Raw genomic sequence first — 132,835 nt, 5'->3', positions numbered from 1 at the left:
GCTCCACGTCTCAGAGCTCACGGAGCGAGACGATGTAACACGTGGTGCATCGAGATTGGCGGAAGGCGTGCGGAGGTTTCGCCACGAATACGCCGCTGTCTCTCTCCAAACGTTTTGTCTGGCATCGAGAGAAATGGGACCCCTTGTGGAGGGGGGTGAATGAGACCCCCGTGGTGAAGGAGACCCCTGTGCGATGGGAGACTCGGGGGACCCCCGCTTGGTGTCCCACAGGTGCCACATCACCCGTGACGCCATTCGCAAGAGTCGGGTCGACGCGCGGGCCAACTTGGAGCATTTTTTCCCGCGAATTGCTCCAAAATGGGAATCTAACAGAGCGATCATCGCGAGACCTTGGCAGGGCCCTCCTCGAAAGCGAGTCCTGAGACTCCGCGAGGCTTTCCTGGGTAAACAAGCGGAATAAACAGAACGCGCCGTGCTCCGTTCGGGCCGGAGTGACGCGGCACCCAGACTAAAGTGCCTCCGGCACCATTACCACCGCCGCTGCTGCTGTTGTTGTTGTTACCGCTTCGTTGTAATTACACACGGGCATCATTACTGTATTCTCCGGAAAACAAGACACACTCTGCCCCCCCGCCCCCATCGTGTCTTAAAGCAAGCGCGCGTCTTACAATCCGGCAACCACGTGCGTGTGTGAGCGAGCCGGTTTCGTGTGGGGAGCGACAGCGCAGTGGTTCTTTGCGCACCGCGCTGCCGAACCGGGCGGCTCGAGTGCCCCTCGAGATCGACGCCGGTGGCGAATATTTGAACCGGTCCAGGGCTTGCCCGTAGGTCGACTCAGCCACAAATGAGTGCCTGGCGCAGTGTGTTAAACGTCAGCACCGGAGAGACAAAGGCGGCCGGGCGTGGTGTTGGCCACGCAGCCCCTTGGTGTGCAGTGCCGGCCTTCATAGGTGCTCGCTACCAGCACTTGCTCCCAACAGTCTGTTACGGACTATACGGGGAAGGGGGTCTTTGTTATTTATATGAATCGACTGCATTGACGACCGTGCACGAGATGCGCGGTGCGTCTTGCAATCCCGGAGGAAGAAAAAAAATCTTCTTCTTAAAATCACCGAACACGGCATTACTAATTTGCCGTGCGACGACTCCGATTCACACGATCGTCGTCAAGGCCGCCGCTCTTGGCATCGGTAATGCGTAGAAGCGCGCGGCTCAACTTAACACACTCGCCGTGTGATCTTATCAGCCGCCTTTACCAACACGCATTGCCCATTCATTGTCATGTTTTTTGTGACACCCCCAACCCTCCCTCCATCGAACACCCCCTCCTCCATCCCATCAGCCGCACATCGCCTCCTGCCCCCCCCCACCACCACCACCACATCCTACACCCCCCCCACACACATCTCGCAACGGGAGAGCGAGGAGCGGAGGCAATGGGTTCGTGTGATAAAGGCGGAGCGTGGCAGGGCGCGGTGGAGATGGTGGATGATGGTTGTGTGGGTGATGGCGGGGCGTGGAGATGGCGCGCTGGGGGGGGAGGGAGGGATGCTGGGTGGGTGGGGTTGTGCGGAGCAATTTGTCGGGATGCATGGGGGGGGGGGTAAGAACACCCAACCGCGTGGGTGGCCGCGTTCCTCTCGACCGCCCCACGCCGCCAGAGCAATGCATTATGAATCTACGTCTAAGCACAATTGTCTTTGGTATTTGCATTTCTAAACGCTGCTGGGAGGGGGTGGGGGCTATTCCTTTCTCACCCCCCACCCCCCACACACTTCCACCCCACCCCCAAACACAACCAGCAGCCTCGCTTCTTCTTATTCGCCGTCCCTCTCTTCTTAAGATACTGTGATGTAAAAAAATAAAATCAGTGTTGTGGCTAAATCCCTGTGTTGCCTCGTTCGTTCGCCCCCCCCCCCAGCCCCCATCCCCGCGTCTCTCCCTCCCACCCTCCCCTCGCTCCCTACCACCACGATGAGCGGCATAGTCACCACCAGGATCACCAACCACTACCAACATCAAAACCACAATCACAACCACCACCACGACCAGCAGCACCACCACCAGCACCACCACCAGCACCACCATCAGCACCACCACCAGCACCACCAGCACCACCACCAGCACCACCATCAGCACCACCACCAGCACCACCATCAGCACCACCACCAGCACCACCACCAGCACCACCAGCACCACCACCAGCACCACCATCAGCACCACCACCAGCACCACCACCAGCACCAGCACCACCATCACCACGTTGTAGCGTTCTGACCCGCCCCAGCTGGACGGATGTGAAAAAGAGCTGCATAGCTCGTCGGATTCCTCCAGTAGATATAAATATTCTGATTCTAACGGCACCGTTGCCATCGCCAACGTCACCACCACCACCACCACGTTAGCACCACCGCACCACGTGGAACAAAACATGTACGGAATGAGACATTGAGAGGCTCATGATCACGCAATGTTAACGCGAAGCGTCGTGTGTTCGTTTATGGCTTACAATTGTCATCGGGCGTCCACCGCTCGGCCGGTGGTGTGATTACATGCAATACGAGATGCAATGTTAATCGTCGCCGCGACTGATATTGTATTACACAGTGTGTCTGGCGTGTGATTCCGTTCGCGTGCCAATTTCCCAAGCACGATACAAATTACACACGCGCATAGCCACGTGCGACTTGCAGCAGCAGCAGCAACAACAAAACCCAGCCTCTCTCTCTACATAAACCAATTTCTATATTTGTAGCCACATGATAAATGCGGCGTTATGTAACACGAGGTGCGCGTTTTCGAAATTATTTCATTATTTACGTGACCCGCAGAGAGGGGAGGGAGAGCACAGAGAGCGGCGTACTTAAAGTTTAAAAAAAGTTCGAGGCTAAAATCGGAGGAACTGTTGGAAATGAATGAGCGCGACTTTGCTCGCGGATGTAGCGGCAGATTTGCCAACGTTTGCAGGGGTCGACAGAGCGAGGCGATGCCGTCACAAATCCACGGCGCGCGAGACCCAGAGGCTCGTCACGTTCAGCGCTCCTCCTCTGGTCGCGTGCGACGATGCGAACGCCACGGGGCATTGCGTGAGCGCAAAGGGCACTCTGACAACGGCACATTCGACTAAGCAGGGTTGGCTACGTGCGATGCGAAAGAGGTTCAACATAGGTACGTCAATCATGATGATGATGATAATGGTGATGACAATGGTGGTGATGATGATGTGTAGGCCTTCATCCAGTAGCGAATAGAGAATGGATGATGATGGTTGATGATGATGATGATAACAATCGGTGGTGTTGATAAAGGTGACACGATTTCGGTAAATCAATATCATTGAGGTGTTGATCACGATAACAACACTTAATCATCATGGGCACGTGTGGCTTGTCACGACATCATTTGACGCAAATTTTAAACACGCTGAGAGGTTACATATATATTTAAAAGGTTTTTTTAGATGCCGATGCAACTTTTCTATACAATGTGATGACAATGGTGACCTCGATACAATTTGGTGTTGACAAAGATGATGATCAAAACATTTGCATGCGCTATTAAGGGTCATCGCCCGAAACGTCGCCCATTGTGTTTTATTTTATTTGTTGAGTTTATATATGTTGTTGATTGTGTGTTTGTGTACCACTGCCAACGCAGCTTCAACATCACCAATTTATTTATCGTCAAAGGAAATAACTTACCCTTAACGATGGCCATGATTCGTCTGATTTAATGGTCATGATGATGCCAACTATTCACTTTGAAGATGATGATGATGATGATCAAGGTGATGATGGTTGATGTTCCAGATGATATGTCGTGCAGAAGCGGCGATATATCCAACTCACACATCTCCACTGTGATTACCACTCACGCATCTCCACTGTGATTACCACTCACACATCTCCACTGTGATTACCACTCACACATCTCCACTGTGATTACCACTCACACATCTCCACTGTGATTACCAGTGGTGTGGACTCGAGTCATGTGACTTGGACTCGAGTCAGACTCGAGTCATGAATTTGATGACTTGCGACTCGACTTGGACTTGCATAACAATGACTTTGTCCCACCTCTGAGATGTGGACTCGAGTCATGTGACTTGGACTCGAGTCAGACTCGAGTCATGAATTTGATGACTTGCGACTCGACTTGGACTTGCATAACAATGACTTTGTCCCACCTCTGGTGATTACCACTCACACATCTCCACTGTGATTACCACTCACGCATCATTATTATTATTATTATTGGCCACTACTTAAGTCATTGATCAATACCCACAAATGAATTACAACAGGCGAGCAAAGTGACAACCGTCCGCTGAGCTTGGGACGATCAGAGAACGGACCACGGGGAGGCGTGGAGTCTCAGTGTTGCTTCGCGAACAGGATCATTGAGGAGCGTAGCATACTCGTGTTCTCCCTCAACACTCAATAGCAGCACCATCATTAGCAGCACCATCAGCAGAAGCACCATCATCAGCAGCATCATCAGCAGCATTACCATAAACACCAGAATCACCGAATTCTTCATCATATCTACTTCCATCAATATCGACACCAAATGTTGTCACCGTCACCACCATCATTGCCAGCACCCTGTGACACCACGATCAGCACCAACGCCACGGACACCCTTGTGACCACCAACCACACGCATTCATCACAGTCGACAGCACCACCACCACTAACTACCATCAAAACGACCACCACCACCACTGTTATCAATAGCAACAACATTATCCACACGACCACCACCATCATTATTTCTCGTAACTATCAGCAGCACCAGTAGCATCTCCCACATTATATCGGCACCTCCACCACCACCGCCGCCGGTAGCATCGTCAACATCACCACTGCCACGAACACCATCACCAAATACCGCCGTCAACAATTATCAACATCATCGGCGTCACCGTTCGGGTCACTCACCACGCACGGCGCGGCTGTGATCTCATATAATTTCATCGTTGTCCTCGTCTCTCTCCTCGTCTTGCCCGCGTGATGATGATGATGATAGGAGCAGAAGCAGCGGCAGCAGCGGCAGGAGGAGCAACCCCCGTGCTCCCCGGCGGCGGCAGGGGTCACCGCTCCCTCGCCTCCTCGCCTTGGGATCCCCTTCTCGGACCTAGCTGGCAGGGGGCCCCCCCACCAACCAACCAACCACCACCACCAACCCCACCAAAAAAAAAACTCGCGCGCACAAAAACCCCCTTGCTCTCTTTTTCACCCCCGGAGCTCCGTCTGTCTTTTTGCAGCCGCGGCTTTTGTTTTTAAGAAAACGTGAAATCCTCGGAGCTTGTCCTCATTGTTGCGCCCTTTGTGCGCGCCACCACAGTAGCTGCGCTCTTTCCATCAAAACGTGGATTTGACTGCGGCGTGGTGTGTGGGGTGGAGGGTGGTGGTGGGTGGTGGTGGGGGCAGGGCGGGGTGTGTCGTGGTGGGGCGGGGGGGGGGTGATGGAAGGGGAGTTGGTGTGATGTGTGGCGGCGTGTGATGGGTGGTGGTGGTGGTGATTGGTGGTGTTGGGGGAGGGGGGTGGGAGATGAGGTGTGGGGTGACGAGTGCGCGTGATGGGTGGTGGTGGTGTGTGCGGTGTGGCTTGCGTGATGAGTGTGTCTGGGGGAGCTGGTAGTGCAGTGGTTATCGCGCTCACGACCCACATCGGTTACCAATATCTGAACTGGTCCTGGGCCTCCCCTAGGTCTACTCAGCCTTAAATGAGTACCTGGTGCGGGGTGTAAACATCAGTGCTGGGAAGACAAAGGTGGCCGGGTGTGGTGCTGACCACCCACCTCATCTACCGTGCTGGCCTTAATCGGTGGTCGCTAACAGCACTTGGCCCAGCAGTTTGTTAAGGCTATACTACAGGGGGTGTCTTTATTTTTGTAAAAGACTACGCGGGGATATTTGTAGTTGGTGTGTGTGATGGGAGGCTGTGATAGGGATGTGGTTGTGTGTGTGTGATAGTGACGTGGTGTGTGATAGGGATGTGGTGTGTGTGTGTGACAGGGATGTGGGGTGTGTGTGTGTGTGATAGGGATGTGTGTGTGTGACAGGGATGAGGGGTGTGTGTGTGTGTGATAGGGATGTGGGGTGTGTGTGTGTGTGAGAGGGATGTGGGGTGTTTGTGTGTGATAGGGATGTGTGTGTGTGTGATAGGGATGTGGGTGTGTGTGATAGGGATGTGGGTGTGTGTGATAGGGATGTGTGTGTGTGTGTGACAGGGATGTGGGGGGGGGTGTGTGATAGGGATGTGGTGTGTGTGTGACAGGGATGTGGGGGGGGTGTGTGATAGGGATGTGGTGTGTGTGTGACAGGGATGTGTGTGTGATAGGGATGTGTGTGTGTGACAGGGATGTGGGGGGTGTGTGTGTGTGATAGGGATGTGTGTGTGTGACAGGGACGTGGTGTGTGATAGGGATGTAGTGTGTGTGTGTGATAGGGATGTGGGTGTGTGTGTGATAGGGATGTGTGTGTGTGACAGGGATGTGGGGTGTGTGTGTGTGATAGGGATGTGTGTGTGTGATAGGGATGTGGGTGTGTGTGTGATAGGGATGTGTGTGTGTGATAGGGATGTGGTGTGTGTGTGTGTGATAGGGATGTGGGGTGTGTGTGTGTGTGATAGGGATGTGTGTGTGTGATAGGGATGTGGGTGTGTGTGTGTGTGATAGGGATGTGGGTGTGTATGATAGGGATGTGTGTGTGATAGGGATGTGGTGTGTGTGTGTGATAGGGATGTGTGTGATAGGGATGTGGGTGTGTGTGTGTGATAGGGATGTGTGTGTGTGATAGGAATGTGGGGTGTGTGTGATAGGGATGTTGGGTGTGTGTGTGTGATAGGGATGTGGTGTGTGTGATAGGGATGTGTGTGTGTGATAGGGATGTTGGGTGTGTGTGTGTGATAGGGATGTGAGTGTGTGGGTGTGTGATAGGGATGTGGGGTGTGTGTGATAGGGATGTGGGTGTGTGTGATAGGGATGTGGAGTGTGTGTGTGTGTGATAGGGATGTGTGTGTGTGATGTGGGTGTGTGTGTGATAGGGATGTGTGTGTGTGATAGGGATGTGATGTGTGTGATAGAGATGAGGAGCGGGGTGTGTGTGATTGGTGTAAATGGAGATGCGCTATAACGGCTCTTGGGGGAACATTCGTTTTTCGAGTGGGTGTGTAATGGGGCTGTGTCGTGAGGTGTCGTGCTGGGTGCCGGGTGTGATGGGAATCGTGGCGTGGCATGGGGTGTGGTGTGCGATGAGCGTAATGACGGAGGTGGTGTCTGTGAATGGTTTGCTGCTGGGTGTGTGTTCTGTGTGCGGTGGGACCTCTCTAGCTGGAGGCTTGTAGATTGGGGTTGTACTGTTCATTAAAGAGGTGGTGTCGTGGAGGCGTGCGTGGAGGTGTACGATGGGATATAGTTATGGAGTGGTGTAGGTGGTGTGTGATGGAGGTGTGAGTGTGCGTATAGCGTGGTAGCCTTCATAGGTGCTCGCTAACGGCACTTTGCCCAACAGTCTGTTACAGGCTATACGGGAGGTCTTTGTCTTTGGAGCGGGTAATAGGTGTGATGGGTGTGTGTTGGATGAGTGATGCAGGGGGTGGTGTGGAACGTGTTCGTTTTTCAGTGTGTGAAATAGACGGGTGTGTGTGTTATAGGGTGTGATTGTGGTGTGTGTGTGATTCGGGTTTGTGTGGTGTAGGATATGGATGTGGTGTGTGTGCTGTAGGGTGTGAGTGTGGTATGTGTGTGAGACAGACGGGTGTGTGTGTTGTAGGGTGTGAGTGTGACGAGCGATAGACACACACACCCACAACACACAGACACACACAACTCACACACACACAACTCACACACACAACACACAGACACACACAACTCACACACACACAACTCACACACACAACTCTCACGCACAGACAAACACACAACTCTCACACACAACTCACACACACACAACACACAGACACACAACACACAGACACACACAACTCACACACACACACACACAACTCACACACACAACTCTCACGCACAGACAAACACACAACTCTCACACACAACTCACACACAAACAACACACAGACACACAGACACACAACACACAGACACACAACACACAGACACACACAACTCACACACACAGACAAACACACAACACACACACACAACACACAGACGCACAACTCTCACACACACAGACACACACACACAACACACAGACACACAACACACAGACACACACAACTCACACACACAACTCACACACACAGACACACAACTCACACACACACAGACACACACACACAACTCACACACACACAGACACACACACAACTCACACACACAGACACACACAACTCACACACACAACTCACACACACAACTCTCACACACACACAACTCACACACACACGACACACACAACTCACACACACGCAGACACACAGACACACACAACTCACACACACACAACTCACACACACAAACACACAGCTCACACACAACTCACACACAGGCACACACAACTCACACACACACACAGACACACACACAACACACAGACACACAACTCACACACACACACAGACACACATACAGACACACACACATACACTCACACACAGCCACACACACAGACAACTCACAGACACACACACACACAACTCACACACACACACAGACACACACACACACAACTCACACACACACAACACACAGACACACACAACTCTCACACACACAGACACACACACAGACACACAGCTCACACACACACAAGACACACAACTCACACACACACAGACACACAGACACACACACACAACTCACACACACACAACTCACACACACAGACACACAGACACACACAGACACACACACAACTCACACACACAGACACACACACAACTCACACACACACAGACACACACACAACTGACACACACACAACTCACACACACACACAGACACACACACAGACACACACACAACTCACACACAGACACACACACACACAGACACACACACAACACACACACAGACACACACACACAACACACACACACAGACACACACACAACTCACACACACAGACACACACACAACTCTCACACACACACACAGACACAATACACACACACACAACACACACACACACAGACACACACACAACTCACACACACAGACACACACACGCACACGCAGTGGGGCTGCTCGCGCTGGGTGGTCTCGCGGCCACGTGACGTAGCCCATGCGCTAATGCGGCTCCATTATGCCGCTTTTACTAAAGTCCTTGTAAACAGTCCATGCCGCGGAGCCTTGTAAACATTTCACGGTGGTCTGCAGGCACACAGCGATTGTACAAATAAAGACGAGGATGGAGGAGGGGGTGGAGGAGGGGGGCCTGGGTGGTAGGGGATGTGAGAGAAGGCGGCATGAGGTGGGGGGGGGCAAACAAACCCGGAGTCTCTGTCGGGGATGAAGATGGGGGGGGGGGTAGCAAGAGACTTGGTGGCAGATTGCTCCAGGGGCAGGGATGGGAAGACATCGTGTGTCGCGCATCAAGCACCGAGACGCATTTCGTCATGATCATCTTCACGATGGTTTTAATCGTCGTCACCATCGTGATCACCACCGCCAGTATCGTGGCCGGGGTCATCATCGTGTTCTTCAGCGCCGCCATCGTCATCAAAGAACATCGTCCCCACGATCATCACATTCATTGTTCACATCGTTAGTGCCACCATCATCTTGAAACAACACCATCATCACCACAAGCACCCATCGTGACATATATCATCATCACTGTCATCATGATGTACACCATTATCACCGCCGCAATCATCGACATCACCATCATTATCATCATCGTCAGCATCATCAAGGAACAAAAAAGCATCATCACTACCATCATTCACATCATCATCATCAGCACCACCACCATCATGACATACAACACCATCATCACCACAACTTCCATCCACATCGTCAGCACATCACCATGAACAATAATCACCGCCAGCACTCCCACAAACATCACAAGCCCCCATCGTCATCATCATCACTCATCACTCCCATACCACCATCACGATCATCAGGGTCGTCATCATTATCATCATCACCATCATCATCACCATCATCACCATCATCATCACCATCATCACCATCATCATCACCATCATCATCACCATCATCATCACCATCATCATCACCCCCTTCACGATCTTGGGGGCTAATAGCGGCAGACGAGGCTAGACTGGGGCTGAACGATTTGGGGAAAATATCTAATTGCGATTTTTCTGACAGATATTGAGATTTGATTTGCGATAAAAAATGTTTTAAGTCAAGCTTCAGTTGAATATTCACTGTGTAATAGATTTAAAACATGTGATGGAACATTACCACATGACACCATCAAAATATGAACTGCTCTTTGTATTCTAAGACAAGGATGAGAACTTAAAATAAATTAATTGCTTCCAACGTGTATTTCTTAAAATGTTTTTATTGAAATAAAACAATGAAACATAGAACAATTGTTAAGTTAAACAAATAAAGTTTTTAATAATTAAAATAATAAAACAATTCCAACAAGAAAGTAATAGGACTTTTCAAATCGCAGCCTTTGCGATTTGCCAATCGCATTGTCTCAAATTTCGATTTGAAATCGATTAATCGTTCAGCCCTCGGCTCGACTGCCCACAGCCACCCTCCCCCCGCTGCCCCCGCCCCGCCCCCATCCTCGCGTCTCGATTCCAAATTTTTTAAAGGGTTCATTTGCGCAGAAAATTGGGCTGTCATAATTGTTTAGAAAGCACGGCTCATTATCGCGAAAGTTAATGTACTGGCACAAAGTGTATTACATATTCGGTATTTGTGTGCGCGCGTGTGTGTATGTGTGTGCGCGCGTGTGTGTATGTGTGTGCGCGTGTGTGTATGTGTGTGCGTGTGTGTGTATGTGTGTGCGTGTGTGTGTATGTGTGTGCGTGTGTGTGTATGTGTGTGCGTGTGTGTGTATGTGTGTGCGTGTGTGTGTATGTGTGTGCGCGTGTGTGTATGTGTGTGCGTGTGTGTGTATGTGTGTGCGCGTGTGTGTATGTGTGTGCGCGTGTGTGTATGTGTGCGCGCGTGTGTGTATGTGTGCGCGCGTGTGTGTATGTGTGTGCGTGTGTGTGTATGTGTGTGCGTGTGTGTGTATGTGTGTGCGCGTGTGTGTATGTGTGTGCGTGTGTGTGTATGTGTGTGCGCGTGTGTGTATGTGTGTGCGCGTGTGTGTATGTGTGCGCGCGTGTGTGTATGTGTGCGCGCGTGTGTGTATGTGTGTGCGTGTGTGTGTATGTGTGTGCGTGTGTGTGTATGTGTGTGCGCGTGTGTGTATGTGTGTGCGTGTGTGTGTATGTGTGTGCGCGTGTGTGTATGTGTGTGCGCGTGTGTGTATGTGTGTGCGCGTGTGTGTATGTGTGCGCGCGTGTGTGTATGTGTGCGCGCGTGTGTGTATGTGTGTGCGTGTGTGTGTATGTGTGTGCGTGTGTGTGTATGTGTGCGCGCGTGTGTGTATGTGTGCGCGCGTGTGTGTATGTGTGTGCGCGTGTGTGTATGTGTGTGCGCGTGTGTGTATGTGTGCGCGCGTGTGTGTATGTGTGTGCGTGTGTGTGTATGTGTGTGCGCGTGTGTGTATGTGTGTGCGCGTGTGTGTATGTGTGTGCGTGTGTGTGTATGTGTGCGCGCGTGTGTGTATGTGTGCGCGCGTGTGTGTATGTGTGTGCGCGTGTGTGTATGTGTGTGCGCGTGTGTGTATGTGTGCGCGCGTGTGTGTATGTGTGCGCGTGTGTGTATGTGTGTGCGCGTGTGTGTATGTGTGTGCGCGTGTGTGTATGTGTGTGCGTGTGTGTGTATGTGTGCGCGCGTGTGTGTATGTGTGCGCGCGTGTGTGTATGTGTGCGCGCGTGTGTGTATGTGTGTGCGCGTGTGTGTATGTGTGTGCGCGTGTGTGTATGTGTGTGCGTGTGTGTGTATGTGTGTGCGCGTGTGTGTATGTGTGCGCGTGTGTGTATGTGTGCGCGCGTGTGTGTATGTGTGTGCGTGTGTGTGTATGTGTGTGCGCGTGTGTGTATGTGTGCGCGCGTGTGTGTATGTGTGTGCGTGTGTGTGTATGTGTGTGCGTGTGTGTGTATGTGTGCGCGTGTGTGTGTATGTGTGTGCGTGTGTGTGTATGTGTGTGCGCGTGTGTGTATGTGTGTGCGCGTGTGTGTATGTGTGCGCGCGTGTGTGTATGTGTGTGCGTGTGTGTGTATGTGTGTGCGCGTGTGTGTATGTGTGTGCGTGTGTGTGTGGTGCAGTATGTGCTCGCTCGCTAACAGCACTTGCTCCTACATTTTGTCCAGGCTATACGGGGGATCTTTACATTTGTTTGATTCCGACTAGCGGGTGAGGCAGCGTAGGGGTTAGCGCCCTGTGCTACTAAACTGGCGACCAAAGTTGAAACAGTTCTGGGACTCCCCTAAGTCAACTCGGCATTAAATGATTACCTAATACAAAGGCGGCCGGGCGTGGTTCTGCTCACCCATCCCTTCGTGTGTCGTGATGGCCTTCATAGGTGCTCGCTAACAGCACTTGCCCCGAGTAATTTAAGCCTCTATGGGGGATCTTTGGCTTTGTTCCTGCTAAGCGTGGTAATTTGCTGATCCAGTCCAGGGCCTCACTGATTCTCGACTCTGCCTTCAATGAGTAGACCGTGTGCGGACATCACGCGTGGCCAATCGACAGACAAAGGAGGTTGGGCAATGTCCTGGACACATCACACTCCCCGTGTGCCATGCCGACCTAAACAGGTGCTCGCTAACATAATTTGCCCGTCGGGTATCTAACTTTTGTTTTCGGCCGTTACAAAATAAAATGAATGGAGGAAATCGTGCACAGTGCCGGATTATCCGAGTAGCAACAGGAGCTACATATGCGCACTTTTAAGGACCCCGCGCTAAATGCTTCCAAGCTATCAATTCCGGTTCAGTGATTCTGCACTTGCTCTATCACTATAGTACTATACCGCCTTCAACTTTTATGAACGACTGTGTATTTAAGGTTAGCGATTTGTCGTATTATCTGGCTGTATAGCAAATGAGAAAATACAATTACTTTACTGTGCAAGTAAACAAATAGGGCCCCTTTATAACATATGCGACAGGCCCCGCACCAGCTTAATCCGGCACTGCCCGTGCAGTATATATATTCGTGACCAAATCTATTGGCCACAATTTCAAATTCAGGGCCCTCCTGACAATGAGTATTGAGGCTCTGTGACGCTTCCCTGGGTGTATTAAGGGGCATTAGCCACAACCGGGACAGCAACGCAGACAGCAGCTGGGGCCTTCAGCTCTTGCCTCCGACGGCTGTCAATCTCTTCCCCTCTTTGCCTTCATTCGTGATCCCATTGACACTTTAATCTCGTTCCATAAATGAAAGCTGGCGTTCCCAACCCTTTTGTTACAAACAAGAGTCCCAGCCGTCCGACAACTCCAGGTTCAAGAGGTCACCGTGATCAATGCCATTGATGCCACGACACCTCGCTCTTGCCCCCCCTCCCTTCCTTACCCCTTCCTTGCTCGATCGCGTTCTATTCCCTTAAATCAACGTCCACGTTTCCTATCGATTAGTTAAATGTTCTCCTCGAGGTACGTTGGTTGTGTCCGTTGCTTTTCATGATCAAGTTCAATTCCCCCCACCACCCAAATCACTCCTGCAACCGTCTCTCGTCCACCCCTTCATTTTATAATTTTGGATCCCGGTCCGCCTTCAATAACTGACCCTCGGCTTATATCGTGACCAAGGTGTGGGCCCGTTTAGATCAGGAGCAGGCGAGTTTGGGTGGCTTCTTCACACCTCCGCGTGTAAGCCTCGTGGCTGCTCGAGCCATCAAGGCTTTTCTTTTTCCAGTTTCCGGAGGGAACCGTGTGAAGGACGCTCCGTTTACTGGAATTCTCGAGACTTTAAGTGAATTTCACGGCGCAACTCGGCGGACCCCCCCAACTCAGCTGCAGGAACAAAGCGCGGGGCGGCCCAGCGGCACCTGTCAGCGCTTAGGCTCAAATATGCGGCCACAGATCTCCCGCGCTGCTCCGGATGTGCTCGCCACCTGGCTCGCTCTGCGTCCACACTCAGCGGCGGCAGCTCCAGCACAGAAGCCACACACAGACAGATACAAAGACACGGCTCCCCCCCACCCACCCACCACCATATCTCCAGCTCTCCCCGGACTGTCGGCGAGGACCGACAATAGGCAACACGGCACACGTGGGGGTGGTGTGGCTGGCACAACGCCCGGCCACCTCCGTCTCCCAAGTGATGTTGACACATCACACAAGGTTCTCGTTTGAGGTCAAGTCGAACCAGGAGATGTCAAGGAGCCGTCCAAATATGTCACCGATATTGGCCGCAACCAGGAATTGAACCCAGGTGGACGGGTTGGTAGCGCACCGCGCCGACTTTAAATTACCGCTCCACAGACGGGTGAGGGCCCGGTTCAAATATTGAATGGGGATCAAACTCGCGCAGCGCTCTTACCTATACACCTTCACATACCCATCAATAAACACTCTCACAGACATACACACAGACACGCAGCCACAAATACAACCACCACGACCACCCGGCACGACGTGGCATAGACGTCGGCATGCTGCTTGTACCAGACTAGGTGCACTTTGAGGCCCATGCCAAGTGTCGTGGGGGTCTCGCTGGCAGGAAGACTCCCAGCTGCCCACCCACCCACCCACGGACACTGACAAACGCACGCACGCACGCACACCCGCCCGCTCCCACGCACTCTCACTGGCTCGCACACGTCGACTTTTACAGCCGGGACTTTATTATTAACGGGCAATGCCTGTGATGGCGCTCCCGTGCAGCACACAGAGCGGTGGCCGAGAGCCCAGGCCGAGAGCCCAGGCCGAGAGCCCAGGCCGAGAGCCCAGGCCACCGGCCGGTTGTCCAAACTCGACGGCCAAGCGGCCATAACTTCAGTCCGACGTTCGACTTTATTTTTGTTTTAAATTAACTAGCAACGCACGCGTTCTTTTGGTCGCGGCCGTCCGTCTCTTACTCGCTACCTTCGTCATGTCCAGTCAGCCAGCAAAGCTTTTTGTAATGTAGTGAAAAATTGTCCTCCAATGTGATCCCAATTCTGCTGTCATTGTCATGCACCGAGAAGAATATATTCGAGACTCTCGCACAGCAGTGCGACCCGAGGTTATGGAACGGCCCGCGGAAGCGGACTTCATAAAGCTACCGCCGAGTGAACTCTGGTCTGCACAGTAGAGGGCAGCACTACCTCACCCGCTCTGCATTCGGGAACGTTCTTCGTGACACCGGTGTATTCATTCCCAGAGCTGGAACGTGGGGAAATGTAGTTCAGAACCAAATTTAATGCGATTTAATGTTTTTTATGCAGTCATTGGTTAACGAGCCGCGAGGCCATCAACCCGCTACACTTGATGAGCGGTTTAATCACATTGGGCAGTTGAAATCGAGATTGAAACTCGGATCTCAGCAGTGTCGGCTCAGCGCTCTGACCTCCGAGCCACCCGTTCACCACGTGACTTTTGACTTCATGCAACCAAAAAAAAACACCCAAAAGGCTATCTCGTAGCTCCTACGCACGAGGGCTGCGTGTCAGTGGCTGTACGATGAGGGTCAGAAGCTTCGCTAATGAGAAAGAAAGACTTTAATACCACCGCTGACGGCACTCGGGTTAACGTCACCACAGCGAAGTTATCGCGTCGGCCGTGGGAGTGATGGTCATGCCAGCAGAGCGCTCCGGGCTGCGAGGTCTCTTTGTACGATTCATGAAGATGCCATGCCGGACGGCTCAGGGACACAACAGCGTAGGAATCGCGCACGTGACGATTCAGCACCTCTCGCAATTCCGTGAACCATCCGTTACGATTCGCGGTCACAAGATTCCCACATTGATCATTATTGTTTGGCCAGCGTGGCGAACACAGTGGCCTCCAGTGACTTGTGGGAATCACGTGAACCAATTTACAATACACGCGAATGAAATGCGATTCTCACAGCGCGACTGCATAGTACGGCGAGTGCAGGGTTCGATCTTAATCGACGGATCCAGTGCATCGCCGCACACCTTCAAAGGACGTGTCAACAAGACAACGAGATTTATGTATTTTGAGTGGCATCTCGTCCTTTGAAAATAAAAAGTAGCCTCAGGGAAAATCGAAAGGAGCTTTAATATCTTATTTTATACACGCACGTGAAACCACCCGTGTCCGAATCGCTCGGACAGCGCCCGATGTCGTCCGATCTCGGTTGCCAGGCCGCATTGGACCCGGACGGCACTTGGATGAGCAATGGCCGGTCATAAAACGGGCGATAAAGGACGTGAGGGTTGTGGGCAGCAGATGGATGTGGAGAAAAATTCATCGCTGTATTGTAGCTCTACGCTCCCCCGTCTTCACCAACCCGCACTGACCAGCGTGGCGAAATACGGTTAAAAAAAAATAACAACCTCCATGAACCGCACGCCGTGGGGGCCTCCATCCAGCGGTGGATTCACACGAGCAGCAGCTGTTGAGGTGCATCATGGATCCAGGCAACGGTGCGGTCGGCGCATGCGATAATGAGAGCGGAACGGTGGCCGATGTTAACCGCCAGAGGGATGGCCCCACGCGGGAGAGCGACCCGGCGACACGACCTCCCTCAGATCTCCATCATCTGCTCGCTGTTCACGATCACCTCGTTCGTCCGCTTGGCTGCGGTAGTGGGGGGGGGGGTTGGTGAGGCAGTGAGAGAGGGATGGGATGGGGGGGCGGAAGAGGCAAGGCGAGCAAAGTTAACGAGCCACCGACAGCTGGTGGAAGAACCCGGCGCGTATTATTGGCTGTCCGACAAAACCGGTGCAAGCACGTGGCGTGAAAGATTACAGCTCACAGGACGCATTCCTTTGTACGGTCGCACGCTTACAACATGCCAGGCGCCCACGACAACGTGCGAAACGCCTCGAGACGCGGTCGCAAACAAAACACGCGCGCACATGACGGCACTGACCACGCGCTTCCACCAGGACCTGGCTTCCCACGAGGCAGTCTTTGAGCTCGGCCCCCTTCTCGATGACGGCGCCCTCGCACACCACGCAGCCCGTCAGGGTGCACCTGCGTGGGGGGAGGGGGCGGGGGGGGAGGGGGTCACAAATCAAGTGAGGATGAGGCAGGGACATCTGGGATATCCAAATAGCTCAGCAATCGATTGCTCTCCCGATCACCTGTTCGATTACTCGACTAAGATGGTAACGCACGTGCCACTGGACGGGAGGTGCCGGGCGTAGGCCTGGGCGATGGAATCGCCGTCATTAGCTGCACCGTGGCTCGAAGCGGTTTCCCGCCTTTGGGGAAAGGTCGCCGATTACGATTTAAACTCGACCGATCGGTCCGCTCGTCCCAGCGCGAGTCTGCTCAGCGACACGAGATGAGGATCCACGAATCCACCCTCCCTGTGATACGATCAATCGTCGTAGTCCAGGGTCGCCACCCAGCTCCGGAGCACCGTTGCCGCCCCCCCCACCCCCCCCTCACCCCCCCCTCGGGGGTGCCGCCCTGCCTGCGAGCGCCGCCTCACCCCTCCTGGACGGTGACGCGGTGCATCAGGATGGAGTTGGCGATCTTGCAGCGCTCGCCGATGGTGCACACCTCGCCCACCACGCTGCGCTTCACCGACGTCCGCTCGGCCAGCGTCGTCTCATGCCCGATCATACTCTCGGAGCCGACCTGGACACGCAGCCACCGCACGGCGTCACGCCGCCAAAGACAAAGATTCTCCGTGTAGCCTTAACGGACCGTCGGCAGGCCACGTAACTCGCCCGCCGCCGTCGAGAGGTTCGAGTCTTGTTCACCATCCGACGGGTGCCCCGTGATTAAAGGCGGAGGGGGGCCACCGCGCGGCAAGGCGGTCAGGCTCACGACCTCGCGGAAGCGGCTCGCGCGTGCGTCGGCGGGAGGGCGCGCAAGCCGCTCCGTCGGGTGGCGCGGCCCGGCCCGGCGAGGCGAGCGCCGCCCTCCGAGAGGTTAAAAACACGGGGCAATCGGCGCAGCTGTGAACAAATTGAAGATGCACCCCACCCCGCCGCGCCCGCCGCGCCCGCCCGCCCGCCCGCCTCGTACTCGCTCGAGGAACATCTGGTACGGCTTAAGACACTGGAGGCGAACGCTCGGGGAGGGGCGGACGGGTACGAGGGAGGGAGACAATGGCCCCAGGGTGAAGGGCGGCACTGCCGCGAACGGCGGTGGTGGCATGCGGGGGAAGAGTGGCACGCAGCAGCGACAGAGGCAGGGCTTGCACACTTGTTTTTTTTTTTAAACAATCAAAATAGAATAGTTCACTTATTTAAGCAGGATAGCCACACCGAGTCGTGGGACTCTTTTCAGGAGGGTCCTGCATTGGGTGTTCCATTTTGTTTTCAAACAATTCGAGAGAGTTCTTATACAAATGGGTGGAAATCGGAGCACCCAGCGAAAACAGACGCGCGCGAGGGGGCGACACTCTATCCCCGTGCAGATGGAAACAGATGGCGAGTGGTCCACTTGGTGTACTTCCATCTCCTGGAGAGCCAGGGTTACGTGACACCTTGACGCCCACGGGATCCACAAACCCTCGCTGCTTCCACAGTGCTGGATTACAGGCGTGCGCCACCACCGCACACACACGCACGCACACGCACGCACGCAGAGATGGGTACCTGAGATTTATCTCCGAGAGTGGCACATGGACTGATCATGGGCTCGTCTGCGCCCAGGATGAGTGATGGTAGAACTTTGGGGACCTGGCAGATATCCAGGCACATGAAAGAACATGCCAAGAGATAGGTGAACAGACCACCACACAAACACACCACGATACCACCACACAAATACACGAACACACAAACACCAATACCACCACACACACCAAATACAAAGATCCCCCATATAGCCTTAACAGACCGTTGGGGCAAGTGCTGTTAGCGAGCACCTATGAACCACACAAACACACCACTACACAGGGGGTGTCCGGGACGTTCAGATTGGGTTCGAACCTGGACCCCAGCCACTCGTGATTCAACAGAGTCCTTAAGCGTTTGTGAGCTGACCGACTGTACCCAAGGAGTGCGCAAAAAATACCATCAAATGAATTTAGGTTTTTAAATTTAATTTGTGCAAAAAATTCGAGCTCTTAGCACGCAGCACCAATGTCACCGTAGCCTGAGCAGGAAAGTGCCCCCCCCAGCCCCCCCATTGTCGAAGGGTGACAAAAGAGACCGTGAGAAAGGTGTTTCAGAAGTTCTGTGAAAATCTTTTGCGCAGCTGCTGTCGGGTTCATTGTCCCATGACATGACGCAGAGTGTGCACCAGAAATAAAGTTGGGAAAACACAAAAAAATACTACACAAACACACAACCGTAGAATTCAATACATGACCACACCACCGTACACCCACAATGGCACTTCTTGATTTCAGAGAGACAAGAAGACGCAGCCCGGCCCAGACCAGCAACGACGCCTGCAACTCGTGCGCCTTCTCCAATCATCGGCTCCTTTTGCCGTCTCCCAAGCATGCCCCCTCGCCGCATTTCTTTTGCACATTTTTGAGCCGCCGGTTCCAAATTTCTTCGTCAATCGCCTTGTTTTGCGACCCATGAGATACTGCACCGGTTGCAAACTTTCTTCTTCCGGTACATCGGGACGTCGCAATGTTTTCGCGAAAATGAAAAGGTTTTACACGTATCGCCCGGCGCTGCAATGAAGAGTCTCTCCCCCCGCCCCCCCCCTCCCCCCCCGTTAATGGGGTGGCAGCCAGGAGGAGTTTCGCTGCTTCATCTCCAGGAGTTGAGAAGGATCCAGGTTTGTGGCGCCGGACGATAAACATCGCGGCGGAGAGAAGCACAGGGTCTGCCGAGTCCCACATCCCAACGCCAACGTCAACAGCGGCGGTCTCGGGGCCCTGGCGTGGATCGCCGCCACCACCACCGCGCTGTTTGAAAAGTCCTCGCCGCCATCAGTTTGAGGGTCGTGTAATCTTAAACCGCATTTTTGACGTTGTTATTATTACTTTAATTCCTTTTTTTTTTCATGACCCGACAGCAGTTGATACATCACTTTTTACCAACACCCACCGCCAACCACCATCACCACCAAAAATGCTCTGGGGGATGGCCGTGTGTATGTATATGTTTATATATATATAGAAAGTGACTCTGCGTAAACGTTTAAATGGGTCACACACAGGTGACCGTGTGGCGCTGGGGACACGGAGCACTGACCCAGCAGTGCTAATATCCTGGGTTGGAATCTGGATCTCAGCCACTCATGATTACAACTGGGTTCTCAAGCCGTAGCGAGTTGTTGGTTTCAGCCAGCACACCAATGACTGTACACAACAACAACAAAAAAACAAACCCATCACATTACATTTGGATTTTCACTCAAATTTGGCTAAATTCCAGCGCTGAGCATTTTAAAAAATTATATCAGTTTGACCGCTACGCAAGGATAATTTCTCTGCGCAGCAGTGTGCGTTAAAAGGCAGGTTCTCTCGTGTGTGTTTGGATAAAAAAAGGTCACTTTAAAGGAATCTCATAAGTAGTTCTGCGATATCTACTTATGCACGTAATTATTTAACACACGGGGCTCCCATTCCCCCCCCCACCCCGTCTCCTCCTCAACCGTTACTTCGCAAGGTGACGACTTTCATCTAGCAGTACATAGACCATGGCTGATGATGATAACGTTGAGCAAAATGAAGAACTCTTCCTCGATTAACCACTTTGATCGTGGTTAAGAAGAGCTATCTGAAAAGCAGCCGTCACCACTGCTGCCCACGAACCCGGCTTCCGTGACCCCACCCCGTGTGACCCCGTGAACCCCGACCTCCCGACCTGCTTGTTGGCCTCAATGTAGGAGGCGAGGGAGTTGGCGCGCATGCACAGGGAGCCGGCCGGCGCCTCCAGCAGGTAGCAGCGCAGGCGGTCGCTGGTGCCGCGGAACGACGACTTGTCCCGCGCCAGCGCCTGCATCGGGTCCTCACCCATGTAGTCATGCACGTCTGCGGCGCGGGGGTGGCGGCACCGTCAATGACGTGGTGGCGGTGGTGCCAGGGAGGCCACAGCGGTAACAGCGGCAGAAAAGTAGTGACAGGAACACCAACGGCAACAACAGAAGCAAACGCAGTAACAGTAGCAAGGGCAGCAGCAGCACAATTAACAGCAGAATCAGCAGCGCAGGTAACAGCAGAATCAGCAGCGAGCCCGTCTAGGCGGCGGGGGGGGGTCGCACCTTTCTGGCCGCACACGGGCCGGTCGGCGCCGTCGTCGTCCTCCAGGCCGGCGGAGCGCCGCGGCGCGCGGGAGAACTGCTTGCGCACCAGGTACGGCACCAGCTCTTCCTTGATTGTCGATATCGAGCTGCGTGGACGGAGCCGCGGGGGGCGAGAGAGGGGGGGACACACGTGAGCGAGCGTGACGACGGTCGTCCGGCGTCGCCAAGCGCCGCACAGCTCGTGCCGGTGCATCGCCATCATCACCACCGTCATCATCGCCATCGTTAGCCATGCGTTATCCACTGCTGGATGAAGGCCGCTTCACACACCGAGTTGGCGGAGGAGGTCTGTTTGTTCGTACTTCACTGAGCTGGCGAGCGTGGGTTCGTGCAGCTCGCAAGATAGATAATATGTCTGAAAACAAACACACGCCAAACGGATAAATCTTACAGCGACATGTTTCGTGGAAACTGCAAAAAAGTGGGCGCTGTAATCTCTGCACTGCCCTTCACCAACTCCTCTCATCCAGGCCGGACGGTCACCACAAGGACACGGCCACGAGCAATACGTGTGTGGTAGTGGTGGCCATCGTTGGCTGTGGTCTAAATGAACAAAACACCCGACATTTGTTGAGTTCTGAGATCAGCAATCCGACAGATGCGAAATGTAAGGGAAACTCGATAGAGATGGTTGGGTTGTCACATGAAGCGCAGATGCAACATCGTTTCATATGCAGGAGGCATCGTGTTAAAAAAGACTTAGGGCCCAACCATGGCAAATGCGAATCGGTGAGCTGATTTCACAACCAAACTAATGAACCCGAGGAGGTCTTTCCTGTCAGGATTCATCAGGAACAAAAAACTTTATCCATGGACATTTTTCGAGATTCGATCATTTGGAACGGCGGCATCCACGCGAGGACCGCCCCGGACAGCGAGACACGCTCGCGTGACGCCAGGGCTCCTTACACCTCCGATTAGCACTGCTGGCTACGTACGGTGAGACAGAAGTTCAACATACATACGTATACAAACACGTCCGCCAAGGGGAACGCACGCAGCGCGCGGCAGCTGTACGGGCCACGTCGGGAGCCTGACATTTGGCCCCCGGGGGTCAACGTAGAATCAAAATAACGTGTTTGCGGGGGGGCGGCCGCCTGGATGACCCCGCGCCGTGGATCTTTCCCTAACGAGCCGCGGGGTCGGCAGCTGCGGGCAGCGTATTTTTGACGGCGCCGGTCGGAGGTTCGTGTCCAGTGTTTCCCGTGTGCCGATGCCCACCCCCCACGGCCGCTGGGGGGGGGGGGGGGCAGCTCGAGGGCACCTATATCGGGGTCGGTGGTCGAGGGGGGCGGGTTGGGTGGGGTTGGTGGGGGGAGATGAGCGAGGGAGCGAACGGACACGTCGGGGGACAGCTGGCGATGCCGTCAACGCTCGCTGTTCGCACGCCCCGCGCGCCGCGCGCCCTTGGCGGGGGAAACTATGCCAGGCATGTGCAGTGCTCAGCGAGGCTGTCGCCAGGCGAGAATGAAGCCATCACTCACGCGCGCGCACGCGCGCCCCATTTAGTGCGGGGGGGGGGGTCGAGAACACGAGCCGAACGCGGGAACGGGACTGACGGTCTGCGATCACGGGATACGTTTGCGACTGCGTTCGTCCGTGCCCACGTGGCGGTGGGTAGTAGGGGAGGCTGGCGTTATTAGTAGGGGAGGCAGGCGTTATTAGTAGGGGAGGCAGGCGTTATTAGTAGGGGAGGCAGGCGTTATTAGTAGGGGAGGCAGGCGTTATTAGTAGGGGAGGCGGGCGTTATTAGTAGGGGAGGCGGGCGTTATTAGTAGGGGAGGCAGGCGTTATTAGTAGGGGAGGCAGGCGTTATTAGTAGGGGAGGCAGGCGTTATTAGTAGGGGAGGCAGGCGTTATTAGTAGGGGAGGCGGGCGTTATTGGCGGATCCAAATATCCACGTTCATTCGGGGAATCTGCTCCTGTTACCCGTAGGATGATTCGCAGATACACACAGATAACCGGATGAATTTTGCTGCCACGTCAAGCTCACTCATCTAACCTGCGTAAAGGTATGGGTAATGCAATGAAGTTGGCATTTTTCAGAGAGGCCAGTTCCAGTCACACGTCTTTTCTGCGAGATTAAGTACAGATAATAGGAGGAATTTGTCGCCACCGACAAATAATCATCGATGTACTGATAACAGCACTTCTGAGAATCGTTATGGGGGTGCAGATATTGGACAACAGGAACAACGGCTGTTCGGGGCAATGTAAGAGGAGTCTCACTGTTATTATTATTATTTCAATTTTGTGCTGATTGTCTCTGCTGTAATATTGGGGGGGGGGGGGGGGGTGATTTACAGAAGATGAAGATGGGAGGAGCTGGCAGGGCCTGAGAGAGAGAGACAGACAGAGAGAGAAACAGAACAGAAAGGGCTCCAATTTGGCCGAGATAAAAAGAGCAGAAAGTGAAGGAAGAGCAAAGGTTTGACGAGCTTCTCCGGAAACACGGCGTGTCAGCCGCCACCGCCAAAGAACACACCGCTCGCTGGCGCACAGCACGGCACGCGCGTCACCAACGTCGTAATCCCAGCGTCCATGCGTCCGCCGAGGAGACGGTTGTGCCGAAATCAGATCATTGTTGTGTGCGGGCTCCTGGGTGGGGTTGTTACATCGTCACAGAAACGTTTTTTGAGATGATGATGATGGTGGTGGTGGTGGCTTGGGGAGGCCATAAACATGAAAATGTTTTCCAGCACGCAGTCGTTATTGCGCATTATTCTTGGAGGGGAACGGCGGCGATATTGCTAGTCACGAAAGTGCGTTTTCATTCAAAGCACCAGGAAATAAACCCAGATTTCTCATTGAGCGGCGAGACGACTTCTGACTGCAACACAGACAATTGCCGTCTTAAGACCGCAAGAAAGCCCAAAGGCTGGAATTACTGCACACACAAACACACGCGGCGTACAAGTTATTTACTTATAATATCAGTGCATTTTTCTGCATTTGCACATACAAATATTTCACAGATAAACAAACTTGAAAGGGTGGGGGGGGGGGGAACCGAGTTGTTTTTTTTTATCCAGTAATGGAGTTGTGAGCGCGAGAGTTTAAGTGTGACACACACCAGCTCGCCGCTCGCTCCATATTTTTCCAATCTCCCCACTCGCTCCTCCCTCGGGTGGGTGGCCGCCACCCACCGCGGAATTTTCTCTACAATTCTTACACAGCGGCCTCCAATTCCCATCCATAAATGACGCTTGCGGATCACGTTTGCCAGCACCGCGGAAGAAACCAATTCATTTCAAAGGATAACATATACGTATATAAAAAAAAAGAATAATAAGCGTTCGCAAGCGCTGGCGAGTGCGCTACGGCAGACAACCCTGACTGCTGCTGCCCTCCTGCTCTCCTCGTCACGACGAGGAGGCTCCGACACGTCGCCGATCGTCACGGTCGCGCGTGCGGTAACGGCGATGCCCCCACGGTGGTGACTACGATATGGCCGTGCGTGTGGCATGGATGCTCGTCAGAGGTCGCAACCGGGTACCCGATACCCATACCCTACCCGATAGCCGGCTACCCGTACCCGGCCGGGCACGGGTACCCGTTTGCGACCCTGGTACGGCCGGGTACGGGTACGGGTAGACCGTGAGTCACTGGTGAGTAACTGTTTGTCACTCATTTCCCAACGTCTTGTCTCTTCTCACAATTCAAGTTCCTAGAATCAACCCACTCGCGCCTGCAACATGGCTTCATCCCAGAGGTAGCAATCAGGTACCCGATACCCGTACCCTACCCGTACCGGCCGGGTATGGGTATGGTACGGGTACGGCCGGGTACGGGTACCCGTTTGCGACCCTGGTGCGGCCGGGTACGGGTAAGAAATCAAAACCCGTTTGCGACCTCTGATGCTCGTCCCCCCGCCGCCCGCACGTACGCGCTGGCGCATCTGTGCATTGTTGGCGGTGTCAACTTTGACCCCCTCTGAGAGGCACGAGAATCTGCGGCATGGTGACCACTGCCCAGCACCTGCTGCGTGCTGTGGCCCGGGCTGCACCGTGGCCCCGGGCGGCCGAGGCATGCTGCCAAGGAGCAGGTGGCGGTGGCGGTGGTAGTAATGGAAGCGGCGGGTCGAGCGGTGTCCTCGTGTGAAGGGACTACGGCGTCTGAAACCGCGATGCACCTACCGCCCACAAGCTCGACTGAATATTTATCGAGAAATTCCTCACCGAGCCTCAAGACTCTACTTTAAAGTGGTTCCGGCTACATGTGGATGTTTGATGACATCCATTCATGAGTGTTGGGCTTTACGTGGAAGAAAACCTGAGAAAACCTATGATGCACATGATGAGATAACATTTACAACTCAGCACAGACGGATTCAAGAATTCATTTTCTGTACTTGCACCTGCTGGCCGCCTCGCAGGCGAAGTTCACCACACTTCCCATCAAGGTACTAACCAGGCTCCTCCCTGCTTAGCACCCGAGAGCTGGTGGAATCAGGCACCATCAGGGTGATTTGGTAACCCGCTAAATCACCTGTGCTGGCACAAAGAGCACCAGGAGAAAAGCCACGTTGCGTGAGGGCATGACACTGAAAAGTGCGCAAGGACAGGTTCACAAAGTCGCTTCCTGAACAGCGGTAGCGGCCGTGGGCACCATGCCATCGACCACACAACAACCTCGTGCAGTGGGGTTGGTGGGTGGTTGATTGGTTGGGTGGGTCGGTGGGTGGGTATATCTGCAATTCACCGGCCCTCAGACAAAGCAACTGAATGGCCAAATCACTAAAAGTGGAATTCTTGCTCTTCATTGGCCACACAAAATCATCATCATTAGCTTGTAGCTACTTCACAGCCCAGCGTGGTTGGGTTTCTACGATTAATTTATTTGTTTCGCCTCTGCACGATTGACCGACCTTGCGTCCATAGAGCGCAACAGCGTGCATGCGCCCCCATGGCCGGATATGAAAAACGTTCTTTAGCAGGTGGCGTGAACATCGGTGGAGCGTCAAACTAAGCAAAACTGAACGCAGGTCAGCGCAGCCCTGACCTCTTTGCGGGAGATCTCCCTCAGTGTCGAGCAGGAGAGAAGAGGAAATGGGATATTCATCGGCTCTCTCAGGAGCCAGGACGCGCTCATGCGCTCGCACCACAAATACCCTCGCGAAAAGCACCGCACGATAAAACGCAAACAACGACTTCCATTTGCAAGGCGCTGAGTGGCGTAAGCAAGCGTCTCGAAGCGCCGCTAAGTAAAACCTGCACAGGAAGGGCAGGTGCAATGATTCACCCAGCTCCTCACAGCCAATCCTGTTCAGAATCACAATCCAGGGTCCTTTTGAAATTCAAGAATCCATTCCTTTTTTTCCAACACTCCGGTGAATGTAGCGGCCTCTAGTGGCTGGAGTAAGTCACGTGAACCCGCTGCGTGCGAATCGAAATACAGACTCTTACGCGTGCGCGATAACGTGTGCGTCGCAAGCTCGAGATGCTACACCCGATCGATGAAACGATGATTGAAATCGTCTTCCACAGCCCAAACTCGGCTCGAATGCGGCGTGCGTGAAGTATGTTGAGGCTTCTGCCAGCAACGGAAAAGCCTTCTTATTTGCGGTTACGTTTGGAGGTGAAACTTTACTAGCCGGCTCGTTTTACAACCGTGTCGCGCGACGCGAGCACGGACGTGCGGTTTGGCCTCAGCGTCGCCACGGGAGCTCCGGCTCGCCGCTGAGACACACCGCTGGTCGTGCCGCGTAATTCTCATTCCGCTTCTTTTGGTTTTACTACTCGAAGTGCAAGTCGGACGTCGAAAACCCTGGCCCGACGGCTGGCTACAAAACCACAGTGGCAAACGCTCACGGAATACGGACGTGGCGCTCACTGCGCGACACGCAGCCCGTTTACCTCCGGGCGTAACTTTTCCCGAGTGCCGCGGTTATGGGCCTAAGACCAGGGGGGGGGGGGGGGCGGCTTTCGCGTCGCTACCCCACGGGTTTCTCGTTATGAAAACGGCATGCGCGACGCATGGTCTCGCTCCGTATTTTCGTTGGCAGCGCCGCGTCTCACGCGAGCGCAGAAGGAAATGGAGAAACGAACGTGCGCATAGTTCAATTTCACGTGTGCCCACTCGCACACGAGCACGCGCGTACACACGTGAAATCGGGCGCGAGCTGACAAGCATGCGCGCGCACGCGAGCCGAAATGCGCACGTCTGTTCACGCTTACGAGCGCGTAAAAACTTTTAAAGGGACAGGCTCGCTAACGCGTGCGTGCGTGCGTGCAGGCTCGCTAGCGCGCGTCGGCACGGAGGCCCCCGCCGCGCCAGCACATCTGGCGGCGTCGCGAGCCAACCTGGCCCAAGCGTTCGCGTGTATGTGCGCGCGTGTGATCCAACGTGCGCGCGCACGCGCGGGTGTGCGTGTGTCCGTGCGTGCGTGGATCGCTGCTGGCGGTCTGGCTGTCCGCGTAGTTGGGGTTAGTTCAGAAAGCAGCAGCCCACCCACAGCCGCTCCAAACACTACACTAACCCAAGCCACCTCGATCCCTGCACCCCTCCCTACGCTCGCCCTCCCTCCCTCTCTCCTGCTCTCTCTTGCTCTTTCGCGCACTCTCCGCCCCCCCCTGCCCCCCCTCTCCCCCCATGCTCCCGCCGCCAGGGCCTGTCCTCCTCTCAGCCAGCCTCTCTAAATTCCCAAGCCTCGTAAAACTCACTCCTCGGCAGTCACGGGAAAGTGGCACGGCCTCTGCACCAGAGGCCGCATCCCTCACTCGAAAAGGCACCGCGAGCAACCACCAGCGCAAAAATCACGACCGCCGATGCGGCGCCTCGGGTTTTAATTTAGTGCTTGTTTTGTTACGTTTTGGGTTATGTTACGTTTTTGGTTCTGTTATGCTTTTGGGGAGTGGAACACATGTCGGCCTCTTCGTTTCCCCAACAACAAAAAAACTGAACCTGTAAGTTGTGCCGGAAGCTTGGCCGGGTTAGAAATAAGTCTGCAACAAACGGAGCTGCAAGCCCCTGGGCTAAACCCTCGGTTTGAGGACGGCGAGTGCTAGGCCAAAGGGAGGGCTGCAGAGGGAGCAGCCACACATCCCTTCAATACCAAGTGACCAGCTGCGAATGAAAAGAGGCCGATTTGTTAAAATTTTAAGAGAAGCGTGACGCGCGAGAGCGACACCGCACACTGCAGGCTTCGCCGCAGGATTTGGGGGGGGGGCGTGGGCGAGCGAGTGCCGTTATTTCTTCGTCACTCACGCGGCCGCGGAGACAACTCCGTTGACGCAGGTGAAATCACATCCCCGACTCCTGGCAGCTACAGACACGACGGGGCCCCCTCGCGGGGTTGTCCATCAGCTCGCAGGCAACGCAGCAACAATAAATTCATCACCACACTGCGCCCAAACCCGCCCTGAGAGCGAGCAGGGCTCTGCGAACCCACATCTGCTCTGTACCGTTGGGGCTGCTCCCACTGTGGCTTTTACCGCTGTGGCTAGTACTGCTGTCTCCTCGCACGACCGACCGATCCCTGTTTTTTTTCCTCCCAAGTCCGGGTCCACCCCTCGCTTTATGCGGCCCTGTGGTGCCTGCAGCCGGAAGGAACTACCGGTAACAGTACGGAGTGAGAGCCATGCAGGATCTCTTCACCCACCCCCAACTGCCCCCCCACCGGCCCCCGTCTCTGAGCCACTGGGGCCCGATTAATACTCTCTCTTTACCGTTACGCTTGGCGTTTAGTTAATCTCTCAGCCAAACGGAAGGGTGACCTCAGCAGGCCCCAAGCCTCCCTCAACGCCAGGTCAGACGCAAGTCACGCGATCAGCGCAAATATTGCAAATGCCCAACGCGGCCCTGCATCACCGTGCATCGCCATGCATCGCCAGGCATCGTGGCTCGCGAGCGCAACAGAAAAATACACGTGGAAAAAACAGGAAGGTCTAAGTGTTGGAATTGTATTCCGATTGTGTCACGGGACAAAGTGTCGACTCGCAAGTCTCGCAGAGCGGTGCATGACCCCGTGTGTCCGAGAGCTGCCCGCGGAAGAAGACATCAAACTTACTTTTAATATCCTTTAAAGACAACTACTGGACTCATGACGTCCCGTTCTCATCTTATTCACGCCGGGGGGGGGAGGGGGGGGGGACGGCGGGACATTTTTCACGGATGTCCAGCTAAAGGGAAATGTTTCTTGCACTACTGTCAAAACCGATATATTTGATTCTCCGAGCTGAGATGAATACAAATCAAGTAGAAGACAAAATTAATGGCGATGGCTGTCGTTGTGAAGCGATTTGTCACCTGACTGTGACCGGCAGAATCAGAATCTCTGTTTATAGTGGAGGAATCCGATGAGTTATAAAGCGAATTTTTCACAGATGCCCAGGAGGGGCAGGTCAGAAAGTTACTGCCAACTCGCTTCACTCGAGAACCTACGTTAATCACGGGCGGTTTATATCTGGATTCGAACTCGGGATCTCAGCGGTGCCAATTTAACTCTCTGATTTGCAATCGACCCATCCAAATGTGTTTGTTTGTGTGTGGTGGTGTGTTTGTGCGATGATCTGTACACTCATCTCTAGGGGGGTGCTCGCTCATGTACCCGAATCTTTCTCTCTCCCTTGTCAGGTCCCCTCAACAGTTCAACCGTCACTCACGCAGGGTGCGGAGGAGCCCACGCACAGCCCCGTGTGTGAGCCACTCTAGGAGAGAAATCTCAGGTGCCCCTTTGGCCTCTGATTCACTCCGTCAACTCGTGCATTGTGCATGATACAAAAAAATTGATTCAAATTCAAATCCTACGCAAGTCGCAGGAGTTGAGACACCCCTCCACCCATAACCCAAATCCACGGTATAAGCAGTGTGCCAGAAAGGTCAAAGCCAAGTCTTCTTTTTTCATTATTTTGATACTGGCAAAGATGTCCCATAGATACAGCAGCATGGAGGTTGCTGGGGAGGTCCTCCGTTCTCTTAGGTTTTTTCAGTAAAGTCACGTAGGTAAAAAATACAATAAAAATTAATAAAAGTAATAATAGAAATAAAATAATTATATTATTATACTTTTTTATATATATTTTTTTCTATTATTACTTTTATTATTTTTAATTTGATTTTTTTACCTACGTGACTTTACCAAAAAAACCTAAGAGTATGAAACCTTGCAGTCACGAAAGCTTCAAATCTAGAATTAGGTCCTCCATTGTTCATCAACATCTCCATTTACATTCCCGGGCCACCCATGTTGACGACTTGACCACTCCAAATCCTCACCTCTTCTCTCTTGCACATTCTCTTTCCTCTCTCCTCCCCTCGGCCCTCCACTCCTTCCCGTCACCTTCCTACCGAGTCGTGATCCCCTCGGTGGCCATCAATCGCGGTCACTCATTCCTCAATCCTTGGTAGCCCCTGTCATCCAAATCATTCTATTCGCTCACCGTTTATTTTTTACTTTGCCAAGCGTCTTGAGTGAAGGCTCAACCACCACACTACCGGTCACAACAGTTTTCTTCTCGCTTCTTGCCTTGCACGGGCTTGAAAATTCCCTTCCATCATCTCTTTTTCCCCGTCGTCACAGAAAATAACCCTGCTCAAGTCAAGAAACGCGTTAACTCCGTATCTGTTACAACTTCGCAAGTGCCCGTTTGTCGCTGGACGCTTGGCGTTTTTCTGGCTGGTGCTCAGAAACTGTAAATTGAAAACGGTGTACCTACTGCTGGGTGAAGGCTTCCCCACACCATCGCCGATCAAATAAAATAAACCGCTAAAAATGTTTTCTCAATCATCATCCGCTACTCTAATGTTGTACATTTAACTTCTTTCGCACCATACGTAGCCAACCTGTGATGATCGGAGGTACTGGCAGACTAAGGCACATTTGTTTGTGGGCCAGGTATTGAGTCGCCGTGCGGCACGGGCAACTTTCTACCCAAAGTTTGCTAGACGCGGTTTGAATTCAGTCAGATGTGGGACAACATTGTGTGTGTATACTGTGTGTTTACTGTGTATGTACTGTGTTTGTACTGTGTGTGTGTACTGTGTGTGTACTGTGTGTGTGTACTGTGTGTGTACTGTGTGTGTGTACTGTGTGTGTGTACTGTGTGTGTGTACTGTGTGTGTACTGTGTGTGTACTGTGTATATGTACTGTGTGTGTACTGTGTGTGTGTAATGTGTGTGTGTAATGTGTGTGTACTGTGTGTGTGTACTGTGTGTGTGTACTGTGTGTGTGTACTGTGTGTGTGTACTGTGTGTGTACTGTGTATGTGTAATGTGTGTGTCGTGTGTGTGTGTACTGTGTGTGTGTACTGTGTGTGTACTGTGTATGTGTAATGTGTGTGTACTGTGTGTGTGTACTGTGTGTGTGTACTGTGTGTGTGTACTGTGTGTGTGTACTGTGTGTACTGTGTATGTACTGTGTGTTTACTGTGTGCGCTACTCGGCAGGCAGCTGTCTCCCTATGCATTGTCACTTTGTTGCGCCCTTTTCTTGGAAGGCATCGACGACTACGACTACCGCTTGCGTACAGCGAGGGAAACCTGTAACTGAAGTGTGATGCGACTCGTCGCGTGTATGTACGTTCAACTTCTTTCGCGCCATACGTAACCAAGCGTGCCAATCGGAGGTGCGAAGCGCTCCGAGAGGCATCGGCGATTATTAATATCATTATTATCATCATCATCATCATCCTTCGCGGAGCAGGGCTGCGAGCATCCATCTCACTTGCGCGCTTACGAGCGAGTCGATGGGGGAACTGGCTTGTTGTCCTCCAGGAAGTCGAGCACCCACTTGCGCAAGCAGTACGTGTGGACGTCCTCCAGCTCCCACTTGATGTGGATTCGCGCAAAGCTGGGGGGGGGGGGGGTAGGCATGTGGGGGGGGGGGTAGGTATTTTGAAACATGCGTTGAGATCATATCAATTATTTGACTGCTAGAAATGTCCACGTGATAAGCCACTTCGTTAAGTTATCATTTGTGGCCAGGTTGCTTCTGAAGAAGAAGCGAATATCTAAGTGGGCTTTACCTGGTAAACTAAACACATATATATTTTTTTAAATCCTACCTTTCCTATACTTTGGACTCCTATTGTCTTTAGTATTGTTAGTTGTTGTAACTTTCAGACCCGCCCCTACTGGACATCTGTTTAAAAGAGCTTTATAACTCATCGGATTCCTCCTGCAGAAAATTAAGATTCTGATAATGATGGGAGAGGTGCACGACACAAGGGAGAAGTTTAGAGCAGGAACAGAGATGTAGGCGAGTGATCGCTGGGTGCGAGCGAGTGATATCCGAGGGAGAAACGGACAGAGAGGTGATTTGGGCGAGAGCTGTAACGGAGCGATGGACAGCGAGCGAGTGGTAAAGGTGGACAAACGAGCGAATGATCGCGAGTTGGGTACATAGAGGGGCGACTAACCGGCGCGCGACCGCTCTGGGGATGAGCAGCTCCTCCTCCAGGTCGGCCTCGTGGGAGACGAGCAACAGCCGCTCGCCCGACTCGTCCACGGCAATCAAGTCCCGCTGCTCTGAGAGGGTGGACACACGGGGGCATGGGGGGCCGGCGGGGCGGGGGGGGGGGTGGTGGACACAGTGAGAGACGGCGTGGTCAGAGCGATATGAGGAGAGACGTGGGTAGACGTGGGTCTGACGAGCCCGCGTGATGTGGGATGACAAAGGGAGACTCAAAGTAAATGTGGCCAAGCTCAGAAACAGAGGGACACACACAGAGAGAGATCGCGTGGGTCAGAGAGACACAGGGAGACATGGGTAGCCATGGTCTAGGTTAGAGACGCAGGGTGCCATGGCTCTGTGTTCGAGACACAAAGGGGAGATTCGGCCCTCGGTCAGAGAGACAAAGTGAAAAACAAGACGATGTAAACTAGGTGAAGGAGACGCAGGTAGACGTGGTCTGGCTCAGAGACACAGAGAGACATAGGGCGACACCACGTGACTCGGGGAGATGCACGGAGACACGGCCGGAGTCAGACATATACAGACTTGGCCTTGATTGGGGAGAGAGGGTGGATCTTGGATTATGTCAAGCACACGTGCTGTCATGTAGTTATAAAAGGGCAGCAAAAGAAGAATGCAGAAAAACCCTGACATAGACTGCAGCATACTTTCCCAAGTCGCCACAAATGTAGTGTTGCTCCAAAGTAAACATTTACTATAAACCCAGAGCCTGCAGTTGTGTTCCATGGCCTATGCCCCATACGCGAGGCTTCCGTGTCCTGTTTACATTGACGTATAAATTAATGCCGTTCCATGTAAGGCAATGTTTCCCCCTAATGTAAGCACGGGGGCTTGCAGCCAGGCACTCCGAGGCACCACCAAAGCTTCGCCACAAACAGGGACGAGCGGCGCTGGGTTTCGAGCGGCAGCAGACGAGAACCGCCGCCGCATTATCAAACGCGGGGTGCGCGCACGCGCTGCACCACGGTTTTACTCGGAGCCCAAGTGTGACTGCAAGCACCGAGGTGCTGCCCGCAACTCTGATTAGCACGGTTGGTTACATACGGTGCGATACGTACGTACGTACGTACAGAAACACCAGGCATAATCATGGTAAACAGAGACGGCCAGAGGAATCCGTCAGCCTCGGGGTCCCGACGCTGGTATACGGGGATGGGTGTAGCACAGCGCGATGTGCCGCAGTGCAGTGTGGTAATGTACGGCGTGACGCGGCATGGTTTGGCGCAATATGGGTCTTGCAGCCAGTGCCGTTTAAAACCATACGGTTGTAACGCACGTGGCAGGACAGAGCCACCCTCCTGCCGTGCGTGCACCATGCGGTCTCCCCCCCACCTCCCCCCCGCGCGCCCCCCCTCACCGGGCTTGCGTTTGCCCTTCTGTCCCGGCACGGGCTCGCCCGAGTCTTGAGCGCGGCGCGCCATCATCACCACGGCGGCGTCGCGCAGGCGGAAGAGATCGAAGAGTTGGTGCAGGGAGACGTCCGTGATTAGGTCGCAGCTCAAGACGATGACGTCCCTCTGCAGAGGCAGCGCAGAGCACGCCGTGTCTCGTCGTACCGCGTCTCACCACAATCCGCTGCGCCATGCAATTCCACAGGGCCGTGCGACACCATCGGTGTCAAGCCGAACAACACCGTTGACACTTGCTGTCCTTCCACCGCAACTCCGATTATCACAGTTGGCTACGTACGGTGCGGAAGAAGTTCAACGCACTTACATACAATGCGGTGGCACACCACAGTGACACGCTGTATCGCTGTCACAGCACACGCACAGTGCGTACGTGTGCACACAAAAACACGTGTGCAGCACGAGAACAAGAGGTCTAACTTGGCAGCGCAATTCATTCACGAGTCCCATGTAGTCCACACCACAGTGAGAACGTGTTGCAATGCTGCACACGCATCAAAGGGACTAGCGGCTCCTCTGAACGTTTTTTGCTCAGTGAGGTCAGTTCTTTATATAATCGAAATAAATAAACAGTCCTTCTGTCAATCCACTGATTGATCTCAATCATAGGGGTTGTCCGTCCATACTTTACTATGCTGGTCTGTGATAGTTGGTGAAGGTGGTGCCTCAAGAGCTGGTTCAGATATCACTTGCCAACTGATGTTAGCCGTGGCTGTAAATCGAACTTTGGTGGCCAGTTTCAGAATGCGATGCGCTCACCACTACCGTACCGCTCTGTATCAGGAACCATTTTAGGCTTAAGATGCAGCAGCAGTGATTTTTTTAAATGTCTGGTCATCACAGAGTGTCAGCACTACCGGATAACATTTCTTAACCTGTAGTAGAGTTCAGGTGAGAGTCAGTGGTATAGCTATTGAATAAGCAGGAAGTGCAACTTCAGAGGCCAGGTACTGGGCTATTAAATGGGATGGGAATTTGGACAGGGGGCCCAATTGACTTCCATACACCAGGGCCCTTGCAAACCTACCATGACATACGCCATGTGCGGAAGGATGTATCTCTAAAAAATACTAAAAAGTTAAATGCAAAGATGGAACGAGGGAGGCCACGAATTTCATCGCTTCAGACACAAAAGCAAACGAGCTCGGACTTTTGCGACCAGGTGGCCGGGAACGCGTACAAACTCACGAAGCTCGGCCTCGTCCCGGAGCAAACATCGCCGGGTTCCCACCGCGGACCGTGCCTGGACCGCGATGTGTGCGACTCGCTGCGAATAAACAGTTTACGCCAACGCCAGGCGGGCGGTCGTGCCGCGTGTAAACACGGCGTGGCCACCGGGAGCGCCATTTACATTCCCGGCCACGCTCGGATACAGAGGCTAATGTGCGCGCTGCGCCACCACCTCCACCCATGTCTACGAGACCCACGGTTTCATCGTCTAATCCACACACCGTCGTGTTCAACCGCCGTACTGCAGGTCACAACAACTCACTCACTCACCCACCCACTTCTTCATTCATTCTGACACTCACCCACTCACATCACTGCAGGTCACAACAACTCACTCACTCACCCACCCACTTCTTCATTCATTCAGACACTCACCCACTCACATCACTGCAGGTCACAACACCTCCCTTTCTGCTTCTTCCCTCGCATGGTGTCATTCGGTATTTTAAATAAAAGACTTACATAAGGACCCACAGACACACATCAGGATCTTTAGACCCATAAGACTCAGAGAAGACGCAGACTCGCCAACCGCTGCACCTCAATGAAATAAACAGGCTCACTGTGATTTAACAAAAATGTCCCACCACCGCTGATCGCCACCTCCAGCTGCCAGGGCATGCAAGCGGGCGGGCGGGCGAGCGGTGGTGACCTCCCCAGTGTGGCAGGCACCTTGATGCGGCTATGGATGAAACGCAGGGAGTCGGCTGTGCCCATGTCAGCCTCCTCAGGGATGCACACAATGTCGAGGCGGAGGCGCGTGTTCAGCGACGCCTGCCCCAGCAGCTGCGCTTTCACGTCCTTCGTCGTCACCACGATCACCTCTGCAACAGAGAGCGCACGCAAAAGTGTGTGCACGTCTGTGTGCGTGTGCATGCCCATGTGTGTACGCATGTGAGTGTGTGTGCTGCCCGTGCATGTGTGGGGAGCAGTGGTGCCGTGTTAGTATACTGCCCTTCAAGTCCGGCAACCCAAGTTCGGTTCCTGTCCACAGCTAAAATCACTGTTGAGTGATTGATGTCTGCACTGCTCTTGGGCAGCCCCTTCATTAACCCTCACCGACAAGTGTGGCGAAGTTTGGTCAAACAGCCCCAATGACTGATATGCAATGTACAGCCCTTAACAATTCATCCAACAATGAATTGTTAAGGGCTGTACATTGCATTACGTACACTGATACTGCACAGTACAAACACAGCCCAGACACTGTGTATACGAATGCAGGAATATTCGTGCACAGATCCCAAGTAGCCACGCACGTGAACAACACAACCAGGGGAAGAGTACCTTCGAAGCCAGTCCTCTCAAGCAGGTTGAGTGGATACCAGATCATCGGCTTGTTGCCGATGGGCAGCAGCGGCTTGGGAACGCTGGTGGTGAGGTCCGTCATGCGTGAGCCTTGACCCGCGGCCATCACCACCGCCTGGAACTCCATGACGGACAACGGCGCGTCCACACGCATGCGTGGTCGTCCCCGCCGCACCACTCACTGGCACGGGCCGCACTGCGCCCACGGGCGATGGATGGATGAAGATTCTGCGGCCGTGTGTGCACCTACAAAGCCACGCACACGTGCACCACTGTTGTGAAAAGTGGTGTAAGCGAACATCTACTCAATCCGGCATAGCCACCACCATTGTCCCTCCAGTGCTAACTTTTTGAAAACGTACTGTATCAGGTCCAGTAATGATTTCAGGCTGAGTCGACCTAGGGAAGGCACAGGACTGGTTCAGATATTCGCCACCGTTAGCCCGGGTTGGGAATGAAACTCAAGTGGCCACACAACATTGTGGTGGATTGTGTTTTGTCTCGGTGGGAGTTTGTAAATACATTAGCTATGCCCATCTGTCTGTCTGCAATGTAGGCCACTAGCGTCTCCAGAGTTGACGAGAACCCATCACAAAAACATCAGCCATGGTCGATCCACTGCTGGATGAATGCCTTCCCAAGCCGTTGCCATCCCTTACGCCTCTTCGTCGTTGTTCCTGGCCACGGCTCATCCTCATCCCTTCTAGGAACGTATCCTGCCCAAGCCCACTTCCTTTTGTGAACAGTAAATATGGTATGATTAAACTGCGTATTTTCTATAATTTTTGTTCGTATGTATGTCCTGTATGTTGAGCTTCTTTCGCACCGTACGTAGCCAACCGTGCTGATCGCAGGTGCGGGGGAAGGACAACAAACTAAACACAAAAAGCAGTTTTAAAGAAATTAATTTTCAATCTGGATTTAAAATTTCATAGCTCCAGTGGCTCTTAATGTCATTCCAGACGCGCATCTCTCCGAGCTTCTGTGGATATTTTTCAGTGTTTCATTCCATCGTCTTCGTGAGTGTCCACATACCTGCTCCGTATGTCATAGGCGGTAAAAACGTATCGAATTAAACTTAATTACTTCCTCTTTTGGAACGCATGTTAGCGTGGCTCCCAAGCTGTGGAACGCCTTGCCACCTGACATCAGGCAATCGGAGTGGGTAGATATGTTTAAGTCTGCTTAGAAACCCAATCTCTTTAAAGTCGCCTTGCCCCTTTAGTTTGGTCGGTTGCCCCCGATTCTGTTTTTGTTCAATGCGTTCCATGCAGTGCGCAATGGGGGTCCTAGGATATAATGCCATATTATACATTTTTATTATGTTGTGAAAAATTGATTCCAAGAGTGTACATGATTTGTATTCCTTGTGACCCTCCCTTGAACTGGATTGAGCAGTCACCTCAATGGTGATTGGCCGGCAATGTTTTTGAATGCAAAGTGTCAATCCAGTTCTTCTACTTAATAAACACAAGTGAATAACGACCGGATTGAGGCACCGATTGGGGTGCAGTGGTGGCGCGTTGGTTTACGCGCTGTGCGCGATGAACCCAGCAACCTAAGTTCAACTCCGGGCCAATGCTATAAACATCAGCGGCGGGTGACATTTAAACCGGTACAGGGCCTCCGACTTCACGAACCAGCAACAGGCCAGCGTGGTGACAAACCCGCACGACCCACACGGCGACGGGTGACCTTCATCCAGTAGTGGATTGACATAGAATGTGTGTGTGTGTGCGATACAGTGTTTTGTGTTAATGGTGGCATGACACTGCAGGCCATACCGGTTGAACAAGGCGGCCCAGTCTAGGCTCTGGGTCTCAGCGGATTTTCCTCACCACTGAGCAGAGTTCTTGAGCACGTGAGAAGACGCACGCGCGACACGCGTGTACAAAGAACGCACGCGCGCCCCCCACACACAAACAGGTGATCCCGCACACACAAGCGAGTACACACACACGCGCGCACGTGTACTCACAACCACGTGTCTCTCACATACACACAGCAACTGCTTTACGGCACACTTTACGACGTCTACGATGACAGCTTCACGACAGCGACCGACCGACGTTTTCGGTACGATAATTTTACGACAGCCGTACGACTCCCAGTGGCTTTGGGTCATCCACCTTTACGGCAGCGAATGTCGCAAAATTTTGACGCCGTCCCGAAGCAAACCCCGCTGGGGCTGTCCTCAGCTGATTGTCATTTAATATTTTGTTGTTTAATAATAATTATTATTATCGATTATCCACAGAAGATTTAAAAACACACACACACGACGCTCGTAGGTTTCAATTGGTTAACGTGGACGTCGGCTTTGCTATTCACGGACGGGGTTGTGACCGCGGGCTCGGCACGAACCTCGCCAGCTGTGAGTGGGGGGCCCCGGGTGAGGTGAGGGGCAGTGTCAGGGATTGGGGGGCAGGGATAAGGGCAGTGTCAGGGATTAGGGGGTAGGGGTAAGGGCAGTGTCAGGAGATTAGGGGGTAGGGGTAAGGGCAGTGTCACGAGATTAGGGGGTAGGGGTAAGGGCAGTGTCAGGGATTAGGGGGCAGGGGTAAGGGCAGTGTCAGGGATTAGGGGGCAGGGGTAAGGGCAGTGTCAGGAGATTAGGGGGTAGGGGTAAGGGCAGTGTCAGGGATTAGGGGGTAGGGGTAAGGGCAGTGTCAGGGATTAGGGGGCAGGGGTAAGGGCAGTGTCAGGGATTAGGGGGCAGGGGTAAGGGCAGTGTCAGGGATTAGGGGGCAGGGGTAAGGGCAGTGTCAGGGATTAGGGGGCAGGGGTGAGGGCAGTGTCAGGGATTAGGGGGCAGGGGTAAGGGCAGTGTCAGGGATTAGGGGGCAGGGGTAAGGGCAGTGTCAGGGATTAGGGGCAGGGGTAAGGGCAGTGTCAGGAGATTAGGGGGCAGGGGTAAGGGCAGTGTCAGGGATTAGGGGCAGGGATAAGGGCAGTGTCAGGGATTAGGGGCAGGGGTAAGGGCAGTGTCAGGAGATTAGGGGGCAGGGGTAAGGGCAGTGTCAGGAAATTAGGGGGCAGGGGTAAGGGCAGTGTCAGGAGATTAGGGGGTAGGGGTAAGGGCAGTGTCAGGAGATTAGGGGGCAGGGGTAAGGGCAGTGTCAGGGATTAGGGGCAGGGGTAAGGGCAGTGTCAGGAGATTAGGGGGCAGGGGTAAGGGCAGTGTCAGGGATTAGGGGCAGGGGTAAGGGCAGTGTCAGGGATTAGGCGGCAGGGGTAGGGGCAGTGTCAGGAGATTAGGGGGTAGGGGTAAGGGCAGTGTCAGGAGATTAGGGGCAGGGGTAAGGGCAGTGTCAGGGATTAGGGGCAGGGGTAAGGGCAGTGTCAGGGATTAGGGGGCAGGGGTAAGGGCAGTGTCAGGAGATTAGGGGGTAGGGGTAAGGGCAGTGTCAGGGATTAGGGGCAGGGGTAAGGGCAGTGTCAGGAGATTAGGGGGCAGGGGTAAGGGCAGTGTCAGGGATTAGGGGCAGGGGTAAGGGCAGTGTCAGGAGATTAGGGGGCAGGGGTAAGGGCAGTGTCAGGGATTAGGGGCAGGGGTAAGGGCAGTGTCAGGGATTAGGGGGCAGGGGTCAGGGCAGTGTCAGGGATTAGGGGGCAGGGGTAAGGGCAGTGTCATGGATTAGGGGGCAGGGGTAAGGGCAGTGTCATGGATTAGGGGGCAGGGGTAAGGGCAGTGTCAGGGATTAGGGGGCAGGGGTAAGGGCAGTGTCAGGGATTAGGGGGCAGCGGTAGAGTTGGGACAGGGGTCAGAATTAATAGTAAGTAGTAAGGTCAGTGTTATGGTCAGAAGGGTAGGAAGGGTTAGAGGTGAGAGAGGGACAGGGGTTGAGTTGGGATAGAGATACGGTCAGGCATTGGAAATGGGTAGGTGTAGTGTTAGGGGTTTGTTAGGGATTCATGGAAGGGATAGGGTTATGGATTGGGATAGGTTTGGGGGTTCGATTAGAGTCGGTGGTTGGGTCAGAGGCTCGGAACGGGGGTAGGATTCGGGTCAGCGGTAGTATAAAGGGTAAGGTTAAGCATAATAACTGGGGTCGATTTAAGGTTGTGCTGGGGTCAGAGTCTCCTTTATTTAACCCCGCAGGTTGATCCCTCTGGGATGTGAGGTGATGACCGCGACCCCGAGCCGGGGAGCCGAGGCCTTGAGAGAAGAAGCGGGGAATGTCACTGCTGGCTGGCCGCAGGTCCGTCCCGACCACAGAGCAGAAAACAACGGGCGAAGCGAGAGCAGGCGATGCAACGGGACGAGGTGGAAGCGAGGACGGAGGGTTCGGAAGCAATGACCGAGAGAGAATCGGAGCGGATGAAGAGAAAGGAGAGGGGAGGCGAGAAGAACCACGGCAAGGGGAGAGAAGACGAGGAGGACCATGTGGTGAAGATGACGGTGGAGGAGGACGAGGCTGCCAGGGACTGGGCGAGCGCTTCCTGTGCCGTCACTTCGCCCGCGGCGAGGGCTGCGTGATGGGAGACGCGGAGCCAGAGAGCGAAGATCAGGTCCTCGCCAGGGTCAGGGGTCAAACACTGGCACGAGTCTGTGTGATAAATGTCCGTGATGAATCATTGCTTCTATCACCAAGTAGCCCCGTGTTCAAAGGCTACGATCAACTCTGCTGGTGGTCTTGAGCCAGTGGTAGAAATTCAACATTCCCATAGCGGAGGCCAGAATATCCATGCAAGGACCAATGTTGAGGTTCAATATTGTGGTACTTGATTGAACTCGGAGGCGTGATGGACTGAGCTGTCCCCTGCTTGGCTCAGACGGAACCCATTACAATGTGTTATTCATAAATGAAAATGTCACGTAAATTTGGCTGTTACTGGCGCCAACGTGAGATCATGGTCAGCATTCTGTTATGAATATCATCGTTGACCGTTTACGACTGGAATCCTGTGCAGAAAAGTGTAATTTTCCAATAGAGTATTTGCGAGATTCAAAGGGCTGAACGGATGAAAGTTGCGAGGCTGTCAGATGTGGACTGTGGTGGATTGGGTAGCACGGTCCACCCAAACTGCAATCGCCTCTGATGTTATACTGTTATCAGGGTCGTGTGTGGTCTGGGGAAGGACTTCTGCTATCTTGAAAATGTTCATGACATGACATTCTCATGAATGAAAGTCATATTTTTCCCAGTTAAAAATAAATTATTGACAAAAAAGAGGTATTACTCTTTTTGGCTGTCAGAATTGACGTAATGTATGAACAAGGCCATAATGCCACCATTTATCAAGTGTGGGTTTGCCATTGAGATTTTTTGTTACAGAAATTGTATGGTGAGCTAAGCACTCATGCACTATTTATTCCAGATTATACCATTAGATGGCAAACATGGCAACTATGATGGTGCTCTTGCACACCTGCACATCAGAAGTTGTTACTAAGTCCATTGAATTTCACTTTGTTTACTTTGTCCACTGCTGTGTGAAACAATTAAGATTTTTCTTTTTAATTGGCTGCCACCGAACAAAATTTGGCTCGGGTCCCAAGGACATTGTAACTGGTAGGATTAATCTAAAGGAAAGGACCATTGTTAGGGGATAGGGCTTGGATTAGGGTTAAAGATAGGTCGAGGTTAGGAATATGGTTGGATTTAGGGTTGGAGTTAGGGTTAGAGTGGGGTGTTTTAGGGATAGGGTAAAGATTAGGATTAGGTTAAGATTGAAATGATGTTTAGGTTGGGGCTATGGTTTTGAATTAGAGATAGTGTTGGATTTATAGTTGGGTTTATGGATAGGTATTGGGTTTAGGGATAGGGCTATGATTACTAATTGGTTGCAGAACTATTCTTCATGCCTTCAGTATTTTGCACAATAGCACTGCTCATTTTTTCACTCCCTTTGTGCAGGTGGTGATGTTCTTGGCAGGTGTGCTGGGCAGAATGGGCCACGGACCGCACCAACCCTTGCAGACCGAGCTCCGGGAGATGGCATTCACCTCGACCAATTCTCAAGATGTGAAGGTACCACCTAATTTCCACTTTTTCCAACAACGGGCAGGGATAGCGGTCACATGGGTGTGGACATGGGCAAGTAAACGGTCTACTGCTGTGTTGCCACCAGCCTTCTGGTAGCTTGCAAAAATGGCAAACAGGATGTGAAAATCCAACACCTGGTCATGCGAGGGAGGGGCACTTTGCTCGGGGGTGCAGCACATCCTACCAAATGCTTGCCTTACCACAACCAGTAGTAGACATGTTAGGTGCACCAATTACAAAGAAATTATCATGCGCACGATACATACATTGAGCTGTGCATACATAAATCGATTACGTTGAATTCATGAACATTATATGTAGATGATATGCTAATATTATATATATAGACAAATGGTGTGAGCCTAACTATACAAACAAAACAGAAAAGAAATGAGAAAATACAAATGAGATGGTAAAAACCAGATAAAATCTAGTCCAGCCTTGTATTGAATCGTAATCCCAAATCATGAACAATCCTTCAAACCACAAAGGTTGGTGAATTCAAACTAGCCAATACCACTAACGCCAGCCCCTACCCTTGACCCTAGCGCTACCCCCGGCGCTTAACCGAGCCCGCTTTTTAATTCGTATTTGCTATTCACTTTCGGTGTGTACAGCACAGCAACATGAATCGCACAACAAAGGGGGTCCATTTGTTCTCTGCAAACTTAACAGGAACGGTTGTGCGTGGGGAACAGTGGCTGTCGATAAGTCTTCACAAAACGTGAAAACGAGAATCGCGAAGGAAAAAAATCCAACGAATTAAGAGGTTGTAAAGAATACATTAGACATTATTCCCAAGTTTTTTTTTTTACTAAATACTGAATCAGTACATCGGGGAGAAAATGTACCCGCAGCAGAGTATTATTCAGGGCGATACAAACCGACGCCTTTTCCCGCCTTTGGAGAGGGGAACAATCCCCTCTTGTTTGGACTTGCTCCGCTTTTACAGAATAACCCCTTTTAGGGGAGCCACGGGGAGTGACCCCCCCCCAGCCCATGCCGCCCTCTGCCTCCTCCACCCGCCGCTTGCTGGGCTCCTGTCACTTCCAGGGTGGCTGCTGCACCCTGGTGTTTTGTCAGCATCACTGACACTGGCGACGCCCGTCGGCGAAGTCGTGCTGGGCGTCGCTGGGGCCAGGGTCTGGCGCTGGCTCCCAAGTTGCGATCGCCAGCGAGGCCATGTGTTTGAATTTTTACAGGCCCGGCTTGCTGGTCGACAGTTTAAGTTATAGCAGCAAACAAACGCGATTGGCGCTTTGGTGATTGAGCGCGATTCAGAGTAATTCAATGGGGATAAGATCATAAAACCGTGACAGCTGTGAAAATGCTCAGCGAGAGTTTCTTTTTACAACGCGAGTCTGCTCGTCTTATTACGTAGCAGCAGGGGTGTATATACCCGAGTGCAGGACGAACGCGGCTACTGCTGCCGTGAGGTTGTGTTTTACCCATTCCCGTCGCCGCTCGTGCTCCCAGCGCCCCTGATTGAATCCCACACGACGCGACGTGCAAGCGCTCCCAGTGTGAGATACCCGCCTTCCAGAAATTACAGCCTCGGCCTGGTATACAATTTACTTAGAACAGAAAACACATCCCCGCAGCAGTGAGGACCCGCATGGAGGTGAAATTTAGCTGCCCTACCATTAAAATCTAATCGTGGCACATTAAAGAAACAATGTGGGTCTTTTGCCAATTCAGTGATTTTTTTTTACTGCGACTGCCGGCGCTTTACCGCAGGTATGGATAAGAGTTTACCGTTATTGCACGCGCTCGTTTGTGCGCAATCTGACCTGTGGCATGGTTGGGCAGAGTGCTCGATTTATTATCGGAAGGGTTGTGAGATTGAATTTCAGTTCATGGTCAAGTCGGCCATTCATCTCTTCTGGGTCGAAAAGTTGATTTGCTTCTTCGTGAAGAGTAAACGGTCATCATCCGATGGAGAGACAGGGCATTTGCGTGAAAATGTGGAATTTCCAATGCTGACTTAGAGCCACCGATGGAGATGAACACTGCCCCAACACTTGTTTGGGCTGGGAGAAACTTGATCTAAGGATACAGAAGTTTTCCTCTTTTTTAGGAATTTTAACAACTAAAGTACACATTCTGCTGTCTTTTCTAGTAGTGTTCTTCTGATATATATGACATTATTTAGCGAACTTGCTGTATTTGCTATTTATCTTTCAATCCAAATTTACAACCTTAACCCATGCAGAATTTGGCACAGATGTGGCTATCCACCTGCCCATGGTCTCTGTCTTGCTGGTACCAGTGGTGCATCGCTGCTTACTTGTGCGTAAGCCAGAAGAATATTTGCATCGTAAAGCTGTAGTTTCGTTTTATTGCTAATTGGGAATTTGCAGCGGGGGAAACCTTACGGAGTGTAATCCCAGCGATGAAGTAGATTTAGGAAGTATACTTTTAATTGGTTTCAGACTACCGCGAGAGGCTGTAACCTCCTCAAGAGTAGCAACTTCAGTGCGAGCTGTTCTCGACCAACGCACATATGACAACAATCAGCTGATTTATGCACGCGGACTAAATGCATGGTTAGCTCTTAATTATACGTGCAGCCCTCAGAGCCACGAGTGGAAAAATGCTGGAATGCGCCCGGCTAGAGGGGTTTTATTTTCTCTGCCGACCCGCTTTTGGCAATTCGCTAAAACGCAGCCTATCGCTTTGGAGGTGGCTGGGTAGCTCGGGGGGGATAATACCGTGTGGGAGCACTGAGCCGACACCGCCGGAGAGCCTGGGTTCAATTCCGGGTTTCATCCACCCGTGATTAAACCGGGTTTCCAAGTTGATGGTCTCAGCTCGGTCACCAATGACTGCACAGCAAAAATACGATCATTAAATGTGGTTTTTAATTTAGTTTTCCATATTCCAGCTATGAAAACTGAATATATCTGTTTGATGCCCATGCGATGAATGCCGTATGTGTTGCATTGAAAACGTGGCAACTGGTTGTGTGTGAGAGGCCTTTTTCAAGGGACTTAAGAAGTAGATGATGTTATCTTCTTGGGCCAAATGAGAGTTCCAAATGGAAATATCTTGTGTCTGACACAAATAGGACAATTAGAATATTATTTAGAGAAGAAAAAAACACACAAAATACACCTAATGAGCACCTTTTCCTTAAAGGTTCCATTGAACCTCGACAATTTGAGGTGTGATTCTCTTAAGTGCAGCTTGTTTGTAATAAATCTCATTTAAATGGCGTCGAGGAAACACATTTTGACTCGACTTCTTTCATAATCTTTCTCACTTGAAGTGATGATTTGTTTAAATTACACCTTCAATGACTCGTACGTCCACTACAGATCACAAGCAACCACTTTGGTGACTCCCCAAGTCGAGTCCGCTTGTAGCGACGTGTGTGGCTTACAAGAGGTTACAGTTACCGGGGGCGATCTCGTCGCGTGGCGCGATAAATCGTCACGGGAGCCAGCGAGGAAGAAGCGGGGGGTCATCTCGTGCACCCGCGGCCACGTAGTCTGGTACTGACCTCGCACTCAGCGGCCCGGCGAGGATCGTATTACCCAAATGTAGACTTGCCAGTGCGGCCCGACGGCGCCAGCGTGCGCACGCTGGCGCCCTTCCGAGCAGGTCCGAGGTGTCGCTGTTGGCCGTGCTGGATGGTTCCCGTGCAGCTTACTGAAATTCCGCAAACAGCTATTCCAGGCACGCGGCATTTTGTGACAGAGCCGGCGTGTGCTTTGTGGGGGGGCTGGTTAAGGACGGGCTACTGGTGTTTGTTCGATTTCACATCTTTGTGCCAGACGTTGTCCCCTGGAGGTCTGTTTTTCGGCACATGTAGCCTAAACAGTCTGGTGCAGGCTGAGGTATGAAGCAATGGAAACTGTAAATGTCTGAGAGACAGGGTAAACATCACGTGAAGTGATGCTTTGTTTAAGGCCGATCGCACGAACTCTCCTGCGCTGCGTGGGTCACATTCAAAAATATACAAGACATTCTTTTCCAAGGCCGGTACGCGCGTGGCGGGGCTGAATGTGCAAGCGGGGCCTTCGTTCCCGCTAAACTCCCCGCGCAGTTCTAAACACAGATCGAGAATTCTCATCCATCTTTATGACAAGACTTTCATATGTCCTCCCGTTCGGTCAACGTAAAACTCCATAACAGAACAAAATAAAACGAACCTCTTTAACGCGCACTCATTAACGCCCGCATTTCCACGGCACTCGTCTCCCGCAACCCAGACACTCTCGCCACCCCCTGCGCACGCCCGCTGCTCTCTAACTCTCGCCGCCCTATTGCCGTCCGTCGCTTGCAGCCGGCGCTGGTGCTCTGCTCCCCGCCGCGGCTTCTCGCCTGGGCCGAAGCGCTGGAGAGGCGCGGCGCGGGCTGCCGGGCGGTGGTCGTGGACGGTGCCGAGAGCGCTGGGGCCCTGGCCGGACTGCTTCACGGCGGCCGCCACCACGAGGTCGCCGTTGCTACGTACGCGACGGCACGACTTCACCTGCATGAGATGAACAGGTGCTGCGTGCGTTGGGGCTCGGGGGCGTGTGCCACCAGGTGCAAGGTGGTACCAGGCGCAGGTGGTACCAGGTGCAGGCATTCACTCTCCAATAATCTCTGCCTCATACTATACGTGTCCTCTATTCGTTTGTTACGTGCCTTCAAAATTGGTGAACGTGAAAATACGAGGACGTGTGCTTTTTAATTGGTGAATAGGACTTAAGCCTGGGCCCGATCATTTTTTTTTTTTCCATTTCTGTGCATGGGCCTGTGCAAGCACAGACCCCTATGTATCAACGTAATAGACTCGGGAGCCTCGATTTGAACTCTTACTGCGCTGGGGAGGAAATTCGGCAATAAAAAGGGGGGTCAGTGGCTTCTCGGACCCTAATGGGAGACTTAAACCGATGGCCAAGAATGGCAGGCCACATTTTGAAATAGTCAGGGCTTTGTGCCTCATTGCTCCAATTGTCATTAAAGAGTGAAGGGAGACAGAAAGGGCTCTCTCTCTCTCTGCCTGCCAGTGTTGCATGACTGTTCGGCAAAGCCGTAAATGTTTTGCCAGGTGTGTGCAAAGCTGTTTGGCTTTCTGTTTGAGCTAGGAATTTTTATATATATATTTATGTATATCTATACATATACACACACACATGCACAGTACACGAACCGCACGTGTGTGTGTGCATATATATATTTTACAATGGGTGCATTCACCACTCTTTTACGCATCTGCACAGACCGTGGAGGCTGCGTTTACACGCGGCGCACATGTGTGCCAGAAAGCCACGACAAGAACCGTGGCCTCGGCTACAGCCAGCGTGCTGCTTCGAAGTCCCCTGGCCGGTGGCGCCTTAGCGCTTGATTCGCATTGCCGATGCCACTGTCGGTTTCACTCCACTCGGTGGTGCCGACGTAGAAACGTCTGCAAGGGTTTTCTTGCAGAAGGAAGTTGAAGCCCGAAAACACACACAGTCTCGTAGATGGGATAGACACCTGTGTTCTATATCCTGGGCCGCGTGACCCAAGTTTGACACTTCATCAATAAGAAAAAAATACTTTACAATTACGGTAATGCACGCCCGCCAAAGCGTGTTCTAGTAATGTGCAATAATAACGTGCTTGATTGTAGGAAAAATGTAACGACAGTTATTATCGTTAATATCATTTACGGTACGTTGTCAAACGAGTGCTGGCTGAAAGCCTCCCCACTTTACGCTTTTTAAGCTGAGTGTTGATTCAGCAGCTGAGACACTTCTGTAGCGGTTCCAAGTGCATCAGATGGCAAACTAAAACATGGCTAGGAAACCTCTTCCTTATTGAGGGCTGAACAGGACTTTCAACTGCGCACACTCTCGTGTTGTACCTACTGTAATCACCCAGGAATGTCTGTCCTTAACGCTCGTGACGTCACTCCACATCGACCAGTCACCTTCATTAATATTCATGAGCAGGTGACGTCCTCCAAAGGGACCCCCCCCACCCCTCATTAATAATCATGAGCGGGTGACGTCACTCAATATGGAGTACTCCCCTCCCCCTCACTAATAATCATGCGCAAGTGACGTCACTCCACATCGAACAGCCCCCCTCATTAATAATCATGAGCAGGTGACGTCCTCCAAATGGACACTCCCCCCATTCATAATAATTAGCGGCTGACGTCACTCCACATGGGGGGATGAGGCGCCTCCTCCCCCCTCCTCGGTGTCAACTTACAACCCTCACTACAAAGGCAGAACCCTCACGTCACGCGATCTCCGTAACGCTGTTGAGACATCAAAGTAAAAAGGACGTCATGATGAACAAGGGATTATAACCTTTAAATGAAATAGGTCTGCGTCACCGCGCCCTTACAAATTGCACACGCATTATTGCAATGAATATCACGTTGCGGTCTGCTTTTCCCTTGCAAGTTTCAGATTTACTGCAATACACCCGTCCTTGGACGGGCAAAAGGCTAGTCCAATAATAACGTGAAAAATAACGAGGGCTCACTTCAATTATCGCGCTATATTTAGAAACATATTGTCGCCAGGTGGAAAATATTTCCCCTCTTCGTACCCGATTCGTGAAAGCTGATTGCTTGCAGTGACGCGCGAATATCGTTTTGCACGCCATTTCAAAGCGGTGGACCACGTGTCGCTACGCGCCACGCCAAGTGAAGCCGCGGGCTGTAGGTTGCCCACCCCTGGGCTAAAAGGGACAGACATTATCGGGAGGCTTGAGAGGCGGCGGGAGCGGTGCTCTTTGGATGATACCACACGTATCTCTCAGCTCAAGGGTGGGTTGACCGTGCTCCTTGTTCTTCATGTACAGCTTAACCAACAAAGCCTCGGCTGCCCCTCGCCCATCAATTCTGAGAGAAGCAAAAACAACCTCTTTTTTTTGTGCGTGCTTACATTTTTTTGCAAACGGCAGTTTGTGTTTATAGTTTTAGCGTGTTCCCTTTTGGATTCGTTTTATTTTTGTTTAATTGTGCCAGTCATTTTCATCCGTCCGCTTGTCATTTGCCATATGTTAGGCTATGCGTGAGAGACTGTGTGCGTGTGGTTGTGTGTTTATATACCATGTGTGTGTGTGTGTATGCTGTGGGGTGAGTGGTGGTGCAGTGGTTATCGCACTGCTCTATAAACCCGGCAGTCCCAGCTTCGGCTAACATCAACGGCAAGGGATTTTTGGACCAGCCCCTGGGATTACCCTAGGTTGACTAAGCATGAAATGAGCACTGCACCTGGTGCAGTGTGTAAATATCAGCACTGAGGAGACAAAGGCAGTCAGGTGTGGCATTAGCCAAGTTACCCAATTGTACACCTTTCCAACCCAAATAGGTCTTTTGTCATCAATGTATTTGGGTATATGGGGAATCTTTGTCTTTTGTTTGTTTCTATTGGAAGTAGAGAGTGGTTGTAGTGGTTCACATATTGCACAACAATTATGGTTTCCTGGGTTTGATTCCCGTTGCAATATACATCAATACTAGTGGCAAATTATTTCTGGATTTGGTCTCGGTCTCCTCTAAGTCAGCTGAGCATAAAAGGAAAGTCTGGAATAATTTGTCATTATCAGTACCAATGTATATCAAGGTAGCTCTGCTTGGTGCTTGCAGCTAGGGGTATACAATTGTATTGTGTCGTTGGTTAATATCAATTCGGAAGCCAAACGATACGAGCATTGAATCGCATATTTAAGAATCATTGTTTTTCCATTTGTATGTGATGCGCTCTCATGGCCCCTGCAGCTGCAAAAGGTCACTAAATTAATGATAATATTCAAAAGACACAAATTTCTTGAATTGAATTGTGCTCCTGAATTCGTGACAACTCATCGACTCGCCGGAGTTGCGGTTCACAGTTATCCCCCCTTTTGCAGTGTTCTTCACTAATTTTCAGAGCGGGGCCACTTTCGCCGATAAGATAACACCAGTGTGAGGTTAGCCACACATTTCAAACCATTGGGTTTGACAGCACCATGGAGTGTTTTTACATTTGCGTATTGTCGGAGGCCGCACGTCAGGGTTCGCACTAATGGCCACCAGAGGCTGCCCGTGGCCCGCAGGCCTTGCAATGAAGAACAATGAAGAACATTGCAAGGCCCACGTGTGCTGCCCCAGCCTTAGTAGGCGCTCGGTAACGGCTGGTGGTGCTCGTGCAGCGTGCAGTGGTCGATGGTGATTGTGGAGGAACCTCAGCGGCCGGGGGACCAGGATGGGGAAGCCGAGCCTTGGCCCCCAAAGGGACAGGGGCAGCACTGCGACTCAGGGCCCCTTGCCCCACATGAGGGCCCCTGGCCAGCGCAGTCGGAGCATCACGCCGTCCCCCCGTGCCCCGTCGGTGCCAGCGTCACCACCTCCAACTTCCACAACCCCTGGATACGGGACTGGCGCACGCTGCGTGCTATACGGTGCCCCGTCCGCATCGGACTAGCGGCCACCGCCCTGAGGAGCAGTCTAGTGGATCTGTGGAGCATCGTGGACTGGTAATGGCCTGGGTGGCACGTGGCTGCCCGCACAAAGTGTTGATCGCTGGTGGTGGCACTTATCGTTGCGAGGCGACCGTCTTCCCAGCAGAGCATGTGAAAGGAATCCATCTCGGCTTTTTTCAAAGCCTTCGGGCCAGGTGTGGCTAATAAAGTTAAAGGGAAAAATGTGACAATAAACCAGTGCGATTCACATAATCTGTATTAACCACACCTGGATTGATAACGTTGGAAAATTTTAAGTGGATTCCTTTGTTCCTAAATCCTTTAAGACGTGGTCTGGAGAGGCCACCGGCAAAGCAGCAATTACAACGGTGATATTTATTCGTTTAGCGTGGCGTTGGCGCAGCTGTAGCGGTTGGCGTTGCCTTTCAGGGCGGTGCCCGGTAGCCTGGGCAGCATTGGAGAGTTCCGCGAGGAGTTCGCGTCGCCCATCGAGACGGCACGCCGGCATTCGGCCACCGGGCGCGAGCGACGCCGTGCCCAAGTGGCCACGCGGGCTCTTGCTCGCCGTCTGTTCCCACACCTCCTCCTCCCCTACTGCCGCCGCTGGTGGACTTCCGCCGAAGCCACCACCGCCACGCGGCACCACAGCAGCCAGGTGACCCGATTCCCACGCGTTTCACGGGCAACCTACACCTGCCATCCTCTTTGCTCACAAACTCTGGCTTCGTAAGTGATGGTTTGTGCTACGCACGTAGTCTGGGGTGCGGTCAATCACAGGCACAGCCTCCAAGGCTGGGAACACGGCTCCAGAGTCATGTGGCACAGTTGAAAGAAAAACAAATTGCGTCAACGAATCTAATGTAAGATGCATCAAACTCGATATCCATCGAGTGAGAACAGAAAACTGACTGCCACGCAAGAGTAGTTCTTCCGAGTAGGTGAGCAGACGAGTCTCAAGCTACGAGGCCAGGTTCTTGCTGAAGTCTGCGCCCTCCAGGCCAGCTAGCAGAGGCAGTGTTTCCCGGCGCGTGTTTCTGTCTCGCTAATTCCGGTGCATCTCCTGTCCGCTCCGAGTAGTGGGATTCCCTTCCCCCGCTACCAGTGTCAGCCATGAGTGGCGGCAGCACAAAGGCATCTCGCTCGCGGCGCTCTCGCACACGAATTTAAATCGGCGTGGTTCTCGGTGATTAATACAGAGCGGTCATTTCCGAGTGCAGTTAACCGTGGATTCTTCTCCACTTGGGGGGTAAATGGGCCACACGATGTGTAGGAGAAGCCAGCAAATTTACCCTTCCACAAAAACAACTTGAATTGCTTGTTTTAATCAGCGAGGGCTTTAACAACGAGAAGTTTGTTTTGGCTGCTCGTCGCATTTAGGTGCACAAAAAGCGCCGTGGCCCAAAAGAGCGGCGGCGAACGGGAGAGTTTGCGACGCTCACACCATAAACAAGGACGGTAACATAAACACAGTGCGGCCCCGCACGCACTGGGGCAGTCTCTCCCAGCTCGCTTGCACATGCACGTGTAGTGGGCACAGGCGGTGGTGGCTGTGCGTGTGCACGTGTGTGTGCGCGCGTGTGTTGTGTTGGGAAGAAAGGAGACCACCCAGGCACTCTCCCGCTGCCGAGCCACCCAGCCTGCCCCCACACTCTCCACCGACTCCCTCCCACCCTCCCCCACCCACCACATCCCCCACCAGCTCAGAGCCAGGTTTACCAAGTGCACTTCCTGAGCTAATAAATCCAGCAGCCGGTGGGACAGCCGGGAGCCATGGTGGGGCAAAAGGTGGGGCATCTGGTGGGGCAAACGGTTGGGAGATGGGAAGAAGATGCCGGGCACAGACCCACGTCGTCGGGCCCAGGTGGCGCGTGGAGGGCGACTGGGGATGGGCGAGCTGAGGAGCGGCGCGGGCTGTGTGATTAAACGCCCGCTGTGCCGAGGCTGGGGATCCATGCTGGACTCCGTTTATTTCTCCCCTTCTCCCACAAGTGCTTTTAATCACAGTCGAGCAAAGGCTGCCTGCGCCATTAATTAGAAAACACAACAATGAAATGTCAGACTCATACTTTTCAACGAGCATATTTTTATTTTTTTTCCTCTCTCTTCACTTTAACAGCATTTCCTTTTGTTGTCCTGGCTCGGAGCGACTTCACTTTGTGATGAAAGGTTTGGTTTTCTCTCTTTCCCCCCCATCACTCACTGCTGTCATTTAATCCAACGTTGCTCCTAGTAAAGGGCAGTCGGATTCACTGAGATTTTTTTTTTCTGCCCACGATGACGTCCTGGACAAGCGCGCGTGGCGGTCACGCTCCGTGTGACCGCTCAACGTGCCCTGGGGAGTTGCGCTGTTGTTAAAAGGACATTGCGGTCCCCCAGGGTGGTCGCGCCCAGCAGTGGAGCATTGACTCTATAACAGGAATCAAAAGTCAACGTGTCTTCCTGCTCAAACAAGTAAAGGGGCAGCACTGGCAGCCCTGAGCCAGTTTTGAAATGTTTTTCTTTGATGTAGCAGTGGCCAGTATTTCTAAGGGTCTTTGCTCACAAGAGCTCACAAGAGCAAAGACCCTGAGCCAGTGTTGAAAACGTCATGTTCTCATGGCAGTGACCAGTGTCGCTTCCCACAATGTGGTACTCATTTTATGAACTTAAGTCCACCGCTCACTCGACTCGGCTGTACGGTTCAATTATATTTATATCAGTGTGCTCTGGCCAGAAAAAACTTTACCGAGTCTCAAGACACATTTTCAGGAGGGTCCTGTTTGGCATTCTTTCCCGGAGGGAACCAGAATTTCTCAAATTTGTGCACGCAATAAAAGAATGTGAAAGGCATGGCTGCTTGTGCAAGCCGTATCGTTACGGTATTTTTATTTGGCCGAAACCTATTTTTTACACGCACACAACAGGTGCCAATTTTCCCGGTTTGTAAAGTTCACATTACAGCTTTCAGGGTGCAGCATTGGCCCTGCGCCAGGTGTGGTCTAATTCTAACCCACGTGCGTGCCCCAATTTACATCTGCTCATTTTTTAGTTTCCATTGTAAAATGTAAAGCATGTGGTTGCATTGTTTCCTCGGGCAACAGCCTTACTCATGGCCACAATTGCTCGTGTTTTATTCTGCCGAACAGGACGACGCACGAGCTGGGGACGCTGGGGAGACGGTGGCGTGCGGCAGGGCTATCAGCGGGGAACAGTGGGCGCGACGGGCGCCGGTGGTAACGGCGCTCGCGGCAGTGGCAGACCCTTGCTGTGACAGCACCAGCAGTGACAAAGGGGTCACCCACTCAATCGTAACCGCGCAGGTTCATCCCTCAGATCGACTGCAGCAGCCCAGCCTGCCGGGCTCAGGCCGATTCACATCCTTCCTTGAAGAGTTTGCCGAATTTTTCGAAATGAGTGGCGAAATAGCGGAAAGTGCATCCACCGATAATTCGTGTAGCGATTCCGAAAAGGAAACGGGTGCCCGCCAGGGTGACCCGGACGAGCCACGTGGAGTTGGTTGGCCGCAACGTTTGAGCCGGCGTGTTGACGGAATCTGCGTTACTTCCACCTCGGAGCTCACAGAGAATCTAGTCCCAGAGAGTCCGGTTTCATGTGTCGCTCAAACGGAAAGCAGCCATGAAGGTGGCAGCAGCAGTTTAGAACAGCAGAGCAAAGAGAGGGACATTATTTCTGCTGTACCAGACACGGGCGATACATCCAGTAACAGTGAGAGGGAGCGTGCGTCACCGGCAAAGGAAAGTTGCGCATTTCAACGTAGCCCTGCGCACAATGCCGCAGCGCTAGAACAGAGTATCGACAGACCAAGATGTCAACGCAAAACTTCAGAAGGAAGTTCATCCAAACTGAAGATCGCTAGGCACAGGCAGAGGAGCTCTGTGGCTGGGGAGGTCAGCGATGAGTCGGACGACATCGGCATCTCCTCGTCAGACGAGCTTGTTATGCCGGCAGCTGTGAGGAGGACGGGAGGAGTTTCCGTTCAAGCCGGGGCATGGGTTGCACCCAGACAAGCAAAGAGGATCGTGTTTGAAGGGGAAACCCCGGAGATCAAAGCCTTCAGTTTGTCATCTGATGAAGGTGGCGTCACCACTGGGGTTAGGGCGGATGTCCGAAGTGACAACCCACTCGGCACAGACGCCACCCCGGACGACGTGCGGCAACGCACTGAGCCCCTACTTCCGCACAGCGACCGCCGGCCACAGCAGGAGGCGGTGGCTGCCGCAGGGGGAGCCCCCATTCTGGACTCTGAGTCAAGAACCCTCAAATGGAAGGGCGTTCCTGTGACGATCGGACGAACGCCAGACACCATGCGGAGGTGAGACTCCAGCTACATTCACAATACATTATGACAAAGAATTCCACTATGCAAACTTGTCCATTTCAGCATAGTTATGGATGGATGTAAGAGGCTTGCTGTGCTTTATTGATTTTCCTTGTTGCAGGGAGCATTTCGAGGCAATGGCCAGACACCGTGGCCTGGGTTCCGTGCAGGATCTGGCCACGCTGATTCTGCACAGCGACAGGGAGGGACGTGTGAAAATCATGCAGGACTTCTACACCTCTCGCCACCCCGAGCTGTGCGACGTCCTCACCGAGCTGTACGCCACAGGCGTGGATCCTCGTGACGAGAAGCCTCCGAGAGGCAAACCCCCTCGAGCACGCAAACCAAGGCACGGCGCTCCGCTGACCTACAACAGCAGCTCGGGCTCGGACGATGCGCAAGAAACAAGTTGCCGAACTCGTCACAGGGTGGCAGTTGCCCGGGGTTTTAAGGACGAGGTCCAAGCAACCCGAAAAGCGTACACATGTGTTCTTGGTGATAACAAGCCCGAATTTGTTCCGAGTTCTGTGACAACAAAGGAGGCCCCTGAGCAGGAACGAGGTCTGATTTGCTCATCAGCTGACCTGACCGGGTCAAAACAACAGCTTCGCAACAGCCATGTTTTCTGCAGCAGCGGCAGGCAAGGTTTGACTTCGTTAGCGAGTGACGCTACTGTTGAGCCAGGAGCAGCAGCAGCCAGAAGTTCCACGAACGACCTCTCCGAATTGCTCGGGGACACGTCAATCCTGGCTGATTTTTTCGGGCACAGGCGAGGCAAGGGGGACGGCAGAGGTGGGGGTTGTGGGAGAAGCAGAGGGCGGCCCGGCGGGGGTGAGGGGAAGCGGGCATCCACAGCTGCACTGGAGCCGGGCCCAGTAGTGAAGATGCGTGCAAAGCGGAGGGACTTCCTGGATGAGATCCTGAGTGGCGATGGTGGCGCTGACAGTGTGGAGCAGTTGATGGACCCATCCAGGGTGGAAGCCATGACTCGGCCCGGCCTCCTCCACCGAAACAAGGCCACCGCCGGGGGGCGGGGGGAGTACTATGACCCCTGGGACACGGCGCTGTGGAAGAAGAATGAGAGTTTCTTCCTGAAGCGTGGAGATTCCTGAAAGCTACACGTGTCGATTTCATGATGGCCACAGAGAAAAAAAACCCTGCAATTGTGACTTTACTTAGCAACAGGGAGCCGAGGTTTAGGTCGCGGCTTAAGCACGGCATTGAGGTTTGTGGCTCAGGTCCAGCAAATATGAAATGAGTGCTTTTGTAATGAACTTGCCTGTGGCTTATGGTGAGTAATAATATATCATGGGATTTAAAGTGTAATAATTAAGCAGGCATGTTAAACATTCTTTGCCACCCAGCAGCATGCATTTTTCGAATAGCTAATGAAATGCACATCGCTCGGTGAAGTTGCTGTGCGTTTAACTCGTACGCTCCATGACCAATGTTATGATTCAGAATTTTTTTGGGGGGTTGGATCGCATGAGTCCATTTCTAATGTGTGTTGTGCACCCTCCTCCACCCGACAACCAAGTAAATACAATTGTCAAGTGAACAAACACACCGTTATTTAATACTTCAGCTCACAGGTATGTTGAGGTGTAATACAAATTGTTGAAGGTTGTTTGCTCACCAACATACCGCAGTGCTCGAGCAATAAAATGTGGCCCGTTTGTTCACGTGACCGCTTTATTTGGCGGGTAGAGGCGAGCCTACATTTCACATTGGCATTTTACTCGCACGACGATCTGACCCAAGAATCAACGATGGATTGCGCATTCATCACTTCGTTTGCCAAGGCAGGTGGTTGATGCCAGGAAAAATCCAAGCTTAGTTTGGGCCTAAATCCCAGCATGCTGTAGCCCAGGTACCGTGGGTGCTGGTGGTGCAAAAGCACCGGAACGCGCCTCCAAGCTTGCACACAAGATATACACCACGTGACTTCAGTAGTATTCTTAATTTTAATTGCCCTCTTAGAATAAAAAAATGTAATGTAAAATAAATAATCTTGAAAAAGAACAACAGTCTAGCTTAATTACTGCATTGAACAGCATGCTACGTTTTAAAATGTTTCTAGAAATAATGTGGTGTACACCTAAATGACGTTTTAGAGGTAATAATTTTTATGTAACCAGTCAATAAGTAGTATTTAAAAAAACTTTTTTTTAAACACGCTTTTATGAAATGTACTAGTAATGAAAGACCTCCACGACTCCGGGATGTGGCCCCGAAGCTTGCCATAACGTAAGGGACCGTGGCTAATTACAGCCAACGTTAGTTGACCGTGGAAAATTAGACCCAAGCCGAAACATAACATATAGAAAAGAATGTTTAAAAATATATATTTTTTATGATAGAATATAGTATTGTGATCAGTATGACATAAGTATACCAAGTTTGCAGTCGATACCACATCGGAAAGTGGGTTAAAATTTAGTTACAAGATTTGAGGATACAACGACAACAACAGAGTGAGTTCAATGAAAGCGTGTAAAAAAAGCACTTTTTAAATAAAACTATTTTAATTAATTTATGTACCGTGCTCATTATTTTGTGTGTCTAAGCAGCATTCCTCATCTGTTAATAAAGATTTATTTAAACAATTTCATGACAAACAATTACCTTATTTTTATCGATGTCATTACAACCCGCATCAAATTGCTCAATTTCTCTCTTTGAAAAGAAAAAAAAACGTATTGTTTGATTCTGAGAGACAAGATATCACTTCTCCATTAAACAGTGGCGCATTTATTCTTCCACAATCGAGTAAAATAACTCCACCTCCCGCATCGACCCCGGCGGGATGATCGACCGAGTCGATCCTCGACCCGGATACGAACTCACGACTTTCCGACCGCGAGTCGAGTCTCCCGCCTCTCCACCACGACGCACGGCAGGGGACGGAGCCCCGCTCTCCTGGGCAGTCCGCGGGACGTGACCCGGCCTCCGTTCGGCGGCCGAGCGAAGTGATCGCAAGCCGCCCTCCAGCCACTGGTTGGCCATCTGCACGGACGCCGATCTCGCGCCGCGATCGGCGCTCCGAGCCTCTGGCAGCAGGCGGCTCCAGACCGGCGCGTGAGCACCTGTGGTGACATGTAGCAGCAGCGGTTATTTTGACCATACTTCGCCACGCCGGTCAGTGTGGTTTGTGAAGGCTTGAATATTAAGCCTAGAGTAGAGCGGTGCTAGGAGTAAATGTGTTTTTTATTTTCTGTTGTGCTATAGAACGATAATATTGTACTCTGGCATAGGGGCCGTCCATAAATGACGTCACGCGATTTTGGACGATTTTTTACCCCCCCCCCTCGTCACGCGGCGTCACAAAGTCAGACGCCCCCTCAAATATGACGTTACAAAGCTCTGCCCCCCCCAAAACCATATTTCCATTTTGAAAATAAAACATGCTTCAAATTGCTTTAAACTATTGTCATTGTAGTGCGTATTCAATGTGGCGCTGCCCTCTGATGTTGTAGGAGAAAACATTTATTAAAACGTCTAATTAAGTAGAACGTGTTTATATTTATTTCAAGTTTCACCTTTTGATGTGACGTCACATTTCTCAAACCCCTCCTGCCCCTCATCACACATCGTCAAAAATGTCTGACCCCCCACCCCCCTAAGTGGATGACGTCATTTATGGACGGCCCCATAGTAGTACCGCGCAGCAATGAATTTTGCTGCCCCACAGCCTCGAACAACATGCATGGTGGTCACCCACCCAAGCACTATTCAGACTCGAACCTGCTTAGCCTCCGAAATCTGTCACATTCAGGGCAATTTGGCAAGAGGCGTGACGTCACCCGAGTTGTAATGTCACGACGCTCCCCGCATGCCGTTGATCCCACGGTGACAGATGCAAACCTATTGCTAGAAGATGTTCGCTGGTCGAACCCCATGCTTGCCTCTGCGAGTGAGTGCGCGCTGTTGAGCCGAAAGCCGTTCGCTGTCGGGCGGCGTGCAGTCGCTGTGCCTCCAGATCGCGACACGGCGGGCTTGGTACGATGAGGCACTGTCTGATCGCCCTGGGGCCATCTCTTTGGTGTTGTTGCGGTTTGGCCGGTCACCCCCATCGCTGTAATTGGCACTGCCTCCTGGATAGCCATGTGTGGTCTGGTCTGCCTCTGTCCTGTCGGGGCTACGTGGCCGTGACTCACTTTCTCTTGGCCCTAGGGGTGGTTTTCCACTTTCATCCGTCTCGTGCTGTCCTGATCCACTTTCTACTTGAACAAGGTGTCCTGTAAAACGGTCCACTGGACCAATGGTGCCTGAACCACTCTCCACCAGTCCAGGGTTCTGTAAACCGCTCTCCACCAGTATGGTATCTTTTGAATGACTCTCAATTTCCTGAGGGTCTCCTGAACCACTCCCCACTAAAACACTATCTACTGGACTATTCTCTACTGGACTTGCATCTCCTGAAACGCTGTGTAATTGCCCTCGGTCTCCTGACCCATTCCCCATTTGCTCAAGGTCTGCTAAACAGCTTTGCACTGGATCAACATCTCCTGAACTACCACCACCAACGCTATTCACTGATCTTGGGCCTCCAGAAGCATTGTTCACTGGCGCTGTTCCACGTTGTTCCTCTCGCCCGCCAGGTTCGCGGTTCGTTTGGCCCGACTCTTCTTCTTCCACCGCGGGCAGGGTGACCACGCTGTCAGGCGGATGGGGAGAGTAAACGACATTGAGCGCGAAGCCCTCGGCAGCATCGCAAAATGCCACAACAACCGGACAGCACAACGATACAACTCCCTCTTGATTTGATTAATTAGTCACGATGCAGTCAAGAATCATATTTTTTGTTGTTTGCCGAGTGGCTCAGAGGTCGGAGCGCTGAGCTGGTGCCTCTCAATTCATGGAATTAAATCCAGGCAGCCACCTGTGATTTAACCACATTCTCAGGTGTGGCGAGTTAGTGGTCTCAGTCTGGTCACCGATGACTGCATAATAACCATCAAATTAGTTTAGTTTTTTACAACTTGCTTTGACAACATTTCAGCCCTAAGAATTAAACTATCAGTTTCACCGTCATGTGACAAACACCTCTCTTTGTCGCGGTGGGGTGTGAAAGTGCTGCCCCCTAGTTTTGATAGGTCACTTGAGATGTCAGAAGTAGTTCTGAAGTATCTGCTTCCACAGGCCGTTCTCTGACAAGGGGTGGTCCACTGCACTGAGACTTCTGAATTTTCTTTGACTCGTGACATGGTAAAAGCACAATTTGGAGAAAATTGCGGGGGAAAAAAACAATATAGTTTGCCAGTTACTTACGCAAGAAAGCCTCACCAACTCTCAAGTCTTTTCAAGAGCGTACTGTATATGGGTGTTTGGCCTATTCCGTGCATAAGTGCAGCATTTGGAAGGAAATCGGAGAAGTCAGAGAAAAGTCACGCTTCTTAGAGCATATCAGCACTGCCACTTCCTGGCAACCTTGCAGTGCCTCTAGTGGCTGCAGGGGTCACATGAACTCATTACAGCAACATACAGTGTAGGAATAAAACATATATACATTTTCATAATAAACTCTTAAATGCACTATTCGGTTCCCGTATCGTGAGCATCAGAATCAATTTGAATTGATGAATGAATGCATCTTTGCCTGCCTAGAGAACTAAAGGCTGCCCATTACTTGTCTCCCAAATCCTATTTTAAAGACGGATTTAACCATCGCCTCGTTTCTGTTGTAATATATTCCTCCAATAAATAACAATCAGTCGTGTCACTTGCGGCTGTTGTTTGTTTTTGTTTATGAATTTCGTCCAAGCTCGGCACTGTTTGATTTGGCCATTGTTTTCAGCGCGAGTTAAGCCCGTTGTTTTTAGCGGTTGAACTAATTTCCCCCTATCCATCTTTTCCTCGGTGTACCTCTTGGCCCCTTTAGTAGCGTGCACGAATCCTAGCGTGCCCATGGGAGGGCTCATATTCCAGTCAAATCTATTATTCCATTAACCTCTGTTCCTAAACGGTGTTCCCGTACCCAGGAATAGTGCGTTCCGACACGAGAGGCTGGCCCCGCGCGTTTCAGCTGCAAGCCGCCTTTTAAAATTCCACAGCGCGCGCCGCCCCCTTAACAGGGGACATCTCGGCGTGACCCCCGACAAAACGAGAGCGTCGAGGCTTGGCCTCGGCTCCACGTGGAGCCTCCACAACGCGGGCCTCTTGGCCCACGTGCTCGGCAGCCTCGCGATGCACCGACGGGGGAACGCAGCCCAAGAATCTCCACTATTTATGAGCGCGCGGCGGATGGAGCACAGCCTCCCGTGGGTGGGCGGATTTCTTTTCGTTGCTCCGTTCAAGGAACCGCCATGGCCTGGATGCAGAAATCGCGCCAGCGTCGATGCAACGGCGTCTATGACCATGCGGCCAATCCCAGTGGATCTTGGAAGCTAAGCAGAGTTCTTGCCTGATTAGTATTTGGATGAGAGACTGTAGGCTTGGGCTTGGGCCTCTTAAAACCAGTCTTGATACTCAGTGAGGTATTTCTGGGTAAACAACTAGAATTATTATTTGTTCCAATATTTCATCCCACGTCTCTCTCTTGCAGGAGTCACTGCCAAAAGTGGCAGTGGATTCTGGACTGGTGAAACAAATGTTCCAGTAATGTCCCGGCCAGCCTCTCTTGAAGCAGGTTGGGTGGGTGTAGTACACGCCTGGCCCCTGTGAGGTGGCCAGGAGATGTCAGTTCAACAATAGCTTCTTGAATCCATCTGTGGCGGAGCCTTGAGCGTTACCCCCTTGCATGCGTGCATTTTCTTCAGGAATTTCCGATTTACTTTTCCACTTGCCAATCGCTCACGAATAGAATTGGCCAAACTTCCAAAAACAGCACCTTCCTGACAAAGAAGTCTTAAGACACAGTGAAAACTTCCTGGGTAAATAAAGGATGTTATTATTTTTTACGTTGAGTGAAAGCCTACCTGGGAGGCCCTCCTGGTGCACATGCCTCCGGATGAGATCGGTCAGGCAAGATGCTTGGGACCGAGGAGGAGTCAGCTGAGTCCTGGTAAAAAACAAAACAAAACTCTAATATTGAGCCAGTGGGCTTTATTGCCAGCTGAGGGGTAGTGCAGCAATTTCCATTGTATTGTATGATGCTGTATCGTCTATGCACCCAGCCCCCAACGACCCTTCACTGACCAACGTGGCGACGTTGGTCAAATTACCCACCGCAATTTCGCATGCCGCGGTGAGGCCCTCATCCAGCAGCAGATCGACAAAACGACTCGACATGTGCAATGAGTTGGTAAATACCGCGTTGGGCCCGACACGAAAACTATTCGATCGCGTAACTGCGCAAACAAAAAAACACCAGCTCGGCCTTTCCCACAGTTTAGGTTTCCCCTTTGCCTCTGTCGTGGTTTGGGTCCGTGTGCCGTGACTCAGCCAGGGTGGCCGTACATGAGCCGGGAGTGTTGGTATTGCTTTGGAGGTCCCACGCCTCGCCGTGTTTGGCCGGGAAGAAGAGAGCAGTCGGGAGGTGGAAGGTCGTATGCCACGGGGTCGCGGGGTCGTGTCTCCGCGCGAGTTTGAGGGCTGCTTCTGCTGCTGCTGCTGCTCCTCCTGCTGTTGCTTCTGCTGTTGTTGTTGCTGCTGTTGCTGCTGCTGCGGGTAGGGACCGGTACGCGAGGCAGAAACGGAAGCACGCTTAAACAACGCGCCGGCATCTACGCGGCGGTCCGTGGCGGCGCAAATCGATTCACCAGCATCGCAGCAGATGTGAATTACTTCTGTAAATGAGGCCAAACCTTTTTTTTTTCACAGTTTAAATTTCAATAATAATGAACAAAAACCTTTGAAAACAGCGAGCCAAAAAAATCTGCCATTCTTTTTTGGGGAAATACGATTAAATATTTTAATTAAGAGCCTTCAAAACCTTTTTTAAAAATACAAAAGGAATAACAGAGAGGGGCTGTGCGCTGCTGAGACATTGATAAGTTGCCGAAACAAGCTGCCGTTCCTGGTTCACCGCCCCTCACGCGGCGCGTCTCGCGAGCGCTGCGCAGCGCTGCAAGGAAGGCCCGCTTGCACGCGATATTAATACCACCTCGTCAGGCTCTCTGACAAGCAATAATAAAGCAGAGAAAGAAAACAAAGGCATCCGAGATGGGGGCTGCCTTTCTGCTTCCTCTGGAGTCGGAGTGGCTCCGTGGGGGTTTTCGTTCCCGTGCCACAAGACGGGTAACCCTTAAAGGTCACGCGTGGCCCCAGACCGTCGCACGGCCCCAGACCGTCACATCCCACCGCAGCGCATCCCGCACGGGAATGCCCCGGCTGCCGTCGCGCCGTATTGCGTTCCCAGCCACCGCACACTTGGCCGGGCCTGGCGCGGAAATATTGAGTTTCTCATATTCCATGTTCCTACGAAAATATATCTGCACAAAAAAAAAAGTTTTTTTTTTCATTCTGCATTAACTCTGTATGGAACTATTTAAACCTTTTTATATTTTTCATTATTTTTTTTATATGCCACGGCAATTTTACAATAAACCGTCTGGGCTGCAGCCATCTGCGGCAATGTCACTGCTCATTTTAACAATAGTGGGGGGGGGGGGGGGGACCAACACGTGCCGTACATTTAAATGCATCCTCTCATCCTGACGGAAAGACATTGGCTTTGCGAATAACTCTCTTGCGTAACGTGAGCTGCCGGTCTGCCCCGGTGCGCGGTTTAAAGGAGGAGCCGAGCCCCCCCCCCCCCCCCCCCCCCAGTCATGGCGGGTGGCCTGCGTTCTCGCTGGGGGTGGCCTCGGGAACATCCATCTCACGCGAAGCCGGCAATTACGGGGCTCCCGAATCACTTCAGACATTCGTGACAGACTGCGGCTACCGTCTCGGAGCAGAGCGAAGGGGAGAAAACAAAGTGAAGGAAGGAGAGAGAAAAAACCCACGGGCTCTGCCGCCGAGCGATGGTGGAGGGTGGAAGACTGCGCACCGCTCGGAAGGCATTTTCTGGGAGATTTGAGAAACAAAAGGATGCATTTAACAAGGCTTCCTGCTCGGAGACGATGTGCACCACCTGCAATTATGCTGTTTGAACCGGCTTCTTTCCCCTTCAAGCTCTCACTTTAATTTAGCTGTAACCACGCAGGAAACTGAAGCCCGGGTTTAATGATCCCTGGACGACGCGTGAGGATCAAAGACTCGCCCTGCCGATGCGGCAGGGCCCAAGCACAGACCCAGCCTCGTGCTTATGCAAGACCAGGCCCTCGCAAGGCCATTGCTGTTTTTTGATGGCAGCTGTCGTCTCGAATGCACGGCACACGTTTGCGAGCGCACAAGAGCACGGCATGGCTTGGTACTAACGGCACCGAGGAGCGCACCTCCGAGACGAGCTGCGCGTAATTTAGTTCCGTTGCTCCGGTCGCTGACCCCGACCTCACCGCTGACCCAGATCCAGTCTCTGACCCAGACTCAAGACCTCCGCTCCTTGCCGTTAGGCTCCTCCGGCTCGCTCCATCATCTGCATGGAAACCACGAGCCGTCATTTATTAAATTGCGCATTAAAATTCCACTTTTACACAAACGGATTCATGCTCCATTCAACTAAGTGCTCAATTAGCTCACAATAGCCACCTGAGGCCCGGGGCAGAACCCACGAGCGTGCGTGCTTGGGCAGCGCTAATCAAACGCACGTAGCCCCCGTCTGACGCGGATAAAAAACAAAAAGGGGGAGGTGGTCACTCGCGCTCCTTGAGTGGCTTCAACGTTTAAAGGCGCTGCTTGCGATGTGACTCCTTCAACAGTCGCATAGCTTTCGGATATGCAGGCAGTGGCAACTGCATCAGGGCCTCATGAGCTAGAGGGGCCCAGGCAGTGGGCAATAAATAGGGGGAAATTTAACAAGGTGAGGGGGGGGGGCCATGTCATTCTTTGCACAAGGGCCCATGTCAGCCATGTTCCACCACTGTCCCTTAAGTTGCCTATTGCATGGTGTGCTTAGAAAGCAGAGGCTGCGCGTAGTTGTTTCTGTACGGCTCTCTCCGATGCGTTTTCAGGTTGCAGCGCAAGTTGTTCGGAGCATTGCCTGGCATTTCGTTCCACGTGCTGGGAGATTATTTAGGAGCGTGGAGTAAAACGTCGGACATCATGCCAAACAACATGCTGTAAAACCTGAAAATACATTGGAGAGTTCATTAACACATGGGCTCAATGCTTGTGAACGCGTGGCCTGGCACGGTGAGCGTGCAGCCCCATCTGCTGACGGCCACCTGCCGGACTACAGGAGCCTCCTCTGTAGTTGTTCGTCCTCCACGGTGTTGCTTACGATGGGGATGCTGAACATCTTTTAGTATTTTTCCGTTCCCTACGTTTTACTCCGATTTATTTTCTTTCTGTTTAGTTTAGACAGTTTTCTCCGAGTCACAATTATTGTGCCATGTGCATCGTCTTTTAAACACACGGCTTTTCTTTTTTGTTTTCTTTTAGATTATTTTTTTTAAACGCCTTCACATTTTCATTGCGCCCAACTTTGAACAGGAAACCTAAAGCTGCAGAGACCCGGTTTGTTTAAGTGACCTTTTGACCTTCCAAGCTCAGCGATGGAAGGATGGGAGGGGTTGCGGGGAGGGGGCAACAGCGGTTGTGGGAGGTTGAGGGGGCGGGTTGGCGAAGCGGTGAGAGGACCTACGTGGTGCAGGCCCTCCCAAACTCTAACCATCGTGACATCTCCTCGGAGAGAGAGAGAGAGTCGGGGGGAAGGGGTGTGATTGTGGCTTCGTGAGGCCACCCTCGCCTGCAGACGCGAAGCTTCTGGGCGAGTCCGCTCCGGTCCGGGTGACGGAGCGATCCTCCCAGGGTGTGGCGATGCTCAGGGTAACCCTGTCGAGGGATGCAACGTGCTCACTCAGCATCGCAACAACGTCAAAATCAAATGACGCTGAGGTTTCGAAAGTCAATGATGTCACATGGGATAGGGTACTTGGTGTATTTAGAGATTGCTGAAGTACACTTTTAAAAGGGTGTGTTTTTGGCCCTTTTATGCTGCAATTGTGCTCAAGGTCAAATGTCATACATAATATGAAGACATTTCCATTTGTGAACACTTACAGCTGTGTGTGCACCACCTTACAGTGGAGAAAATACCCAGAAAATGTCACACTTCAAAACATGTATATATTATACACTGTACACTCGGGGCAAATATGTTATGCCCTCCAACGTGTATTCATTGCATGTCAATACAAACAAAATGTTGAATTCCCAAATTCCCGAGAAGCTGAATTAAGTGAAAGAAAACATTTTTTTTTGTGCAGTTATCGGTAAACCGAGCAGGGACCATGAACTCAATACAAAAGAGAACCCAATGTAATCACGGGTTTGCCGCTTTGATTCGAGAATTCACAGTCTGTGATACTGGCTCAGTACTTTGCCCATGTCATCCGGACCCTGAGCCACCCAACCAGCACGGTGCATCGTGTACATGCTGTCAGCGGAAACAAGCTACAGTACAAAGTGGCAGCACGTCTGAGCGCCTGCATGCTCCGTCGCGATTGGCTACAGAATTGCAGCGTGGGCCCCGTTAGGTTTTTGCGTCGGACGTGCCAAGGCGTGATGGTTGGAGTTCGAAAGCTGCATTTTTCCAAATGAAAAGCCCAACGGTGGCCAGGGTGACCTTCAAAAGGGGCCCAGAATAAACACGTCTGCTGTGGCCCGGGTGATTGATTGGCTGATAGAAAAATAAGCTGGAGGCGTGGTGCTGACTTTTTTACGGCCTTGTTTCATCTGGGAGCCGAAACATTTTGAAAGGGTTGAAAGAAACAGGTCACTAACAACCATTCCCCCTCCACCCTGCCCCCACTGGCCCCAACCACATCGCCCCCCCCCTCCCCTTACACCCGCAGTAGAGCCGTCAGGGTGCTGGGCCCCACTGCCTGGGCAGGGCCACCCGTGCTCGCTTGCTTGTGCTCCTCCACACGGAGGAAGCGGAAAGGGGTCAGGGGTCAGAGTGGGCACATGAGTTAAACCACGCCGGCCGAAGCGGGGCGTTTGTTTGGCTTTCCCTGCCGCCAAGTGGTCTGTGATCGGAATGCCGCATCCATGCAGAGGGCCTCTGGGAATGGTGGTGGTTGTGGCGCAAGAGGCGTAAACTTCCCACCAGGAAGAAAAGGAAAGCCATCACCGCCACTGATACAACCACCGAGGGCCTGTGCGGTTTCCAGGTTTTTTTTGTTGTTGTTCGGCTTCAGGAAAAAATGTTTCCTCTTGATCACAGGTTTGTCCCCGAGTGCCGCTCTGTGGCCGGCGGGCGTAAATGTCCTCGAGTGGAATTTACACTTTGGTTGATTCTTGCAATCGGCCACTGTTCTGCATAGAGTCATGACGCCCGCCAACTGAGGGTCTCGCCAATGTTATAGAGCAATATGAAGGAATGAAAAACGACTAGTTCCACAGGCTTCACGTTAGTTTTTGCACTGTTGTTGATGTGTTCTTGCATTCAATCAAATCCTCCTGAATACACCCAGTTTTCATCCTAACTCGGAAGTTAAGGTGATTAAGCCTGGTTAGTACTTGGATGAGAGACTTATTTTAAATACCAGATGTTGCAGGCTTGAGCTTGAAGTGGCTGAAAGCATTGGATTTTTGAATCTATCATTATGGAGCTTTGAGTATCACTCCCTTGTATGCATTGGTTTTCTCTGGGTACTTTGGTTTCATTCCACGTGCCAAACACTCATGGATGGAAATGGCCAAACTTACTAAATACAGGACCGTCCTGAATATTTGTCTTGATACTAAAATAAGATTTATCTGGGTAAAAACAAAGGGCGTTGTTATTCGTGCCAACATTTTATCCCAGACCTTCCTTTTGCAAGACTCCACCGTCAAAAGAGGCAGCGGACTGCGGCCTGGTCGAACAAACGTTCCAGCGGAACCTAGCGACCTGAGTGAGCCACATGCCTGTCCCCAGTCGCGGCTGAAGGCCTCCACTGGCCAACGTGAGCGTCCCAGGTCATGTCGGCCAGGCGCAGCCCACGATAGCAGCCGCCCACACGTGCTGCAACGGACAATCAGCTGAATTACGTTGTTATCTCATGGGGTGTTTGAGCAATCTATTCGCGTGTTCAGAATATTTCCGTAATGAGAGCATATGTTTTTTGTTGACAATCTCGTAAAGATTGCTTCAAATATTTTAAAAGAATAGAAGACAGATACGATGGCACTTTTTGGATAAAAGAAAATGTAATTGGTACGGTGCAAATATTTGACGAAAAATTGTTTAAGAAAAACAAATCACCTACTTTATGTTATGATTTTATCGTGTTACAACACGTAATATTAAAACAGTTTTATACAAAATATAGTTTCTAATTCATTCGTGGAGAAATGGCTGACATTCCTAACAAGCTGTGCAAGGCGCGCTTAAACCCAATCACTTTACCCTCTCTGTAAATCTGTTCTCAACTCAATTCAGAATCAACAGTTATGTGGTTAAGGAGGTGGTGGAGGGGGAGGGGCAGTAGTGATGGTTGTGGTGGTGGTGGTTGTGGGAGTTGTCGTAGTAGTAGTAGTAGAGGTAGTTGTGGTGGCAACGGCAGTGATGTTGGTGGTGATTTTCGTGGCGGTGACGGCGATGATCGTGGTCGTGGTGGTGGCAGCAGTCATGGCGTGGCAGTGGTGGTTGTAAAGTTGGTGACAGTGGTGGTGACGCACTGTGCTATGAACCTGGCGACCGGAGTATCTTCCTACTCACAACAAACATCGGTAATTAATATCTGAACTGGTCCTGGACCTCCCCTAGGTTCACTCAGCCTGAATGTTTACCTGATGCGGTGTGTAAACATCAGCATTGGGGTGACAAAGGTGGCCGGAAGTGGTGTTGGCCACCCAACCCCTCGTGGGCCGTGCCGGCCTTAATAGGTGCCTCCTAACAGCACTTGCCCCAACAGTCTGTTAACGGATACACAGGGGATCTTTGTCTTAGGTGGCCTTAGTCGTGGTGGTGACGTGCTCACCTGCAGGTGTCTGCAGAAGCACGAGTCCCACGCCAGGCCTGGGCAGTGCCACAATCCGCCCCAATAGCTGAGGGCCCATCAGCACGAGGTCCCCCAATGCTGCCGAGAGGAAGGAGAGGGTTGCGAGATAGAGAGCCACGCTCGTTGCGTTTACCACCGTCAGCTGAGAAACCTCATGGGTCACAAAAAAAGTGTACGATTGTCATTTCAGTGGCATAGATATTTGAGTGCGTAGGCGGTGCAACTGCACCGAGGCCCACAGGCAAGAAGGGACCAGGCGTGGGCTATAAATGGGGTGGAAATGGAAAGGGGGCCCTATTCAACCCTTGCACCAGGCCCAGGATCAATGGTGCATCATTACGTGCTTAATGTTTGGCCATTTCTGTGTTAAAGGCTGTTTTTACATGCGAGAGGAAATTATAGTATCCAGAAAAAAAACTTCTTCTACGGAGACAACTCTGAAAGACTAACACAGACGGGTATATGAACCCACTTGCTGTACTGCCATATCCTAGCCACCATGCCGCCCAGTAGGTTTATGATCTACCATGAGTTGAATAACTATAAAGTGCACAGGCCGTGCAACTCCACTGGGGCTCACGTTCTGGCGGGGCCCATGCAAAGAGGGGGAGCGTGGGGGGGGCAGGTTATATTGGGACAAGGGGCCCCCGTGCCAAACACGCTACCACCGATGCCACCGAACGAGATTTCGAAAGTGTGCAGGCGCCGTGGGCCGTGCTCACTCACCAGGACGCCTTCGCTCCCGGGACTGAGCGAGGCCCGGAATTGCGCTCCGTGCGCGCGGCTTTCCACGGAGGGGGCTCCGCAGGCTGAGGGAAGGGGGAACGGAGGGGTCACCAGGGGCAGGGTTACTTGCTGGCCACGGCGTTGGGCCAAAAAAATGTGACTTCAAGATGTGCGCAATTCCTTACAGTGGGCCGACTAACAGCACCCAACTCCAATTAATTAATATTTTTGTTAAGTATCATTTGTTTTTCTAAAGGGGTTTGGCAATGTTGTGGGGATTGGCGGTGGGGCCAGAGGCGGCTTGTGGAGGGGGGGGGAGTGCATTTCCAAAGCATCTGCGTCAAATACACCGTGGCATCTTTTTAAAGAGGAGGCCCCACTGCGTGCGAGTTGTTTGACCCAAAAATTCGTGACTTCAATCCGTGGGTAAACACACGCCACCGGTGTTGTTCTTCTTCAACCTCGAGACAATTATCCCGTCCGGTTACGAGGGACGGAAACGGAGGCAGGACTGCTCTCTCCCGCTCCGAGCCTGTGCGCGAGCTGGCCGTGCGGCAGCTGGGATAGGCAGCGTCTGCACGGGGATGATCCCGGAGGAAATCGGATCGGTGTGCGTTGAGCTCCCAACTAAAACAATGACTTCACCTCCTGCTCCGCGGCTCTCGGGCCCGGGGGTGACGGCACTCGCTGACGCCGATCAGCTGCTCGCCAAGCAGAGCCCAGCGACCCCCACCCCCCCCCCCGGCTGTGCAGGGTGCCGCGTTTTATGGCTCCGTTACCCCAGCCGTCCGTGTTGCTGAATCCGTGCCCCTGTTCAAGTCCAGGCTCAAGACCTGTCACTTCTCTTGTGCCTATGGGCGACTCATATGTATCATATAGCGAACCTGGTGAACTGAGTTCGATTCGCAAGCATGGCAGACTGAAGTGGTGATATCTGAATGGGTCCTGCTCCCTCTTCCAACTTCACCGACCTTCACTGATCAGCATGGTGACGTACGGTCAAACAAACTCATCTAGCAGTGGACTTACAAAAGGGGCAGTTTTATATACTTGAGAAGCGTATATTTAGAATGCTATATGAATCCCAGTTGTGTTGCAGTGATGTTCAAAGAAAAGCGGATAACCGAATTAATGTAACAGGAGGGACACCAACGGAGTGTTTCACGAAGTTTCACCTACAATGTCATTGGAGGTCAGATCACCGGGGCCATGATGATAACAATGATGGCCATAACAATGGTGGCGACTGCGTTGGTCCCGAAGATGCTGATGAGCTGACATGTTCTGTTGTACATCACCTCGTCTGCGCCGATGACTCGAGATAACGGGGTCATGGGTGGGCGTGGGGGGATTGGACGGCACAAGTGGCTGCGAGCATGGTGAGTGATCATCACGCCGCTCAGCAAAGATGGATTCCCGCTGGACCAGGAGAACTGGGAGGTGCCGTATAACGATGCATTGATTCGTTGAATAAAAAAAACGCACATTCTTTACGCGGATGATACAGACATCGAATCGTGCTCTTGAGAATCTATTATTTACGATGTATGGCATGTGAATGTTACATGTAGGCTAATGGAGTGAGCAAAAACTTGGCAGAAGAAAAACTTGCAAGGTGGAGAAAACTTAAGACAACAATGAATCCATTCTTGAATTGAATAACAGTGACATGCCCGGCCATGGGGGTTGGAAAGGTAGTGGAGTGGTTAATGCCCCGTGCTATAAACACGGCAACCTGAGTTACATTCCCGGTCATGGCTAACATCAGTGGTGAGTAATATATCTGAAACACGCTGGGTACCCCCCCCCCCTTAACCAACCCGCTCTTACCAATGTGGCGAAATATGATCATGAGCGCGTGGAGACCTTCATGAGCCAGTTGCTGAATAAGGGGGCTGTGCAGCGACTACGACTCCTGGCTGCCTGGCCACGGGTGCTGGGACAGGGCGGCCAAGTAAGAGAGCTCGGACCAGGAATCTGGGAGGCCAGGTCACGTGACCTTGCCGAGGCAGATTAAGCCTCACCAGCTGTCAAGGTCATGCACCCAGAATGAGCTTATCATGGAATTAAAATAACAAAAGAAATAAAAACAGAGAAGATTCATTATCGAGAATTCGTCCGCAGTGCTTGCGGCGGCATGCAGCGGCTTTTGCGGTCGTGAACAAAAGTCACTTGAAATACATAATCGTGATATTAGAACGATAACAATCATTGGTACTACTCTTTTCAAAATAGCCTGCATGAAAGTGGATAAAACCAAAGAAAATATCTAATTTCCATGTTTTGTTTGAATCATATTCAATCTTCATGATCTGCAAACTGCTCAAATACGCCATTGGCGGCATGCGGAGTGGGCAATTGCGTTTTAAAACGGCGCCATGAGTGGCCCAGTGGATTTCCTTACAGTAAAAAGCAGAAACCTTTTTGTTGCCACGGTTGTCTTTCTTTTCCCTACGCCCTTTGCCGAACCCTGTTCTGAGAGGTCTGCGTCATGCGCCGGCGGATGAAAGGGATATGTTGTGAGCTTTGTTCGGAAATCCTGGACCCAATGCATAGCTGAACAGTCCCAGAAGGTTGACTGCCGGGCCCGTTTTCTCAGCGGTGCAGACGAGGAGCCTCGCCGAGGCCGCCTTAGCGGCCCGATCGCGGTACCACCGTCGCCTAAAAGTGGTTCGCGGTCGGTGGTGGACACGCCGAAAACTGGGCCTGAAACTTGGGCCATGATTTTGATTTTTTTTGTTGGGTTTTGTATGCAGCTGTTGGTCCCCTGTGCTGGTGTGTGCGTGTTGACTTTAAGAATTGAGAGCATATGTCCTGCCATGGCTGGGGATCAGCCAGAGTAACCCGTTACATCAGAGAACACACATGGGCAAGGCAAGATTGCACGACCCGATTAACGCGGCCATTAGAAATCCGCGGAGGCACAAACTTTGGCCGTTTTTATTTTATTTTATTTAGCCACTCACAAGAGGAGAGGAGAAATGGTCTACACTGAACCACCAACTCACCATTCATACAAACAGAAAACTGTTCCACAAGGGTCGGCCTGGCAATTCTGAAATGCACCTTGTTTATTGTGCCACAACGGGGCAGTTTGTTTTCCCTCCTCTTTCCCAGACATTATCCTCGGTGCCTTAGGCTGGCTCTGCAAGTTTGAGCCATGCCAGTCAATTGGTAGAAGTCATAATGCTGGAATATTTTGTTTTCTTCATCACTTAAGTACCATGGTTTTGCATTTTTAGTTACGTAAACTTTCACTGGCAGTAGTTTGTTTTTGTTTTGTTCAACAACAATTTATAACTAAACAAACAGAATGATAAAAAGGTGATGTGGTTGGTGATTTATGAGACTTTAATACTGACCAGTTTCTCACTATCCCCAGTGTCTATGTGGCATGTGCATGCGGCGGTGTATTTCCACAGTGGAACATGGGTGTTAGACGATGATGGGTGTGTGTGTGTGCGCAAATGCATGTCCGCCCTCTGCGACATTTCCTTTTAATCTTTTAATGACTCTAAGTGCGGTCTCGTTTTCTGGACAGGAGCAATCTTGATGCCATTTTCTGTCTTATTTGTCCAGTAGCCGGCATTTACTGGTCTTTGATTCGTCGTGAGATTCCGTGCCTAATCGCCGCCGCGGCTTTGTGTGGGTAAATATAAAAAAAAATCGGTGTCGCGCGCTTTCAGAGACGCGATCTCATGGCCTGGAATAGTTACTTTGCAGTCTCTGCCCCGCAGCGTTATGCCTCAATAGATCAGGGAGGCATAGACCAGTCTAATAAGGGAACGGCGACGGTGTCTTTAGAATGAGCGACCGAGGTAGGGGGTAGGGGGTGGGGTACTTAGCGAAGTTGAAACATTGGCATTGCGCCTGGGGATGAGAGGTTGAGTTGGGCGAGTGGACTGGCCTCCTCACCGCCCCCACCAACATTGCCAAGTTGCACGTGGCAATACATGGCCTACGGTAAAGTAGCCCTGCGGCATCAGTGGAGCACTTAACAAAGGTGCTGGCTATGAAAACCAGAGACAAGAAGTAGCCAAAGACTGAGAGGGCAATGAAGAGAAGCAATGGTTTGGAGGCAGGGCATCACTGGCTAGCCCAGCATTGACCAGACCCCTCACTCAGCATCCAAACGCTTATTTAGACTGTTTTTTTCGTATAATATCAAAAAAATTTACATCTTTTTTGCACGGTTTTGTACACTCCGTCGTGTCATTTGAATATAATTTGCCTAAATATATCGATTCTCCCATGCACTTTTTGATGCATGAAAGCGAGCGCAAGAAACAATTTCTATCGCTTAATTGACGCGTTGCTGCGTGACAACCCCTAACACGAATTAACTATCCAACGAGTATTAACCCTTTCACTGGACCTAATCCTAACCCTGGGGGCTTTGCCCTGGTGCCCTTTTTTATTTCTGGTTCACGTTTCACTTTTGGTATTCACAGGGGCTCTGAGGTTGCTCCCCTAAACCCAGGAGGGCTTCCCTTTTGGGATCTGGTGTGCACTGCCACCTTGTGGCTCGGTTGTGTGCGGTCGTGAGGGCAGAGTGTGCAGTGCACAGCCTTAGGGGCCATCCATTTAGTACGTAGGGAGGGATAACCCAAATGCGTACGCATGCGTATGGGGGGTCTACTGACAATATACGCATAAGGGGGGGGGGGGGGGTGGGTAAAGCCTCGATAATAATTTGTCTACATTGGCCTTCAAATGAGTTAGATCGTCCGGCGGTGGACGATCTGTTTGCTTAGACACGTTAATATTATTAATCCTTGATCGTTTCTGCGTGGATTAAATATCGGCCGTTCTATAGGATTCGGGGGGGGGGGGGGGGTGCGTCAAGCGTACGTACGCAGGTGGGGGGGGGGGGGTGTAAAAAGTCCGCGTGCGTACAAGGAGGGGTGGAGGGGTTAAGTTTTGGCAGATTTTTGCGTACCTACTAAATGGATAGCCCCTTGCACCATTAAACCAATCCCGACAACTTTCTGGAACTGATGAGAAACTCATCCGACGAAAAAGTGCGTGTGGCCTGGAAGACAAACGCGAGCAATAACATTCCACGCAAAAGGCGGCATCCAGACTCGTGACCACTGACTCGGTGCTGGCATCATGCTTTGCACGTCACATGACATTATCCTACTCCATGTGTAATGCACACAGCCTTGTTTGAGACGAAAAGTCAAAAATTGTGGCCGCATTATTTTAGGCAGCAGCGGCAGCAGCAAGACAGTGCCAGAACTGTGCACCAGTTTCATCCTCGTGAGGTCTCATCGGTACAATCATCAACCCTCTGCAACGCGGTGCAGCATCAACTACCGAGCTGAACTGGATACGGCGAGGAGCAGCAGCTCACCCCATGTGCAGCGTCTCGGTGGAGCGAAGGACGCCGGATAGTGGCCTCCTGGGCAGAGCTTCCCCCGTCTGGAGACAAAAAACGTAGCGGATGATGCGACGCAGACGCAGGTGCCAGGGGCGAATGTGCCACACGCATACACACACTCACACACACGCGCACACACACGCGCGCACACACACACACACGCACGTACACACACACGCACACACACGTGCACACACACACGTGCACGCACATACGCGCGCACACACACACGCACACACACACACACGCACACACACACGCACACACACACACACACACGCACGCGCGCGTGGCATTTTAATCGTGTCACCTATCCAGGACTCTTTGCAGATGCCAGACTTTGTCCGCGTATATGCCTGTACCTGACATTTTTGTGTGACAATGCAATGAGTGAATAAAGTAGTGGCGCGGTGTTACGAGTGCTACGATTTGGGAAACGAATGGCGTCGTCAGCAGCAATTGGTACCAGCACCTGCCCTCAGCCGAGCCCCAAATGAGTGCCTGGATGCGTAAAGAGCGGCACTGGGCAGGGAAAGACATCGTGCTGTCCACACCACCTCCTCGTGCACCTTGGCGACCGCTCACAGTTCTTACCTCAACATCCTGCTTGCGTGCACGTGGCGATGTTCGTGTTTATAAGGTTGGCTCTCTCGCTGTGCACTCACTGCGGCGGTCAACATGCGGTCACCATGGAGGCAAGGCTGTCTTATCGTAAGCGTTTCTACATGATGATGTTTGGTCCAACTGCTAAGTATTCTTACGTAACATCCAGTACAACACACGTAACAACTGAGCGTGCACGCTGCTGTGGGACGCACCACCAGCACGCAGTGCGGGTTGACGTGTCGAGCGCCCGGGTTGGAACAGCGCGGGAGGCAGCCACTCCACAGCTTCCCGAGGATGAAGTTCGACGCACGGACGTGAGGATCTGCGGAGTCGGCCTGCCGGGGGAGAAGGGTGAAACTGCCGATTAGCGGACGCGTAGCGATGCTCGGGGAGGGTGGAATGGTGGCACCGTGGTTTGGTTCCCATGCCATATAAACCTGGCGACATGAGTGGAATTCCCGGCCACGGCGAAAATCAGGACCGAGCGATATTGAAACTGGACCCTGGGAACCCCCTTCACCAACCTGCGCTGACCGGTGTGATGAAGTATGGTCAAACAAGCACCCTGACTGACTTAGCATCAGAAGGCCTTCGCCAAGAAGTGCATTGACAAAGGGATGTGAATAACAGTGTGAAAAATGCTCGCTTGACCTTGCCAGGCAATGTAGTGTAAAACACTACTGATCTATCTTGATTGCAGGAATCCATACTCTTTGGTTCTTTCAGTAAAGTCACGTAGGTAAAAAATGTTTTAACAAAAAATATATATCACGACGTTTCGATCGCAACACAAGCGGTCGTCCTCAGGCAGAACAAAATAATCCAGCAGTAGAACTGCTGATGGTTCAGCAGTTCTGCTGCTGGAGAGTTTTGACTACTGATCTAACAGTGCTGCAGCCATCGACAGCCCTAACCCCAGCACCATCACTCACTCACTCTCATTCACCCCACCTTTATCCGTCCAATTTTTCCATGCGTGGTTCCGGCTGTGCTCGTTGACACGGCCACCGCCATTCTACTGGGTCCTCCAGGGCCTTATTTTATTTCTAGCTCAACGAACGGCGATGGCCTCAAATAAAAGTGTCCCCAAGGTCAAACGAGTGGCGTGCGGTGCTCATCAAGTTGGTAGCGCACGTTGGCAGTTGGAAAATCCGCATTCCTATGGGAATGGAGCGATAGCTTCCAGCCTGAGCCACCCACCCAGTTGTGAAGCGTGGTTGGCATGGGCCCCGGTGCAAGGAATGGAATGCCCCCCCCCCCCACCGATCATTTTTCTTCATATTCCGGTGCCTGGGCCCTACCGACCCGTGGTTGCAAAGTGTAACAACACCTTGCGTGATCAATAGCTACGCCACCGCACCCACCCACCCGATCATGGTCAGCCCACGTTTGGCAGAAGAGCTGGGCCAGGGTGGTGAACACGGCCGGGTCTCCTGTGGCCACACGCAGCAGCCGCTCCAATCCCGCGTCGCCGCCGCTCCCACCGGTGCCAAGCCCCAGGAGGGTGAAGAAGACGGGGGCGGTGCAGAGCAGGGGGCAGGCCTCCGCTGCCAGGATGGCCAGGTGTTGCGCCATCGCCACGCTGCCAAACAAGTACGTTGCACAAAACTAAATAATATTCCCCATCGTTTGTTGCCCGCACGCAATTAGGGGGGCAACATGAAATCCATTAGACGGCAAAAATAAAGGAGCAAATGTTGAAGTTGTTACTGGACGACAGAAGATGTTTACTATTTGTTTTGCTTCAATACATTTCCTGACAGGATTGCACAAGAGCAACTCGCAGCTGCTCAGCAGGCTACGCTCCTAAACTGCGCAGCTTACGAAAGGACACTCTTTTGGCAGAGGCACGGAGTTCGGCAACAAGAATAAGACACCAGCTGGCGCGTGGGAGCGGCGCCGCGTACCGCGCATCAGACCGCCGCCGGTTCCTCGAGCCGACAGCTTTGGGCCACGCGATTCCAGCGAGCACGTAGTAGAGGGCGAGGTGCAGCATGTCGTCACGTGATCCCACCGTCGTCTGCCACACGCGAAAGGGGGCGAACGCAACAGGTAGTGGCGCGTAGCCGCGCGCAAACCCATCTCGTCGTTCGCTGCTTTTAGCGCAGAAGCAGCCGAGTCGCCGCTCTACCTGGCCAGTGTCGCGGCCCAGATGGACAGCGCTGAGCAGCAGACTGGCCACCCGCAACTGGACCTTGCGTGGAAGTCGCAGCAGGTCGCTCGTGTCTATTTCCCTGCGCCATCAGAAGCAAACGCACGCAGGTGTGCCACGCTCGGGTTGCCACGCTCGGGACAAATTATAGCGAAAGGAATACGTCACAAAACTTGAAGCGGGCAGAACTGCATGTAAATGTATCATTTTTCGATTTAAAGCTTTCGTGACTGCAGGGATTCATCTTCTTGGTCCTTTCGGTAAAGTCACGTAGAAGGGAAGTAATAAAATAATAAAAATAAAAAAATTCTCACGCCGTTTCGGCCACAACGCAAGCAGCCGTCCTCAGGTAAAGACCAGGTCTGTCGGGGAGACAGCGTCTGGAATTTCAGACGCTGTCTTCAGACGCTGTCTCCACGACAGACCTGGTCTTCACCTGAGGACGGCTGCTTGCGTTGTGGCCGAAATGTTGTGAAAATAATTGTATTATGTTTTCTTTTTATTATTTTATTATTTCCCTTCTACGTGACTTTACCGAAAGAACCAAGAAGATAAATGTATCATTTTCAGTGGTGTATTGTTATTCTTCAGCAACTGATTTTAAAAAAAAATTGGGAATGTTATTGTCCCACTTACAGAGTACCCAAGAGAGCTGCTACCTCATGATGATTATATAAAACCAGGACAGGTGACAACTGAACACCACATCCCCCCCCCTCCCCCGCAGGAGTGGCGCCTGTGCAACAGGGCTGAGACATCTCACGCATTTGGTTTCAGAACACGCGTCTCCTCGTACGCGCACGGTGGGTTTTTTCTCGAGGCACTTCAGTTTCCTCCGCGTGCAAAGCATTTATTTAGGGGGTTGGCCAAACATCCCAGTTCAGGAACACCCTGAAAAAATAATCTGGAGGCTCATTGAGGCTTTGCTGGATAAATAAAGAACTATTGTTATTATTATCCTCCTCGTGCGTGTGACTTATGATCGGTGTAAAACATGTGCCTGCTTATTTTTTTTACGACACTCGCAATGTTCTCGGTGTAAATTCCAGGAGCCCTTGGGTCTCATGGTGAGGTTGCAAGTCGCCCAGGCTCGCATCTTACAAAACCACGAGTTCCTGACCTGATGTGGCTGAGCCCCGTGGCCCGGAGGGCCTGCTGGACCAGAGTGCACGGCAGACGGAACTCCAGGGCAGCCTGCACATTAAACACAGTGCACGGCGTGAATTGCATTATTGCCTCTTGGGGACACGTTAGTGGAACGGGTGGGGGGGGGTTAAAGAGAGAGATGAAATACAGCTGTACGTGTCCAGAATTGACCGGGGAGGGAATCTGTCACTCAACAGTGGGTAGAGAATGGCTAATCGTAGTGAACTAGTTGTCTTTTGTCAACGTGACACATTTTTTTACTGATTGGCCGTGTCGGGTGGTGGAGGGTTGCGACACATTTATAAATAACGCGATCTAACCCAAAAACCTTTATTGTGAATAATATTGGTCGCGAAAGCCTACTACGTGTTAAACCAGCTAATAGTGATGTTGTTACTTTGTCACTCGGGGAGTAATGACAGTGGGTGGGGATTTTTCCTGCTTAGTGTGGCGTGCGACCTGCGTTTGTAATGCATGAATTACCCTCACACGCAGGCTTTTGTGCATTGTGTTTTTGTTTTCTCTACAACCGAAGGACACAGGCATGTTTAAATCCACAAGTGAAGACGTAATGTTTATAGAGGCCCCTTTGTGCTGACAAATGTGCACGCAGCTAAGATTCTCTCTGGTCCAGCTCCTTTTCTGACAATGTCCCACAGCAGGTGTGACCAGGCCAGGTAGCGTGTGGGACACGTCCCTGCTGGTGCATTCCTACACGAGGCTCAGCGAGCCTCACCGTGAGCAGCACCAGCAGCGTGCCGCGTCTCTCCTGCTCCTTGTGTCCCTCGTGGACCAGGCTTTCGAGCGCGCCGGTCACGTCGATGCCCAAGCGTTCCCTGCAACGAATACGGGAAGAGCAATTCGGGAAGTTGTCCTGCGCAGGTTGGCGCTCAAGGACGGGGCGGCGCTGGCACGGACGAGCATGTCACGTTCACCGAAGTGAAACCGAGACGCCCCGCTCCTCCCATAACGATGAGCGACAGCGTGCGAGTCCGTGGCCGGGGAATAATTAGAGGAAATCAAAGACAGAGCCAGGCAGCGCTTGCCCGCTCCCAGTTTTGCCGAGGGCACAGCGGACTGCACACGTCGGCTTCTGCGAGCTTTTTGTAATTTCGTAAAATGTAAAAAAACGAATTCGTTATTTTATACGCGCGTACTAGATTCTTGTGGCTTTTTTAACGAATGCAAAAGATTGACCTTTGAACTTTGCACTGCAACAGATTTGTGGCTAACAAAAGCCACTTTTTGGGGGGGTGGGGGTGGTGGTGGGGGTGGGCGAAAGAGAGAGAGAGAAAAAAAGAGAGCACTTTTACCAGCTGTGTCAGCAAACGGCCACAACAGCGCGTGCACGCTCTACTGCCCAGTGCAGCACGCATGATTAGCCAGGGTGCCCCTGAGACAAGTGGGGTTGTGGAAGGCGGCGGCGTCGGCGGCGGGGGGGGGGCGGCATTCACTGTGACTGTGGGGAAGAAGGGGGCACGTCAAGTGAGCCGGTGGGGAGCTGGTGGGGGGGGGGGCGATGAGGGGCAGGAGGGACGGTCACTGTGGACCTTTGTTCTTACGACACAATCTCAGACTCCCGCTTTGTGATAAGTTCAAGCCGATTTAGAGCTTGTATACAATTACGGGGATCGTGCAAATGTTACAATGGGAAGGTCCGATGGGCATGCTTTGGTGTGTATAGGCACGTTGCACAACATCGCTCACTGGGCCCTCCGTTTTGCGAGCGCGCGCGCACGTGTGTGTCATGTGGATCTTCTCTGTGAGGACATCCGTGCCTCTTATCGTGGTGTTTAGTTTTCGACCGAGACATGTCTGGCCACGGCTCTCCTCGTCAGTCCAGCGGTATCGCTATTATTCCACAAATGCATTATTCCCATTACGCATTTTCATCTTGCGTTGTAGATAATCATCACCGAGTGGATGATCATCTGGCGGTCACCTATGACACAAGGCAAAAATCCCCCGTATAGCATTAACAGACTGTAGGGGCAAGTGCTGTTAGCGAGCACCTATGAAGGCCGGAACGGTACACGAGGGGGTGGGTGGCCAGCACCACACCCGATCGCCTTTGTCTTCCCAGTGGCTATGTTTACACACCGCACCAGGTACTCATTTGAGGCTGAGTCGACCTAGGGGAGGCCCGGGATCAGTTCAGATAATCGTCACTGGCGGTGTTGGCCGTGAGCGGGAATCGAACCCGGATCTATCACACGCACGCTTTGTCCAACCGTGGATGGTTTTCCCATGCCGCAGCGGCTTTTACCCAGGGCGAAATTAAGGTTTTGTTAGGCGAGCATCGATCACTGGGGCACTGCAGCTTGCGGGAAGGACACCTCCAGCACCGGGGTCTCGTTCCTTCAATGTCCGGAGGTCTCACCCCTGCACACTGCGCCATTCGAGCTGTGCCTGCCCCTGCGCCGTGTAGGCCAGATAGGAGAGACGGCGTTGATCCAGACCTTTGGGACATCAAAAGCCGGCACAGACGCACGCACACAGAAGATAAATATCCCACGTACAGACTATTCAGATAAGTGCTGTCAGCATGCATATACTACTAAGGCCAGCATAGCATACGAGGAGTGGTGTGGCAGAGGTCGCAAACGGGTTTTGATTCCTTACCCGTACCCGGCCGCACCAGGGTCGCAAACGGGTACCTGTACCCGGCCGGGTACGGGTAGCCGGGTATCGGGTAGGGTACGGGTATCGGGTACCCGGTTGCGACCTCTGTGGTGTGGCCAGCACCGTGCCTGGCCCCTGACGACTGGCGATATTTATGAACTCTACCAAGTACCCATTTATGGCTAGGTTCACCTAGGGGAGGCCCAACACATGTTTTGATAGGACTTGCCAATGAGGCTTATTCATGTTTGGGAATCAAACCCGGGTCGTCGGGTTGGTAGTACAGTGTCCGAACCACGAGGGCACACAGCTCCACACACACACGCACTCACATACGGATGAACACACATCCGCACGCCTGCCACACTTATTTTTCCACCCATTTAACTAATTAAAAATACCACCCCTTCACGATGAACATTTCACGAAAACAGACGAATATACTTGAGGCAATTGTTTCAGATACTGTTCCTCACTCGGGACACCTACTGCTACTGCTCAAAACGTTGCCCGATTATATATTTCGGCCGAAAACATTGGCATTTTACATGTATTTCAATTATAGGGCAAGCACCTACGGTGAAGTTTGTGAATTCTTGTTGTACTTGTATTGGTTACACCATTTCCAGCAGAGTCACTTAACTTTCTATATTTATTATGTTTAAAACCAACGTTAAAATTCTAAATCCGCGAGGATTTAACGGTGCCGTAAATGGAACTTACTGCACCGTCGGGTACTCTTCCTCTTCTGGCTCTGGCTGTCACGGCCTCCGTGTTGAAGGCCCCATGACCCCCCCCCCTCCACCGCCCACCATTTCCCTTGAATGTGTTGCAATTATCGGTCAAAGCCTACTCCAAATATTTTCCAAACCCAAGCCCTCTATTTCCCCTCCCCGCCGCTTTTGTCTCAAAACATGAAACGTGTATTCCCAGTCAAGTTTTTTCACTTCAAAATGAGCAACAAACCACCCACCGTAAATCGTTTTTTTGTTCTGAACTAAACGCTAAGTTGGTGGTCACATCACAGCGAAACACCTTGGCAGTGGTTGCGGTGGCAGCCTGCGATGAGCCCGCAGCCGAAACTATTTTTGGGTGCGTCACGTGCCCACAAACATGATGCGATGAACAAACCCGCAATAACCTAATTGCATTCACCGTTGCGCGAATGAAGCACTTAATTTAATGGACTCGTTACAATGACATGTATATAAATAGCGTCAATGACGCTGCTGCGCTCTTTTATATATTTGTTGCAATGATCTGAGCTCAATATTTGTGAATGTCTACCGAGGAGATGTAGCAATTAAATAATTTCAGGGGCTCGGTGGATTATATTATTGCATCGTGGGAGGTGGCAGCGCATCGGGGAGGCCTTCATCCAGCAGTGAATTGTTTTGTGTGTCTTCTTGGTTCTTTCGGTAAAGTCACGTAGAATGGAAATAATAAAATAATAAAAATAAAACATAATAAAATTATTCTCACGACGTTTCGGCCACAACGCAAGCAGCCGTCCTCAGGTGAAGATCAGGTCTGTCGGGGAGACAGCGTCTGTGTGTGTTTAGTTTGTTGTCCTTCCCCCTGCATCTCCGATTAGCACGGCTGGCTACGTACGGTGCGAAAGAAGTTCACCATACAGTACGTACCCATAATTATATGTTTTCTTATAAATTCACGGCCCATTTGGGCCGTAAAGTGGATTTAGGGCTGTAATTTCGCGGCACAAACCAAGGGGTGGAGTCTCACCCACGTTGTGTGGCTCCTCCAAGGGAAATCTTCGCATGAAGTGAAGCGTCTGAAAGACAAAAATCTAGTGAATTTCCAAAAGGCAATAATCACCGGTAACCGCCGTACGGTGAAGGTTAAATCTTGGTATAAAAAAAAACATCGCACCAAAGGTAAACGTGAAAGCCCAACTAAGAGCTGTGTAAAAGGGTGACAGGCTAAAACGAATTGGGGAGTGTGTGTGCTGAGCGACGGACGTAGGTGGGTGTCTCTCTACAGGCGTGTTTGATCATGTGTCAATAATTTGCCTGGACAAACACGTGTTCGTCGAGTGGCATGAGCATGGCACTCTCATCAATGGCTAAGCCTCGTACGTCCTCCTGCACAAACACCACGGCAGATTAAAACATTCCCGATTTGAAGCTTTCGTGACTGCAAGGATTCATATTCTTAGGTTTGTTTCGGTAAAGTCACGTAGGTAAAAAATTTAAATTAATAAAAGTAAAATAAAAATAAAATAAAAATCACGACGTTTCGAAGGCAACACAAGCTTCCGTCTTCAGGTGGAACCGTCACAGCACGATAGCTGTATCAAGTAATTTAATTTAATTTTTTTACCTACGTGACTTTACCGAAAAAACTTAAAAATATAAAACATTCCCCTCGGTGTGAAAGGCTGCTACCTACATGCTGTACGTCATCAGCTTTTAAGACGGACGGACGGATAGTCGGTCACATTTGAAATAGCGTCATTTGTGAAATGTGAAATACTCTAGCAACAATTTTCACGTCTCTCCAAATCCCTCACGTACCCGTTCGCCATAGCTGCACGTCTGCATGAGGTTGTGGCGGGACGACGGCACAAAGACCTCCATCCTGGAAAACTTCCGTCTCTAGGAGGGGCGGCATCACACATGACATGCAGTGTCTCCTCATTAAGAGGTCTGAGAAGTTCACAGATGGTTTGTTTTCAAACTCTTCAGTTTTTAAAGATGTACATGTTTTTTTTACGTGTTTTTGTCTTGTTAAATCTAGAGTGTTTTGTTGTTTGTTGCTGTAAATGTTCAGCATTAGTTGATAAATGCAGAGGTGTTTGCCCATAGAGCCTATAGCAGTGGTTCTTAAACTGGGGTGCACGAACCCCCTGGGTGTGCGAGATGCCCTTTCTGGGGGTGCCAGACATGGACAGATTTTTTTAGAAGGTAAATCGTAGAAACACAAATTAAACACGGGCACGTAAGTACAACTACTCTGTTTCATCAAACCCTGTGTATTTATTAACAATATTCTTTGTTTACAATTGAGAACCAAAGGGGTGCAAGGCTGCAGTAAAGGTTAATAATCACTGGTCTAGAGGCTTTCATTCTCCACATTAGTCAAAACTACAGAGGCACGGCAAAGCCATCGGAACGCAGAGGCAGTGACGAATATCCAACACGACATACGGCGTCACCTTACGCATGCGAGACGACCACCTCGCTGCCAGGCTCTGTTTCGGTGTCTTGCCGCTAACAATTAATTGGCCAGCTTGTGAAGTATCCATGCAAACTAAGATGTAACTTTCCAAATCAAGGGCGCTTGAGGCCATTGGCGACCACAACAGCAGCAGCTGGCTGGCGTGTGGGAAGGGCCCTTTGAGCGACGGCGACATCGTTTTGGGGAAATCGAGGCTCCGAGGGCACCTCGAGACCGCGAGCGTTCGACCCCTGCGAGGTTCGACTCGTCGACGATGGGTGGCAGCGGACTCACGATTGGCCGCGGGCTCAGGGCTGCATCCTGAACGTATTGCTCCACGCGCAGGCGCTCAGTCGACGTCGCGAGGAGGCCGTCCAGAGACCAGACGCGCGGCAGGGAGTCCACGGCGTGGACGCGGTCTGCGGGGAACGCAGCGCTGCACGCTCAACCTCACGGTTCTACATTTTGTTACGCATCTGCCTTCAATAATTGTCGTAGAGGCGTAAATGCATAACTGTACAAATACTATGTTGTGTTTTCAAGGGATGTCCATCCAGCACATATTTGATTTTGCGAAATGATTGTACGTGACTTTTGCTTCATGAGTTGAGCCCAACTTTTCTAAGTTGCCTGTGGTTGCCTTACAATAACAATAAAAGTTTTCCCAAATCTGCAGCAATGGGTAACTCGGGCGGCAACCTTCAATCAGATCACAGAGATTTCAAAGTACCCAAGATTGCGCGCAGCACTCTGTATCGATCAACCATCGTCCTCAAACACACCTTTCAGCAGACTCTGTGGCTCTTTGTCATTACCGTGCTAAGTTACCACAGTTGCTCAAGTTTCATTTATAGCTGGCGGCGATTGCTCTGAAATTGTGGGGCTGCCCGCCACCGCGTGAACCCACAGTGAGGGTCGCGCTGCAGAGCCGGGTTCCCGTGGAGCCGCAAGTTCAGGACGTGCAGAGGTCGGAGGTCATGCAGACTCTGCCACTGCAGAAGGTTTCCGGACAAGTCGAGGCTTCCCAGCGCCACGAACACGCCCAGGCCGGCCACGCACTCAAGCTGCACGTACACACACGTAGACGCGTCGGTGGGATGAAAGCTGGTGGTTCACAATTATAATCCAGTGATGACATCAAGTGGGGAGAGTACGGGAGCTGAAAGGGCACGGACACGGTGCAGTAAAATAACCACCATGACCCACACGGTGCATTGAGGCTCTCATACATCCGTGCATTGACAAAAATGGTATTTACTTGTCCAAACCATTATTATTAAATTACATTATTATGATTATTAAAAACTGCAGCCATGTTCTGGAGGACGCACATTAATTTCCGGGAATTGCAATGAGACGCAGTGGAAGAAATCATAATATTGAGCCGTACAGCTCAGTGCGAGGCTTGGCTGTCACGTGCCTGGTTGTTTTGCAGGTCCAGGTGCCACAGCCGTGAGCAGCGACTCAGCGAGTCCAGGTCCCGCAGGGCATTGCCTCTCGCAAGCAGCGCTTGCACGTTGGGACACTTACCCAGCTCCTCCAGCCAACCTGCACGCCACCCACCCCCACGCAAAGCGAGGTGGTAAGCTGCTGACCCCAGCCCTCCTGGACATCTGTGATAAAAAGCTTCATAGCTCAGCAGATTCCTCCAGGATAAATATTTTAATTCTGATATCGCCGGTCTCTGGTCGGTGTTTTCAGCAATACCATCACCCCCCCCCCCCCGCATTGCTCTGTACCACTCTCCTACAACAGTTCCATTTGAATAAATTATTTTAAGCTTTCTAATGTCCTGGTCCCTTTGATGTGTATGCCCCCCTCCCCTACCCCCGACTTCATATGTGACCACAATTATGCGACTTATAAATGCAATTTGTATTTTGTACATTTGCATCATATGCATGAGTGGCGATGCATATTTACGCCTGTATATATATTGCACGACCAACTGTCTGCAAAATCTAGATTTGACAGAAAAATTGACAGAAGTCGGTAAAACAAAAATGCCGCTTCAGAAATCTGTGCCGTGAACTATGTCAATGAGTGGCCAAAATGCTGCCATTATAAATCAATGTCAGATTTTCCAGAACAGGATTCCTAAGTTCAAGGAATGCCTTATCTAATGTTTTTTTGTAAAGTAAACATGCATTAGGTCATCCTCGTTTTGTGGTAGGAAAGCGTAATCTTACTGGTTAAAATTCCAAGACGATTGCTCAAGGGCACAGATATATCAAAGACACTCCCGAACAGCATGTATACAATTATTTTCGGCAAGTGTCTGGTTCTCATGCGTCTCTGTTATAAAACGCGCACGAGTGATGTCACCTGCGTGGGAGTTAACTATAAAGTCTTTGTTATATCTGGCACCACGCCTCTCACCTGAAACTGACCTGGTACTCATTAGTTCGGGGCCCCAGCCCCCAAGAATGGCCTGGGACGTATTGGTGCTCTCCAAGGCTGTTGTTGGAGCTCGTCGTTGTTGTTGACGTTGAGCCCCAGTTGCTACGGTGGCGAGATGTTAACTACCTCACCTGGTATACAGGAGGTTGTGAGTTCGCATCCCTACCCTAACACCTGTATATTTGGAGTTTGCATGTTCTCACAGGGGTCGTGTGGATTTTTCTCCGGCTCTTCCGGCTTTGCCCTCTATATTTAGAAACATGCTTATCTAGTATTTGACTGCTATACATTTCCACATGATAAGCCACTTGGTTGAGCTATCATTTGTGGCCAGGTCGCTTCTGAAAAAGAGCTCTATGGCTCAGTGGGCTCTACCTGGTAAAATAAAAAATAAAATAATTTTTTTCTAATCTTTGGATGTAATACAGTGGGCCTTACCTGGTAAAAGACAAAATAATTTAATGTTTTTTTTTTATCTTGGGATGTAACACAGTGTTGCCCTCCCATATCCCATGTTTCCCTGCCTGGACCCCCCCCCCGTCTTCTGCCCCTAATGTAATTATTTAATCTTGTAAAGTATTGAGAGGTGTCGTTGCATGTAGTCGCTATGAAACTGAAATCATAGTTGTAGGTTTTTGTATATAGAGCTCTTTATAGTACTCTTACATTGATAATATAATTAGAATGCAACCTTAAAATATCCTCCCTGGAAGTCTAAAGCTATTTGAGGGCCCTGATATTGATGAGTGCACAGGTGACCCGAAACCCCACACGATATTTCCGTCGATATTGTATGAATCCCACTCAAACAACCATTTCACGATGCTCATCTCCATTGCGGGCTCCAAAACCAGTGGTGAAAATTGCACATTCCCATGACGGGAGCTAAAATTATCCACAGGAAAGTTAAACCACTGCTGACATTCCCACTACGATGTACTGTGCTTATCGGATACGACAGGCTGAATTGACTCCAACCCCCCCACCCCACCAGAATTTCAACTCTCAACTTTCCAATGGTAAGTCGAAAGCTCTGCCAACGTCCTGCCCAGCTGAATAATTACCACAACGTTGGTGGCATTAGGTTCATGCTATGCTGCCAGTGTGCTCTGGCTCAATACTCGTCAACTGGAATCTGTCCAACTCACCAGGAAATTTAAGCATGCAGCCAACGGTGGCTTCACGTAGCATCGAGCCTTGCTTTGATTGAGGCTTATTAAATGCAGGGAATTAACCTCAACTGGCACGTTAATTCTCAAAATATGCCATTGTATGATTGTTCATTTTTTTATATTCTCATATTGCTTACATCAAATGTGGGTCAACAGACTTAATGTGAACCACACAAGAGGCTCTTTGTGGCATTCGCGGCAGTTATAAGCCGCACACAACCTGTCTGAGGGCCTGTGGTGCGTGGATGGTTACGGTGGCTCGAGGCCGGTCCTTGCGTCGTTGAGTTTGTGTCGGGAGCTGTGTGACCGTGGCGAGTACACAGTGCTGGAACTTGCCCACGTGTGCGTCAGATACGTCCACGTACTCCAGCTCCTCCAGCGGGGCCTGCACCCTCGCCTGCAAAAGCTGCGGCGGTTGCCGCGAAATGGGACACCACAACCATCATCATCACACATTACCATTATCGTCGTCATCATCATCACCGTTGTCAGTGGCGCACCCAGCTAAACGTTTCAGAGGCAGAAAATGTTTTTCTACGAAGAGCACCAAATTATAAGTACATTTCCCAAAGTTATTAAATGTCATATAATGAGATGTACATCGAGAATTATCATTTTTTTTGTTTTTAATTTTACATTATGTAAACAATGGTTGTTTAAAAATGTCAGGTGGGCGGAGACAACTGTCGTTTTTTATCCCCCCCACCCCCGCCTCGGGTGTGCCTCCGATCTTGTCATGAAGCAAAATTAGCTTTTATGCCCTTTGGCAGTTTGGCCTTTGGGATTCCATGCTAGTGCATTTCATGGGCGTGCATGCATCCCTGGAAAGAATTCTTCATTCGTAAACAGTTTCCAAAATGTAACATAACATGGTAATTAAAAAGGCTAGAAATACATGGCAGGACAATTCAATGTTAATGGAAAATATCTCTCTCCAGTGTGTTTTCGGACTGTGCGGCGTGTTATTCCGCGTGATGTCCGACGTTTTGCTCCAAGTGCTGAGACCTCCTTTAGTTCCTGAAGAGGCTCCCAAACTGAAAAAGCTTCCAGCACGTGGAGCGAAACATCGGCCACAATGCCGAGCAAGATGCGGCATAACCCGAAAAACACATCAGAGCTATACAGCGCAACCATGGGAAGCTAACGTGGCAATGCGATGGAAAATGTTTACCGGTTTGCAATGTAGCACTTTCAACAGCATTCTTATGCAGCTCTTGTTCAGTTCATGTATTAGGTATAGCCCTGTGAGCCATTCGGCTCTTGAATCGGGTGGAACCGCAACAAACAAAAACATGAACAAGAAACATCTTAAAGTGACTATGCGCAACAAAAAAATCCAGGAAATCTACTGGCAGCATTGATGCAGCAGCTACTACCCTCCAGCAAAAGTAATGGATTCCAGGTTTTTAAAAAGTCTTTACATCAGTGTGTAAAAAAAACCTCGCTGTTTTTAGGATAAACTGAGGTCACCATGGACGGATCAATGTACTCTGCCTCACGTGCTGTGCATTGAGCGTGTAAGAAAGGGGCGCCACTCCAAATTACCTTGTCCAAGAGACGCATCGTGGAAACAGGACTCCCTCAAAGCGTGCAATTTCCTGGAACAGTTAACACAATGAGTGTCTTTAAAAAAGAAAAGTATGTTTACAGTATAAGACAAACTAAGTCGTGCGAGTTGGCACGCTGCTAGGAAGGTGGACATGGGACTTGTAGAGGGCTAAATGAACGTATGACAGGAACGCGCGCACTCGTGTGACGCAAGGGTTAGAATTGAAACAATAAAATTCAAATAAATTATCAACTTCACGGAATAGTAGTGTTTAGCACTTCGCTCATACGGCATTATCGCTACAAACTATATATAAGATGAAATGAAAACGATGTAGCATAGTTTGAATGCTCTTTGCGGGAAGCCACAATTTCCTCTGGTCACGATGTGCATACTTTGTGGAAAAGTATATATTTCACCACTCTAATCACTCGCCGTCCCCGTCCAAAGATCTTTCGCAATCATAAAGAGAATACTGGTTTTATTAACATACACAAATTAGATCAGAACATATATATTTTTTTAAAGCACTCGACAGTACAACATTTCTACCCAAGCAAGACAAAACTTACATTTGGTCATGGACTTGCGTGTTGCGTGGTGTATGCTTTGTGTGGCCCAAGCTTGTTATATCTCCACACCGATCCTTCTGCCCAACACACCGTACAAACTTGCAGCGTTCTGTACACTTGTCCCGGTGTCTGGGCAAGTGTGGGCTGTATGTAGTGTACCGGTAAATATTTGTACAACATCGTGCAGGGATACGGACGCGAAGCAAAGTTCACAGCCAAGAGAGAGAGAGAGAGGGGGCCTCTTTTGTGTGGCCACAGTCATCTGTGTGTGCGTGAAGCCGTAGTCAAGTGAAAAGCCCTCGAATGTTTTGGAGTACAGTGAATGAAACTTAATATCGTGGATTTCCACCCCCCCCCCCCTCAACTTAATTTCTTAATTTGATTTTCATTGAGACATCATCAAAGGGGGAAAACTTTCAACCATGAGTGGTCTGGGAATGGAATGAGGTCATCGGTCTCCATGGCTTCGGGGATGCGAGCGTAAAGCCCCAGTAAGCACAATGTGCACGAAGCAGCAATGTGGGAGTTTTTAGAATTCTCTGGCAAGGGCTGTGGCTCTGAGAGCACAGTGGAATGAAGATTCCCTGATGGGGCACATAGACTGTTTATTGTGGAGATGTGCTTTGTGTGTAAGCTGTTCACACCATGCAAATGCGAACCCACCCTAAAGCCCTTGCGTGAATTATATTACACTCTACACACACAATTGACTTTTCTCCCCGTTACTTTGTGCTGGAATGGAACGGTGGTGCAGCGGTTAGCGTATTGATTGCGCAATGAATTCTGCCCCTGAACTAAATTCTTGGCCACGGTTAAAATCATTGGCGAAGGATCCTACGCTGACCACCATGAATGATTGTCGTACAACACCCATAACCAACAGGCGTGAATAGGAAGGCCTTAATTACATGTCGATAATTTGTCTTATATTGTATGTAATTTTGTTTACTATACTACATATGGGTTGTCACTTTTAGACAGAGATTTTCATTGAAAGAGGCTTGAAGTCCCAATGGGGTTTCACCTGATAAAATAAGGTCTACCAACAGATACACTCACTCAACATATGGAACTTTGTTGGATGCTTGGCACACTTAAAACTTTAACATCGCATTCATAATCTGAGGTTAAACTGTGAACATTCCCTGACGTTGCCTGCATCGAATAGCGTGAACGTCGATTGTTTGTTTTTTGTTTCGTGTATGAATACACTTTTTTTTTTACCCGTGGCACATCACGGGCAAGAGAGTCAAGGATGTATTGTACGGAAAAGGACAAAGGAACAGGAAAGAGATGCCAGGACAGAGGTCCACAGGACGGACAAAGAGGCCACGGCTCAAGATGAGCAGCAGGAATAAAGGAGCCTCAGGCAGGAAAGAGGAGGTGGGGGTGAAGGAATGATCGTGCCCAGATGCTGTGGATGAGAGGGTGGTGATGATGAGAGGGGAGGAACGAGATAGAGAAGGAAGGAGCAAGCGGAAGTGAGCTGGACGAAGCGGCGGCTGTTTTCACAGGAGGCGGGGAGAGGGGCGGGGCTCAGAGTGGGGGTGGCCACACACACGTCACGTGACCAATGGGAGGCTTGAGGTGATTTGGATATTCTGGAGATGCAATGGGTTCAAGTGACCCATGAGGCCACGAGAGGCATCAAATCACCACAACATAAAACATGAGTGACGCACGATTGTTCAAACTTGTAAATGACGAGAAACACCCATCTCAACAGAAACATAGTGCAGGGCGGGGACCATAATTGCACACATTTATATTGTGGGATGGCCTAAGAAAAAAGGACCACAATGCAGTTCTTCAGGAACTGGTGGTTTGTGCGTAATAGACAAAGGCTGAGTGCTTGGTTCCATGTGTTTGTGCGACGTTTGAAACTTGCATGCCTGATTATGAATACGGGCGATATCTAAATGACGTGACATTTTAAAACCTGGAATTGCATTAGATTATGAATTGGTATCTAAATTACACACCTCAAAACAATTGATAACGTGTATTTACATCTGTGATTATATTATATAGCGCTTCTTTCTCTAAGGATGCTGGTGTTCATGAAGCTACTTCCTCTGCTGTGCTCGCTCACGAATGGATCGCACACAGCTGTATAGTCTATTGTTAAATATATGACAAACAATAGAAACTAGATGGTAAAAAGGAGGCAGGAGAATCGATTCTTGCAATCGAATTGCCAAGCGGGGTCGTTACACCCCCACCCATGCCAAGCGCTCCCTTCTCACACAGCCCCGCCCTCTCCTAGCCCCTCCCCTCCTGGCCACGCCCCTCCCCTTGTTGCCCCGCCCCTCCTCGCCCCGCCCCTATCCTCCTCGCCCCGCCCCGCCCCTATCCTCTTCGCCCCGCCCCTCCTCGCTCCCCTCTCCGAACTGCACCGCGTGGAGGCGCAAGCGCGCGCGCCTCCCTCCGGTGCAGCTCACTGCGCATGCGCGAGCAAACGCCGCCTCGCACTCTCTCCCTTGACTTTCAAATCAACAATTTGCCCTGAGGGTGGATCTCCGAGGACATCAACAACATCCCGCGTTCGGCTCGGGCGCCTCCAGGGCGTTTTGTTAATTGCGACGATGTCGAGCGAAGGGTCCCGAATCTCGCGTCTCCCGCACCGGGGGTCGTGATGCTGGAGGCGCTCGGGGGGGAGAAGAAGAAGACGGCGACCCGCGCGTTCCGCACGCCGCTCACCGCGTTCGCCACCGCTCACCGCGCCGCTGTTCCCGAAACTAATTCCCTCCCGCTTTAGCTGAGCTCGCTCGCTTGCTCGCGGTGCTGCTGCTGCTGTTGTTGCTGGTGGGAGCCCTGGGTCTCGACGATGCCATGACCGGCGAGAAGCCAGGGGGCCCCGCGGGCCACTGCGTCCTGCGGCGCTCGGCGCTTCCAAACGGGGCGCGGGCGCAGGCCGAGGCGGAGGGCCGCGCTCCGGCCCAGCTCCAGCTGCAGGTCCTGGCTGCCAAGCAGCAGCAGCAGTTGCAGCTGCAGCAGCAGCACAACAATCACCAGCAACAACAACAACAGCTGCTGCTGCTGCAGCAGCAACAGCACAACAACCAGCAGCAGCACAACCACCTCGAACACCTTGACCAGCAACAACAGAATCACCAGCAGCAATACAACCACCAGCAGGATCAGCATGCGGGCGGTGTTGTTGTTGTTGGTGGTGGAGGTGGTGGTGGAGGAGGAGGAGGAGTGGTGGGTCGCTGGGAGGCCCGCGTGCCCCCGGCCCACGGGGTGGCCCTGCCGGGGGGGCCCTGCCCGGTCCACGAGAGCGTCTTCCGCGGGGACCTTCGGCGACTCTCGATGCTCATCCGCACGCACAACATCGCGCAGAAGGATGCCCACGGTGAGAAGCGGGGCCTGTGGCCACGGGTCGAGGCGGTCGTGGTTTGGCATCAGCCGGGGTCGGTGTGGTTATAGGGGCAGAGTTGAGATCAGTCCGTTATGGTAAGGACTTTGGGATCAATGTCTTGTGGTTATGGTTATAGGGCTACGGTTGTGATCAGCCCCGTAAGGTTTTGGAGTTCATAACTTGAGTCTTCTGATTGTGGTTATAGGACCAGGATTGAGATACGTGGGCTAAGGGTTCAGAGCTGCGGTTACGGTTGTGTAATCGGCATTGAGAGCACTTTGGGTTTTGTGGTTATAGTTATAGGGTCAGGGATGAGATCGGTGGGGTAAATTTAGGGATGCAGCGGTGGGGTTTAGGGTTATGGGGTCAGAGTTGAGAACAGTGATTTAGGATTAGGAGCTCGGGCCTAGGGCCTTGTGGTTATGGTTATAAGGCCAAGATTGCGGTAATTGAGTAAAGAGATTCAGGGGCTGGGAAATGTGATTAGGGTTATGGAATCAGGCTTGAGAAAGCATGATAAGGGATAGGGCAGAGGTCAGAGAGTAGAGTTAGGGTCGGGGTAATACGTTTTAAATTAGGAGTTTGGGGTCATGGTGTTACATTAAGGGAGTTTGGATGATAACAGAATCTCGAGAGTCAAGAAATTAGGGTTAGGAATAACCTTTAACCCTAACACTAGCTGTGTCTGGCCTGTTGGCATGGGCGTAAATCAGCACCGCAACAAAGCAATGTGCATCAGGATCGATGCTGTCATCCTTCCACAGTGACCGTGTTTAATTAACGCGGTGATGCTGTATGTGCATTGTTGGTTATCAAAAGGCTGTTCCTGTTATAGCAAAGCACACCACTTCCCTGTCGTTGCTGCTCTTCGCATGGTCCAAGATTGCCCCTGGGAGGGGGGCTAAATCAGAGCTCAGAAAGTCAGCACATGTTGAGACACATGTAATGCGGTTTAACACGTAGGCTTTCGCGACCAGTATTATGTAATGCGCCCAGAAAAAGAAGAAAATAAGCCCTACACACAATACTTAACTCGGCCACATTCAAGATGTTTTCATACAAGTTAATTGTCACATGATTCAAAGGGCAGCCTGTGCCTGCCTAGCCATTACACCTAGCCAACAGCATGAGGTAATTGCAGTGTGAAGATTCCTCCGCTTGCAGATGAGTGGGTCTTTCTGGTGCATGTAAATATAATAATATGTTTTATTGTTTTCTGTATGGTACTGTGGACAACAAAAAGTGAAATGGGGTCCTCGTAATGCAGAACAAGTTGGGTTTTGGGGTAGGTGAAGGGGCATCACTAGGGCAAGTCATGCCTCCTTGGCTAGTTGATTAGGGATAGCAGGGTTAGAGTTTGGTTGGTTTGTGTACTTCACTACCACTTGGGGTTGTGACATGGCCCAACAGTCACGTGTTGACCTCTTGCTGCAGATGTTTGCGATTCAAATGTGGCAGGGTCACCCTGGTTAGGATCGCATAAAATGCATTGTGTGCTTCGCAGTGTAGATTAAAGATCCCTTAAAAATCCGAAACGAGTAGGCCATTTTCGATTTAAAGCTTTCGTGACTGCAGGGATTCATCTTCTTGGTTCTTTCGGTAAAGTCACGTAGAAGGGAAATAATAAAAATAATAAAAATCAAACATAATAAAATACAATTCTCACTGAGAATTGTATTTTATTATGTTCTCACTGAGAATTGTATTTTATTGTGTTTTATTTTTATTATTTTATTATTTCCCTTCTACGTGACTTTACCGAAAGAACCCAAGAAGATGAGTAGGCCATTGTGGTTTGGTTTCATGTCCAATTTTGGCCAGTTAGAAATTTCCATACAAATAATGTAATTGGTATTACACTTAGCAAGCGTTGCGCCCTTTTGGCAGACTAATGCCTGCTGGCTGTCCAGGGACAGCTGCCACTGGGGATGGCCTTTGAAATGTATGAGATGTGCGGTAAAGTCGCTTATCGTGTATGAAGCACTGAGATGCCCAGGTCTAAAGGGCACTATACTCTATCAGAAACAATCATTATTGATGTTGTGATTCCTCCCCAATGCTGTGTTTTGGCTGTGCACGTTTTAATCTCTCTGGCCGTGTCAAACATCTTCGAAAAAAGGGCAATTTGCCGCATTGTTAGTGATGGAGACGTTGGCACATTATCACCAAAAGTCAGATGAATGGCTCCCCTGGTGCTTGCTGGGCTCGTGTAGGGTTAATGGATTGGGCGGCTGCGATGAGGTAATGCCATATACGTACTCTGCGTGTGACGTGCTGTATGTAACGCTGAGATGATGGGCAGAGGAAGAGGTGTGGTATTCTCATTCGGGCCACGTGAGACGTCTTGGCGTTAATGCCAGCCGGTAACAGGACAATGCCCTTGAAAATTGAATTGAAATCGATCACACAAGAGGCTCTTGGTAAATATTAACAAACCGTGCATTTTTAATGGTGAAGTCGCATTTTAAAACCATTTCAGTGTGAGGGTCAGCGAAGAGTGACTACCCTTGGCCGTACAGCTGCCGTGCTCAGGTGATGATGACTTAATTGGAGCCATGTGACTCCACTAAAAATGACTCAACTTGTGAAATGGCTTCTTGTTGTGGCTGGCAGTAAGTGTTAGTCTGCGTGCAGCTTCAGAACATGATTATTAAAACAGCCTTTGAGGAGTAATCCGATTTCCATTTTGTTTTAAATACTTGTGACTAGTTGACTTAATGCAAGATTTAATATTCTCTCAGTTGACGTCCTGTCCAGGCATGCTTTAGCAGCAGTGTGCCAGAATTGTAATGTTTTTTTGGAATTGTACCAACAAGATTAAGAGGTTCCACAGTACACACAATTGGTTGTTAGGGTACTCCAGGTATCGAATTGTGGAGGTAGACCGTAGAAAATTAAGATTTATTACTTTGGCCATGGTTTCATCATGACCAAGGAACACAAAACAGTTCACGCCATGCTCCAGCAATGTGGTTTATAGTACTTTAAAGACATTTCATGACATAATTGATCAGAAGTATATTTCATAAAGCATAGTGTTTTATTGCTAACTGCTTTGTGGTTTATTTATGTTACTCTGGAAATGTGAATTGTACTTATATATAGTTAATGAGCAAGAACACAAAACAGCTGGCTCTTAGTACATATTATTTTGCCCTTTAAGTGCAACGCTGTGTGGAAGTCATTGCCAATCGTTGGATCAACTTTTTTCACGTGTGCTCATTGTTTGATGTGCTTTTAAATGTATGCATTTTGTCATTTCCACAGGTAACACCCCCCTGCATTTAGCTGTGATGCTTGGACATAAAGGTAAGTGCATAATGCCCCGTGACATTTTATTGTGTTAATAGCTGGTCTCTTTCCTGATTCACTTCAGTTTATGATGTGGGCCTCAATAAGTGCCCACAAACGTCCGTTTCTGTATACCCGTAAACCCTTGCAGTCATATTGATTTCTAAACTAATAAAATATGCAGTTGTATGGCACTGGTAAGATTTTCAGTACTGCTTGTTTAATGAGTAAAACCACCTTTAAGAAGGACATTCACTTGCTCTGGCATGTGCCCTTCAGTTAAACACCTTTACCAAGTGCATGAGGTAGTACTCATTTGCATTAATAATAATTCAAATTGATAATGCGCATTCCATCCTAGGATCCCAATGCGCAGTCCTGGATTAGTGGTTGAAATTCCACATTCCTATTGCATAGGGAATTATATCCATAGAACAACAATAGTCGATTGCCCACAAAGTGATACTTACCATTTAGGATTTTCTTTGTGTTATTTTGTATTTTTTATTGCATCTATAACCGAAAACGTGTGGATCGTTCTGTATCTGCAGGTGCTTCTATATTTAGATGCACTATTCATTTAAATAATTATATTATATGCATTGGTAAAAGATAACAATTGCCTTCCTAAACGAATATTCTATTATTTTTCAGTAAATTAACAAAAATGGTCTGTCTACATTACATTGCAAACATTTATGCAATGATCGTGTATATCTTTAAAAAATATATATTTAGACTTTTTGGTGTAGCATTTTGAATTGATTATACCTGCAATGCAAAGGTCATGCATGTAGTGCAACAGACACTTTGCTCAACCCCTAATGCGCTGCCTACAAATGGATTAAAATATTAGAATAAAAAAAACTTCATTACATTTTTAATGTGGGGTGTGAATTTAAAATGAGGCCTAATCTTTTTTGCAGCCCATGTCCCAAATTCTTCTTTTCCATTACCGCCTTACCAGTTCCTCTCTCTCCTGAGATCAATACCCATCTCCCAAGGAATTCAATCGCGCCACTGGTGCAGTTTTAGACGTGCTCTGGGAAACATGGTGAATGCTCAGAAATTGGCGTTAAAGCCACACAATTTAATTCGCCCCTGCTAACCTCGCATTTGAGAGTGGATTGATGAAAGCGTGCGTTACAGCAAACAATGATGCCATTGGTAACCAATCGCACCTTTTCGTTTACCATATACGGCGGTCCCGACTTTTTTCGACACAATTCGTTCCTGGAAACCCTGTCATAAATCGTAAATCTGACCCTTTTATCCCATAGACAGTAGAAACAGTCGAAACATTACTTGCCGATGTGTGTTCCCTTTTATCGGCCATATTTAACAGGGTTTAGTAGGTAAATATCCACAAAATCACTTGAGAATAGCAAACACTCCACGCCAAGTCACATCGGAAACCAGACTGACTCTGTTCAAATGTGTTCGAGAGTCGTGTCGGAAGATGCGTCATAAACCAAGTTTCTGTCAAAGCAATCGCATTGTGGCATTATATAGACATCATAAATGAGGATCGTTGTAAATCGGACTGTAGTAAACTGGAAACCACCTGTATTTTATTTTGTCTGCTTTTAAATATCTATCCTGGCAGGATGACTCATGCTGATCTCTATTTCACACACAGTGCAGACCACGAAACGCATGCTCGTATAATTATAAGGCAGTGCCGAGACCACTCAGTGGTTAAATACCAGTGGAATGTGCATACCCTTGCAAGTGTATAATTCTCCATCGGCAGCAATTGAACTTTAATCTGTTCAAATATCTAACCATTCATTGCATCTTTAGGTTTCATCATTTGGTATTACGTTTCTAATTAACAGGGTGGTTCATTAATACAACTTAGATATGTTATAGTGCACCAAGTGAGTGGTTGCTTTTTGCATGTGAAGTGCCAAGGCTTTGACAAGTGTCGTCAAACCTTGTGGGCTCTGCTTAGATAACGGAGGAGGTGGCTTACCCCTCTTATCTCTTAACTGCAGTCCAGCGTGCGTCATGTTTTGTTGATATCCTGAAAACGGCTTGATGTCTGCACCAGGATTCCCATCTGTTTCAAGTTCCGTGTAATTCAGCTGCAGGCAGTGTTAGGTAGCGTCATTCACGCGTGCAGTGAAGTGTTAATGCATTTGTTTTGTTGCTATCAGGCTGCAAAATACGATGGAAATAAATAAGTAATTTAGGAATTGTAGATTTCCATTCGAATAAAATATTGTCATGTTTTTAATGGATATAGTACTGCAGTAGATTTTTGTTTTAAGGTTTCACGAAAAATACAAACATTTACAAATCCTAATTGTATTAAAGTGCGTAAAAAAATATTGTACTGCAGTAATACTCAAGTCCCCTTAAATTATTTCTGTGTTAAATGTTATGTTTAAGATGTTTTTCTTACTCCAGTGTGCCAAGAGCAGTGAAAATGAGACATTGTGTTTTGGAGGTGTCTCCAGTTTCTCTGAATTAATTTTATGGCAGTGGACGTGCCCTGCAAATAACCCTGTCTTGTTGGGGTCAACTTGATGTCAGAATAATTCTGTCACTAGAAGCTTGGCTTTGCCTTGCTGAGGAATAAAACATAAATAATAATAAACAGTTCTTCCGGGGAGATGTATAGCGTTAGACCGCGCATGCAGTGAACAGCCAATTAATAATTCTAGATTTGAAGCTTTTTTAATAACTTTCTATACTTCAATAGTGTACATTTAAGTATAGATTTGCCCTGAGATCTATTTTAAGTTGTCCTGCAGTTAGCACAAAACCATGTTTTACCTTCAAATTAGGTTGTTTAATCGAAGGAGAGTGATTTTGTTGAGCACATGTAATTGACCAATTTTATAGAGTTCCTTGTTCTCTTTATAATTAGATTCAATTAAAAAAAACTTTAAGGTTGTAATTAAGACGTGGAGTAGCTAGTATGGTGCACGGTGTTAAACCACAAATGCGTATTGTCTATAATAATGGTCTTTACCCAGGAAAGCCTCGCCTAGACTTGAGACCGTTTTTTTTAGAAGGGCCCTGCATCAGAATGCTTGGCCAATTCTATAAATTATTGTGTTATATATGGAACGTAATCAGAGTGCCTGGAGAAAACATACATGTAACAGCATAACTTATAAAGCTCTGCACGAATCGATGGTCCATTCCTGGACTGCTAGCTCCTGGCCACCTCACAGCCCAGAGAGTTTTGGAGTTTCAGAAATATACATTATACCACCAATACTTATCTGTAAAGTGCTGGAGCACAACCCTTTGCTTTATGTCCACACGATCATACACTGGAACACAGGCTACCATCACCGCAAAAGCTACGATACAAAATACATTTGATGGCAGTTGTCACTGACATTGATCATTGGATTACAGGTGTGAGCCATGCCTAGTGTTAATCTCCAATCCTTTTCCCATCAATCTACTAAACAGGATTGTACTTTGCTTAGCTTCTGGATACATTCAAGGTGTATTTGATTGTATTGAGGCATCTGAGGATAATTTTGTCGGATCGAAGAAACTCAAGCCTCCGTACTGCGTGTAGCCAAGCTCTTAAGAGAGGGCAAGTAGTGTAGCGGTTAGCGTGCTGCTCTCTGAACCCGGGCACCTAAGTTCAAATCCCACTCACGGCCAACACCAGTGACAATTATTTCAACCAGTCCTGAGCCTCCCCTGGGTCCACTCGGCCTCAAATGAGTACCTGGTGCGGTGTGTAAACATCGCCACCAGGGAGACAAAGGAGGTAGGTCGTGCTGCTGGCCACCCACCCCCTCGTGTGCCGTACTGGCCTTCATAGGTGCTCGCTAACAACACTTGCCCCAACAGTATGTGACAGCTATATAGGGGATATTTGTCTTTTGTGCCCATAACCTCCTGTACTTGTTCCACAGAATGTGCTCACCTGCTGCTAGCCCACAATGCCCCCGTGAAGGTGAAGAATGCCCAGGGATGGAGCCCCCTCGCCGAGGCAATCAGCTACGGAGACCGGCAGATGAGTAAGCGCCCCTCTTTGAACAGTCCCCCGGTGCCAATGGTTATTGTGCGTGCTGTTATTTCACCATCATCATCATCAACTGTTATTCTATCTGTCACAGTCCTGCGATGCAACATTCTATCTTGCTGCTGCACACAACCTAATCCTGTGGCCCCATCTCCGTTGTGGTCGATCTCTCTGGCGCTTTCCAACCTTTGCTGTCTGTCATCAGTATTGTCCATTTGCTATCCTCCCTTTTAGCCACGTGTTCTGGCCAAGCTTTTCAATGTAACTTTTCTTAACCATAAATTTGATGTAGCTATGTTGTGTGTGTTATCTAATGCGTGTGTTCATCTTTCTGCGTCTCGGTGGAATGCCCATGTTTAGACCAAATATGTATTTATAAAAGCAGGGCACATAAAATCAAACCTATTTGCTAGCATTTACACAGTTTAAAGATAAAGCGTTCATATTTTATCATAAAAAAGGTCACGCAAAAGATTTTTTGCTAAAATGAATGTGGTTCTTTGCTTAGCTGTGTTGTCATCCCTGTGCCATTGGTGAACATTTTACATTTCTACGACGGTGTCCAGTCTCTCATTAGGGTGACTTCTGTTTATACCACAGTGGTAGTCTTTTCATCATTCCCAGAGGTAAAATGAGCTGAGTCAAAACCTCTGGCCTGGATATGAACTCTGATTGCAAACCAAGTGCTTTTTCCACAGCACCACTTAGCCGGCTATCACTGCTCTAAGTATGTCTTAATTACTGTGGTGTTAATGGGTCTAGTGATTCATGTAAATATAATTATTCATTTATAAGCGTTTCTACTTTTTTCCTAACAATTTGCCATTTTTTCCAAAGAAGTTGCTAACAGTTCTTTTTACACAGGTCTCCCCTTTAAAGAGAAAGTTTACATTTGAACAACCTCTCACCTTGTTATGAATCTTAAGAAATCCTTCTGTTCGTTCTATGTCATTATTTTATTGCGGTAGGTATAATTGACCTCTATCCTTGGGATCCATGTCTCAGGTTGAATTTTAGCCAGGTCTCTCTGAGACAGCAATCCAGAAAATGTTTCCGCACCCGGCACACCACATGTAACACATTCCTGCGGAGGGAGCTGGTAGGCACGTTGGGTTGCTCGGTCAATGGCCAGGGTCAACGGTGGCATGGTGTATTCCGCAAATATGGCCGACTGTGAGGGCGGGCACAAGCCGGCGTGAGTAGGTTAAACGTTGAGTTTTATAAGGGCACCACGGGGTGACCAGCCCCTCCCCATACAGCCCCACCCCTCCCACCCCCCACCCAGCCCCACCCTCCCAACCCAGCCCTACCCCTCCCATTTTTGGATGCACGACGGATGGACGGACACAATAATCCCCTGTGGGCTCGTGTAACCAGGTGGTTCCTACCAGTAGTAATCGTCTCGGTATGGATGTGGCTACTACAATTGACACCCTTGCAAACGAGACGTTCCATGTCAAGGGATTATTCAAGCAACAACAACAAAACTAGTCACGTGACCTCTTCTGGTTTTTACCAGCGACCCGGAAAAATATTCAGCAAGAAATGAAGCCCTGACTGTCATGACACATCGACATGGGTGGCTGAGGTTTTGTAGGCAAGGTGGCGGGCCGCTCGCTTGCGAACTGATGCGCATGTTTGTGCGACGCTTCCGTGCGCCCGCAGTCACGACGCTGCTGAGGAAGTTGAAGCAGCAGTCGCGTGAGCACGTGGAGGAGAAGCGGCCTCGCCTGCTGAAAGCGCTCCGGGAGGTGAGTGGCGCTTTGTCCTCGTCAAAGGTGGATGTGACGAGATGGAAGAAACGAGTGTCGTAGGCCTTGTCTTGCCGAGATGTTCACGTCCTACCGCTTGTGAACACGTGATTACTGTGGAGGGTAACGATTCACTCAATGCCTGTGACCGAATTGCCCACCAATGCACCTGATCTTCTCGGATATCGGAATTTAAGCGGCGTTGAGCGTGTTTGGTTCTTGGATGGGTGACCACCATGCACAAACCAGGTCATCATAGGGCTGCAGAGTTAGCTAGTGGGCAGTAGAGGGCAGTGGAGCAAAATCTAGAATTTTACTGTAGTATGCTCTTCACCAACCCGCACTGACCAGGGTAGTGAAGTATGGTCGTAAAATCTTCACGGCATGGAGAGGCGGTTATCGAGCAGTAAACTGACAAAAGGGCCACACTTGGTGAGTGAGGCACCCCTCCGACACACTGAGATGAAGGGTCACACTTTAATCCAAGGTTTATTTTTTGTCCCATTGTTCCTGTTTAGTTTGTTCCTTTTCAGTAAATTATCTTTAGGGAACATTTGTTTTAAATTTGCATCAGATGTAAATAATTTATTGTTATATACTGACACTGGTATATTGAGGTGAGGTCAACGTTGTAACAAGTGATTCATTACATTCCTGATGATTTATTTTCCTTGAAATAAAATCCTCATGATTTTTAGTTTCCTTATTGCTTTTCACTCCACTCCATATATATAATTGATAATCATTACGGGTGTAATGATGCATTGGTTTATCGATGTAAATCAGTTCTTTATCTCATATTACATGCATCAAATTGTGTGGGTAAGAATCAATGTTGTTCATTTGTATATGTTGTATGTAATGGATTCATAATAGAGATTTTTTTGGGTTAGATCGCGTTAATATACATGTGTCGTTAAACTCGCCACCACCCGACATAACCAATTAGTAAGGTTTGTCACATTAACAAAATATGGCAATTCGTTACTCGTACAGCACACCGGTCGGTGTGTTGGAGAGTAAACCCACAACATTTACAATTCGATTACGACGTTTCGCCAGTAATTACAACTAGCATCATCAGACGGACAGCCAGATTTGTGAAGAAATCCTCCTGCTGTTTCGTTATTAAATAAAGTGATAAATGTGACGTCGTCACTTGTGAGCCAATCGGGTGCGAAGGCCAGATGATGGTGGGGGCTTAATGTATGCATGTACATTATGAATACATAAAATTATGTAATGGTTTGACTTGACAGCTGCAGCCACTGGAAGTTCCTAGTGGGGAGGGAAGGTGGTGGAGGTGAATCGTTACAACGCTCATCTGTTATCGTTCAACGTTATTAGAATAAGGGATATATCTCTTGTTCTAGTTGTAATGTTAAACACGTTTGAAAGTTCTCGTGAAAGGTTAAACATTCTAAATTATGAAACTTGCGTGGATGCGATGCAGTATTAATTAATAACAGGATTTTTCCCCTTTTTGTTTGGCAACAAAACTGAAACCTTTTTACAAGGAATCATGTGTGCATTAACCACAATACTTGTGGTCAAAATGCAAACAAAAAACACTGATAATTTCTGCATTGTCGTTGAAATTGATTGGTCCACACCAGAGACGGCTTTCTTTTGAGCCTCGTCTCAATTGGTGCTAGACCAGAGGACGCCAAAAGGCGTACAGCTCAAAGACAATGCACTATCAAAGTAATGAGGGCTCGGGGTAAGCATCTACATCATAAGACCTCCTTTGCCAGTACCAAAATATAATAATAGGGTTTTTCCCCTTTTTTCTGGCAACAAAATTGAAACCTTTTTTTACAAGGAATCATGTGTGCAGGCTCAAAAGAAAGCTATCTCTGGTGTGGACCAATCAGTTTCAAGGACAATGCACATATTATCAGAGTGTTTTTTGTTTGCATTTTGACCACAAGTATTGTGGTTAATGCACACATGATTCCTTGTAAAAAGGTTTCAGTTTTGTTGCCAGAAAAAAGGGTAAAAATCCTATTTTATTTTGGTACTGGCAAAGTAGGTCTTATGATGATGCAGTATTCATTGTTTCAAACACTACTAGGCACTAAGTGCCGGCTCGGATCTTCGGGCACCAAACACCACCAACCAGTTTCGGGGAGAGATTTTACTCAACTCTCCTTTCTTCAGGGCGAGTCCACACTGCCACACGTTACAACTCCACTCTCAGAAGGGTTGGATTATACTATCAGCAGGTGAGACGTCATGGATTGTTTTATAAACTGAAGTAGAAAAAGTGCCTTTGTGGCAAGAAAGAATGCTTGCCTTGGCATTGATGAAAGAGCTGACCTCACCCATAGCATGTAACCTGTTCCTTGTATTTGCAGCTTGGAAATTTCTACCTGGAGCTGCACTGGGACTTCCAGAGCTGGGGTGAGTTCTGTCCACCGCATGTGTTTTGAGGGTTATAGGTCATCGGCAACGGGCAGCTTGGCAAAACGACCCGGCTATAAATAGAACAGAGGGGATATAAGTTTAAACAAGATATAACTTAATTCAAATTGCACTGTCCAATGGGCCATGTAAAGTAGAATCCAATTAATGTAACATTTAAAATAATATTACTTTAATGCGAGCTGGTTTCATTTGTGCAGCTGCTACGACATAATGTAGAGCTGTGGGAAAGTTGGGTGGGTTTCTGTCATTTATGTCAAGTCTGCAAAGCTCACTGCGCAACATTGCATTGATTTTTCAACTAAAATCGATTCTTATGCTCACAATACATGCAACTTATCCTGCATGCGATAATTTAATATTTACAATGTATGCAATTAGATGATGTTATATTTATGCGAATCATGTGAACCTAATTATACAAACGAGACAGAAAAACGAGATGAAATTAAAAATCTTGAATCAAATCATGAGCTCCCTCCTCCCACCAAATAATAAACATTCATAAAATTATTATGGGGCATCGAGTTAATTGTTATATGCTCCGTAACGTATGCTTAATATAACGCCGTTCACTCTGGTGGATCCAGCAAGAGCTGGTAACTCAAGGCCTACCATTGCAAGTGTGGCCTTTGCTGAGTGGCCCTTGATTTAAGCAATAATGAGACTGACAAAAACATTTCGTCGAAGGTTGACTAAATGGAGATAAGGTGCTTGTTTGGCCGAGGCTGCTGCGGTAATGAGGCTAACGACGCGACCTGAATGCCATGCTTGCGTCCGCTGATGAATGGGCAGTGAAAAGCTCCTGACTGGATAGCTATTACTGCTTGCTATAAATCGTCATGTCCTGCTATTAGTTAACAATTACTGTAAGCCACTGGCTCACTCGGGTAATCAAGCGGAGTACTAATTTCCTTGTTACTGCTTTACAAATTGCACTTACTGCTTACAAAAAACGGAATGAGATCTTTTTAATTCAATCTTTAAAACTATATTTTTTTCAACAAACCTGAGATATGTCACCTTTATGTTTAGTAAATATTGTATATTTGCCTTTAGAAATGTTATGAAACCAAATTAATCCAAGTCCATTGAGTTGATGGTCTCATCCTGGTCACCAATGATTGCGCACACGAAAAAACGCATTCACAACAAATTTGGTTCTCACACTTAATTTGGTCAAATTGCAACTGTGAGAATGAAACACATCGGTCAACTGTCATGCAGCAAACACAGTCCTCCGTGGCAGAGTGCATGGGAATGTGCTGCCCCCTAATGTGTAGAACAGAGGTCACTGGAAGGAATGTCAGAATCAGATGTGATAACCGCTTCTATGGGATGTTCTCTAATACCAAGGATTGCTCTGCTCTACAAAAGATCTGAATGGAATTTTCATCTCGTGAAATTCCGATCGCACAATCGGGATTCATTGGGCAAAACGATAAAAATGAGAATAAAGCTTTGCCGTTGGGTCGGACCGGTGCGCTGTGTTTGTGTGAAAGAGCCACACACACAGAACCATTGTAAAACACAATCCTGAAATCACGACACACGTGACCCACAAGCATTCTCACTGCTTTCCCTGGCCTTGGTGTGTTCTTTTCATAGTTCACAAGCATCTCAAAGCCTTATTTTCGAACGAGCCTTTTGTATTTCTTTCTGTTCAGTAACCCCATGCGCATGTTTCAATAATTAAATCTCATTATTCTCAAAAGATTGCTACACACTAGGCATGGGGTCGGAAGTGCCGTGATTTGTTTGGAGTGCTTTTTGTGGCGGATCATGTTGGTAGGCTGGATTGGTAATCCATAGGGATCTTTTGGAATGTCCTAATCTCTTTAACAATAGGGAATGGGAAAACTTGCAAATGTGGTAGCATTGGAGTGTGTTGGTTTTCACATGTTGTTGTGGCTATTGGCTCGTTATGGAAGAATGTTAAGTCTGGTCTTTTTTTGTATTGTTTGTTGCACTTTGTGTGCAGCGTGTTGGCAAATATCTGTAATCTTGAGTCTCGCGCAATAACCGCATATGCAGCCAAGCATCGAGGGAGTACAATGGAGACTTTTGCCATCAGACTTTCCAATAGGAGCCTGTATTTATCAGCCAAGTGCGGGGGCATGCGTGTTGCGTGCTGGTGTGCGGTGATTGGATCGAGCCATTTTGCCCGTTTTCGGTCAATGGCATTTCACCGAGTGGCTGTGGCGTTTGCAATCCTAGAGGAGCAAGGTTCAAACCCATGACAAACCCAGCATTTGTACCACCTTGTCTTGAATCCATGACGGACGCTTGTGTTGCGATCGAAACGTCGTGTTCTTTTATTATTTACTCTATCGACGTGACTTTACCGAAAGAACCAGAAAGTAGGGAGAAGTACTGAAATGTCTAATAACCCGGCGTTTAATGTGTTTGGGAATTACCCATAGCTAGGAATCGGACTCGGCTGTTTGGGTTTATAGTGCAGTTCATGAACCACTGCATCACCCCTGAATTTCACCACCCCTTTTAATGACGGAAACCAGACTGGAAATTATTACACGTTGTGCACAGCACGTACACAAAAACGGTGACGCAATCCAGATATAAGGTGACGTGTGCGCCAGGTGTGTTGGCTGACAGCCCCAGATCGAGTGTGCCAAACCCTCGCTGTCATGGGTGCCGCACAGTTGTGGTCAACACTGGGCCGGTGACGGCCTGTAGTTAACTACCTCTGGGCGCCACAGTGGCGAGATGTTGACTACCTCGCCTGGTATACAGGAGGTCGTGGGTTCGAACCCAACCCTGACGCCTGTACTGTATATTTGGAGTTTGCATCTTCTCCCTGTGGTCATGTAGATTTTTCTCTGTGTCCTCTGGTTCTTTTTTCCCTCCAAATTCAGAGTCAACGTGGGTTTAGAGTATTTGGCTGATATACATTTCCACGTGATAACCAACATCGTTGATCTATTATTTGTGGCCAGGTCGCTTCTAAAAAAGTGCGATATAGCTCAGTGGACCTTACCTGGTAAAATAAAAAAAATAGCAATAGTGGAGCTGGTGATGGGCCCGTTGAGTGTGCCGCGCTGATGTGCCGCTGTGGCGTGTGTCGTGCAGTCCCCCTGGTGTCACGGATGCTCCCCTCTGACACGTGCAAGATCTACAAGCACGGCACCAACATCAGGTGAGGTGGTCACGTGCAGCGTGGCAGTTGTCGAAGCGGCGGTGGGTGGGGGCTGCGACCCACACATACCAGAAGGGCATGCGAGCGATTCAGAAGCGACTTACAATTACACTCCTCCGATTAGGGCCTCATTGGGGCTTGGGATGCACTCACGCATCTGTGGCCACTAGATGGCAGTGCGCCGTTAGACATGCGCCAAAGGGCCACGGTCAAGAACGCGGTGGCCACTCCGGATTGATCCAGAGGAGGTGAACGGTTAGCACCACGCGAGGCGGCCTCCGTTGAGAACTCTCGCCGGGCTCCTACGCTTGCATTTCATGACGTTTCTGTTCGTAATAATTAAACCCTCCACGCTCGCATATATATGCATCAAATCGAACGTCAAGTCAGTGTTGGTTATCATTTATGGAAATTGTATGCTAATTTTACACTAAAAATGTCATGGAAAAATAATGAAAGTGTGAGAAAAACCTTAATAATGAGATCAACATATAAGTGATCCTTTATTGGAATTGTGATTCTGAATTCTAACAATGGATATAATTGCTTCTGTTTACGTGACAACCCTTACTAGTAGGGTGGTGGTGGTGGGTTTTAACGACACATTTATATATTTACGCGAGTTAACCCAAAACTTATATTATGAATATAATTGCTGTGGGTGGGGTTGGGGATAAAGGAGGGAGGGGGAGTTGCTGAATCATCCATATCTAGCTTGCAACCCTGAGTAGATGTTAATAGGACGCGTCAGCTTTGGCAAGAACCTGACCATGGAACTTGGGTCACTGACACTAAAATTCACCCACTCATCCTCTTCCCAGCTCTAATGAATACAATGTTGCCACTGTCACTGACAGGCACGCGATGTGTTTTAAATATTTAGCTTCATTGGACTATTGGAGATGGTCATTTATTAAACGTGATGCCTCAACTTGGAACTGTTTTAAAAATATTTAACCTTATTTGGCTATTGCAGATGGCCGTTTATTAAAAGTGATGCCCAGAAAATGTATACACATGGGGTTAGCTGGCTGAGTATATGAATACATAATACAAAAAGTTGGCAAACCACAATTGTATTTAGCAAGCTCGATGTTTTTTCAGTGCAGTAATGATATTTTATTCCTTATCAGTCTGGAGAGCAATCTCGCAAACGTTTACATGAGCGTGACACATCGCTGGAGATTACATGCAGCATCATTCAGGTTGTTAACAGGAGCTCAGATCTCGAGTGAAAGCTCTTCCTGATCTGGGTCTTAATGTAGATGCCATGACGACCTCGGAACAATCGTGGCTGTGATCTTGTTTGTTAATTGCTCGTTGATTGGTAGTGACTGGCAGGTCAGGTTCGTGTAATAACGCGAATCTAGAAATTGGGTACAAAAGGCTAGCCTTAATTATGTTAATGTGTATAGTGTTCGTCATGAAGCTGGAATTTCATTTTTTTTGTGATTCTAGTTGAGCATTAACAAGATTTAATCATAAGGGCTTATTGATGAGCTTTAGTGAGTTCTTACGACTTTAAGTGTTCTTCTGCTATTTAATAGTCAATGACATTTTTTGATTAAATAGATCATTATTTAGTTTTTATTTGTTTCCAGGCCACATTATTTAGTTTTTTCTCAGTCTCTTGATTATGGAATTTATCTTTGCCAGTGTGCATTAGTTTTACATGGGGCTTTCAAATTATCAAGGCTGAGGCGACCTAGAAGAGGCCCATGAGGAGGGTTTAGGACACATTGTTTATATGACCTAACCCAAAAGGAACCAATTACGATCACAATATTGGTTGTGAAAGCCTACATGTAAAATTTGTTACGTATATTCATTTAATTCGATCCAGAAACCCACCACATTTTCCATCAATTTGCAGATGACGTTTGTGGATTAGTAATTGTGAGGCTTAGATGGGTATTAAGAGCAGCACCGGGGTGCAGATTGAGAGTCGGAGTTGTTTCTGCAAGCAACGTGTTGCGCACGTCACACGAAACGTGTTGCGGGTTTCATACAACTCGCTGTCATGAGTATTTGAGACAAAATGTACGCACAGTGCACGGCAATGTTTCACGAGTTGCGGCACATGCACGCCCGTGTAACGTTATCGCAAGAACCTGCGTGGAAAGCGCGGGCCGCTAGAGCTTAACGAACGTGGCTAAAAGTGTGGCCCTGCTGCGTCGCCAGGCTGGACACGACGCTCATTGACTTCAACGACATGAAGTGGCAGCGCGGCGACATGAGCTTCATCTTCATTGGCGACTTGCCGCCATCGCACTCCCTCACCGTCCTCGACAATGAGCAGAAGGTCTACCAAAGGATATCCCACGAGGTGAGGGGGGGGGAAGGCTTTTTTGGTGAGACTGACTTGTATGCTTGGCAACGACCGAGAAAAATGGCAAGTGTCGGTCGAATGCGGCTTTCTCCAGTCTACGTGTCCATGTGTCTGTGTGCATGAGCATATGTGGGGTGTCTTTGTCTTTGGAGCAGCGGTGTAGCGGATAGTGCAATGCGCTCCAAAAAATCGGCGACCTGAGTTGGATTCCCACTCGGAGCCAACGCTGGTAATGAATATCTGAACTGGTCCTGAGCCTCCTATGAGTACCTGGTGAAGTGTGTAAATGTCAGCACTCGGGTAACAAAGGTAACCATGCATGGTGTGGGTCAGACCATCTAGTGCCTGCTTTAATAGATGTGTAGTGGGTTCATTTGAGACACACTTGATTTCGGAGGCAACACGTTTATTCTATGACCACAATGGGGTAACTATATAGTGGTAACCACCATGGGGTAATCTAGATTTGAAGTTTTGGGGTAACTACATAACCAGGTCAGGTCAATTAATACACTGCCTGACCCACAATGCCGAGCGTGAAGAGTGAAGAGACGTAGCACGGCGGGTTCCACTCCAGTAAACAGCCCTGATCGGCTCTCAGGATCTCCCTTTTCTGCCCCTGAGCGTGGTCTGGCTCCGCCCTCGGCCACGCTCCCTTCTGGATCCTCCGAGAAGGTTCTGGGCCATACACAAGGTGTCCCTCGCCACTTATTGCCCACATTCTTACCCTGTCCTGGTCACGTGCCCTCTCGGGTTCAACCAGGCTGTCACGTCCTCAACTGCCCTCTCTCTGAGTCACCAAAGTCATGCCCCCTAGGGCCCCCTTCCATGCCATAACATACTCTGGTGTCAGAGAGAGGCTCTAACACTCACAGTCCCACTCTTCTATCAGTAGCTGGCGCTAAACGCCGTAGTGACCCATTATTCATCACGATAGATGCACCATAATGGCTATATGGGTAATCTTTGGTTTTGTGTGCCACGCATCCCATAGGAGTCGGAGGCCGAGACAGAGGAGGAGGTGGACATACTGATGAGCAGCGACATCGTGTCGGCCACAATGTCCACCAAGTCCATCGGCTTCTCCCGCGCGCAAACCGGCTGGCTCTTCAAGGAGGACAAAACGGTATGGCCGGCACCCCGTCACACACCTGTCGTTTCACACCAGGTCTTCAAAGTCACATCACACTCCCTACGAGACTCGCAACATCCTGCTGCAAGCCCACCGAAACCCACACATCACCCCGCTAAAATAATCCGTACATCCTATATGACCCACACACATGCCCTGCTGTGTGCGAGGCCCACACTCCTCGCTACAAGAACCATTAGTCTGCTGAAACTCACGCCCCCAGCTACGAAATCCATCTTCGTTGCTGTGTGACCCACCCTCCTTGTCACGAGACCCACACGTCCTGCTATAAGACTCACTCAATGCTACGAGACCCACGCTCTTTGCTATGTGACCCAAGCTCCTGCTACAAAATTCGCACTCCCTCATACAATATGCGCAATGCCTACTACAAGATCCATAAGTCCACAGAAGACCCACACGCCCCGCTATGAGATCCATACACCCTGCTGTGTGACCCACACTTGCTGTTATTTGACGCATATGCCCCCCTGCTTCAAGGCGATGGCATATCGTGGTAGGGATAGTCTTAGAGTTTTGTAATTCAATAACTGCTCCGTGGAAACAAACGGTCGCCATGACGTCCGTTTGGTTGTATTGTTTACGGACAGTGTCAGCTATTTTCTATCCTTTGATGAAGGCTGCAAAGTGTTTGCGAGATTGATCTTAAATACGGCATTGTTGCTCTGGTCATGCATTGTGGGAAGGTGGGGGGGGTTGGTTAATGGAAAATTTCGCTCGGATTTTAACCACAAATAGTTATGACTAATCGATGATTACAAAGAATTAAAAAGCCAGCAACTCGCTTTTGAAAATGCTGAAATATTCTCGAAAGTATGAAACTCCACAATTTGCATTTACAGTAATAAGCTTAAGACGCAAGATGTGTTCTTCATTAGCTCGTAAAAATTCCGGGATGTTGTTTCTCGGACCTAGTGACTGCATTTTTCGAGGCCAAGTCATCGCTGTTTGGTTCGGCGTATTCATCGATGGCGTGCACACACGACATTTGGAAGAGTACCAGAATATTTAAGTTTAAAAAAGTTTAATTTTTTTTATTCCTGTAAGTTAATATAGCAAGGGCTGTGAGTCATAGTGAGTGTGCCAGTGGCTTTCTTTGGGTGCTGTAAGCACAGCTGCGTTCGTCTGCAACTCACCGCACGCTGCGTACACACGTGCACAGGAGCGCGTGGGCACATTTCTGGCGGACTTCTACACCATCGCGGGGCTGGTGTTGGAGTCGCGCAAGCGGCGCGAGCATCTGTCCGAGGAGGACATCCAGCGCAACAAGGCCCTGATGGAGAGCATCAGCAAGGGCGGCACCGTCATGGCAGACCCGGCTTTCGAGGTATGACGCCCGGCGGCGGCAAGAGTTCCACGGCATTGGGTACGAATAATCATCCCCCTTGCTAATCACACCTCCGATTAGCAAGGTTGGTTACGTACGGTGCGAAAGAAGTTCAACATACAGCAACAAGCAAGTTTGTTGGTAAATTGCAAATAGCCCGCAGAGAGTAAGATGGAACCAAAACGCATGATAGGGACACAACCTTAAGCCAAAGAGATATCCGGTGCAGATATTTATAGCAAAAACAAATAGACCATGAAATAAATAATTGTTCAAACGAGGAGGATTTTCCATATGTTACACCTGAAGGTGACCAACCACTGCCATTCGTGGTATGAAAAAGGGGAAAGCTCCCAGACCATATGGAATCGCTGGGGACATCATCAAAGAAGTGTGATCAAAATATACAGACCTATTTACAATATGTTTACACAGTAATTACATACTTTGTGGAATGACTATTCTTCTATTCAAAAAGGGGAACATATCTGATTTGAATAATGTCATCCCTGTTAACCTCATATCACATGTATATAAACTGTCCATAATGCTCAGAAAACGCAACAATGGCGAATGTATAGGCCATCCAACAAAGGTAGCAAAATGGTTTTAGAAGATTTTTTTAAATATACCATTGATGATGTGTATACTATCAAACAAATTGAATGTAAAAAGTAATGCTAATATCGCATACCTTTCTAGACTTTAAAAAGGCATTTAATTGTGTAAAGACAAATTCAACCAATCGATGCTCGCACAAACCAAAAGGCCTTGGCTTCATAATTTATTTATTAAAAAATACATCGTCAAAGAAACTTTATCAAATATCGTACAGCTCGACTGAAATGCAGAAAAAACAAGATGTACAATTGTATAATTACAATTCTGGGTATCTACACGAAGCTTCCCTCCAATGCTGATTCTGCTTTGTGTTTTGGGTGTAATTTGTCCCAAGTGTTTACTAGCTGTACCAAAAGTGTCTGAAGATATCCACTTCATGATTAGCTTCAGTTAACCTAGGCCCACCCACCCCACCCCTTGCCAACAGCGCCCCATGGCCAGCCGCCCTGTGTCCTATTGTCCCATTCTGCTGATCTTTGCTCAGCAGCCTCCTTGCTCCTCCTAGGAGCATTTTTACTGAGATACTATTAACATTACTGCCTTAAGCCCTCAATATTAATGACAATGGAGGCCTGGTGGAAGTCTGCATTAACATTGGTTACAAACGATGGAGCTCAACTGACATGTAGCGGTTTAAACATATGCAAATATTTCCATCATGTGCAACTGCTTTGGAACCAAGCCAAGTGTCCTCGGAGAGCCTAGGCTACAAGTTGTTGATGGCAGACAAAGTGAGTTCTCTACGTTAAACACAGGGTGGACGTAGTGCACAACCAAACTGGGCATCTGTGAAAACTACTAGACATCTGTGAAAAAGAGCTTCACATCTCATCAGATTTCTCCAGGATATGTAAAGATTTTGATTCTGATTGTGAAATAACATTAACTCTAAATGTAGGCCGTGACCAAATCACTCGGAGCATCCCCTAGATCCCGTCAGGTCTTAGAAGTTAAGCAGGGAGGAGATTTTATTGTACTTGGAGGGGTGACCACCAAGCACAGCAGGCCGTGGGAGCTGCGTGGTGGACAACAAGTGGACAGTTCGACAAAATCCATTGTTTTGCTTTAATCTAGATTTGAAACTTTTGCTTTACTTCTGTGCTCTCGCATCTACACAGCTCGCGCCGACCAGCGTGTTGAGGTATGGTCCGATAACCCCCATGACCCAGCCTGCATCGAGCAGTGGATTCGCAAATGGCAGGACGTGGACATGCACATGTACAATACAGCACCCTCTACCTAGCTCGGAGAAAGTATCTACATCGCCAGAGCAATATCTTACATACTTGTACAACAGGAAGTCTTCCCCACTTCAATGCCAATCATCAGCTGCCACCCCAGTGCTGTATTGAACATATTTACATGCACAATACATAACACAGGATGTGTGAAGTAGTGAGGGTTTATTATTATTATTCATAATTGGTTTATTTTGGGTCAGATCTCGAGATGTCGAGATCTGAGCTCCTGTTAACAACCTGGTGATGTTGGATGTCAGAATCAGAATATTTATTCATACTGGAGGAATCCGATGAGCTATTAAGCCCTTTTGCACAGATGTTTTTGTAATCTCCAGTGAAACGTCGCTCCCATGTTAATGTTGTGAGATTAGTCTCCCACAACAACACCGATGGTGCTGCTGATGAAGCAGGAATAAAATTGGCATGTTTGATTCACGTGACCATTTTACAAATTGGCCGTGTTGGGTAGATGAGGGTTTAGAACACACATTTTTACACGAGCTAATCCAAAATAAACCAATTATGAGTCATAATATTGGTCGTGAAAGCCTTCGTATGGCATTACAATCATTCCTTTTTTATGTTGCACGCATCACAGCAAGCATGCATCACTCATGCCCAGGTAAGTCTAATTCAGGAGGAAGCTTAGTGGAGGGTTGTGGGCAGCATCTGGCTCCTGTCTGCACTGAGCAATCACTGCTTGTAGCAAAGCGTCTGCCACCACACATACACCGAGCACCGCATCACATCTTCTTGGTTCTTTCGGTAAAGTCACGTAGAAGGAAAATAATAAAATAATAAAAATAAAACAAAATAAAATAATTCTCACGACGTTTCGGCCACAACGCAAGCAGCCGTCCTCAGGTGGAGAGCAGGTATGTCGAGTAGACAGACCTGCTCACGTCGTGAGAATTATTTTATTATGTTGTATTTTTTATTATTTTATTATTTCCATTCTACGTGACTTTACCGAAAGAACCAAGAAGATGATCCCTGCAGTCACGAAAGCTTTAAATCGACACCGCATCACACTTTCATGCTTCTGCACTTATTCCCCCTTCTTGATCACTTCCCTTAACTGTGGTTCCTGCCAATCGCCCCATTAAACAGGATTCCTTGAAAGACGTTTGCATTTTAGGTATCTTGTGGGATGAGATTCCATTCACAGTGATCAATACTAATGCCGCATGAAGGCCTCATGCAGAATTAGTATTGTCGCCATCTCTCGTGTTCCTGCGATGTAACAATCCATCTAATACCTGTGCACAAGCTGATTTAATCGCTCCATCTCTGTGGTTGACGTACACTCGGGAGCGCGTACCCTCCCTTGGCTTGCCACTTTGTCATTATATTCGACCTCTGGCGACATGTGGTGCCCAAGCCCACTTACTTTTTGTAAGTGAGAATAGTGTCTTTAATCTGATATCTTTTTAAGTAATTGTTATGCTTTCCATTGTAATTTAGTGGACGCAAGTGTTAATATTGTGATGGTGCCCTACTATGTTTACTGCTGTGTCACCGTGAGGGCAAGAGGCACTGTGGACGCCACACATGCTCATGTGGAATATTTTGTATTACTCTTCATGTGGCTTTGGCTCTGGTCTGCAATACAATGACTAAGCTGAGAAGAATGTTTTAAAGAGAGCCTCCAATTTCCGAGACCACACAATGTTCATCCAAGTGTTTTCTAAAACTGGAATGTTAAAAAAATTGGCAAACTATTTTTCTTCGCGAAAATCTGCTTTCAATGTAAACGCCAATGCGTGAATATCTGCTGCAGTACGACTGGCTTCCAATCAACGTTGATGTAGAAACAGTGCAGTGCATCATGTGGAGGACATTAGGGTAATCTATCGTGGCCCAGGACTTCACACCCAGGTGCTGCAGTGGAAGATGTCCCTGGTGGCCCTTGGAGGCCATTGAGGACAATCAGTTCCTCATGAAAGGAGGCACAGTAGTCACTGGATGCTCACTGTTGCCTCTTTGAGCTTTATTTGACGCTGCGAACACACGGGTAGTTCCAACGGCTCGGCACTTTGCAAACGTCTCCCGATCCTTTGCTTGTTCATCTTCTTGGTTCTTTCGGTAAAGTCACGTAGAAGGGAAATAATAAAATAATAAAATAATTCTCACAACGTTTCGGCCACAACGCAAGCAGCCGTCCTCAGGTGAAGAACGGGTCTGTCGGAAAGACAGCGTCAGACCAACACCGACAGACCTGTTCTTCACCTGAGGACGGCTGCTTGCGTTGTGGCCGAAACGTCATGAGAATTATTTTATTATGTTTTATTTTTATTATTTTATTATTTCCCTTCTACGTGACTTTACCGAAAGAACCAAGAAGATGAATCCCTGCAGTCACGAAAGCTTTAAATCGAAATTTAAAATTCCTTTGCTTGTTCGTTCGTGCGTGCTCACCATCACGTCCCGGTAACGGTGAACACCCCTCTTCTTCTCTCTCCCTTGGCCCCATGCAGCCCGTGAGGCGGGAGTCTCTGTCACCCCCGCCTCCCAACACCATCACGTGGGAGGAATACATCTCGTCAGAGCCGGGAAAGTAAGCCATTTTGGGTTTTTTGTTTCTCGCTGTGACGTTTTACACTTCTGTAGCTGAGAAGGAAAACCGAAGCAACAATGGTTTTGTTGACATTTAGAGATGTTTTAAGGTTATTTTACGGCCTGCGGCAGGTTTTGCAACGGATTGGAATCATTATGTGCGAGGCCGTGCCATGCCTTTGTGCGTCGTAACGCCAGCTGTCGAGCACTCTTGAGCTTCGAACATCATTTTATCAGTTTCTCCGAGTCCTTTCCAATTGGGATTTTCATAAGTCACTGGGTGCCGGCCGCTTCCGGCCCATAACCAAAATAAAAAAAAGCTGTTTGGCATTGAATCCAATTTTGCATATGCGCTGTACGTGCGTGTGTCGGTGTGTATGTGGTGTGCGTGCCGTGCGTGCCGTGCGTGGTGTGTGCACAAGTGTGTGTATGTGAGGATGTACGCGCGCATTCGTCCGCGAGGGATCCTTGGTTTTTTTGCATGGGTATGGCAGCGAGCATGGTGGGAAGCGGGGCGTGATGTGCAACCGCCTCGGGCAGCTGTCCAACAGCAGCCGGGGGGGTGGAGGTGGGGGCTGGAGGGAAGGTGGGGGCGTCGGGGGGGGGGTCTAGCCAAAATTAAAGCACCAAACACTCCATTTAATACCTTTCGCCTGCCTTTTTTATTAATCTGTTCTTCCACAAGAGGATAGCCCACGTTCTGTCTTCCGTTCCCATATCCTCTTGCTGGTATATACACTTATACTGTACATACTTTAGGAAAGTGGCCGGCCAATCAAAGGGCGGATCTCCATTGTTGGAATATTATGACCAGTCTACTTATATTCACACACGCATGTGTGTTTGTGTGCTCGTGTTTCAAAACCACCCTGAAGCTATACAAGTAACCACGGGGATTTTTTTCACCAGTGATAGAAAATAAAAATGACAATTGCGTCGTCCAGAAAGCTGCTGTTTTGGCACTGCAATATACGTATAATTATTATTTTTTAAACCTAAACGTAATTGAGAAATGAGAAATGAGAGCATCACGCTCCCGAGTAATTGAACTCGTTGCAACCCGTCTCTGCCTGAAGTGTGCTCCGTCGACCATTCGCCCCGAGCTTTGAGCGGCCCGTAGGCGCGGTCGCAGAAACAGGCTCTCGCGTGAAAGCGCGGGAAACGCATCCGCGATGGTGACAGCTTCTCGCCGACGACGTCACCACCGCCGTCCCAAACGCCGCAGTTTTCGACCATGGGCGCGGTGCACAGGAGTGAGCCGTCCTTCAGTGGAGGGGGGGTGGGGGGCGCCTTGTGCCTGCCGATCTCTCCCGACATTGCACAACGGCTGTATGATTGGGCTGTCGGCCATTTTGAGACGGCATGGGGGTTGCGTGCATAATTCTCCGTTAGCAGCGCTTGCGTGTCGTCGTGGTCGGGTGTCGTACCGCTGAGAGCGACATCCCGTCCGCTACGAGCACTGTTGATACATCAATAGAATCATAAAGAGGTCCCTTTGCATTCGTGTCTTTGCAAGTGGCCAGGCAGGTTGCAGTTTTTGCGCGTTGGACTTTGCACTTGAGTGACTGCAAGAAAAAAATTACTTGCGACGTAAAAAAACGTCGGTGATCTTGCAAATGTTGACTTGTGGTTTTGCATGTTCTGGAATCGTCCAAAACGGTTTGGTTAAATGGCGAGGAGCCGCAGTGACTTGCGTTGAGGCTGCTACTTGAGACGTTCACCATCGCCAAGTCTCTACCGTGTTTTATTTGCTCTCCGTAGCCAAGATCAGTTCCGCAAAAGACGTGATATTCAGGTCGCCAAGCATACTTTCACAAAGGAACAGGATGGATTCGTTTTAATCGGGTTTGCACACGATATTTAAAACCATTGCTGCTTATGTAAATAGATTAAACAGCATGTATATTTGATATTGAATTAAATAATAAAATACAGCCCTTTGTCAATCCACTGCTGGATGAATGCCTCGTCATGTCGGGTCGGTTAATTTAAGCTATTTGACCATACTTCGCCGTAGAGCTCAGCGTGGGTTGGTGAAGTGGATGGGGTGGATGAGCCAAGACCACTTCAGATATCACCCACCGCTGACGTTGGTGATATAGCACGAAATCACACTCTGATTTCTGGATTCACAGTGCAGTGCGCTAACTAACCACTGTTGCACAACCATCCATGCGATTAATATTCAACATAATTGTTGCAAGTAATAACAATTCTGAAAGTAATCATTCGTACGTAGCTATTTTTGAGTAGCAGCTACAAGGACCGGGTTCCGTATAGGTATCGGTACTGATCTATAACTGGGGTGTTCTTGCGCGGGAATTTTTTTTACTTTCGCCAAGTTTTAAGCGTCCGTGAGGTTTTGCTGCAAGCAAGCGGCGGCGTTAAGAGTATCATGAGTCACGACGATGAGGAGGGGCGGGGACCAGACCGTGGGAGGTTTGGCGGGAGAAATCGGTGGTGCTTGCCAGCGCGGGAAAGCCGAGTGTGTAAGAGCGCGGATGAATGGGGGTTGGGTTGGCAGTTCGGATGGGGTGTTGGGGGCAGGGGTAGGGAGTGGGGGGTTAAAGGGAGAGGAACTGTGGGGGTTGGGGTTGTGAGAGGCGGGTGGAAAGGAGGGCTCCTACTTGCTGGAAATGCCGTGGCCTGGGCTTCTTAAAGAGGCCATTAAACGGAAACAAAAATGTGCACATGGCCTTAGTGCGAATGGGACAAGCCGTCTTGGTGATGTCCTCACGGTTTGTAAGCGTAAGAGATACTAACAAAGGCAAATCTGCATGTACAACTTTTCAGAATGACTTCTTAATAAGTAACATTTAAAAAGATTTGGACCAAACCCGTTGCTAGAACTCTTACCCTCCATCCTTACTTCTTCGTGGTTGCATTTTAACCGAACTATTTTCAACTGCGCCGCATTTAAATTGGAAGTCATTGGGAAGAACAAACTTTAAAGGTTGGAGGGCATCCCGGTGTTGGTGGCGACTTGTGTGATGCGATGGCAGCTGGCCCTCGAAGCCAGCTGACTGGCCCCCTCTGGGGTGGCCGCACCGCTGAGCAAACGCCGCCAGGCAGGGGAGGCGGGAGGCCGGTGGCCAGAGGAAAACAATCAATTAAATTTAAAGTTATCTGAAGTATTCGCAGCCACAGAAACGAGTAGAGCCACTTTCTTTTATTTCGCTTAATTTTCATTACAAATATTTACTAGGGTTGTTCAAATTGTTTCTTTTGCTTGACTACTAACCTCATTGAAAATTATGACGAACGCTTGTGTTGCCATCGAAACGTCTTTATTTTTTTTTATATCTACGTGACTTTACTGAAAAAAACATTATGGTAACAAAACAGTTACCGGTTTTTGGCACGTACAGAAATTTCAAGAAATATAGTCTTAACAGTTATCTGAGAAACTAAGATGGCTGCAATAGTGTAATCGTCATTCAATCTCCCAGTGAGACAGCTCAAAGAAAGGGCAATAGCCTTAAACCCCCCCCCCCCCTGTCCACCCAACAGTCAAAATGGGCATGTCAGTTAGTCCGTGGAACAGCAGCTTGCGTGTGGTGAGGTGAAGTGGTGGTAAGCCCACCTCTTCCAACACGTCTAGCCAATGTTGGAAGAGTAGGCCAAATATCCTCTTCGAGCTCCGACTAGTGTCGGCCATTCTGCCAATCAGTGGCTTGAGCAAGCAATTTCAGGGCTGCATGCACCTTACATTTTATTAATCCTTTGGTCTGTGGCTGTTCGGTTTGTATTACGTTCACGCGTGCATTCGTGACTAAACTCCACTGGAATTGATTACTCACCAGATCTTGACTTGTCAAATTTGTAATTGATACAGAAAACGGTTACCCTAATTTACAATGCTTCTATTAAGACCCACTTTGCTGTTAAACATAGCACCGACACATAGCGTATTAAGCTTATAGGTACGGGGCACTGGTGGAGCCAGTGGGGGGGGTGGGGTGGCACATGCCCCCTGAATGATCCAATTGAATTCCCTAATTTCGATCGGATCATTGGGATTTATTAGTAATAAATCGGCATTTTGCGATCCCCACTGCCACCGTGTAGCATATTATTACGTGCCAGGTACTCTATGAGATGATAGGACAATAGTCTGAGTCCATAATTGGCAATAACGGCAAGGCAGTTATAAGTGACTCACAGAATTGTGCGCAGTTGCGTATACAGTGCACGACTTCCCTGAAGGCATTCCTTCAGCGAGGGCGATGCCGATCACACACGGTTCTAATTCGACCCTCGATTGATGGCTGCGCCATCGCCGCACACGCGTCGAATAAAAAGCAAGGGACAAGTCCTTACTTACTAACAACTATCATTTTTCATTGCTGGAGGGGTTGCCCCCCCTACCTGAAAATCCTGGCTCCGCCATTGGTACGGGGGGGAGGGGGGGGAGGTGGCGGGGTGTGTCTGTGGCTTCACTTTATTTTTCATTTTTTGCTGCGGGGAAGAATATTTTGGGAGGTAAACATGTTTCGGTTCACAAATGCATTCAATGGGTCACCGTCCAAGGAACATATTAGTTTGTGGCCGTGGTGCTCGTTGGCGTGGTTGCATGGCGGCTGAGTCAGGCGTGCGTTTACGGTGGCCAGCTCGCTCCCATGAGCAATCTGGTTTGCATTCACAGAGCAACTGAACATATTGAGCATTCAGTAAGAGCAGCATTACAACATGACCACCAACATCTGTCGCTTTGACAGCATGCCTCCTGGTATTGTTTCCACCTTTTTACCTTATTATTAGATCCACAATTACTTAGAAGTTTATAATATACCCATCTGTTCTGGGAAGGTATTCAGGTTTGAGTCTGCATAATGCTTGGATGGGTGACCACCAGGTTGTTATAGATGGTTGCAAGGCTGTGCTTCTAGGTGGTCAGCAAAGAGGGCCATGCAGCAAAATCCATTGTTGTACTGTACGTCTATGCCGCCCCCTACCTTCACCAACCCACACTAACTAGCGTGGTGAAATATGGCCAAATAACCCCCATGACTCACACGGGGTGGGATGTACTGACATACATATTTATTGATGCTCCTTTCATACCCCCCCCCACACCCCTCTTCCCTATCATGTCCTTTTACTTTCCTCCCTCCTCTTCTACGTTGTGCTCTGGCCGGAACCTGGCAGGGCCCCTCACCTTGGCCGAGAGCTCGTGTGTAAGGAGAGCTCCAAGAGCTTCAAGGCCACCATCGCCATGAGCCAAGAGTTTCCGCTCAGCATGGACATGTGAGTGGAGGCGGAGGCAGCAGCAACTCGGTTCATCCGTCGATGGAGCTGTGACTTCACGTGAAATAAAAATAATAATGAAATGCTGCGTTCGTATTTCGAGTGCTGTTGATCTATGAAAGATTAAACTCCTGTCCGAAACGAGCCAAACAACGAGAGTTTTGTTTGTTCATTTAGGCATTGCCTTAGGTACAACCTTGTGCGAGACGTTTCACTTTTAATGGGGTTGTGAGCAGCTTGCATTGCAATAATGTCATTGACGGTACAGTTTGTCCCTGAAATAATGTGGGCGGATGAATCGTGTCTCCCATGGGCCCTCTAAAATTTGAAAAAAGTTAGATTTTTTTAATCGCACTCCCAAAGCCCAAAAATGTTACACCGAGCAAAGGAACGCTTGCCCTGTTGTTAGCTGCATCTCCATGCTGCACAGAAACATCAAGCGGGAGCCAGTCCCAGTTTAGTATTGCGCTGGACAGTAACTACAGTAACAGTGGATTGTGCATTCCAGTATTGGTTTGTGATTTTCAGTAGTTTCAGTGTCTTTTTTTTACCTTTTTATCTTTTCATTTTTATGAATAAATACATTAATACCTCTAAATGGGAAAATGTTTCTCTTCAACGAAATAACAAGGTTTAGTTTAGGAAAATTGATATTCTGGGGTACCGCACCCCTGTATTAGCCTGGTGTTTCTTGGACACACTGTAGTACCTGTATGGTGTAGACCAAACGTCCATCGCAGAATGTGCCGTTATCTCACAGAATATTTCAACTGCGAGCCTCTTTGAGTGGTCTTTGCCAGAGGTTGCCCTTCCAATTGTTGTCATCAGTGTGGATTGAAGATAAGTGCGAGCTCTGTGTTCCCGTTCCCATCAAAGTCACCGTTCGTCCTGTCTGCAGGCTGCTCAACGTCCTGGAGATCATCGCTCCGTTCAAGCACTTTAACAAGCTGCGTGAGTTCGTTCAGATGAAGCTTCCTCCTGGGTTTCCTGTGAAGCTGGGTGAGTCTTGAACGCAGCCTTTTTCCTTTTTTTTTCAAGCACACTGAATTAAGAATGTCTCATACATGTTTTTGTTCTAACTAAAGTGACCACAGTTGTTGTGGAGGTGGCGATTTGCATGAACTCCTCGAAGAAATATTAATAAGAATATAATTGCGTAGTTGAAGTAAAAATAGCCTTGGCAGAGAAAGGTCTGTTGTAGGCTGTGTGTTTAGTTTGTCCATAAATCACGTGGGTAGCCGGCGCTTTAGAGTGCAGGTAGCGGCAGGCGGCTGTGTGTGTGTGCGCTTGCGCGCACGCCTGAGTGCCAGAGCTGTTAGTCACAGTTCCTGTTTTGAGCCGGCCACCCGCAAGTCTGTACATCGCGTTCCTGCCATCAGGATTTTCTGACCGCGTGCCAAAGAGATTTATGAGAGAAAGCAGCCGTCGCCTGTCGTTCCCGTGCTCATTAAAACACCGCTGCCGATTGTGTTGATCTGCCCGTGCATATGCACACGAGTCCCTGCTCTGATCCCCTCCGTTCACAAATGTCGATCTGCATCTCTGGTTTCAGTTGAAGCCTCGAGTAACAACCTTGGTGACAACGTCGTGTTTGTAGGCATTTGTCAAAACGCCATAATGCACTCTGCACAATTAATGTGTGTGCTAACCCAGTCTGCGTTAGAGAGTCCTTACAGTCCAAGGCACATGCGTGCATCGTAAGGGAAATCTGACGAGCCATGCTTCTTCCATCACTGCTCTTTTGTGTCTTGTCATCCGGTCTCGTAAGCCAATGCTGAAGCAACTGTAGCATACCAAAAGGGACGGAGCTTGGCTCAACAACCGCCCTGCGTTTGGTTAAACTGTTAGAAGGTGTTTTCCTGCCGAGCTGGCATCCTCAGTGGGAACAGCTTTCTCTGGCGCAAGCGGTCCTTTAGGGGAGCTGAACTGGTGGGGAGGTAAAAAAATAAATTCTCAGAAGAGTTTGTGGAAAAGGAATCTTTGTAGTGACTGGCAAAATAGAGGCAGTCACAGGAACAAGTGGCCCTTTGTGTTGTCTAAGCTCACAGGCCTTGTCACTTAGACTGGGATGGATGTATATTATTACTTTGAATGAGATGCTTTGGAAATCAAAGTCATCCAATACGGTAAAGTTTTTAAGAGTTCGCAAAATAAAGTAGCACATTCTGTGACACTTCAGTAATTGTACTCGTTGTCCTTTGTTCACATTTGGTCATTTCAAGGAACTGGCAATTGATATAATTATATTGTTCTGCAAGGAAGCACGTAGGGTTTTTATTTGCAGTAGTTGTCTCACATTTGAAAGATAATTGTATTTGTATACCTTCTTGCACCAGGCATTTCTCGGGGTCGTAAGATGAGACTTGCAGATGCGCGCGCGTCATGCTGATTGTATCCCGGGTGGTTTGTTTCATGGCTCCATGTGATCTTGTGGCTGAGTCACTCATCCCTCCTCTCCGCTCATTTATTTTATCCCAGGATTGTAAGAAAGTTATCTCTTCTTCATCCAGAGATTTTAGTTGCATTTTGTTATAATAGTGTTGAAGGTCATGCGCATTGATTATTTTGTTGAGGTTAGGAATAAGTTTAATTTCAGCGCTGTGATAGAGGTGAGTGTCAAGGGCTAAAGTAATTATTCACTAAATACCAACTAATGGAAGCAGTCTTCCATTCGTTAAATCCAGCCTTGCCGTTCAATGTGAAACCAAATTGTTTTTAAATCAAATTCACCACTGACATATTTGGATGCTTTTTTTTTGGTTGTTTAAAGCTGTATACAATTCCCTATTGGTCACTGAGCTGGCATGCAGTGTGCGCTGCCTGTACTGTGGAGGGTGTAGGCTACGGGCCGTCTCACAGTAAGCGAATGAGGGCCGACAGGCAACGTTTTCTCCCTGTAGTCTGTCCGTACGCAGAACGAGGTTGTTGAAACGTGCTCGGGCCTATGGGGAGGAGCTTTGGGTTTGCAGTGTATGTTGATTCCAACAATGTGGATGTCTGTCCGCTTGTGTCAGCCGGAGGCTCTAAAACCAGTGGATGAGATGAACATGGCAGATTTGGCTGTTCCGACGGCCACAGTAGTATTTTAGCGTTGGACACAAATCTGCGTCAAACGCTGCGAGTTTATTCCCATATTAGTTTCGTGTTTGGCAGTGGGCATAGAATAAAAACTCGTTACGGAGACTTGTACAAAGAATCTGGCATTCAGAAACTGGAAGAGCTGGTTTGAACCTGTTGTTTGTGCATTGCTTAATGAGATGAAGCGGTGGCACAGCGGGCATTGTATAGCACAGTTGTAGTGTGCAAGTTGAGACAGTGCCTGTGTAAAGGTGGCTAATGTAAATATCAACACTTTCCAGTTATCTTGCAAGATTCCTTCGTAAAGCGCGCTTCACACAACTCGGCCATTATTGATGGTGGACACGTACCTAATCCTAGTTTGTAATGCTGGATGCCTTGTGAAGTGAACCACGGTGCATACTGTAGTTTTGACGGTGCGATTCCTACTTCAACACATCAGCGTTGCACTAAAGGCTGAAAAGCAGCAGACAAAACATTCACCATTGAGAGGTTACTTCCGTAATGTCAAATATGTGAAGTTATGGCTCATGCTCTCAACCTCAGGTGACACGTGTTTATATTGTCAAGTGTGTGTGTTTAGATGGCGTCTCGTTTTGCTCGTTTCGTGTGCAGATATCCCTGTGTTTCCGACCATCACGGCCACCGTCACCTTCCAGGAATTCCGCTCCATTGAGGATCTTCCAGAATCCATGTTCCGGATCCCAAGCGAATACCGAGAGGACCCCAACCGCTTCCCTGACCTCTGAACCCGACCACCCAGTGGCTGTGCCCACTGGCCCTCGGCTCCAACAGAGCTGTGCCAGTCCCTCCCTTGTGCAGGCCTCTCTCCCCTCCCCCATGTTGTGCCTCCCTTCCATACTCACAGCCTCCCCTGCCTTCAGGATGTCAGAGCGCTGATCCTACTCTAATGCGTGACCCTGCCACTGCTGCACGCTGGGTAAGGATGCCAGGGAAGGCCCAGAGCTTCGAGCTTTGACTTCTGAAGTCCGTGTGCGGCCCTCGCTGATGGAGCTGCGGGAAGCGTTTGTGCTGTCCCCCGACTGTGAGACCTCTTTCAGAATTTCTGAACCTGACCGTGTGAAACCTGATCAAACTTGGATTTAAAACATTTCCAGGAATATACATTTATTTTTCTGTTTTACATTATCAAGCCAGTGCACATTATTTGCATCCGGTGTGATACAAAGTGGCATCTGAAGACGGGACTATAGTAAAGCTGTTGGATAATCTTTGCCTCCACTCGGAGTTATTATCACAAGTACCTGTTAATGTTTCACTATGGGCTTTCTACCAATGGCTCACATGGGTTAGAACTGGACTAACTACATTTTTTAAACTTCTGCTTTCATATACAGATGATCAAACACCTCTTAGTTGTTTGCCACCCAGCCATGGTCAGTGACTGTGCAAAATAGTCGTTTGTGTCGTAATTATATTGGTTGAACTTAGTTTTAAAACAAATAAACGTTTGCGTCAATTAGGTGCTGCAGGAGCAATTAAGACACTTGAAGGCCGATGTGATGATGCTAATCAATGCCAGCAAAGAAGCGCGTAGTTTCATAACTGCAGCTTAGTTGAGGCTTGTCTCAGCAGAGATCTGAAACGATGAAGGCCAGAACAGGGTTCAGCTATTTTCAGTGTGGTAAGTAAATTGAATTATGGTACAAAATGTTAACAAGACATTATATATAAACAAGAAACAATGCCTTTGGAAATGCTGAAATATTAGAACAATGTAAAGAAAAGCTTTTGCCTTAAGGGATCACCATATTGCATGTAAAGAAACACACACAAAAAGTTTAAACTTCACGATGTTAGAATGTCTATCTCTTAGATGGTTGAATCACACGGCAGTCCTTATGCATAGAATCCCTTCCATGTGTTGCCAGTTTTTAATGAACGTTAAGCTGTTCTGACTGTGAATTATTAGACGTAGCATCCTGTTACCTGCCTCTCAACTCCAGCAGCATCTGGTCTGATCTCTGTACTGCATCAGCTGGAGTTGATCAGAGAGCATGCTTTTGGAGACCATAAAACGGAGGCAGGTTATTGTGGAAATGTTTTACATTTCACTTGTTTCGTAAATAAGGTTTTATCCCACGTTTCGTGTGCACAAATCTGGTTTGTAAATTGTGGAAATTAAAGTAATGCAATCACTTTCACATCAACTAACAAACAGACAAATCTCAAAGCCATTTTTGTAAATATCACACGATCCTTTTTTGTCAACCTCTAGGGGTATTTTAACCTCTTGTACTACACAAAATCTAAATCGTATCCCAATTTACTTGAACATGCAGAACATGTCTCATTAGCAAGAAAAGCAGCAATATTGTATTTATTTACCTAGAGCATAGTATGCATCCAATTTTTAGATAGTGAAGTGCTTTATGCACTTATTGCAACACCGATTGCATTCTTACACAGGTTTTTGTATATACATTAAGAACTTTAATTAATTACATCCCTATAAATAATAGCAGGTGCGTCACTATTTTAAACAATGGCATGGGTGTAACTTTTAACAAGAAATCACTTTTGATAATGTACTGTACGATACAAACAGGAATATGGAGCTGTTGTCAAATGTGTTAATTGACATTTATTTCGTACATTTTGAAACTTTCATGTTTAAACTTCCATTGCTTCATCCCCAACTTGGACGTTCACATTTCTGCAATTGAACACCGATTACTGATACAATATGCCTGCTTGGTCTGACATTTGTACGGGGAATAAATGAACTTTCACAGGTTGATGGTCTATGGCCTATTAGCAATGATGTCAAAGGTTACATACAGGCCGTGTACAGACGTAGACATGACAGTTTTGCACCAGTACATTCTAAAGTTAAATATGATAACTTATAATAATGGTAAAAAAAATTCCAGCGGTTTCATTTCATGCTATCGACATCATATCATGGGGTGAAGTATCAATTCGGATCTCTTGCAGAGCAGTGCAACCCTTTGTGTAGATGTCACAGAGCGACTTCTGAGATCCCCTTCAAGTGATCTGGTCCACAGAACTTTCCAAACCCATCTTCCACTGACAAGAAAGTTTGTCATATGACAGTCAAATCTATCCTTTTTATTCTCAGATGGAATTAAGTGCAGAACCAAATTTTAAGTGATTGGTTTTGTGCAGTCATTGGTTACTGGGCTGAGAGCATCTAAGTATAATAACTTTAGTGCAACAGAAACCAACACAACCGTCTGCTTCATGCCGCTGAAACCTGGGCTGCTAGTTCTTTTTAAAAATCTTCCACTGCTTCATCTTCTTGGTTCTTTCGGTAAAGTCACGTTGAAGGGAAATAATAAAAATAAAACATAATAAAATAATTCTCACGACGTTTCGGCCACAATGCAAGCAGCCGTCCTCAGGTGAACACCAGGTCATTCAGACGCTGTTTCCCCGACAGACCTGGTCTTCACCTGAGGACGGCTGCTTGCGTTGTGGCCGAAACGTCGTGAAAATTATTTTATTATATTTAATTTTTATTATTTTATTATTTCCCTTCGTGACTTTACCGAAAGAGCCAAGAAGATGAATCCTTGCAGTCATGAAAGCTTTACATCGAAATGTTCCACGGCTGTTGTGGTCCCGTTTGCATATATAAAGATCCCCCGTATAGCCTTAACAGACTGTAGGTTAGCAAGCACTTATAAAGGTCGTTATCCCTGTGTCGTGTCACAATCGATTACGTCTCTACAGTTGGAATTAATCGACTTACATCAGGTTTCGATTTTAGTGATATAACAAAGTTGTCACAAACGTTCGGCACAATTCAAGCCCAGAGCAACTTGCCACCAACTTGCCCGCAGATTGAACAACTTGTAAAGTTACCCGAATGTGTTCCGTTTATTTCCGATAAAGCCCATTAAGCTAAGAAGATATTTTTCAAAGGCGACTCGCCCAAGAGCAATATCGCTGGGTGATGTTGACGGGTAAAACTTTGCTTTTCACTGCCTGACAAAAGAAAGCTGAAACAGGCATAATTATTAAATTAGCGTTACACAAACAAAAAAGACATGCGATTAAGTTTAGGGTTTGATTAGGAAAGAAAAAAAAAAGTCGTTTTTAAAGAGATAATTTACTGATTATGTCCCCTAAAAATGTAAATAACATTCAGCTCCCACCCAATATATTGCTGGATGCCGTCCTTTCGACACTGCCGATCATGGGGGCATATCTTTACATTCCCATAGTGATATTCATCAGGGCAATCAAGCGATTGTAAAGTATAACTACGCTCCTTATATCACATTGCCAGTAACATAGCAGAAAAAAAAACATGCCCATTCTAAACCGCGACGAACTATTAACTGTCGACAAAATCTTAATTGGGTAGTCTAGAGAGACACTGGATAATGCAGTAACACGTGTGTAATGACACTTCATTGAATCAGCTCCATACCACTGGTGGAATGTCAAGTGAAATAGAATGTCAAATCAATCTCTGGCCCTTCAAAAGGCCCATGTTGAGCCTTGCGCGCACACACACACAATGGTACATGTGCTGTTAAGCATGGCATTTTTGTTTTCTTTTGTTACACTTGGGAGTCCAGAACGATCAGTTTGAAGGTGCATGATATAACGTTTGCATCCTCTGTTGAGGAATTGTGTTTTGAGTGTCACTTTTTTGTTACTAAAACTATAAAAGGTTTTCACTTCAACCCCAGCGCCAACCTTGACCCCCTCACCACTTGTGAGCTGGCGATGGCAATTCCCAAAAAGTGAAAATTGTGACGCAGCTACAATGCCATACTTTGTCTGTTCCACTGACCTACCCCCCAACTGCACTGTAACCCCCCCCCCCACAATAACAAAAATTATTAAATAAACACTTTTTGTACAAAAAAATCCGTGTTCTTTTCCTGAACTTTTGTAAAGCAGCAATTTAATTGTCTTTATTTGTGTCATTTATGTACAGATACATGTGCAGAATTTTTGCAATCCACTGCTGAATGAGGGCATCTCCATGCTGTTCGGGTCATGGGGGTTTTTTGGCCATATTCCAGAACACTTCGGTACGGTGAGGTGAAGGCATGGAGCATAGCTCGAGCGTGGAGGTACAGTACAACAATGGATTTTGTTGAACTGCCCATAATGTCGCCCTGCAGCCTATAACACCTGTTGTGTATTGCAGTCGCCTGTGCAAGCACTACCCTGGCTAAAACCTGGTTAGTTTCCCACATCTAACAAGATACAAATCTACATTTAAGTAATTGCACTTACACTTAACAATTTAGGGTGGACATTTCACACCACAAAATAGAAGCAACTTGCCATCTATTGTTATGTGGTCGGTGTAAGTGTGGTTGTGTGATGAGCATGGCAAGATACTGTTTGCAGTGCTGTGATTGTGGAATCGTCGAGATCTGGGCCTGAGCCACCGTTGAAATGTTCTTGGAAGTGTTTTTCTCCACACGATTTCTAAGAATCTTGCAACAACTTGCACAGAGTGAATGCCACGTGCTTTTCTCTGCCAATGAAATCCAGAGAAAATATCACGTACAAAGCATTGCATATGAATGACTCGTGATTAATAATTAACCCCCGAAGACATCAATTCATTACACAATATAAAATACTGTTGAACAATGTTTATTATAGTTATCTTTGTACATGCTGCATTCACAGGTATCCACAGTAAAGCACCTACATACCATCACTTGGTAATGTGCTTGATAGGGCTCTATTGTGTGTGGTTTGCTCTGTGGTTGTCCTGTGCTGGAGTTACATTTTTTTCATCTTCATTAACATTAAAATGCAGTGCATAGAAGCATACTATTATTGCTGATGACATGGCATTGTTCTGCGTTTGGGTGTGCCAAAAAAGAAGCGACCCATCTCCCCATTTGAACTTTGGTTGAGGCGGCCTCATGGTCAGGAAACGGATGGGTGGTGAGTTTGTTTTTAAATGTTATTCACTTCCAGGAAGACCAGAAGGTGGTATGCATATCCCACATCCGACATGTGGCCCATTACAACCTGTCACTTTGGGGTAAACCAAGAGACTCCAGATAGAGTTACCACCTCAGGAATACAAAAAACCAGGACAATCATGGGAAGAAGAATATCTCAATACCGAAAGAGAGGAGAACTACATGTGAATGCATTGTTTTGAGTGGTGTATTATGACACAACAGACAAATAACGGGACTTTTAATGTCCCTGGAAGATGCATCTTTCCTAGGACCGCTATCTCAAAAAGAAGAGACAATTGTGGGAAAATGACCCCTAGCTCTAGAGGAGACATTCAACTTATTTTTTTTACTGACTTTCATGAATTAATTGCTGACAATAATGATTATATTCACGTCATTATTTCGTTACATTTTGTGGTATGAACACTGAAGCAATTGTGTGCAGTTTCTTTGTCCGCTTGCCTCTTTCAGAAGTCCCATGTGGCACACAACGAATTATTA

At 49.3% G+C, this 132,835-nt stretch overlaps 4 protein-coding genes across 10 annotated transcripts; 2 read left to right on the top strand and 2 right to left on the bottom strand.

The window, feature by feature from the left end:
• Positions 1-14,813: 14,813 nt before the first annotated feature.
• LOC144726748 (translation initiation factor eIF2B subunit gamma-like) lies at positions 14,814-38,744 on the bottom strand. Of its 2 annotated transcripts, none has more exons than XM_078605615.1 (12): positions 38,470-38,744; positions 36,665-36,957; positions 36,050-36,201; positions 34,096-34,255; positions 32,683-32,791; positions 32,001-32,114; positions 21,283-21,410; positions 20,886-21,052; positions 18,711-18,794; positions 17,594-17,742; positions 17,027-17,130; positions 14,814-16,731 (listed from the first exon to the last, which is right to left on the bottom strand). In XM_078605615.1, exons 2-12 carry the CDS (start codon positions 36,837-36,839, stop codon positions 16,679-16,681), a joined length of 1,395 nt encoding a protein of 464 aa, XP_078461741.1. In that variant the 5' UTR covers positions 36,840-36,957; positions 38,470-38,744; the 3' UTR covers positions 14,814-16,678. The 2 variants fall into 2 exon arrangements, with proteins under 2 accessions (XP_078461741.1, XP_078461740.1); XM_078605614.1 differs by having other exon boundaries at positions 36,665-36,931; positions 38,470-38,743.
• A 64-nt stretch (positions 38,745-38,808) lies between these two features.
• On the top strand, positions 38,809-57,993 carry LOC144726747 (uncharacterized). 4 transcript variants are annotated; one of them, XM_078605613.1, is made up of 8 exons: positions 38,809-39,059; positions 40,788-41,197; positions 42,547-42,660; positions 46,964-47,166; positions 50,800-51,123; positions 51,499-51,724; positions 54,195-55,381; positions 55,509-57,993. In XM_078605613.1, the coding sequence occupies exons 2-8, from the start codon at positions 40,865-40,867 to the stop codon at positions 56,497-56,499; spliced, it is 3,378 nt and encodes a 1,125-aa protein (XP_078461739.1). In that variant the 5' UTR covers positions 38,809-39,059; positions 40,788-40,864; the 3' UTR covers positions 56,500-57,993. The 4 variants fall into 4 exon arrangements, with proteins under 4 accessions (XP_078461739.1, XP_078461735.1, XP_078461737.1 ...); XM_078605609.1 differs by having other exon boundaries at positions 40,788-41,209; XM_078605611.1 differs by having other exon boundaries at positions 38,816-39,077; positions 40,788-41,209.
• Positions 57,994-59,022: 1,029 nt separating this feature from the next.
• LOC144726746 (uncharacterized) lies at positions 59,023-91,096 on the bottom strand. 3 transcript variants are annotated; one of them, XM_078605607.1, is made up of 24 exons: positions 90,866-91,096; positions 90,290-90,342; positions 89,081-89,150; positions 86,593-86,720; positions 86,080-86,236; positions 85,467-85,591; positions 84,530-84,610; positions 83,721-83,787; positions 81,754-81,832; positions 80,110-80,209; positions 79,348-79,421; positions 78,207-78,309; positions 77,983-78,095; positions 77,444-77,657; positions 76,288-76,410; positions 75,443-75,510; positions 70,087-70,169; positions 69,340-69,438; positions 68,285-68,381; positions 66,120-66,205; positions 64,708-64,847; positions 62,786-62,986; positions 62,305-62,387; positions 59,023-60,044 (listed from the first exon to the last, which is right to left on the bottom strand). In XM_078605607.1, the coding sequence occupies exons 2-24, from the start codon at positions 90,305-90,307 to the stop codon at positions 59,258-59,260; spliced, it is 3,096 nt and encodes a 1,031-aa protein (XP_078461733.1). In that variant the 5' UTR covers positions 90,308-90,342; positions 90,866-91,096; the 3' UTR covers positions 59,023-59,257. The 3 variants fall into 3 exon arrangements, with proteins under 3 accessions (XP_078461733.1, XP_078461732.1, XP_078461734.1); XM_078605606.1 differs by having other exon boundaries at positions 59,024-60,044; positions 62,786-62,989; XM_078605608.1 differs by having other exon boundaries at positions 59,024-60,044; positions 62,786-62,989; positions 83,739-83,787; positions 90,866-91,095.
• A 2,358-nt stretch (positions 91,097-93,454) lies between these two features.
• Positions 93,455-131,267, top strand: LOC144726745 (ankyrin repeat domain-containing protein 13C-like). Its single transcript, XM_078605605.1, has 13 exons — positions 93,455-94,220; positions 97,494-97,535; positions 101,408-101,512; positions 103,183-103,268; positions 105,626-105,671; positions 108,783-108,849; positions 111,031-111,175; positions 112,173-112,304; positions 113,494-113,658; positions 117,998-118,077; positions 123,225-123,323; positions 124,222-124,322; positions 127,017-131,267. The coding sequence occupies exons 1-13, from the start codon at positions 93,698-93,700 to the stop codon at positions 127,148-127,150; spliced, it is 1,725 nt and encodes a 574-aa protein (XP_078461731.1). The 5' UTR covers positions 93,455-93,697; the 3' UTR covers positions 127,151-131,267.
• The last annotated feature ends 1,568 nt before the right edge of the window (positions 131,268-132,835 follow it).

The sequence above is a fragment of the Lampetra planeri genome, chromosome 24 (genome assembly GCF_965212315.1).
Source record: "Lampetra planeri chromosome 24, kcLamPlan1.2.h2, whole genome shotgun sequence".
Taxonomy (NCBI): domain Eukaryota; kingdom Metazoa; phylum Chordata; class Hyperoartia; order Petromyzontiformes; family Petromyzontidae; genus Lampetra; species Lampetra planeri.
This window is presented reverse-complemented; position numbering and strand designations above follow the sequence as displayed.

Bases quoted from the DNA above. Each gene is read 5' to 3' on its own strand.
- LOC144726748 (XM_078605615.1), bottom strand. From the start codon at position 36,839: ATGCGTGTGGACGCGCCGTTGTCCGTCATGGAGTTCCAGGCGGTGGTG. The intron at 34,256-36,049 runs GTGCCTGCCACA...CTGCCTCTGCAG, and splicing joins TCATCCATAGCCGCATCAAG to AGGGACGTCATCGTCTTGAG. The intron at 18,795-20,885 runs GTCGGGAGGTCG...GATATCTGCCAG, and splicing joins ACATTGAGGCCAACAAGCAG to GTCCCCAAAGTTCTACCATC.
- LOC144726747 (XM_078605609.1), top strand. From the start codon at position 40,865: ATGTCACTGCTGGCTGGCCGCAGGTCCGTCCCGACCACAGAGCAGAAA. The intron at 42,661-46,963 runs GTACCACCTAAT...CGTCGCTTGCAG, and splicing joins CCAATTCTCAAGATGTGAAG to CCGGCGCTGGTGCTCTGCTC. The intron at 55,382-55,508 runs GTGAGACTCCAG...TCCTTGTTGCAG, and splicing joins ACGCCAGACACCATGCGGAG to GGAGCATTTCGAGGCAATGG.
- LOC144726746 (XM_078605606.1), bottom strand. The intron at 75,511-76,287 runs GTGCGTCCCACA...TTTTGTCTCCAG, and splicing joins ACCCGCACTGCGTGCTGGTG to ACGGGGGAAGCTCTGCCCAG. The intron at 62,388-62,785 runs GTACGGCCACCC...GTTTTTTACCAG, and splicing joins TACCAACACTCCCGGCTCAT to GACTCAGCTGACTCCTCCTC.
- LOC144726745 (XM_078605605.1), top strand. From the start codon at position 93,698: ATGACCGGCGAGAAGCCAGGGGGCCCCGCGGGCCACTGCGTCCTGCGG. The intron at 108,850-111,030 runs GTGAGGTGGTCA...CTGCGTCGCCAG, and splicing joins AAGCACGGCACCAACATCAG to GCTGGACACGACGCTCATTG. The intron at 124,323-127,016 runs GTGAGTCTTGAA...TTTCGTGTGCAG, and splicing joins TGGGTTTCCTGTGAAGCTGG to ATATCCCTGTGTTTCCGACC.